The following is a 117922-nucleotide window of genomic DNA, read 5'->3' on the forward strand; positions in this document are numbered from 1 at the left end:
GCGGACTTTTCACTGCCGTGTGAATATTATCTTCACTAAATTTACAGAAGATCTAGACTATAAAGCTAATTCGCTAAAATTCGCGGACTTTAACTCTAAGTCACTAAATTTTGCGGACTTTTCACGGCTGTGTGAGAATTATCTTCACTAGATTCTAGTGATTTAGAGTAAATCTAGAGTCTAGACATAAGTCACTAAAATTCGCGGACTTTTCGCGGCTGTGTGCGAATTGTCTTCACCGAATATACAGTAGATCTAGAGTCTAGATCTAAGTCACTAAAATTTGCGGACTTTTCGCGGCAGTATGCGAATTATCTTCACTGGATATACTGTAGATTTAGAGTCTAAATTTGCGGGCTTTTCACTTCTTAGTGCTAATTATCTTCACTAGACTCAAAGTGATTTAGCGTAAATCTAGAATCTAGCGTATTTCTAGAGTAATCTAGACATTAGATGTATCGAGATCATTAAATTGACAAAAATTCACGGAGTTTTCAGGTTAGGTGCGAATTATCTTCACTAGATCTAAATTAGATCTAAATCTAAATCTAGAAACTATTACAGTTACTAGATACTAGCTAGATCTAGAAGATTTACGGACTTTCCACGCGAAGTCACTCTTAGTCTTACACTTACAACAAGAAGATTTTAGGTGAGGGAGGGCCCGGAGGAGTGTAGCCTACAAATTAGTCTTGTATTTGCTCTAATTATAGGCAATAGTCACTACAGACTAGATCTAGCGCGTCTTTAGTGGTAACAATAAATGACTTCAGAAAAATACTGCCAGGTGAAATGCTTGCTTGATCCAAGGCCATCTTCAATCACGAGGTCGCGCTTCACAAGTGGGTGAAAGGCGGTGTAGACGCGTCACTGGTCAGCTCATTAACACAGCCAGCCCGTAAGGTCATGCGATCAGAATGCCTAGTTACGCTGTTGTTTTTCCCCTCACATTTTTAGCAAGAAATAAGCAAGATTTTTTTTTTTTAAATATTGGGTAAAAATTTTAGGAGAGTGGACAAAATTTTAGGAGACTTTCGGCAATTTTTAGGAGAATTTTAGGATTTTAGGAGACTTTTCATTTTTTAGGAGATTTTAGGAGTTTTTAGGAGCGCTACGAACCCTGTATATTAGAAAAAGTAATTTGAAAGTGGAAAAAATAACGAGATTTGAAAATCAGCTTCAATGGCCGAAACCGGAAGTGACGTCTTGTAATGGACTGAGAAAATGTAAATAAAAATAGACATGGCTGGATACGTTATTGATAGCGATTCAGATGATATACTTATCAAAATCTAGCTGTCAAACAATTTTAAATGATACTTATCATGGAATGCACCAAAATGCCCCGAAGATAACTCTTCTACTTTTCTAAATATATTATAGAGCAGACTATTTAATTAATATAGTTATTATAGATAGATTAATAGATAGTCTAAGATAGGACTAGCTAGACTAGACTCTAGAGTCTAGACGTCACTTACTACTTACTACTTACTAACTTAGACTACTAGGGGGTAGACAGTCACTTATGACTAGATCTAGATTCTAGATAGTAGTAGATTCTAGATCTAGTATAAATTATAATAATAAACTATACTAGTATACTAAAAGTATACTATAAGTCTATTATAATTTTTATTATAACAAAACTAAATGGATAGATTATAGATCTATCTCTAGATCTAATTCTAGCTAGACTTCTAACACTTTTACTAGTCACTCACTAGATTCACTAGATCTAGTTTATATAATAATAATACTTGACTTTGACTTGTAGTAATACTAATAGAGTTTAATACTTATACTAGAGACACTAGAGTAATAGTTTATAAACTAGTAGATTTAAGTAGATCTAGAGTAATCTAGACTAGCCTCTATCTATATGTTAAGTTTAAGCCCAGTCCCAGTTGCAATCATTTTTTAATGCTTGAATTTGTATATCTCTGTAATAGTACTAGATCTAATTGTAAGAGTAATAAGACCTAATGAGTAGTGTCCTAGCATAAAGATTATTCATAGATATAAATAAATATAATATATTATATTAGTCAAGGACTAAACCTAAAGCCTAAGCTAAATCTATATAGAATATATTTATAAAAGATCTAATTCTAATATAGCCCTCTACTAGCCCTTACTATACTTATTAATAAGGCTAGACTTTAGATCTAAAAAATAATAAGTCATCATTTCTATTGGTAATATTAAATATGTGACATGTCTTTAAGTCTTAAACTTAAACAGGGTCGGTCCTAACGATTGCGGGGCCTTATGTGAAACTGATTGCGCAGGGCCTAGTCTGGGTGGGAATAAGGATAATAAGTGGAAATTAAGCTTTTGTATTTTAAAAAAATTCGACTTTGAATTTTATTCAATCTTTACTAATTACAAGATTACGATCAAATTCACTTTACTTTACAAACTTTGCAACCTATGGCATATTAATATGCCAGTCACTATTAAAGTAAATAAAGTATGGAAACTTCCTATTAAAGTGAAAATTTGCCTGATTATTACATAAAAGCTGACAATGCCTTTTATTGCGCATAGGATTAGCGTTTTCCAGAATGAATGACACCCACAAATGACAATTTTGTCTATTTTTCATGAGATTTTTATGAGCTTTCATGAGATTTCCAGGTTTTATATATACCGGTATATATATATATTGCAATTTAACAATTACACCTAGAATTAGCGTGGGGCCTATGAAAGTGCAGGGTCCACTGCGACCGCATAGGTTGCAGTGGCTTAAGACCGGCCCTGGTCTTAAATATATTATATTGCCTAGGGTACCTACCTAGAGTAGAGTAATTTATTATTATTAAGAACAATAAGAGTTAGATGTTAATGTTAGATCAGATAATCAGTATAACATATAATATATATATATATATAACCACTAGTTCTATATATATGTATACATAATTAAGTATAAATGTTAATAAATAAATTTTAAAAAATCTATTTTACAGAAAACATATGACATGTGGCATACAGACAAGTTTACTAGATGGATCTTTCATCATTTTGGAAATACAAGAAGAGTTAATATTCCCTGTTTCTATTGTGAAACAAATCACAGAAACTTTCTACAATTTTATTTTATATAATAAATACCAATAAATGTAAATACAAAATCACATTGTAATAGAGTTCTTCATTATACACACAACATTATTTTAGTATGTTCTTTTTCACTTGCTAGGTTTAGACAAAGCTTCGAATCAGGATTTAATATTATTATGTCATAGCCCAAAACTCCAGCAGGATGTTAGTTAATGGCAGTGGTCAATGTTTGAACCTGAGACCACAGAGAAGACAATTCGGAGCGCAAACCACACAACTTTCTGCGTTTCGAAACGTATTGAAATTTTGATAATTTCTATGTTATTGCAGTTTTGAATGTCCATTGCAATGATGACTTGATCTGTAAAGGGGTTACATTTAAAAAAAATAAGAGTTGGATCTCATTCTTCGAATGATGCTATTTATTAGAAATTGCAAGGTGGAATAGATATTAGAGGCCAAAAGAAAATCCACTGCCGAGGGAAGACGTAGACGTCGTAAAGAACATTTAAATTGACCACCAGATAGGGCTGCGTAGCCATGGAAAATACTGCATTCCTCATTAATCTTTCGACTCGACTGCCAGCCTTATTTATTTAACACTTTAAATTATGAATAGCTCTGCATTTTTTAATTTAAAAAAAAAAAAAATATATATATATTCAGTGATTAACTGGCAATAATTGGGTTACTAAAATTTAATAAAATGAGTTGCATAACTACATCAACAGTAGCCTATATGCATTACTGAATATTATATTGATGCTACAATTTATTTTCCACTTCCCAGAAAAAAGAAAAAAAACAACAACTCCTTTTCCAGTAGGGTAATCTCTTCTATTTATAGTCTAAACATAATTTAAAACTTTGTTACAGTTACAGATTAACTTGCTAACTTAACTATCTAATGATTCTATTCGTGAGATAAATGAAAATTCAATTTTTACATATAGATTTATAGAACTATTTAAGTAAGAGTGTAACAAAATCCATATTTCGTATATTAATAATAATATAGAATTAGAATTGGTAGATCTAGGTCTAATTTTTGCCTGTTTTTAGAAATTTAGATCTAGTAGATCTAAATCAGACTACCTTTAAGTCTAGGTTAAGGTTAAAGCTATTTGCTAGTGTTGTACGAGGTTGTGACTCTAGATTCAAACTAAATATAATCGTGTACTACAATAACTACATTGAATGAGCTCAACATTGTAATTAATGTTGTTTTTTCCCCATATTTGGCCTATTTAGGGACGACTATAGGTTAATAATCACTATTAAGTGTATTATAGATAGAGTATATAATTTTAAACTTTGTTTTTCTAGATCTAGGCCCAGCACCTCGATCGGATCAGTCTAGATAGATCTATATAGATAGGTCTAATCTCTAAATATCCAATAGGCCTACTACTATTACTAGATCTAGACTTCATCTAATTAAATTTAGGTCTACTTCAGACATCATTAATGATCTGAGAAAAGAAGATCTAGCTCTTGATCAAAAGCAGTAGATGTAGAACTAGAATACGCCTGAAGCAGTAACATAAGCCATAAATTGCGTAACTTGACTAAAACGAATTGAGGCGCGCGGTACTGCGTGGGCTGAAACGCTGTTCGCTTGACTAGATCAAGAATAAGCCGACAAACAGTAGAATTCAGTAGATCTAACATGCAAAGCCATAAATTGCGTGATTTGACCTAATTTCCCCAACTCTAACATCCACTTTATATAAATTGGTGTGTTTTAGTCGCCTTTGTTTTCAGAAACTGGCATTCCTGTAAAAAGGAATAGGGAAATACGCTAAGCCATAAACTGAAAAATTTGACCTAATTTCCCTTAAACTACGTCTGTTAATTATGATCTAGGTTCACAGTCAGCAATAAACAAACAACAACCATTAGTGTCATGGCGGAGAATGATACTTTATTATATTGAACGCGTGCACCTTTGCGCACCATATCAACATCCCCTTTTCTTTAAAAAAAAAATTAAAAAAAAAAAAAACATTTCGGGGAGTATCATAGAAAAAAAATAAAACAACAACATAAACAACTAAACGTAACATACATGTAAAAGCTTCAATCAATATGAAACATATCACATTTAAAAATCAACATTCAATAGTTCATTAAGACACATAGTCATTGAATCTTGTCGGTTTCTTCAACTGATCCCTTGGTCGCAGGGAATGATGAGTTGATGAGTGGCGAACGTGTTGATCCTGAGTTCTATTGTCCTGTATGTTGTTATCAGTATCGGGAAATATATCTTCTTCTGTTTCTCTGTTCGGGTTAATATGCACTCTGTTTCTTTGGTACACTGCACCATTGTCACCTCGAATAATGTAAGCTCTCTGATTGACTTGAGACTGGATTCTTCCACGTCTCCATGTAGGGTCATTAGGAGATTGGAAATAGACCATCTGTCCAGTTTTCAGCTGACCTAAATTTCTTGACCTCTTATCATAAGATGTTTTTACACTCATCTGACGTTTTTCTTTCCTTCTCATAATGTTCTCTTGACATGTAGAAATCTTAATGTTACTCCTTTTGTTTGGTATCAGTGTTCGAGTCATCCGACCAAAAAACATCTGAACTGGGCTTAGATTTGTGTCTTGCCTTGGAGTATTTCTAAATTCCAGAAGAGCTTCATAAGCATCTGACTTTGATTCTCTAGATTTCTTCATTATGTTCTTCAAAATTTTAACTGCTGACTCAGCTTTTCCATTGGATTGATGGTGTCCTGGAGAAGATTTCAAATGAGTCACTCCCCATTCCATCATAAATTTGGAAAAATATTCCGATGTGAACTGAGGTCCGCTATCAGATATACAAACTTTGGGCACCCCATATCTTGCAAATAAAACTTTCAGTTTCTTTATAATTGCGTGTGTTGTTGTCAACTGCATGTTTTCTACCTCTATGAAATTTGAATAATAGTCCACTATGGCTAGATATTGTTGGTCACACATTTGAAATAAATCAATTCCAATCTTGTCCCACGGATTAGAACCTATTTCGTGATGTATTAATTCTTCTCTCTGGTTTGCTGGTTTATTTTTCTGACAAATGTAGCATGAGTTGGCTATTTCCTGTATTCGAGCTGATAATCCAGGCCAGAAAACTGTTTCTTTTGCTCTTCTTTTCATTGAGTCTACTCCCAGATGTGCTGCATGGAGTTTTTCTTCTATTTCCTTGCGAAGTGATATCGGTATGATTATTTGTTCTCCTTTCAACAGGAGTCCGTCTTCGTATGTTAACATGTCTCTTAGTGAAAAATATTGTTTGAGTTCAGGTAAACTATTATGTTTGTCTGGCCATCCATTTAGGATATACTGAATAAGTGTTTGCATTGTTCTATCTTTCTCTGTCTCGATTCTGACTTTCTCCAGCACTGCATCTGGTATTGCCAGTCCGACTGTATTGACACAAACATCAGGGATATCACTCTTTTCCTCTGATGGGTCTCTACTCAAAGTATCAGCTATGAACAAATTTTTGCCTTTGACATATTGAAACTGGATATCGTAACGATAAAGACGCATCATTAGACTTTGTAGCCTTCTCGGAGCAGAACTGAGTGGTTTTTGAAGGATGTTTTCCAGTGGTTTATGGTCATTCTGAACTATAACTGTCCTGCCATACGTATACTGGTCAAAAAGTTCCAAACCAACAACCACTGCTAACAATTCTTTTTCAATCTGTGCCCATCTTTTCTGAGTATCAGTTAATGATCTAGAAGCATATGCTATTGGACTGCCATCTTGTAATAACGCTGCTCCTAACCCATTTTGGCTACTATCTGCTTGTAATGTAAGCTCTTTGTTAGGGTCAAAATATATCAATGTGCCATGAGTCGATATTTTCTGTTTTATCTTGTTGAAAGCTCGTGTGCATTGATCAGACCAAACAAATGGTGTGTTCTTTCTGATCAACTCTGTTATGGGCTGTAAATCTGTCGACAAATCTGGAACAAATCTTGCAAGATATTGAACCATGCCACAGAATCTTCGGACCGATGAGATATCTTTTGGAGCTTTCAAACTCAAAATCGCAGATACTTTGTTCGGGTCTGGTTTTATTCCTGCTTCTGTAATAATATGACCCAGAAAGTTAATCTCAGCTGTTCTAAAAACAGACTTTTCATGGTTCAGTTTAATCTTCTTTTCTTGACATCTCTTCATCAGCTCTCTTAGGTTAATATCATGATTTCTGAGTGCTTCTTCTTTCGTTCTTCCTCTTCCTACCACTATAATATCATCAACGTAATTGAAACAGCCTTTCAGTCCTTCTAGTGCTAGATTTAATCGTCTCTGAAAAATTTCTGAACTCACTTTCAGTCCAAATGGTAATCGTTTCCATTTGTATCTACCAAAAGGGGTTATCATTGCTGTCAAATTAGATGACGCTGCGTCTAGTCTGACATGCCAGAAAGCTTCTTGCACATCCAATTTGCTGAATATTTTGGCATCGTTCAAATCTGCCAATATGTCATCTAAAGTAGCAAGATTATAGAATTCCCTTAGTAAAACTTTATTCAGGGCTTGTGGATCTATGCAGATCCTAATTTTTCCATTAGCTTTTTCCACAATTGCCATCTGACTCACCCACTCTGTAGGCTCTATCACTGGTTCTATGATTCCTCTCTGCACTAGGGTCTTTAACTCCTCCTTAACTCTTTCTTGTAAAGCAATAGGGATCTTTCTACACGGCAGAACCTTGGGCTTAATGCTGCTATCAATCTTTAAAGACACTTCTCCTAAGTCACCCAAATCACCAGTAAACTTTGGACTATAGTCTTCTTCTTGGTTATTCACTACTGATGCTATGAACCTATCTTTATTGACTTTGATTAACTTCATTCTTGTTAAAGTTTCATGACCTAGAAGGCATGCTAGATTATTTGGTACAACTATATATTCCACCTCAAATGTTTCGTTAGTTTTCTCATTTCTCGTCGTTAGAGTGGCTTTCCCTATGGGTCTCATTTCAGTCTTATTCCACATTAGTAATCTTTGCGTTGCCTTTTCTATCTGATTCTTATTTACGTATTTTTCCTGGATGGTATTTACATCAGCTCCACTATCCATTTGAAACCTTACACGGTGACCATTTACTGTCATAACTGCTGTCATCCTTTTCGTTTTGTGGTTCTCCAAAGACATCACCCATTCATTTTTTACCATCATGATATCATCTCTTGTGTCCGACTGTAGCTGTCTTTCATCGTTAGACATATCATCTGACACCTGCTGAATTTTCTTTTTGCACATCACAGCAAAATGATGTCTCCCCTTGCATGCTAGGCACATTTTACCCCATGCAGGGCACTTTTCTTTAATGTATTCGTGAATCCTTCCACAATACCTGCATTTACCTTTCTGAATGTTTGTTCTTGAAGGTGTTGATACTTTCTCAATGATTGGAGGGTCGGCTTGTATTTGTCTCAGCTGTTTGTTGGCGGTCTCGTATGCTCTGCAAATATCTCTGCACCTTTCCAATGTGAGACTACTATCTTGTAGCAATTTCATTTTGAGGCATTCATGTCTAATACCAAGAACTACTCTGTCTCTAATCAAGCTATCTTCCAGGCGTTCAAAACAACATGTTTTTGCTAGTCTTCTCAGATTTGTTATGTACTTTTCAATGTCCTCGCCTTCTTGCTGTTCACGCGTATTGAACACATAGCGCTCATAAGTTTCATTCGTTTTTCCAATGCAAAAACTTTCAAATTTGTTCACTATTTCTTCCATCTTTCTTTCTTTTCCCTTCTCAATTTCAAGACCATCATATATGTCCATCGCTTTTGTTCCTATAATTGTTAGAAAGGTGGCCACTCTGACCTCCTCTGATTCTTCCGACAATTTAATGGCTAACTCATAGTTTCGCCAGCTCCGGTGAAACTTTTGCCAATTAGCGGCCATGTTTCCTTCTACCTCGAGCGGCTCGGGTACAGGAAGGAAATTTCTAGCTGCCATTGCACGGCGTAGCCTTGAATTGTTGTCTATTTATTATTGCAAACAATTAACCTTTATATACTGATTAATGATTACCTCTGATCATTAATACACCGCTGCCACCATGTTAATTATGATCTAGGTTCACAGTCAGCAATAAACAAACAACAACCATTAGTGTCATGGCGGAGAATGATACTTTATTATATTGAACGCGTGCACCTTTGCGCACCATATCAACAACGTCATCGACCTTGGTTGCCTGGGAAATACTGATCTCGAATGGCTTCGAGATTGTGAAATTTAATAGTCCCTAAAACACACATTAAATTGCTTATATCTAAATAATTACAAAGAATATATGTCTAATATTTCGTATGTATGTTTTTTTAAACATTATGAAACTAAAAAAAAGTATTACACCGGTTTCCGCGTCTGACCCCAAAACCTCTTCAGTTGGAGGGAGGTAATTGCGACTAAAATAATAATGAAAGCAACTTTAGGCGTTATAAAAATTATCGTTTTTGACGATTTGAATGCGTCTGTTAACATTTACCTTTAGCCACTCGACCACCTGAGCCGGATCTAGGAGTGTGAAAAGTAAGCGACAGCACAGCGCATCGAGTGCTTCCCCAGACTCCTTAGCAGCAAGGAGGGCGCCTAACAGACCACTAAATCCGTTATAAATGGGATTTTCACTTTTCTTTATCCCTTAGCGCCATGCCCTGTCCTGCATGTGTTCATATCCTCTGACACCCTACCCCCTCGTAACGCCTTTTTGACATCTGAGAATCTATACCTTTTGTATCCCCCAGTAGCAGTAATGACTAGCATCTTCTATTGAATGGTGAAGTCATCAACTTTTGTATCCCCCAGTAGCAGTAATGACTAGCATCTTCTATTGAATGGTGAAGTCATCAACTTTTGTATCCCCCAGTAGCAGTAATGACTAGCATCTTCTATTGAATGGTGAAGTCATCAACTGTTGAATGGTCCCTAATAGCGCGTGTCTTTTAATTTATTTACTTATTAGAGTCTCTACAAAAATTACGTTGTGATTTTAGTAAATATTAAAAATTAAGATGATTACACCATGGAACTATACTAATGGAACACCAGGTTCGAGATTTTATGATCAGAGTGCCGTCGCGCATCTTTTTTCACGCACCGTACCATTTGAAAAATCGATGAGGATGCCAAAGAAGAAATTTACTCCGAGAGCCACTTGAATTGACCTTCATTGAGAGTAAAACTTCCCCACACTATATTTTATTAGATCTGTAAAAACTTTATCCATTTTCTGACTATCTGATAAAATAGATACAATTTCCCTGAATAAGGGATCGTCACAAAAGATTTTTTTTAAGGCCACTTCGTTACAATAGGTGTTTTCAGTACTTCATAATTTGGGTATTTTACACAAAATCTGGAACTTTTTTTTATGTACATGTCATTATTATCATCTGTCCCACGCATCCAAACCATCCACTTTTCCCGGTCACCAATGTTCTTAACAAGATATCAAGAGAGAGAGGCTGGTCCATTATTTGCGTATTCCAGCCAGCTTTTTTTTTGACAACCTTTTTTCGTTCTCTCTCATGAAGGATATTTTTTAAAAATTAGTCTTACAAAATACAATTCCAAACCAACTCATGCAGTTATCGTCTTTTCACAGTATTGAGGAGTCATCCCTTTTGCTAGCCAGAGTGTTAATTGGCAAAAGTAAAAAATTCATTTGTTTAATTTTTTAAAGTATAGTTCCATGATTACACTTTAAATATTTCTCCTTTAAGTGGAACAAAAAAAAAATAACCTAGACTTTTTTTAAAGACAAGTCTAGGATTGAATAAAAAAAATATTTAGTTACTCTACCACCTGTCTGCTGCTTTCTTTAATCTGGTGTGGCTGAAATAGGTCGGCCTGCTGTTATGACTTATATGAATACAGTTGCCAACTCCACCTGTAACATCTCAACCATATTTGTGAAATAATAAAACAAGTCACCTTTTCGCATCTAGAAATAAGGGGGAAAATATGTCCTAGCCAAATAATAGTTTACATTTAATTCGTATATATATATTTTTAAAGATTATCGTTGTTCTAGCTTTAATCATCCTTTCAGTAGTAGATGATCCATTTGCTTTTAGTAAAATTTCTGTTTTAGCTTTACTTTCCTATTTGTATGTAGTGTGTCCAAAGTATGGGGAAAATGAGGAGGGGGGGTATCCCTTGATTAGAGTACGGTCTGGGAATGCCACTCATTACCTAGAATTGATGTCACATTTAGATACTTCCGTTTTGAGTCGCTAATTGATTTTCACTAGGCTAATAGTGCCAACATTCCAATATAGATTTTCACTAGGCTAATAGTGCCAACATTCAAATATAGATTTTCACTAGGCTAATAGTGCCAACATTCCAATATAGATTTTCACTAGGCTAATAGTGCCAACATTCCAATATAGATTTTCACTAGGCTAATAGTGCCAACATTCCAATATAGATTTTCACTAGGCTAATAGTGCCAACATTCCAATATAGATTTTTACTAGGCTAATAGTGCCAACATTCCAATATAGATTTTCACTAGGCTAATAGTGCCAACATTCCAATATAGATTTTAAAAGACCGACTTACGAACAAAGAATTTGTCTTGTGTGTGAGATAACTTAGGTAACGGTAATTATTAGTTTTCAAGGCTTTAAGTTACCAGCTTTCAGCATCGCCTGTCTGTTTTGTGTCACAAGCCTTAATTGTTTGTTTTTTTCCCACTAAGTCCCATAGCTCCGGTCCGGGGTGTAGGCCTATGTATTGTGTATATGGATGAGAGGGGAGGGGGGAGGTCAAGAGTTTGGTTATGGAGCCAGATGTTTGCTTTGGTTGCTATCTTATCAACAGCGGGTTCTATTAGTGATACCTATCAGCCTTGTGTGTATTGTATGTCAGGTGTGTGTGTGTGTGTGTGTGAGAGAGAGAGAGAGAAATTGCGAGGGAGGCGGTAGTGAAAGGGTTTTTAATTTGCTTGACCAGAAGCGGAGTACATGTAACATATGCTAATGCTCCTACCAAGACGAACGGTAGACTGTGTGTAAATAACGGGGGGGGGGGGGATGTGTGATGGCGTGAACTATGTCGAAGGTGCCGGTGATGGCAACATGTTAGAGGTAGCCTGACGTCACTGTTAGTAAAAGCCCTTCATGCCAACAGCATGTTGCCTTCTGGGGAACCTGCAATCATTGGGTAGTGGTAAATGGTGGGCTCCGTCCTTGACATTGAACTTTTTCCTTTTGAAAACTTAATATAAAGCGATTAAAACTGTTTCAAAGTAAAAACATGTTTTTTATTTCTTAAGTAGTTCTATGTTTAAAAAAAACAAATTAATAAAATTATTCAACTTTCAGATTGATAAAATAAAATTATACACCTTTCAGATTGATAAAATAAAACTATACACCGTTCAGATTGATAAGATTATACAACTTTCTAATTAATAATTATAAAACTTTCAGATTGAGTAAAGTGTGTTTAAAAAAAACAGAAGAAAAAGAAACAAAAAAAAAACAATGTGTGGCCCATGGAAAAGAGTCTAGATCTAGAAACAGAAACTTTTTAGGGAGCAGCTGAAGAGACCTAGTGAAGTCGTAGCAAAAAACTTTGTTCGTGTTGAGTCAAGGTAAATATTACTTTTGCTTTGTTCAGTGTGCACATTCTTGTTCAATGTTACTATATAGTCAAATTTGGGGGGGGGGGGGGGAATACAACAGATAGCTTTAGCGAAATTCACTTTTGTTGTCCCATTATTGAGATAGAGAAAGTATTTCTTGTGTATGTGTGTGTTAGAAACAACAAGAACATACTAGCCCTGCGCATTGAAATAAAAATGTTAATTTCTCTATACATCCTATTGTGCTGTAATTTAAATACTAAGACTCTATTTCACTGCCTTTGTAAGTAGCCTATATGTCAGGACTTTCTGCAGTGATCTTTATGGAATCTATTAGTGTATAAATAAGTATTATGTACCAGTTGTATGTATGTGTATGTACGACGTGTGCTGATTAATGTGTTACTTAGTTTGAAGAAACTCGTTTAGAAATAACAAAATTAATCTGCATGTCCCTAGCTTAACACCTGACATTATCACGATATATATATATACAGTCGATCTGCGTATCGCCAAGGCCAGTGCACCCTATGGCAGACTGTCTAAAAATAACAGACGAGGTATCACCACAAATACAAATCTAGGGATCTATCGAGCTGTCATCCTCCCTACATTGCTCTATGCCTCAGAAACGTGGACAGTGTACCGAAAACATGTAAAAAAAAAAAAAAAAAAAAAGGAACTGAACCACTTCCACGTGACATGTCTAAGAAAAATACTGAATGTCAAATGGCTGTGAAAACTGGCGCACAAATTGCTGAGGAAAAGAGAACAGTGCTAGCAGAAGAAAAACGCCAGAGAAGAAAAGCAAGGCCAATGACACTAGCTCTAGTTGGAATGACCTGCCCAGTGTGCGGCAGTGCATTTCGGGCTCACGTGGGTCTCGCCAGCCTTATGAGGAGGCACAGGGCCCCTGTGCAGGGCCCTCAGCCCCATGGATCACAAGAGTGGTCTTCATCGAACCATGATGGACGAACTATATATATCTATACAGTCGATCATAATGTAAATTATAACAGAGTGGACGATGATTCTAACATGAATTATGAACTTAATACTTTTATTGATATTTAAAGATTGATAACAAAAATAACTTTGGTATCAATGGTGCGTACCATACACTACAAATATACAATAATAAACCTTGTCTTCGAGTCCGAAGTTTAATGAGGAATGCAGTATTTCACGTGAATGCGCAGCCACAGCTGTGACCTACATATTATGCCTAACCCAGCGCAGGCATTACCATTGTCCGCCGGAGGTCGATTTAGATTTTCTTTTCGCCGTCTACGTCTGTCCTCGGCATCGGATTTACTTTTGGTCTCAAATGTATCCCGCGGCCTTAGTGACCTCTAGCTGTCTCGTTCTGAAGCCGCATGCAACGAGGTGCTCTCTTCTATGTCAGTTATAGCAAGTTGGCACTAAGCTGGTCTTTATACACAACAAATATACAATATCTTTATGATTAATTTACAACAAATATAGAATATATATTTGACAAATAAACAACAAATAACAAACATCTAGATCTATATGCTAAACAAAATGCCTATGGTGAATGTAAGCATGGGTCTCTACGAACGTTTTCATAGTGTAATAAATCTCAGAAGAGCAATATGAATTACCTTACACAACATTAGTAAACAGAGGGGAACACTGTCTCTTACGAGAATTAGAGGACCACTGCTTCCCTGTGGTTTTATAGAAGATGACTAGCATACTCCTACTTGGGCTACGATTTTCTACAGCAAGATCTTTGTATTGAAATGACACCAAAAAAAAAATGCAGAAATCCGACGCTGACGTATTGACGTAGTCTATTTTTTGACGTGGTCTGTGTGCTAACGTACTGAAACAAAAAGGCAGAATTACTTCACGCGCCTAAATTTAAAAAAAAAAGGAAAACGAAACTCACGAAATTATTTCTCGAAAGTAATGAGAATTTTTTTACGATGAACTAAACAAAATTTGAACTTGCCAACTAAAATAAAAAATAAGCTTCAAACGGAAGAGCTCAAGAAAATCTGATTCTGCAAGGCTAAAAGCGTAGGCTACAAATATTTTGACATACCTTTAAAAAAAAACATAGCTCTATTCTTTACACCAGATTTACCAAGAAGCAAGCTTTTTTTTCCGCCATAGATGAAAATCTCAATACCACAATTTGTATCGATCACACACGTGTAGTTTGTGTTTCTTATAGAATTAGACAGTCTTACATAACTTCTTAATGAGAAAATCAATAACAAATTTATTGTTATCAAACATTTTTCTTTATAATTTACAACTTATTTATGTCTCTGTGTCCTTTCCATAATTCCGACACTCGAAATATATTTTTTTAATCCTAAGCCCAACCAGCGAAAAAAAAAGGCATTTTGGTTCATTTAAAATTCTTATAGCCCTATTACCCCTTGCTATTGGTGACCTCAGATTGCCCACCCTCTTAAAAACACATAACCAGATGTATTCGGGAAGAGTTCCAAGTCTAACATCGAATGGAGCACATTGTGATGGAGCCTGTTGCTATAAACTATTGTCATCACCCACCTGCAGTCATGCGTGCTGAGCACTGGAGTCTGGCGGCTCTTTGTTTGTATAAGCACTCACGTTACAGTCAGGGAGAGCTTCAAGTTTATAGCATGGAGGGAATGGGGGAGGAGGGGGGGAAGTTAAGCTCTAGCTTTATTTTTACGTTGTCCACGTGCTAGCTCATATGGGGATTTTCTTCTTCTTCACAGTTACAGGTACATCTCATTTTAATATATATACATGTTAATGACTTAATTTTTTTTTTAATTTGTGCCTATGAAACATGAAGAAATTTACTACCGCCAAGGGGAAGCATCCAATGAGTGGTTTAATGAAAAGTGAAACTAAGTTCTTTTTCCACTTCGTAAATATCCTAAGTGTTGAGTCTAAGACTCCTGGAACTTCAGGGCTCAGGCCAATAGAAGCTTGCCTCCATCTGCGTGTCTCAACAAACTTTTGTCTTGGAAAGATCCAAGCAGATGTAAAATATGACATCCTTATTACCGATGGCTCGTATTCAATGACACCCAAATTTAAAGCGAAGCCAAAGGCCAAACATACCGGTGAAATTCCTCCATGTTTCTTCTCCTGTACCACGACTGCCGTTCAAGGGGAGGGTACCTAACATTTTTTTTGGAGGGGGGAAAAATGCTGTATTGTTGTGCTTACCAAAGATGTATTCTTGTTGACCCCAAGTAACAGACACTGGTCAACTGTCATTTTGTCCTTCATATAGACGTGTGCGAAGAAACTATCAATAACCAAGAAAAGTCAATGTTTTTTTCTTGTCTGGTTAGAAATAGTTCACAAAAATCATGTTTATTTAGTTTGTTTTCATTTTATTTTTTTAAGAATTAAAGAAAGGTGAATTTACTTATATCGGAGGAAACCAACTGATCAACAATAGCTACTTTTAAAAAGTACTAGGTCTAAAAGTTACCAGCATATTTAGCGGACTGTAACCTAGTAACGAGAGAAGTCAACTTGAACATATGGCATATCTATGAAGGCTACCCTGGTGTTAGACGCGTGTTTGTGTGCGTGTGTGTGCGTGTGTGTTAATAATCAACCGTAAACCAAGTTCTAGGTGCCTGCTACTTGACTTTATGTTAACAATACACCATTGAACTTCAGTTGATGGTGATCTAAGTAATGCTGGAGTTTATTCTGATCTCTGACCTGGTATGCCATGTACCACTTGATTGTCTACTTGTCTCCCCTTATGGTACAAATGTCTGGATTTATGGCGCACATATCTAAATTAGTTTACCAATCGTGGATTTATTTAGTAGTTGAAAAAGTAGTGCCTCATTGCAACTTGGAAGAATATATTTTATATGATTGTAACCCCATGAAGCAATAAAGAGAGAGAAAGAGGGGCGGCGAGGGGGAGTTAGTGTTATCAAGAAACATAATAAGGGAGGCAACCTGTCATACGTCTGCACAAATAAATTGTTTGATAAAGCAGATACAGAACACTAGTAAACACAATACACATCACATACCACAAGAGAATTGTGTGATAGGCCTACTGGATAACCTCATTCGAGATATTCTCTCTTGGGATAAATAAGTTAGATTTACTTTTTCACAAGGGATGCAGAGCTATGGGGAGGTTTCAAAAGTTTGTTTTTGTTAGCTATTGATGTATGTGTTGGTTTCAAAAGCAGCGACGGAACCGTTCTATACTTTTAAATCTCATCCATTCCGGTTTACGTTAGCTTTGATATTTCTGATCGAAATTGTTTTTAAGTTCAACAGTTGCGGTATTTCCAATATCCCTGGATGCATTTGATTCATAGTGAGTCTCGTGCCAGTATAAAACATTGCACCGTGCTAGTTTTTAAAAGCAAACATGCAGACATAATTGAGTCTCCCTACTAAACTAAAACTTTAAATAAAAGAAGTGATCAGAGAAAAAATATATGGCAAACATTTTTACTTACATCAAGAGACTAAAACTATAATGCTGACATTCTAGAAACCAAGCTGGTTAGTATTACAGATCGGAATTCTGTGCTGAATGAGACAATTTTTTCTTCTTTTTGTTCAATCTCTAAATGCACATGAAAGAATGATCTACAATGCATCACGTTGAGTCAGGTTTTTACGTACGGAGACATTTAGAAGTTACTTAAATAGCATTAAAAGCTACTTTTACCATTTTTAAATATCGAAAGCGAGGTTGACAATATTTAAGACTGCAAAAATTCTATTTCAATGTGATTTTTTAAATTGATAACTTTTCGAAAATTTTTGTTTTTATTTTATAATTATTTGTTTAAAAAAATATTTTTTTTTGGTCTTATGTTTATTCTGAAATTGTTACATAGACCTATATGTTTCAAACTGAAGTGTTTTTCTGAGTTACCTAGACCTATATGTTTCAAACTGAAGTGTTTTTCTGAGTTACCTAGACCTATATGTTTCAAACTGAAGTGTTTTTCTGAGTTACATAGACGTTCACAAGGATGTAGCGCACCAGATGGCACCCTTACCTATCAATACCTATCAATTACCTACCCTTACCTATCAATACCTATCAATTACCTACCCTTACCTATCAATTACCTATCAATTACCTACCCTTACCTATCAATTACCTACCCTTACCTATCAATTACCTACCCTTACCTATCAATACCTATCTATTACCTACCCTTACCTATCAATTACCTACCCTTACCTATCAATTACCTACCCATACCTATCAATTACCTACCCTTACCTATCAATTACCTACCCTTACCTATCAATTACCTACCCTTACCTATCAATTACCTACCCTTACCTATCAATTACCTACCCTTACCTATCAATTACCTACCCTTACCTATCAATTACCTACCCTTACCTATCAATTACCTACCCTTACCTATCAATTACCTACCCTTACTATCAATTACCTACCCTTACCTATCAATTACCTATCAATTACCTACCCTTACCTATCAATTACCTACCCTTACCTATCAATTACCTACCCTTACCTATCAATTACCTACCCTTACCTATCAATTACCTACCCTTACTATCAATTACCTACCCTTACCTATCAATTACCTATCAATTACCTACCCTTACCTATCAATTACCTACCCTTACCTATCAATTACCTACCCTTACCTATCAATTACCTACCCTTACCTATTAATTACCTACCCTTACCTATCAATTACCTACCCTTACCTACCTACCCTTACCTATCAATTACCTACTCTTACCTATCAATACCTATCAATTACCTACCCTTACCTATCAATTACCTACCCTTACCTATCAATACCTATCAATTACCTACACTTACCTATCAATACCTATCAATTACCTACCCTTACCTATCAATACCTATCAATTACCTACTCTTACCTATCAATACCTATCAATTACCTACCCTTACCTATCAATGCCTCTGTCACACAAAATATTACAGTTCATGAGATTTGTTTTGAATGCCCCAATTGAGGCTTCTTTAATGTTTCGCACTGCCTCATAATGTTGACACTGAGGAATGGACACTGTTGCTTTCGTAGCTTTACAATTGTAAAAAAAAATATGTAAATTTGTATAAAAAACGGCTTACATATTTAATTTTACAAACAAAACGCTTCGCTTTCAATTGATAAAAAGTAGCTGTTGAACCAGAACTTTGCAAAATCTATCACGATCTCGGAATGTCAATATCTTTTCAAGTTTTTTGAGATAAAAACGTGTCAGACGGACTGACAACCCCACACACAAAATCGGCTTTTCCCATTTCGGAGACCGCTAATAATTTCATTGTTTGACTAGTAGACACAAAGGTAAGTCACGTGTTTACATTCATTCTTATAGTCAATAGTAGCTGTCAACTCAGCACACCAAAGGTAGGCCCAGGATAAGAGTTTGTTTCATAGCCCTGTAGAATCTTCAGCTTGGAGTACCCAGCGCAAAAAAAAAAAAAAAAAAAATGCCAACAAATAACCAAATCCTCTGGAAGTTGACCTGGTCACAGTGGCGTAGCTACCAATGTGCGGGTGGTGCGGGCCGCACAGGGCACCAAGTGGAGAGGGGCACCAAAATTCCCCCAGTGTGTATTAATTTCTTATTTCCCTGAGCTTTTCAGTAAAAACGACTAATTGTATGGACACGAGCAAACATGAACTACTGTATTTTAAACGTGAACTAACGATGTATAAACTAGTCATGTCACTATTTTGTTTCACCTCCTTGACTATTTCTTCCATACAATGTAAGCTATAGAACAGTTTGAATCTAATTTACTAGATTTATTTCGGACACACGGTACATGTTGTTACTACACTGATCAATGCTCTGTAATATAAAGAAGAAGAAGAAGATAGGCCAACCTTTTTTTACTTCATTGTTTAGTCCATTGGTTTAATCTAGATATTGAGTTTACAAATATATTTCTAAACTCTAGCTCTTAACCATTGTCTTAGTTTACTCATTTCTTTATTATTCTTTATTGTTTAATTTTGGAAATAATTCTATTGTAATGTCAATATTTTAAAATAAGCTAACCTTTGTTTTCTACGAGTTTTGTTTAACTAACTAGTTAATTGTAATACTGTAACGTAAACAAAATGATGAACAATGCTCAAGACTGACTAGTCTGGATGGCGCCTCAAAACCCTTTTAAGCTCAGACGAGAAATCGGCATCTCTGGTTCTGTCCGGTCTGGGTAGACTATAAGGGCCCATACCCAGATCTATCGGGGTCCCTTATTACCGACCCATCGGTATAACAGAAAATGGCATCTGATGGGTAGGACTTTAGTGTAGCTGATGCCAAGTTTTGAAGTATGGCAGGTGTTAATCGCCTCTTGGTGGCTCCCTCTTGCCCTATAAGGGACATGCTTATTTGTGGGGCCGACTTCTCCTCCACGGAGGGCAAGTACTAATTATTCTAATTGGGATTCTGTCAGAGGAGAGCCCAGATGATTTTGACAAATTGGCCGCAATGTGGAGGAACGATCGCATTTTATGCGGCTCCTCTCTCTCCGCTGTCGCACTAATACTGAGGCCTAGAGTCGCCCCTTTTATAGCGCTCATAGGCTGTAAGTACCGCCCTCAACTCCTTAAATGTAAAGAGGCCACGTTTGTTAAGATTTCAGCAGCGTTTGTTGGGCTTGTCCGAAAGGTGCCACAAATGAACCTTAGTGCCTGTGATTGTACTCGGTCGAGTGATTCGAGGGCAGTTTTACTAGCATATACTTGAGCTGTACTCAATTTGTGATCTGACTGCCCCTAAGTACAATGTGCGTAGCATGTGCTGGTCAGCTTTCTTAGTAATGCTAACTTCTCCCAGGCTTTTCTTTCAACTTCCTGGACGTGCTGGAGCATTGACAACTTTCTATCCAGGGTTACCCCTAGATATTTGGCGTGTTTTCACGTTGGAGTCGCAGCCCACCGAGTTGAAGCTCGAATAGAGCCTTAAGAATGTCGATCCCTAGGCTGAACAGGGACCAGGTCGTTTTGGCAACGTTTATCTGAATCTGTCATTTGTCGCAATACGAGGAGATGATTTGGAGGTCTGCTTGTAATGCCGCCTGTATTTGGTCGGCTTTCTTGCCGGTTGACCAGAGGACAATGTCATCCGCATAAGTTTCTTAAGTCTAAAGAAGCATCGAGACAATTTCGTCACATCATTGCCAGAGTCCACCGACTATAGGCGAGCTGTTAATGGGTCTGAATTAACTGAACAATTAAAAGCAACAAAGCAAGATGAGACGGTTGTCATTGAATCCAGAAAAAAATGATGAGGCCGACATCGTGAAAAGAAGAAAATACTTCAATACCGCAGGTTCTAGAGACTAAAGGACAGCACACAAGCATGTCCTCAAAAATTCATACTGAAGAAGCTGAACCATCAGACAGTGTAAACAATACAGAAAGCAGGATAATAAACTCTAGACTGAACGACATTGGAGATTGGCCTGATGTCATCACAGATAATATTCGCATACACCTTCTCACTCAAGGGTCTGAAACAGTTCAGCGTATGGACAGTCAATTCAGAGAGGCGTATAGACATCAAGAATCAGCAAAAGGAAAGGCTAGAAAGCTTTCAAAGGCTTGGTTTTTCGGGCAAATGTCAAACGGCGAGAAAGTACTTAGAAAGTGGATGTGTTATTCGCCAAAAAAAAAAAAAAGAATCCTTATTTTGCTTCCCCTGAACACTCATCTCAACCAAGATCAAGTACCAAATCTTCATTTAAATCCAAAGATGGATTCAATGAGTGGTGGAGGTTATCCCCGAAAATAGAAAAACAAGAGACCAGCAGAGCTCACATTCAGTCATCGCTTGCTTGGAGGGAACTTGAAGTTCGCCTGAGAGTAGGAAACAATATGGACAACAAGGCCCAAGATTTGATTATACAAGAGACGAAAACCTGGAGAGTTAGTAAAATTACTATCAAAGTACGATCCACTCGAGGGAGCATGTGCTTCGAACTAACCTTTGTTCCAGACCGAATACATACATATGTCTCCACAAATACAAAATGAATTTATTACAATATTGGGGGATCACGCTAAAAAACAAATCATACAGCAAGTAAAACAAGCCAAACATTTCTCTATTATTTTTGAAAGTACACCTGACATCTCAAAGTTGGAACAAATTTCCCAAATTTTACGGTATGTTGTCATGGAGAAAGACGGGGTGCAGGTTCGTGAGTCTTTTGTTGACTTCATCGACACAAATGACACGCATGCTGCTGGAATCGCTGAGATGATTCTAGAGAAATTGCGTTTGGATGGCTTAGACATAATGGACTGCAGGGGTCAAGGCTATGATAATGCTGCGGTCATGAAAAGTCATTAAGGTCATGAAAGAATTAACAATATTTGATTAATGAATACATATTATTTTGAAAAAAAAAAGTAAGGTTTTGCAATGTTATTAATTAGTTAGTTGTTGTATTTTTTTTTGGGGGGGGGGGGCATCAAGATGAGGTACCGCACCAGGCATCATATACTCTAGCTACGCCACTGCTGGTCATTTTTCATTTGAAATGTTAAATATATACAAATGTATTTCTGCAGCAATTATTAATGTGTTATCATGACATCACTGAAACTTATAGCTTTCTGATCCAGTATTGAGACAAAATATTAGTTTAAAATTATTTTTTTTAAAGTTTTCTTTTTTTACGTCAGGAAGTTTTGTGACCTCTCCTCACTCTCTCTCTCTCTCTCTCTCTCTCTCTCTCTCTCACGCACACACATTCACGTGTTTAAAAAGAAATTACTTTAAGACATTTTTTCCTCCACAGTTTCTTCCTTTCACTTCTGATTTCTGAAGTTTTCCAAACTTTGTCTAACCTGCACGGTATTCTCATCATTCTTAGGTGTAGACACACAAAAATGCACCTGTTTTTTTTTTCTTCTGGTCTGTGTGTGTGTTACTGAAAGTTTACTACTTGTATCACACTCACAGGTCTACACAGTCAAACTTTGCGTTCTACTTCTCCTGAACTGGGTAGTTCAGGGATCTGATAGGCAGCTGCATTGAATTTAAACTGCTTGCCAAAAGTCAGTGTTTGGCTTAATGTCAGAGACAGCAAGCCAGGATTGTGGTCTCCATTACATCTCCCTCTCCCTTGCCTGGACTTCGTTAGAACTTGGCGTACTAATTAAGATAATGTCTCAGTAATACAATATTGTTACGTATTTCTGAATTTTCTGGCTAGATGTATTAGTTGGCACACAAATAAAAACACAGCAAAGAACTTGACGACTAAACTTTCAGTTTCATATAACTTTAATGACTATTAACTCTAACATTACTGTAACATGTAGCGTAGGAGACTGTACAATATCTGTCAGTTTACAGTTAGCTATACTTCGTTGCACTGCATCTCTTCACTTCGTTGCAATTCCTCTCCTCTCAACTTGCATCGAACCGTATTCCACAGAACAGACCAACGACACACTTCCCAGTGTCGCTCCAGGTCTTCCAAAGCTGAACCAAGTCGTACTCAAGTCTACCGAATCAGAGCCGCACACGTCTTACATCGACTGTATCGACTGTAACGGTTCAAGTCCATTGTAGTTCGCTGTATAGACTTTAACGACAGTAGTCCACGCCAGTTAACTCTACCCTAGTTAACTTACTTCGAGTCGTACACATTTCTCTTCCACAGAGCCGCACACGTCTTACATCGTCTGTATCGACTGTAACGGCTCACTCACGACTCCATACGACTGACTTTAACATTAACTCTCTGGCTTATATAGAGTCCCTAATCGCTTGTCCAAAGTTGCACAAACACGGCTAGTATCCCCTGGAATAACACGTGAGGAAACTTCACATCCTGTCTTTGTTTATACATGTAGATTCCAGAAAACATCGGCTGCAGTGTCATCTTGCCGGGGTCACAAGTTGTGACCTCTATCTGTCACTGGACATTGCTAGTACCTTTTGGAATAACATGTAAGGACACGTCACATCCTGTCTCTGTTTATACATGTACATTCCAGGAAACACCCGCTGCTGTGTTATCTCGTCGGGGTCACACGTTAACCTCTTCCTGTCACTGGTCATTTGTAACAATATTGAATAATAATTCTCAACTGTGGTGCGACTTCGTGATTCCTGTCGGTAACGCAGCGAGGCCAGTTTGTCTTGTATTCTTATTGGATGAATGCAAAGCATTTTGAAATATGGTTTCTACAATGAAATGGTCCGACCCACTAGGGTCTATTGAACTCTATTGTCATAGCACGAAACAGAGACATGACTTCTGCACTTCAATGTACTTTGATCTTCGGCAGTGACTTTATAAGGATACATCGAAACAATAACAACTTTTAAGATTTTAAACACAAAATGTGTTTAAACACAACACAGTGTGTAAGCATTCAGTTAGGCTGTGATTAAGAGAGAGAGAGAGAGAGAGAGAATATAAACACCCAGAATCATAAGGTAACTTGTTTCATAAATTACGGACGCTTTTAAGAAAAAAAAAAAAAAAAACCATTTACGTTTTAGACCTAATCGTTCCTTTTAATTATAGACTAAATATTTGGTTTTCTTAGACTAAACTTTTGTTTTTCTTAGACTAAATATTTGGTTTTCTTAGACTAAATATTTGGTTTTCTCAGACTAAACTTTTGTTTTTCTTAGACTAAATATTTGGTTTTCTTAGACTAAATATTTGGTTTTCTTAGACTAAACTTTTGGTTTTCTTAGACTAAATATTTGGTTTTCTTAGACTAAATATTTGGTTTTCTTAGACTAAACTTTTGTTTTTCTTAGACTAAATATTTGGTTTTCTTAGACTAAACTTTTGTTTTTCTTAGACTAAATATTTGGTTTTCTTAGACTAAACTTTTGGTTTTCTTAGACTAAACTTTTGTTTTTCTTAGACTAAATGTTTGGTTTTCATAGACTAAACTTTTGTTTTTCTTAGACTAAACTTTTGTTTTTCTTAGACTAAACTTTTGGTTTTCTTAGACTAAACTTTTGTTTTTCTTAGACTAAGCTTTTGTTTTTCTTAGACTAAATGTTTGGTTTTCATAGACTAAACTTTTGTTTTTCTTAGACTAAACTTTTGTTTTTCTTAGACTAAACTTTTGGTTTTCTTAGACTAAACTTTTGGTTTTCTTAGACTAAACTTTTGTTTTTCTTAGACTAAATGTTTGGTTTTCATAGACTAAACTTTTGTTTTTCTTAGACTAAATGTTTGGTTTTCATAGACTAAACTTTTGTTTTTCTTAGACTAAATGTTTGGTTTTCATAGACTAAACTTTTGTTTTTCTTAGACTAAACTTTTGTTTTTCTTAGACTAAACTTTTGGTTTTCCTAGACTAAACTTTTGTGGGGTTTTTTTTCTAGTGGAAACATTTCCGTCCCATCTTGTATACAATGATCACTCCTCAGGCAGTGAGTTAAATTGGACTCTCGGCTTGTTTCAAATGCAGAAGATTATCACGAACGTTTTACCAGCCTGACTGTGTGGTAACTGTTTCAGGCTAGCACCACGTTGATCCCGAGTTCAAATCTTGCCCTCCATCTTCCCGTGTGGTCCGGCAGAATGGTTGGGGTAGGACGCAATTCTCTTTTTGTTTTTAAGCCGCGATGGTTGTGCGGTAAAGCGCTTGGCTTCCGAACAGGGGGTTCCGGGTTCGAATCCTGATAAGACTGAGATTTTTAATTTCGGGATTTTTATGGCGCCTCTGAGTCCACCCAGCTTTAATGGATACCTAACACTGTGGAAAAATAAAGACGGTTTGTCGTTGTGCTGGCCACATGGCACCTTGTTAACCGTGGGCCATAAAAACAGATGACCTTTCCATCATCTGTCGCAAGCTCAGAAAAAGGAACTTTACTTTTTTCTTTATATCTGAAACTTAAACTTAGATTCTCTCATTTTTTAAGATAACCCGATGATCAATTCAAAAGCAGAAATGTGTGATAGACCTAAACAAAGCAAGAATAAATTGTGATCTATTTATAGCGTACACACAGCTAGTTGGTTGGTATACAGGAAATGTGTTGAAACATTTTTTTTAAAACCTGAAAAGTATGTTTTCAAATAATTTATACGTATATATCTTAAATAGGTTATTACCGCCAGCAAGCTAGATTAAATACTGTAACAGTCGGCTCTTCAGGCGATAAAAACTGCATCAATCATGACTTAATCCTCCTATCTCCCGGTCCGCACTGGTCAAGTGGCCATGGCTGTGGTAATAAATTAACTTTGGACCGCATTTCCTCTGTGCATGGAGAGGTTAACTGAGGGCTAGTGGTGGACAATTCCTTGGCGCTGTTGATCGAATCGATGGCGTACAGTGTTCGTTGCTATGTCCACTTAATGAGATTATTGACGGAAAGTGCGGCTAGGTGTTGAGTGTTGAGGCAGGCCCCAGGAGCCCAGAGACTGCTCTCATCACGACTGGATGTGTGAACACAATGTCCCTGTGTCTGCATAACATAGCATTGGTCTGTAAGACCAGTAGTGTAAGACAGTGAAAGACATTTCATTTATGTTGATATTCTGGTTTTCTTCTTCTTCTTCTATACGTAGACCAGGGCTCGTTTTCTGGTAATATCATTTCTACGAGTCTATTTATTTAAAGAAAGGATCCAGATCTTATTTTTAGATATATCTTTTTTTTTTTCAATCGCATACTGAGACTGCATACAAAAATGCCTATACTTTGTCAACCAAAAAAGCGTGTGCTTTAGAACAGTGATGCCCAAATTACGGCCCGCGGGCCAGATCCGGCGCGCGACGTGGTTCTGACCGGCCCGTCAAAACATCAGCACAAAATGTAGAAAATATAAAGAAAAAGGTTGAAAATTTTATTTTCTCTATGTTAGGACTCTCACGTTTCCTTTGATGTATTTCATACTAATCTATGTCTTGTTAGTTATTCATGTTAATTTTTTTTTCTATAAGGACACAAGTTTGTTTTTTTCAGCGACAAGAATTGACAGTTATTTTTAGAGTCTTGGACGATTCAGCGGCTGTCTTAAGCTAGCCGTGTGCTTGACATCTCATGTGCATCTTTTCTGCATCTTTTTGGTTCGGGTATACTTCTAACATCAACACGATAGGTGCCATTCCATGTAACATTTGTACGTTAATGAAATGAGAGTGTCGAAGAATTGGATGTTCCAGAACAAGTGGACAAATCTTTATTACATCTAAATTACCAAGCTAACTTGCTTGAGCTGTACAGAAAGTGTGGCTGTTTTAAAGAACATAACATAAAAAAGGCATTCTATAACAAACCATGACAAAAATATGGAGGCACTGTCGGCTTGAGCGGCTAAGAAAAGAGTCGCTAAGTTACGTCTAGAGTTGAGCGAGTGACGAAAATATTTACCAAGAAGTCAATAAAATGAGTCGCGGCTGTAATGGAGGCTACAGAGCTGCTCACATTTTAAGAAGGGAAATGAAGCATAAAAAAGTGCTTGCTAGAAGGAATGGAATAAAATCGGCCTGAAAAAAAATGCATTTAAAGCTGTCAACATTTCTGGCATGACAGTTGCAAAACGAGTGGATTATTTGATGAAAAACTCCATTCAAAACTAAATGACAACACAACAGAATTCGAAATAATTACTATTGCCGCTGAGGAGTGACACCAACTGGAACTGATTGACTTAGAAAGCCAGACTTCCCAGCTTGAGAAATTTCGAGCAATACAGACAATAGATTTCTTCGCCGTGTTGTCTACATAAACCTTGCACATTTCCGAAAACAATTGCTGTGTAGGATCACAATGTTTACAAGCACTTAATTTAGTAGAAAAACTGTTTCAGTTATAAGACACTTGAAACCCTTGTTACGTAATTGACTTATGGATGGATCCACGGGATTGTTACAAGGTTGTGTACTTTCTCCTGTACTATACACTCTTTACACTAATGACATAAGAAGCATCTATGACTCAGTTAAACTCATTAAATTCGCTGATGATACTGCCATAGTCGGTCTTATTTCAGGAGACGAAACTCAGTATCGAAGCTCGATAGAAGAGTTTACAAACTGGTGCACCGACAACTTTCTAGAACTGAATGTAACAAAAACTAAAGAACTTATAATAGATTTTAGAAAGAAAAAACAAACTATACGTGAACTGCAAATAAACACTACATCTATAGAACAAGTAAAGGCATATAAATATCTAGGCGTTATCATCAACAACAAGCTTTCATGGGAAGACCACCTTGGAACTCTGACAAAGAAAACAGCCCAGCGACTCTTTTTTTCTATACAAACTCAACAGTTTTAAATTAAATAAGAAGATCCTTGAGACATTTTACGGCGCGACTGTACAAAATCTGCTAACATACGGAATAGGTTGTTGGCAAGGCAACGCCTCATCTAAACTGTTGCAACGTCTAGAAAACATCATTAAAAAAGCATCAAAAATTACACTCACAACATTACCACATTTAAAGGAACTTTTTGAACAAACGTGCCTAAGAAAAATCGAAAAAATCTTGGAAGACAACGGCCACCCGCTCCATCAGAACTACGCCAGGTCGTCGCGAAGTGGGCGACTGCTGTCAATCAAAACAAGAACGGAGCGGTACAAAAACTCGTTCGTACCTCCCTCGGTCAGACTCTATCACCGCCACTCATTGATCAGGGAACATGAAATGCACCAAGATACCTGTGTGTAGTCGCTGAATGAACTCTTTATGTTGTCTGTTGTATTTATGTGTATTTTTCTGTTGTGTTGTCTTTATATGAGAAACGAGTCCTTGTAATCACAACAAATTTCCGTAAGGATCAATAAAGCAGTCTTAGTCTTAGTCTTAGTCTTAAAATGGTTTAGTCTTTATTTCATTTTTATGTATCTTTTCATTGATGTGGCCCGCGACATGAGTGTCGGAAATTAAAATGGCCCGCAGGCTGTATAAGGTTGGGCATCACTGCTTTAGAATATCTGGAGTGACCGACCAACTCAGATGGTATCTCACTTTCGGACAAGTTGTGGCCAGCTCTATTGATTTCACTTCAGACAATAGACGTTTTATTCATGCATAGATTGGAGGAGTGGGCTACTTCCTGACACACTGTCACAGGTCAGTGACTTTGATAGAAGTTACGTTGACTGTAGATGTTATATGTGGAATACTGGTATTCATAATAGATCTATTTGATGTGATGACATTTTGAAACTGCTTTTTTAATGTTTAACAAGTCTGTTTTTTTTTTCAATATATATTTTAATTCTTTGACTGCAAAGCCTTTTTTCTACCATCTCTTTATCTAGAATGGCAAGTGTTATTTTTTTTTTTTAAGTAGCGATCGCAACCATCTTTAGACTCACAATGTCTTCCTTGCCTTTATCTTAACAGACTTAGAAAACTTCTGGGTATCAGAAGAAAACCTTTTATGTCATGTATCTGTTGAGCCATGATTATTGTCTGTGTTCCTTTTACAACCGGAACTTTTTTGTTTTGTTTTGACTTGTACTCCAAATTCTAAATGATATCTAAAAGTGGCAAGTTTATTGCATTGTCTATGTGTGCTATATGAGGGTCTAGTGATATACAATTTGATTACACCAAAAGCTATAACATGCTCTCGGATAGAAAGAAGTTATCGAATTTATATATATATATATATATATATATATATATATATATATATATATATATATATATATATATATATATATATATATATATATATTATATGTTTATTCCACAAGAAATCATATATATAAATATATTTATTTATTTATTTTTTTATTTACTATTTATTTATTTATAATATGGTGTAATTGTTAATTAAAGACAATCTATCCCTCTATTTAGAAACTCCCTAAGAAATAATTAAAACAACAATAACGTGAGTATGAAGTTGACATTATGACTGAACATGGGATATATGGGATGACATTATGACTGAACATGGGACATATGGGATGACATTATGACTGAACATGGGACATATGGGATGACATTATGACTGAACATGGGACATATGGGATGACATTATGACTGAACATGGGATATATGGGATGACATTAGTTTTAATTGTCCAATATTTTATATGTTTAGTTCCCAGACAATGTTTCTCAGTCTTACCGTAGCACTCGGGTGGAAACAGTCGCTAGAAGGGAGCAAAACGAGCCCTCGTAGGCGTGCCTAAAGACCGAGTCTATTGAACTGTCGGGGATGGAAGAAAGCCCCCAACCCCATGTCACTATCCAAACACTGTTCCTCAATGGGCCATGTTTTTGTGTTTTCGCTTCGCTTCTAATTCGAGCGTCTTGGGATACGAGCCATCAGTAATAGGGATGTAATAATTTACATCTGCTTGGTTCTTTACCAGATAGAAGTTTCTCAGACTGTCAGACGGAGGCAAGCTTCTATAGGTCTAGAGTTCCAAGAGTCTTAGACGTAACGCTTAGGACAATTAGGAAGAAGAATATGTTTATTCCACAAGAAAGTGTCACGTCAAATACCTGACCACTGAGTTCTTCTTGTTGTATATTGATCGCATAAAAACAAATTGTATGTTCTGCATCACGAATGACAATCACTTCTGCTGTGAATTAAAGGGGAAAGAATTCACTCAGGATATGAGAGGAAACAGCTGAGATAGATTAACGTGACAATGTCTGTGACACTGCAATCAATTCTTCTTTCCTAAAATGAAATCGCTCAATACAAAGTTGAAGACCTGATGTATGTTAAGAATTAAAAAAACAACAGCTCAACTTTCACTACATTCTCATCACTATTGATTCCGTCGCACACTCGCTCTCGTGGATGGCCGCCTGTCTTGTTTGTTTAACGACATCTTTGAACTATGAAGTGGTGGAAATTTGCCTGGTATTTTAGAAGCGCTAAAAATAGTTTGGCTCACAAAAGTTTTTGTGCGTCATCGTGCATTAGTGTGACTCAGTTGTCCAGTCTCCCAGTGTAAAGTGAACATTGGTGTGAAACAATACACGGGAAGTGCTTGTGAAATGTATGGAACTTGCAAATAGTGTGACATTGTGTTGACCAATCAGGATTCTTTTGTTTTCCTTTAGTCCAGTGAACAGGTTTCAATGTTATAATTATATACGTTTTGTAGTTTGATTTTATAGTGTTGGTCGTATCTTTACAATACCTCTATTTAACTCGAACCTTCGTGGAAACTAAATCCTGGGTGGACACGGCTCTAACGATTTTCCTAGAAATGTGACAATTGGTGTATATCGTTGGGATAAAAAAAATTCTAGTTCGTTGGCCACACTGGGAAAACTCTAGTCTGACCGTTATAATTGTTCAAAGTATACAAAGAAATACATTTAAAAAAAAATTATTATCTTGAACAGACTATACATCCTCAGGCATTTCCGCATGAAGGACCTATTAATTAAAGAGTTTACTAAATTAATGTTCAGGAACATTTTGGCGCACCATCATTTTTGCATTTAGTAATTAAGGAATTATAGGTAAAAAAAAAAGAACAATTTTTTTTACTGTTTATAATTTAATCAGTTGTATAAGTATTAAAAACATACGTCTACTGTCACAAATTAATTACATCAGCCCAATTAAAGATTTCTATGAGACGGTGCGCCAAATGTTCCTGGACATCTATTTATGTTTTAAACCTTATAATGAAGACATGCGGGAATACCCACTGACCTACATTTGGGGTGCAAAATAAAAAGACGCTAGCCAAATTTAATTTTAACAGGATTAAATTTTGAAAAAAATATTAACGGTCAAATCAGAGTTTTTCCTGTGTGGTAAATCGACACCTTCGACAAGGGCAAATTGGCTCGTAATTCTTTTCCCCAAGATATACATAAACTTCAAAGAAAATCGTTAGAGCCCTTTTCGAGATCCGTGTCCATCCAAATTTGTGAACCCATGAAGAGTTTTAGAGCTATTAAGAGGCATTATTTTTAACAAATATTTTTTAAATATTTAAATAATGGTCTTAAAATGACAGAATTACTCAAATTCACACTGTCCATCCATATCTACATTTTTAGATTGAACATATATTATTTTAGTCACAACAAGATGTTGCAAATCAAGTGTGTTACAAATAAGAGATTTAAATACCACGTGGTCATGGTTCACCGAGCGTACAGTTTGAAACATGACAGACGGCCGTGGTCGATACCTTCAAATACTTTCTCTCCTTTTCAATGCCCTGGGCACTTCCGGGCTCATCGTCACGCTTGAATGACTCTAGCCGATCTCTCTTCGACTAGCCTTGAAGATGAAAGGGTTGAGGGCGGGTGACGTGTAGTATGCGTGTCGTAAGTTTGCCGTGTTTGTGATATTGGAAAACAGAAGGGAGACGGCTGCGGGGGGGGGGGGGGGTGATTAAACTTGATGGCAAAACACGTCAATCTACATTACAATAAGAATGTCTCGAGCTGTCCGTCAACACAGTGTGGAATGAAATGCCTCGTCAGTGTGTATGTTCGTGTCATCTTCTGTGTGTTTGTCTGTCATTAGGATCTTAAGCACAACTTTGATCAAATTTTATTGCTATACTTTTGTATGTAACATGCACCTATAATAGGTTTTTTTTTCGCATCGATGCACATTCTTTTAACGACAATAATAGAGCTTTGTGACGAATACGATGGAAATGGAAGTTATGCATGACATACACACACCGTGAATAAAATAGAGATGAAGCTGGTCATTCATTAACTTGTATCTGGGTCTGTAGACTCTGCTTATATCTGTAAGCTGCAGATCTGTATTTATATTACCCATGTATATGTTCATTTTTTTAACAAAGTAATCTTAATGAATGTAGACATTAATAAAATCAGCCCTGTTGTCCCAAAAAAATTGAAAACTAACCCAACAAATATCTCCATTGTCACGAACGAAAAGAGAAACGGTTATAAATCTCTGCACATTGACCCTAAGATTGATTGATTGGATTATTCAAATAGCCTTCCTCCCATACCACCCCCTTTATATACATCATCGCAGTTTTTTCATCAGCTGTCACGTCTATTGTCGATGCCCTCTATACATTGGCCCCTATCGTGATCGCCACGTTTTTTTTTTTTTTAACTGTAAAAAAAGGGGGGGGGGGGTAGCAGAAAGAAGGCAGCATGTGTGTGTGTGTGTGTGAGAGAGGATGGGGGAGTGTGAACCAGAAAGCAGATATCACTCTCGGCGACAACGAACGAGGGGGCTCCTCGTTTCTCTCCCCTTATTGCCTCGTCTTTGTGTGCTAGACGTGGGACTGCTCAAACTAAATGGGAGAAGGCCGCTGTAAAGTGTAGATTCCACTCCTGCTGACTGTAGCCTACCCCCTTCCCCCTTTCTCCATCGTCTGCGGGTTTCCTCCCTTCATTCTTTCTTGTTGTGTGTTGTTCTCTCAGCGTTTGTTTTAAGGATACACTCATTTCTCTTGTAGCTCTAGAATACAAGTTGTTTTCTAGTGGAAATTTCGGATGGTCATTTCTTAAAAGAGACTAGATCATGCACGTTGGACGGAAAATTCAATTATAGACGTCTAAATCTAGATCTATATTTAGTGTGATACGTTAGCTGTTAGATCTACTCTCATACTCTTTTACTGGATATCACATTTTTTATCAGTATACACTGTATACAGCCTAGGCCTAGGTAAGTCATTTAATAGTAACTATAGTTAAATTAATACATTTAATAAATCTTGTCATAGTGAATCTAGATCTAGATTTAGAATCTAGATCTATGTCTATATGTGATTGTGTGTGATGTTGTCATTGATAGTCTATTCATCTATTGAAGTCTATTTTATTGTTATCTTGGCTCTAAACTCTACCTCATCTGTCATGATGCGACCTAGGCCTAGACTCTACTCTAGACGTAGGACGTAGGACTTGACTAATAAAGCCTTAAAGGTCTATACAGAGTTTGTTGACATTTAATTAAATTGTCTAGACTCAGTCTAGCTAGATCTAGTGTGGCAATAGGGGAATGCCTATTTCGTTGTTGCTACGTGACGGAATAGAATAGTAACTATAATAGTTCTAGACTCTAGAGACTAGTCTTTTTATTACACATAGAATCTAGCTAGATCTAGATTCTAGGTCTATATTAACTATATATAAAATCAATATAGGCTATAACTATACTATATCATAGATCTAAATGATATAATCTAGAGTTAAACATTGTATTTAGATTGTACTTGATCCAGGGATCTATCTAGTTAGATCTATATGGAGTTAAATCTAAGCGGCTATTAATAAGTATTATAGGATGTCCGGGGTGTGGTGGCAAATGGTAAATCGCTTAGCTTCTAAAACGAGGAGTCCAGGGTTGAAATCTCTGTGTAAACAAGGATTTTGAAAGTTGGATTTCTGGATTTGTAGGACTCAACCCAATTCTAACGCTGTGTAATTAAATGAATTATTCACATCTGCCTTTATTTAAGATCTAGATCCAGACTTGAGTGCTTAATGTTCAGTTTGTAAATGTAGGCTACGCCACTTTTAACTATTTCGTTTATCAAGCTTTTGACCCTTTTTTCATTTCAGTACTGGAAGCGTCTGTCACTTAAAGTCCATGTACTATACATCAGATAAAAAGATAGGGTGATACAATTTAACATCGTCTCCATGCCACTTTACAGAACTCCATAGTGAAAAACACATTTCTTGCATGCATTTCTATATAAATATATGCGCATGACAAATTTTGGTTGGGATTGATGGAGCATGATACATAATATATTAACTTTACATTTTAGAATCCTTACTTAAAACTATTCCAGTAATTCAACTTTAGTATCATACAATCACGTTACCATCGGTCTTATAATTAGCCTCGATCTGATCTATATGCTAGACTGGTAAATGTTAGATTTAGCTTAGACAATGACACTGGGCCCAGCTATTTGGGGGATGAATAGCAGTATCGCTGCCAGAATATTCATCCATCCTTATCAGTCGCGCTACAGCCCATAGAGAGCTCTGGCCTGCTTCAGCACATCTTTCTATTCAGATCTCTCTTGAGCTTTTCATCTTTATGCCCCAAGTTATACAAATATTGCCCCTCATATCTGACGGATCTGCCCAGCGAGTATGTTCCTTTTTATTTCCGTCACATGGGTGTGTGTTTATACAATTGGTCAATCAAATGTTTAGTGCGTGCCCTCCACCCTGTTTCAGGTTGTACAGCACCATAGATTTTTCTAACTATTTTCCTCTCCCTAGTATTTAGCATATTTTCTGATGTTTTTGTCAGTGTCAGGGTCTCTTTTGCAATAATGGCTGGAATAAGGGTGGGAGAAATGTTTTAGGTTCCAATGTCTCCCTACTTACAGTAGTGCTTTTGACTTGTACGAGAGCATAATGATAGAGAGTTTGTCTTTGTGCGGGTCACAGTTACATACTGGTACATGATGACCACTGATGACCTTCGCTTTACCTTCTGTATGGACCTATTTTCTTATCTTTGAAATTAACGAAGTACGCACTTACCTCAAGGCTTAAGGAGAATTTCAAAAACATGTCTCTACATTTTCATGGTATTTATAATGTCAGTATGATGAATAACTTATAGTCTAGACTCTCAGAGTAAATTACGATTTGATTGTTTGAACTCTGGCAAGTAGTTGCAACCAATCGATCTTGTTCATCATTCACGAATGATTGCACAGTGCATTCCTCGCTCTTTGAGCGTAAACACAGTGTTTTGTGTCAGGACTCTGTGACCCACCCTTCCTCTCCGTGGCCGACCTTTCCTCTCAGTAAGCCACCCCAGGGACCAGTAGCACACAACTCGCGGGTGTAGTGCAATAGTGATAGTCAACACATTCCAATTAGTACGGGAATATGGTTCCTGTGTAAATGTCATTGGGGTGTTAGGCAAGGGAACATGTAAAAAAAAAAGGGGGGGGGGCATAGTGAGAGGTGCTTTATCTTGAGTGCAGCATGTATGTGTTTTTTAAGAAAGACAAAAGGTTTGTCGTCAGTTTTCAAAAAGGATTACACAGATTGCCAGAAGTGATCAATTGAAATGACTACCCCTGGGATGTTTTATCTCTTAGATTAGAACAATACGTGAAGAGTTTCGTATTTGGCGTGCAATCGACATCATAAACACAGGAGTCCTTGTTCGGAGTCCTTACCCTTCTTGGAAGAGCCAAGTGTTCAGTGTTCTAACATTAGGTAGACATTATGTGTTGAGTGGCCATAGTCTTGTTAGAAGACATTACTTGTTTAGTGGCCATAGTCTTGTTAGAAGACATGTGTTGAGTGGCCATAGTCTTGTTAGAAGACATGTGTTGAGTGGCCATAGTCTTGTTAGAAGACATGTGTTGAGTGGCCATAGTCTTGTTAGAAGACATGTGTTGAGTGGCCATAGTCTTGTTAGAAGACATGTGTTGAGTGGCCATAGTCTTGTTAGAAGACATTACTTTTTGAGTGTTTTTGTTCAACACCGAAACTTTTCATTTTCTACTTTGTTGTTCAATATTTAAATTAAATCTAGCCATAAAGAGTTAACATATGTTTGCTTTTGCACTCTCTCTCTCTCTCTCTCTCTGTCTGTCAAAGACACATGGTTTTATAATTTTCCTCACAATTGCTTGTGTACTATTTAAGAGGTAGCCTACATTAGTTGAGCCTGTTGTGTATTGATCTGATGTCGTAAAGTGATTTAGCGACTTTATCACGTTATCTGCACCATAAGCTAGTGGATGCCCAAAATACGTCCCGCGGGCTGAATGACATGGTTCCATCCGCCCGCCGAACCGTTGGCACAAAGTGTAGTAAATCCCCTTCCTTCAAAAAAAAAAAATAAAAAAGATTTGAATATGTATTTTTACCTACGTAAGGCCCTCACTTTTTTCTCTAATAGATTGGTACGATGGCCTGTAATGTGTCTACGTTTATGAAATGGGAGAGCTGAAGAAACTACCATTGGGCTCTGAATGTAGAAACTACCAGGGAAAGTGAACGGATCTTTTTTTGTGTGGAACTGAACATAATAATAATCCAACATATTAAAAAAAAATAAAGTGTAGCTGTTTTTTTTTTAAATAACAACATATATGAATCATTAAAAACAAATATGACGCCATTCTTGCTTTGAGCTGTGAATAAAGATGGCTAAAGCATGGTTAAAGATTGGATATTGGAGGATCGATGGGAATATTTACCAAAAAATAGACAAGAAAATGAGTCTCTGGTAAAGGTAGCTACAATGATATTCACATTTTCAGTATAGACGTGAAGCCATTTTCCGACCCGTAAAAACAATACCCCATTAATTAATTAGTACTAGAGACACGGGTTTCTAATAAAATTGTTTCAGTTCGATTTCATTTTGTTTTTTTGTACCTTTTCGGTCATGTGGCCCGCGACACGAGTGGCGGAAATTAAATTGGCCCGTAAGTTTTATTGGGTTGGATATCACTGCCATAAGCGATAACAAATATGCGCTACGTATGTAACCAAGTATTGGCAATTGGTAGATTTAAGTTCAGGATGCTTATCGGCTTGGCTTATAATACAACATGCTGTAGTTCTTCCCTCCTGACACATTGTTTCCGTTCGACTCAGAATACTCCATTGTAACTCATTTGTTTTAACTGAGTGCTAATTAATGTAAGTATCTAATTATAGGCACATAAAAGACATTACAAACTGCAATCTATCACATCAACATATGTCTGTCTCCCACTTCCCTTGTTTCCCTTACCCCCCTTTCTTTTCCTCTATTCGGGAGGAGGGGGGGGGGTCGTTAGTTATCAGTATACGTCAGAGGTCTGAACTGATGTCAGACGCCAGCTTCATGCCGATACGACTCACGTCTCACGATATTGGTTGGCAGACTTCTGTCTGAAGACCTCATGAACGTATTGCTGCTAAATACTGTTCCCAAATCTCAATAGCTCAAGCCTGACTCTCATGCAAATTCAAGAATTATTACAAAGCTTATATTAATTCTCTCTGTCTGTCTTGCACAAATCTTGTACACGTTATTTCTCCTACTCCCCATTCTAGGATCACGTTGAAATTGTACAATTTTTTTTATAGTTGAAGACAACACATGCATCAACCAATAAATTATCTTATTAAGTAGTGGTAATTAATTAATTTTGTGTTATATAGAAAAGGGAGATAAATTTTGCGTTATTGAGATATGGCAGTAATCGTGCGGTTCTTTCCTTTATGTAAGCTTTGGTGTTAGGGTTAGTTATTTTAAAAATGTTTGAAACATATTTCTGAAATTATCTTAGAACTATAGCCATTGAGCATAAGCCTACATTTGAACTACTTGGCTAGTGTGTAGTTTATTTATGCATGCTTTCATAGGAAGAAATGCATTTCTCACACTCTGTAACTTATTTATAGGGAAGGGAGGTCCTCCGGGATATAATATCACATATTCCTAATAGAAATAACAACAGTCTGTTCCAAAGTAACCATTTTCAGAAAAAAATGTTCATGAGGGCTTCATATATTGTCTGAGTTTGTGTGTGGTTGAAAAACAATGTGATGCCATCGTAAGATTTGAACCTTCTGTGTTTATAGAGAAAGTCACCTCGGCCACTGACTGTTTAGGTTCAAGGAAAAAGATCGGATGAAAGTCGACCGTAGCTTTGAAACTGGTATTGATCTTCAGTAATCCCAAGGCGTCTCTCATTCATCATTCATAGTTGGACTGAACCTTGTTTTCGTCATGTTTGTAACAACCGCTGGCCCCTTGCATCACATTTGTGTGTGTGTGTGTTTGTTTGTTTCGTTGCGTGCCCTAGAAATATGAAAAGTTTGAACTTGGCTACGTCTAAAAATAAATTGGATCAGTTGGGATGGCAACCGAGCACGTAAGGTGAAGTCAGCGGTTTGATTAATCTCCCTTTGATCCCTCCTGTAATAAGATCCATAACTCTGTACTGGATGCTCCGTGTCCGCCGTGTAGGACGGAACCTGGACTAACACTTACCTTGTTTTTACAGCACACACTCGTAAACAATTGGATTCAAAAAGTACATAGTGGATTTCAGTTCAGTTTCATGTTGACCTGTGTCTTTCATTTGTCAGCATCATATGGTAAAAGAACCACATCAAAACCCTTAGATCAGTTCAGTGTTCAAAAGCGAAATTAATTCGTAGGCTTATACTTCTGTTGATTTGCTGTTTGGTGTTTCAGTAGCTAATGGTATTTCTACAGGGTAGGGTAGCTAGCCCAACCCACCTCCTTTCTCAGCCTGGCTTGAGACTGTCCTATGGCGGAGTTTAGGCTTATACTAGCATGATATATTTCAGTATTAGGAAAACAATTTTAGACACGGTTTTAGCTCTTTAAAAAAAACAAAAAAACTTGAATTAATTATAAAAAAGGAGAAATATAGATTTGCTTGGGTAGTTGATAACAAGACAAAATTGAATATTGAAGGACACATTAATTATATGTACTGTTTTACTATGCACATTATTGAAGTGTTTATTTCAAACATAAATCGCGTGTAAAGTTGTTCAAACTGTAGTGTTTGTTTCCTATTGGCATGTGCTTACTGTTACCTAGTGTCTTCCTAGTGACTATATTTACACGTAACCTTTAGAGCATTACGTCACTGTCTTGAGCCTACATGAAATGTACACAAGAAACACATAGCAGTATGGGAAATATCGCCCCGCTGGTAGGATGTCGATTGGAGGCGTCTGCACGAGCTAAGTCGGTAGTTTTATCTTTCTGAGCGCAGAACCCCGCTCCCCACCTTTCTACAGAGCAACACCTGCCACGTCAGAGCGCTTCAAGGTAGATTCTGGCCGGAATGTTTTCCTCAGTGGGGACAATAAAATGTCTAAGATGATAATGGACATTGACCAAATGGGAGTTTCACTTAGTTCATGCTTAATTTAACCCACCGGTTACGCCCGGTATGTTTCCTATTCTTTTTACAAAGCTTCTATCAACTCACTTTGTTTGTCAGGTACAGATTTTGTACACGTTATTTCTCCCACTTCCCATTCTCGGATCAAGTTCAAACTTTGCACAATTATTCATTACTGAAGAATCAATGGTAACATTTATTTTATTTCATCAATTTTTCGTCATTAAAGAATTTTGTTTTATATAGTGACAGTACTAACTCAAGGGAGTTAAGCCTTGTGTAGAGAATTAGATCGTTGGCTAAACATTTGTATCCAACAAAAGATGAGAATAACTATTTTATTACTTCTATAGAGGGGTTGTATAACCAAGTTTTTTTATTCGTTTGTTTTATTTGCGGCTGTCACAGTAATTTTGTTATTTTTTTCTTGTTGAATTTTTGTTTCTAGCAAGAAGTATCCTCCTATAGACATTTCTTCCTGTAGAAACCCTGTTACCAAGTCCAAGATAGTCTCTTAGAATCTATGAGCAAGTGTATGAATCCCCGTGTACTTTCCAAGTCAACAGTGTGTATACAAACTTGATCTCTACTAAACACTTACCGGTACATGTAGAAACAAGTAAACTAGACAACAATTCAAACTGTGTCTTACCTCTTCAGCATGTTAGAATTAGCACCGGGTCCTGGGTGTTTGCTTCTGTGAGCGAGAAGGGCGTTTCATATATTTACTCTACTATGAGAGTGTAGATCTGAACATCCATAAACATCCACCCTGCCCTCACCCCTAAGTGTCTCACATGTAAGCAAGTTGTAAGTGTTAGGGTTGGCGGGGGGGGGGGGGGTTATGAGGAAGAGAGTGGGGTGAACAGTCGGGTGTCGTGAGTTCAATGAATGGACCAACTTGTACACGTTCATTAAAAGCAGGCGTGGGAAAGATTGGACTGTGTCTTGAGTGTAAGAATGTTAAGGGTGGGCCGAGTGTGGATGAACCTGGGACGTCAAAGGAAGTAATGTGCTGCTAATCTGTCAGGAAATGACTTGAAGAGGCGGGAAACCGTAATACAGACATCAATTCATTTCTTCTGCGACTTTCTGTTTGAATACAAGTAAGAGGTTGAAATTATAAATGCCACTTTGTAGTACTCGGTACTTTTTCAAATGTATCCCGTCTATAGATCTTAACAAAATACATACAAACTTAATTAAAGCGTTCGTTAATTCGGAAATATCAATTATTTTTTCTCATTAATGAAACTCTTCTTTCTGACTTTATCCTATTCCATTTTTACATTCCCCATCTTCACCAATTCATTGGCTTAAACTGTTTTTAACTACCCGTACAAAATAAATACTATTTGGAGTCTTTAGTGCAGTACTATTAGTAGTATTACACGTAAAGCCTGTAATAAAAATGATAAGTCAAATCTACTGTAGAATAGAACCACGATAGATTTTTCCACAACAATTCTGTGTATATTGCGTGTTTAGAACACAGACGCAAACACATTTTGAACTATTATCGTATCTCTTTTTTAGATGACGGTTTAAGGTTTCTCAAGTTTTTCCACGGAGTTCCTCGATCTGGGTGAGGGAGGAGGTTGTTTGTGTAACAGGTTTTAGCATAATACTATCCTGGAATATTTAAAAGTTTTCTATTGGCCAGCATGTGTTGCGTGATTATGTACAAGAAGCGATTTAAAAAAAAAATCTAAACATTTTATGGCAGTGGTTCTCACAGTGTATGTCACGCTGTTCACTTCAAGCGTTTACTTAAAATGTAATTTTTTTTTTAAATGTATAAAACCACCATCCCCTATAGCCCAACCTTCTCGCTGTGTGTGTGTGTGTGTGTGTTGGTTTCAACGTGATGAGCAGTCAGTAGACACGAGAAGAGAAGTTTCTTGGATATGGGAATTTATGGAGGCCGAGTCGTGTTGCAGTCTCCTCGGGTTAAACTGAACCGTTCGTTCAGATAAATGGAACACAGTATTTAGATAAGTAGTGAAACAAATTGGAAACTGCTTCACTTAGAAATATGTCATATTGGTGTTTAGGCCTTTTAACAGATCTTAGATATATCATGTCTTAGTCGCTCTTGCAGTCTCTAGCAATCAATGATCTATTGTTGGGTGTGTACGTCTAATTTGTTTTTCTACATTTTATTCATTCGTTCTTTTTCCCCAAATGAACTTTGACCTTTGATTTCGTAACATAATGCCCAAGAAGTGTTCGTTGCTTAATGCCTAGAATGTTGAATGTTTAATTCTCTAGAAGAATCGTGTTTCTAGCTGCCACCTCCGTTTAGTGCAAAGAATGGACCAGTTATTACAGCAGCAGTTAAGTCACCAAGCTAAACAATGGCGTTCAAAGAGTCCAGTTGAAAAGAGAAGAGACTGAATTAGCAGGGAATAGTAAACAAATAGCAAGGAACTAACGAAAATATATTAAGTAAACCTAAAACAAGAATCTTATTAGCAATGAACTAAACTAAGAGCTGGGAGCTAAAGTTATAGCAAGGAACTAAACTAGTATTAAGGAACCAATGATAAGGAGCTAAATTATTAGCGATGAATTAAAGTAATAGCTAGGAACTAAACTAATAACTAGAAATATCAAGGAACTAAATGAATAGCTATGGCAACAATTAATTGCAAGGAACTTCTAGAAAGGAAATAATGGTAGGGAGCTAAATTAATAGCAAGGAACTAAACTAATAACGAGGAAATAAACTAATTACAATCATATCAATGCGATGGTTTAGTGTTAATTAAGATCTAGGTTCACAGTCAGCCATAAGCAAACAAATACCATTAGTGTCATGGCGGAGAACAACACTTAATTACCTTGAACGCGTGCACCTTTGCGCACCATATCAACATCCCCTTTTCTTTAAAAAAAACTACTCATAGACTTATATATACTACTAGCCTGGCATTACCCGCGGCCTGCAGGTCTAAGTTTGTGTTAACTAATGTTGTGGATTGGATTTAGATTTATGTTAAACTTAACTAATGATCCTTTCACGTTATTTCTCTTTCGCTACGAAAATAAAATTAGTTTTGCGAAAATGGGTTTACCCGAAGTCGAAACATTTTTATCTATTAAAAACGAAAAGAGCGAAATAGCTTTGTTAAATGAATGGGATTATAAAGTGAACAATTAAACGACATAATTTTTAATACGCGATTCATGAATGAATATAGATCTAGGCCAGGGGTGGGCAAATTACGGAACGCGGGCCACATGCGGCCTGCCGAGATGTTTTATGCGGCCCGCCGACACCTACAGAAATCAGACGTGCCCACAGTATATAAGTATAAAATGGCAAATATTTAAAAAAATATCTATATAAATTTTTGAAACTGTCTCATTATAAAAAGTTGTAAGTTAACGAGGATTATGTTTTTTTGGCTTTACATCAAGACACAATGTCTGAGTGTTGGGTAGGCTAGGAACAAGATGGCAAATGTAACAACTGATGGAGCTCGATCTTTGACTGAGAACCATAAACTTGAAACAGGAAAGTTTGCACAAAACGGCATATAATTTATACACATAAGTACACATATCGTATATTAATACAATTTACTAGAGCTAGGGGAGACATAGCGTATAGTAATACAATTTACTAGAGCTAGGGGAGACATAGCATATAGTAATACAATTTACTTACCAGAGCTAGGGGAGTTAATCAGGGTAGTTCTGATTTATGAATAAGTAATCCAATGTAAACGCTAGCTTAGTGTCACAGATGCCATTATAGAATTATTTGTACATTTCACATTTAAAAGAAATATAAACCCTTGACTGAGCCTCAGGAATTACCCCACAAATCTAGACCCTTGACAGCACCTCAGGTTTTACCCAAGACGTGATTATGATGTTGCAAATCTATTGGTTGATTTGAAATTAAACAAAGACATTTTTTTTAAAGAGTTAGCGCCAGAGAATTGGCGAGAGTAGAGAGAACGCCAGTCGATAAAATATTTTGATAGTAGTCAGTCGGTCTTCTAAGAGCTCTGTTTTAAAAGCCTTTGTGATATTTTGTGTTGATTGATCTGTAATTTGTACATAAGCTGTACTTACGTTTTGTATTTAAATAAAGTTCCAGAGTTTTATTTTAACAAAGAATCTTTTATTGTGATTCTAGATTGTCATTTATTCAACTATTTTTAATTCAAGTAAAATCCCCGGCATCACAACACATTGTGACATCTTGTGTGTGTGTGTTGTGACATATCTGGCACTCTCCGACTAATAAAAGTTTATGGACAACTTTTAACGAAATTTATTCAAGATCTAGGACCAATTTCTAAACTCTTCAAAGGAACTTCATTCTTATTTAACGGAGGACAGAATTTCTGTGTTTAACAGGTCAGTTGGTTATCGATAATTCTTTTATAAAGATTTTCGTTAGAGTTACGTCTAACTCACGAAATCTATTATTATATGTAATTGGCAAAAGGAATAAGACCAATATACATAATAACTGGCATTATTAAAAGACCAGTAAATCAAATAACTGGCATTATAAAAAAGACCAGTAAAGCAAATAACTGGCAATATAAAAGACCAGTAAAGCAAATAACTGGCATTATAGTCATTATAAAGAAGACCAGTAAATAATCATTTGTCTGGCACAAAGTAAACAGAAGACCAGATTTAACCAACTGTTAAACCAGTAAAAAGTACTCGGCTTAATAGATCTATATATTCAATCATACGACTCCAGTAACTACAAGTTTACTGTCAAGCATTATTAGCAAATTGAGGCTTCAAGAACTTTGTCACTATATTATTATTATATCTGAGATAAAGCCAAAATCCAGATATTGAACATTTTGCTCCAATACAAGAAACTAACAAAAAAATTAAATATGGTTTCCGGTTCTAGAACACAACGACTCTTCGAATTGATAGAATTAGCCAAAGAAAAGCAAATTCCAAAGCCAGACCAGTGGGCAGAGAAACAAGAAGAGAAAGAATATCAAGAGCAAGAATCTGAAAAACAAAGGCAAGAATCTGAAAAACGCATGCAATTAGAAGAAAAAAAATTGCAAGACGCCGAAAAACAAAGGCAAGACGCCGAAAAGCAAAGGCAACATGAAAAAGAAAAAATGGAATTCGAAAGACAAAATAAAGAAAATAAAGAAAGCATTCCAACTCAAGGTCACTCAAATATGTTTGACAAATACAGATTAATGAACAAAATATCGGCTTTCAACGAAAACATTGACAATATGGACTCGTATCTCATAAGATTTGAAGAAATAGCTACAACATCCGGTCTACCTGAAGCACATTGGTCGAGCTCACTCCTCACCCTTTTGACTGGCAAAGCTGTCAACATTTGCTCACAACTGTCCATCAATGAACGCAGCACTTACTCTGATATCAAGGAAGCTCTACTGCGCCAATACGGAGCAACTTCAGCCAACTATAGAAAGAAATTCTATAATGAAAGGCCACAGCAAAATGATGATCCTCAAATTTTTGTAGCTAATATGTCAATGTGGTTTGATAGATGGGTATCCATGGCCAAAATAGAAGAAAGTTACCAAGCTCTTCGTCAACATATTATTATCGACAACATCACCCATGCTCACTCAGAAGATATTCAATCCTACATTATAGAGAGAAATCCTACTGTTATCCAGACGTTAACCAAGATCATCATACAATATAAAGCAGCCTATCCAAACAAGTCAGTCAAACCATCTGTTGAAGAAAATTTTGTCTGCTTTGCTCAAGACAAAAATGCAAGATATAAGTCAGATGACAAAATCAAATGCAACAAATGTCATAAACTAGGGCATTTCACATCTCAATGCCGCAGCAGAACCACAGAATGTTCATATTGCCATAAAAAGGGTCACCAAACTCATGAATGTTGGAAAAAACAGGCAGTCTCCAAAAATCAAAATTTTGATAGACCCACATCACCAACTCAAAGATACAGCAATAGAGAGCAATACAATCTCAACAAAGCACCTGGAAACAATAAACCAGATAACAAACCTCGCTACAGAAGTCATTCACAGGACTCCAGACCACAATATATGCCAAACAGAAGCTCATATAACAGAAGCTATTACAATGAGCATTCAACTATGACAGTCATTGCAAAGTCCAATGGTCTCAAATTTTATCCAGGCTTTGTATGAGACAAGAAGGTGGAAGTTCTTCGTGACACTGGAAGCACGTCCACATTAGTACATGAACGCTTCGTACACGCAAACCGTTTTACAGGCAACCACGTCCAAGCCACTGCCTTCAACGGAACTGTCAGCAAATTACCTGAAGCCATCATTTATGTTACTACACCATTCTTCAGTGGTCAAACAAAAGCATTAGTAACACCCAATCTACCAGTGGACCTAATCATTGGAAACATAGAAGGAGTTAAAGAATGCACTCCTCAAGAACTTACTGAATGGACAAATGCCATACAGCAAGGTCAAAAATGTTTGGCAGTAATGACAAGATCCATGTCCAGACAACAAGAACATTTGGCACCTGAACAAGTTAGCCAAAATAATCACATGGCTACCTCAGTTACGCAAGTTATGCAGAATGCAACAGAACCAGTTACTAGTCCAGTAGCCAGCAACAATCAAGAACATTCAACATGGACACCCCCAGTTACATCAAGCCCATCCCTACCGGTCATAAGTCCACCTCCAATTCCCGAATGTCCATTGTTGAACTTTGAAGAAGGTACCACAAGCCCAGAACAAAATGAAAGAGCCATATCATGTCTTGCAGTCATACCAGAAGAAGATGAAAATGACACGTCTGAATTTGACGACATCAATATGCCACAAACAACTACCAAACAAACTGAATTTTGGCAAGACATCAAACTCAATTCAATGACACCGCAAAAGCAGAAAGAACTGACTACCATTCTCAAAGAAAATTCAGACATATTTACAGATGTTCCAGGCAAAACGTCAATTGCGGAACACAATATAATACTTACTGATTCCAAGCCTACAAAAGCAAGACCTTACCCATTACCAGTACACTACAGAGACTTTCTTAAACAAGAAATTAACCAACTATTAGAGCAAGGAATCATTGAACATTCCAACTCTCCATATGCTGCACCAATAGTTCTTGTCAAACGGAAGCAAACGACAACTCCAAGAATGTGTGTCGACTTCAGACAGTTGAATAAAATAACCCAACTCGACTCATATCCTATGCCAAATCCTGAAGATCTTATGACCAAATTTTCAGAGGCAAAGTTCTTCACCAAAATAGACCTGTCCAGAGGTTATTACCAAATACCAGTCAGACAAGAATGCAAACAGTTTACGGCATTCACCACAGCTTATGGACTATTCCATTTCAACTTCATGCCATTTGGTCTAGTCAACGCCAGCAGCACCTTTAATAGAGCCATTCACAGCATACTAGGCAATCGCTCTGACACAGTGTCATATATAGATGACATTTGCATATTCCATAAGACATGGAACGAACATATCAAAGGACTACAAGAAGTTTTCAGCATACTGAAACAACATGGTTTTACCATAAAGCCTAGTAAGGTAGAACTAGCCATGTCAGAAATATCCTTCCTGGGTTATAAAGTCAGCTACAATTCGCTGAGACCACAAGAGAACATTATTCAACGCATACTAGACATCAAAGTCCCCACCAGTAAAAAGCAAGTGAGAAGTATTTTGGGTCTGTGTAATTTCTAGACATTTCATACCAGGTTACACAGCACTCATAGCTCCATTGATTGAACTCACTAAGAAAGGACAGCCAACGAAGATTCCATGGTCTACAAAGTTACATACCACTATTGAGAACATTAAAGCTGAATTCTCAAGAGACACTATTCTCAAACTTCCGAATCCAGAGAAGCAATTTTACCTCGCCACAGATGCTTCATCTTCAGCTATAGGTGCATGCCTAATGCAGAAATGCCAAGAGACTTTGCACCCAGTATTTTTCATCAGCAGGAAGTTGTCAACAGCTGAAACCAGATACTCAACCATCGAACGTGAATGTCTAGCCATTGTATGGGCCATAGCCAAGTTCTCCAGATATCTATTAGGTGCTCATTTCACACTCCTAACTGATCATGCACCACTAGCATTTCTGAACTCAAAGAAGTTAGCGAACAGTCGTTTAACTCGTTGGAGTCTACAACTCACAGACTACCAATTTGAGGTCAAGACAATTCCTGGACGTGAGAATGTCTTCGCTGACACACTTTCCAGATGTATTTAATTCTTTACATAATTGTGTATATATTTTTCTTCCACAGGTGTAGTATATCAGTTTTGTATTGTCATATTTTAATTTCATCATAAAGCACCATGAAGAGAAGTAACTTATTCAATTCAAGATTTAATTTATTCAAGTATTATGCTTTATACAACTTTTGATATTGTTCATGACAAGCATTGTCTCATTTTCATAACCATTTGAATAGTGAAACAGGTGTTCAAAGTCATCAATAATTTTATTCTCATATACCTGACACTGCATTTACATTTTTTTTTATTGTTATCTCCAAGTTGACTTTATTTTTCAGAGCATTGTCATATGTTACCTCAACCATTTTTCTATAATTTCATGTATGGTATTTTGTGTATATTTAAATATTTTTAATACATATGAGCATTTCTATTACCATACAAATGCTAAATGGAGGGGGGGGGGGTAATATGTCACAGATGCCATTATAGAATTATTTGTACATTTCACATTTAAAAGAAATATAAACCCTTGACTGAGCCTCATGAATTACCCCACAAATCTAGACCCTTGACAGCACCTCAGGTTTTACCCAAGACGTGATTATGATGTTGCAAATCTATTGGTTGATTTGAAATTAAACAAAGACATTTTTTTTAAAGAGTTAGCGCCAGAGAATTGGCGAGAGTAGAGAGAACGCCAGTCGATAAAATATTTTGATAGTAGTCAGTCGGTCTTCTAAGAGCTCTGTTTTAAAAGCCTTTGTGATATTTTGTGTTGATTGATCTGTAATTTGTACATAAGCTGTACTTACGTTTTGTATTTAAATAAAGTTCCAGAGTTTTATTTTAACAAAGAATCTTTTATTGTGATTCTAGATCGTCCTTTATTCAACTATTTTTAATTCAAGTAAAATCCCCGGCATCACAACACATTGTGACATCTTGTGTGTGTGTGTGTTGTGACACTTAGCATGGGCAAGGCAAAGGAGAAGAATATAAACTCTCAAGGATGAATTTGTTATGTTACTTGAAGCACATTGACTGTGACCTTGTTACCAATATTTCTAATGAAGAGTGGAAGACAAAATTTCATTTTTTTCTATAATTACTTTTTCAATTGATTGCTTACATATGAAATGTAAATGCATGTGAAATCTTTTCAAACAAGGCTTTCCCATTTCTACAGGCAAGCAAAAAAAAAATGTTTTTGTCATTGTACTTTGCTGAAAGGTGAATCTATCTTTAGTGAAAAATGATTAAAAGTACAACACTTATTGAGAGAAGCCGATTCAGCTCCAGAGGACATAACTCAAAACAAAGAGAAGTTCCAGTCATCACTACCACGGGAGCTTTATGGGTGCCAGAAGATTTCCACACTTTAAAAAATTTTGCTGCTGTTCACACTATTTGGGTACACGTACATCAGTTCTTCTTCTTCGTTCTCATTTTACATGTTGAAGGGTTCAGATCAGTAATCCTATATCTGGGATGAACCGCGTAGTGGTTTCCAGATCAAGCAGTTCTTCGAATAGTCTTTGGAGAGTCTTGTTCGGGTCCCCTGATTTAGTATGCACCATTAAAGGACATGGTCAGCATTCCCTGGTGATGCTTCACAATGGAAGGCTTCGCTCGTCCGGACATTTAACTTCCGGAACATAAATTGTCTCATTCAGTGAGCAAACATTTTTGTGGAAACTAAACAAGTATAATCACTGGTCAATGTTGACTGACTGTAATTTGACAGCAGTCACACACAGGGGTAGCAACTAGTAAGATAGTTTCACAGTTAAGAAACATTACGCACGAGTGTAAGAAGTAAAATAATGCACATTAAGTACATACATTGCACATAAAGTACATACATAAGTGTATACTTGTGGGGATATTGTGATATAAAAAGACAACAGCAATTTTAAAAAAATCGTAATACAATGTATATATGAATTAAAAGACATAATACACAGCTAGCTTATCTTTCTAAGATATATATATATGCGGCCCGCCATTACCAAACTTTTTTTTTAATGCGGCCCTCGATACGAAAATGTTGCCCACCCCTGATTTAGGCCTATCTCAACTCGGCTTCGCAGCTTTTGTAAACGAATGTAGTCTTTTAAAAATAATGCTTTAGAAAACCAAATTTGAATGTTAGTTTGATCAAAATATGAAATGAATGGACTATAATTAGTATGTTCATGTGTTAAAGTATAAAACTATCTGTGCGAAGAAAAGTTTTATCATCTTAGAGTTGAATTAGAGTTTTAGATCTAGGGATGGGATTATAAAGTAAACAATTAAACGAATTAATTTTAGTACGCGATTCATTACGGTATTGTCTAATGAAAGAATGTTCGTCAGGAAATCTGTAGTTACATATATAAGGAACTAATTAATGTAAAAAATGCTTTTGAAACACAAAATTGAAGGTTAATTTTATTATATAATGAAATCAAAGGATCTTCTTTTGTATTTTCATGTGTCAAAGTAAAAAACTATCTGCGCATAGTGTATTTCTTAAAATTAGATATAGGTCTAAATCCTTTCGATCTTTTCTCATATCAACATTGTAGACATGGCCTAGATCCATAAAATACTATAGCTGTAATAGAGTCGGACAACTTTATTTTTTTTTTATGGTCTTAAGTTTGTTTTAGGGCTACAATACATACACTAAGGTCTAAGTTGGTACCCAAGAAACATTCCTGCCAAGTTTTATCAAGATTGGTCAAGCGGTTTTGATGTCTATAAGTCACATACATACACCTCACATTCTACTTTATAGTATAGAAGATATCTAGACAGGACAAGGAGATTTTTAACACTACGAAAAATGTGAATTTTCTTTTTAAAGTTGAAACAAGGCGTTGTTTTGTAAAGTAGTTGAAAGAAGTAAGGTTGTATTTTTTTCAACCCTAACCTATGTAACATATAATTTAATATCTAGATCTAGTAATTGAATATAAATAATAATAGCACTCTAGTCTTATAATTATTATTTTGCAATTTTTAGATACATAATCTAGAAAGATCTAGGTAATCAAGCTATTTAAATGTAGGCCTACATAAGATGATTTAAATCAACAGACGTGAATCATTTCGATCTAGGATTTTTGAAACATTATGGCTTTGTTTCATATATTAGCATGAATATATAGTTATGTGATTAATAGCCCATTCTAAAGAAAATCCAAGAAACAATTTTGCATTATTTCTAAACTTTGAAAACTAAAGATCATTACTTTTCTAAGACAGAAAAGATTGATTGGGGCGACTTCCCATAGAGCGTGAAAAAGAGTTACGTACATAAATATATATATATAGGTCTGTGAATTGATCAATCGCGGATAAGAATTTGTTTCCGGTTTTCAGTCTATGAGACTATCATTAGTGTCATTGCGGAGAACAACACTTTATTATCTTGAACGAATGCACTTTTGCGCACCATGTCAACATTTTTTTTTTTTTTGTAGCATGAAAACAAAAGCTGAGGTCGAGGAACTAAGCAATATGGTTTTGAAAATCGACTTTGGGTCTTTGAGGGGGGCGCAAGAACAAAAATTGTCTGGCTAGAAAAAAAGAAAAGTCAAACAAACTTGCTCCCGTACTGTGGCACAAACTATACCTCTGACCACCAGTCTGCGTGACAAGACATTAACCTACATTCACATCTCCCTTATCTGGACTCACTCAGTTTAATTAACGTCCACTCTAGCTTCTTATTTCAGTGGCTCGTGTTCTGAAAGCTTTGCGTGAGTGAATTTGTCTTCATGTGAGGTGACATAGGACGCACGTCATAGCCCATCAGCTAGTGGTCTGGTGAGGAGATCACTTTCAGTATTGTCAAACTTTTTTTGTTTAATCAGGCTTTGTTACTAGCACGTTACAGTGGCCTATTGGACATTTTTACAAAGCTTATGTCAACTCACACTGTCCATCTGTCTGTCTGGTCAAAAGTTTGTACACGTTATTTCTCCCACACCCATTCTTGGATCAAGTTGAAACTTTTCACAATTATTCATTGCTGATTTATCGGAATTATTTATTTATATTTATTATTATTTGTTTTTCAGTATTATATCTACAAAGTTAAACTGGGACTAACAAATGTTGATTGTTGACTTCAGTTGCCCATCCATGGAGTACCAGAGATACACAACTTAAGAAAGTATAAGGTAACATGTATACATGTTTGCATGTTATTTAATAATGCAGTGATATTAGTTCAGTATGTCAGTTGTTAAATATAGGGAATGTTTCTTACTCCGTAAAGTTGTTATTGTAATTTAATTGTATTGATTCGTTTAAAGTTCCTAAGGATTGGTCTCAGATTTAAAAACAATTTTAGACTTCAATAAAAAACAAACCTGCTTTTCTAAGGATATAGCAATATTGGTTATACTATTACTTTTGTAAGTTATACGTTATGCATTTGCTTATTCACATTTTGATGCCAAAATTTCCATTTTGAGAAATGAGTTGTTGTTCTTTTTAGCGGCCCCTGAAAAGGGAAAAGACGCTATTAGTTTTGTGCGAAATGTCTGTCCGTCCGTCCCGTTTAGATCTCGTAAACTAGAAAAGATATTGAAAATCCGACATCACAATATTTTAGACCATTCAAAGTTCTGATGCAACGGCTACTTTTTTTTTTCTGAAAGCGAAAAATCTAATTTTTAAAATCAGTTATGCAAGCAGTTTTTTAAAGAGAAAAAGCTAATTAGTATGCATTATAAGTTAGACCTAAATTAAAAAGAATAGTAATCTTGTAAACGTCATTTTCGTGAACTTTTTTTTTATTGCGAATTTTTTTTTTGAGCATTCGAATAAAAGATTGAACCTTTTCAAAAAATTGCATCAATTATAAGACTTCAGTTAGGCCAGGAGAGGCGCGGTAGCTGAGCGGTAAGGCGCTTGGCTTCCGAACCGGGGGCCCCGGGTTCGAATCCTGGTGAAGACTGGGATTTTCTACTTCGGAATCCTTAGGCGCCTCTGTGTCCACCCAGCTCCAATGGGTACCTGATATTAGTTGGGGAAAAGTAAAGGCGGTTGACACCCTCGTTAACCGTAGGCCACAAAAACAGATGAACTTTACATCATCTGCCCTATAGACCACAAGGTCTGAAAGGGGAACTAGTTAGGCCAGGTTCACATCTAACTTTGCATTCACTTGCACCTATCCTTTGATCAGCTGTACCGTTGGGGCACTACACAAGATCTGTCAACCTTCTTTCTCCATTCTTATCTCTCATTTGTCTTTGATATAATTTCATTTGGATTTACCTTCTGAAAATATTGAAGCCTGCCTGGGTGGACCACTTCGGGGGCCGATTTTGAGTTTGTGTTTCCACACAAACTGTCTTTGTAATCTTGTTTTTAATTAGTAACTTACTTAAAAGCTTTGCTGTCAAGATAATAGACTTAATAAAGTTATATTTATGAGTTAGGGTTTTGGTGACTTCTGGGTTTAAAAAAATGAAAGAAAGAGATTGCCCCAAGTGTATTTTACTTGCCTGTGACTTTTTAACAGTCTAAAAATATTTCGATTAAATTGACATTTTTATGGCAACGAGAGTGCACGTTCTTGAGACCTAGTAAGGTCAGAATCTCTATGCAACCTTGACCCAGAACGGCGCACACAAACACACACACACACGCTTCTTACTATGTCAAGTTCTCACCATTCCACACAGTAACACGACTTGGTCAAGAAGTATTTGCCTTTCTAGTCCCTTCCCCCTTTTTTTTTTAAACTGATAGTTTACCTTTGGACACAGTCTTTTTTGTTGTCCTCGGTAACATTTGGTGACCAGTCCACTGTTTTTCCTCGTCACAGTCACGTTCTAATGCAGAGAGATATTTGTAGTCTTTGACAGCGAGGCTCGACATGTGATTCACGTGCGCCCCACGAGGACCAGTGTGACAGGGATTATGTGTGGGTGTTGTCAGATCAGTAGGACGGGGATACTACTATCTCACTAAATCTAAGTGTCATCAACATTGGAGCATTTTCTCGCGCCTTTGCACAAAACATAGGTCACCGCGGCAAACACATCTAGAGAAATTGAGATGTAACTAGCAACAATAGAAAAAAAAATACTTACAAAAAAAACAAAGCTTATATTAATGTGTATCAGTTTGGGTCATGTAATTAAATATATGTAGACTAACAGTAATAAATAACATACTACCAGTTGTGGACGGTTGTTCGCTTGTAGCACTCAACTGCCCAGGTAGACAACCGCTGTAGACGTAATATAGTTTAACTTGTAAAACTTTCCATTTCTTTGTGAACCATATGTACTTAATTTTTACAATACAGACAAAATCAACTTGAGATCAAATGCAATAAATCTAGTAGACTTTAGTCATAATTTAAAATGGTATTGTGAACTCACTTTAAATAAACGCTTATTTTCACTCTGGCATTCTGGAGACGTATGACGACAATGACGTTTATCTTGCATCATTCTCACAGTCACACTACATAGTCACCAACCAATCGCTACCCTCTTCCCATCGTCACCATAGAAACACACATACACGCACTCCATAACACCACGAGTACAGAAGCGTTTGACTTGTCATTGTTTCGACGGCGTTTGACTTCGTTAGCGTGATTGTCGCGACAGAGTCTGTTTTTTTTTTTTGTTTTTTTTTGAAGTGCTTGTCGTACTGATCTAACCAGTGCAAGCTTGTGAGGTGAGTCACTATCAGTCAGTCAGTAAGAGTTTGAATAAAGCTGATTGACTTACAAATAGTGTCATCATCAGAGCTGTTTACAGATGACAGTGAAACAAGATGTTGTGCAAAAACAAAACGATGACACTTTTTTTTAGTCCAGATGAGTCTGATTGTCTTAATAATCTTAAGATAATTTTATTGGTCCAAACAAATGTAAATGTTTGTTCGACTACAGTTGTCCACCTCAGTATCACTACTATAACAATAACAATAGAGATGCAAAAACGAACAACATTCACACACGAAATACGCACACACACACACTCACACACAAACAACCAGTGGTTTATTGAATTTGGCTTCTATGTACTTCTTGGTGACCACAGATGACATTGAAACACATACTAAACGTGGAATAAAGTTTATAAATCTTTCTGTTCTAGCCTTAATGGCGTGGAGCCGACCAATTCGTCCAGATCTGATGTCACTGGTTTAATGGGTGCTAATTGTCTTTAAGAATTGTGTGTGTTTTGGAAAGGCAACTTACATGAAAATGAAAATGTTCAAGAGATGGTAGCTGTGTACGAGTGATATATGTTGTCTTTGTCTCAGTAATGTATTACCATACCCGAAGGTAAATGGCATTGTTTTCATAAGTGATGTCGCAATGTTAATATCAGGACGTTTGTCATTGTCTTTAAGGATTGTGAACAAGAAAATGAAGATACTATCTACACTTTTGTTGTCTGACATGTCAAGCTCTTCAAGAACGACCAAAATACAAAGTAAAGAAGAAGAAATGGACCCCACAATGAACCGCAAACTACAGTTTTAAAAAAATGCAAACTTAAACTCTACAGCCATATCGCAAGGTCTACAGGGCTCGCCAAGACCTTCCTTCAGTGAACAGTACTAGGAAAAAGAAGGGGCACACAAAGAAAGCGATGGGAAGACAACATAAAAGAATGGACAGGCCTGACATTGAAAGAAATTCTATCCTAGGCATAAGACAAAGAGGAATGGAGAAAGACGGTCAACTGATCTTGTGTGGTGCCCCAACGGTTCAACAGACTAAGGGATAGGTGAAGATGTAAAAGAAATGGCCACACATTGTAAGTATTACAAACCGACACTGTGGCTTAGTAATTCTATCAGCAACTACTTGAGCAGGTTATCTGAGGTATGTTAGTTTTGGCAGTGTCATTATCTCAGCTCTCGATGCATTCTGCTTCTAGCTGTCTTAACTAGATCTACATGTAGTCTGCTATTCAAAGTGGTTTTTTCTTTATTTGGCGCCTTGTTTTTTTACAATCAGATTACTTAAAGCACAAAGGTCTGTTTCTTTTTATGAAAATATATATTTTAAAATGTCTTAAAGCCAAAATCTGTATGTTGGATTTCCACATATGAGGCATTTTGTGGGTACGAGAGCATTGCTAAGCTATAGATATTTTGCAAAGCTGGCAGTCATTTGTATTGTTTTAGTTGGCAACAATGGCTATTGAATTCACGTTCTTGTCTGTTTCAACCTCTCTCTCAGGTTTCACCTCTTATTTTCTTAGGTTTTCCTTTCGCTTCTCTTATATCGACCCCCCCCCCCAAACACACGTTTCTCCACATCGCTCTCTTCCCTTTCTCTGGCCTGTAGTTTGTGGCTTCAAGAATGTAACACGGAAGTGTAAACATTAAATATGTAAACAAAGAACAGATTCATGTAACCCTAATTTTTGTACACAAATCTCAAATAGAAACAATTTCCACAATTTATGCATCGTCTAAAAAACACAGGCTACATTCTAGCAGCCTAGAAACAAACATAAGAAGAGAAAAACAAAATGAAATAAATAAATAGTGTTTAAACGAAATCTTGTGTTTAGACTTGTCAATAAAACTTTAAATTGTCTTTGGTGACAATGCCACTGACATTCAGCGTGTTCAATGAACTTTTAAAAACAACACGCGACACAATATGGAAACTTGTTTGCAACGCCAAAATAATTGGTTAGGCCTGTTCAACGACTTTCTCTCACAAGTATTTTGAGATGCTCTTCGGGGAGAGTCTGGATTGTGATGTCTATATCGTGCACGAGACACATACCACTGCTACGTAGGATCTTATAAAAGTGTTTCCATTTTTTTTTAATACATTAACTCTTAAGGGAGGCGATTCATGAAATAAAATAATTCTGAATATTTCAAAAACTTGAAAAATAACTATTATTGTCTTGTATGTGGTAACGTGGATTTTATATCAAGGGTAATAATCATTTGATCTATCAAAGAAATATTATAATAACTGTATTGTGAAAGGAGGCAATATTACCGCCTCCCGTATTCCCACCAGGGACAAAAAAGTTTCTGTAGTATGACGTGCGTAATCGTCTGGATTAAACACATCCGGTCTAACCGTGTCAAATAATTTGTTCACTAATTCTTAGACTAAGCACATTTATTTATTTAAGCTTCGGTAGCTTATTGACACTCTTCACTCGGATCTAATATTTGTTGTTAAATCTTAAAATTATATCTACTTTGACCTAAATGGAATTGTTGTTAAATACATATCTTTATTTAACAAATACATATCTTTATTTAACAAATACATATCTTTATTTAACAAATACATATCTTTATTTAACAAATACATATCTTTATTTAACAAATACATATCTTTATTTAACAAATACATATCTTTAACAACTACATATCTTTATTTAACAAATACATATCTTTATTTAACAACTACATATCTTTATTTAACAAATACATATCTTTAACAACTACATATCTTTATTTAACAAATACATATCTTTATTTAACAACTACATATCTTTAACAAATAGATATCTTTATTTAACAAATACATATCTTTATTTAACAACTACATATCTTTAACAAATAGATATCTTTATTTAACAAATACATATCTTTATTTAACAAATACATATCTTTATTTAACAAATACATATCTTTATTTAACAACCACATATCTTTATTTAACAAATACATATCTTTATTTAACAACTACATATCTTTATTTAACGACTACATATCTTTATTTAACAATTACATATCTTTATTTAACAAATACATATCTTTATTTGACAAATACATATCTTTATTTGACAAATACATATCTTTATTTAACAAATACATATCTTTATTTAACAAATACATATCTTTATTTGACAAATACATATCTTTATTTGACAAATACATATCTTTATTTAACAACTACATATCTTTAACAACTACATATCTTTATTTAACAACTACATATCTTTAACAACTACATATCTTTATTTAACAAATACATATCTTTATTTAACAACTACATATCTTTATTTAACAAATACATATCTTTATTTAACAAATACATATCTTTATTTAACAAATACTTATCTTTATTTAACATATATTTATCTTTATTTGACAAATACATATCTTTATTTAACAAATACATATCTTTATTTAACAGTGACACCTGCTATGTTCCGTGTTTTGATCCTTCGGCCCTTTTTTCTTTCATCTGTTTAAGCATTGGAAAAAAAATGTGAATCATAACTCTAGTAATTGTGTCAATCAGTCATATTGAGTAATGGCAAAGTAAACGATAATTAATTAATTTAGATTCATACATAAACTGTTAACAATCAAATGAGGGCATAATAGATTTTTAAAAAAATGTATTAACTTTCGTTCTAATTGTATATTAGAATTAGCAATGCAACTGTGAGTGTTCGAATGACTAGTGAGTGAGTGTAGGGTGGGATCATGTTGAAATTTTGCACAATTATTCCTTGTACCTTCTATTTTCATAAGCCTTTCGCTGGCACAGTGGTTAGTGTATTGGCTTGAGGAGGCTGAGTCCTCGAGTACGAATTTATGTCGTACTTTTTTTAAAATATAAAATAAATGTATAACCGTCACCTCCTTCTTCCCACCCCCTTCCCCAACTGGTCCAGACAAGTGATAGGATCATAGCACATTGAGGCAAGTGAAAGAATCATAGTGTATTGAGAAAGCTAAAAGCATGAAAGACTAATACAATTGGTAAAACATATTTCTAGTTGCACAGATTTATTATTGTATGTATTTGTGTTTGGTATCTTATAAATTAAATTTCAGATGTTATATTTAATTTTTAAATGTTAAAAAAAAAAAAGTTGAATAGGGTTAGAATTTCAACTGTTCCTCTGATATCTAAAGCACTATTGAATGTTAAGTTTCACTTCTACAGTAAAATCTTACGGACCATTTTTTTTTTTTAAATTTAGGTATTCGACACTTTTGTTTCTCTTCGAAGGGAAGTTTGTCTTTTTTAAAGTAGACATTTGTATACTGATAGTACTTTATAGTTCTCACAAGAGCTTCATCAGCACATAATTAACCTGTTTTTAACCTAATCACCTTCACCTTAATTGTCAATGTTTCATCACTTTTTTCTTATCTAGAAGTCTGCATCCAGTGCTTCTCTTTTTTACATATGGTTGCTTCCCCTTGAAACAACTAACCATTGGTTTTACAGTCCAACGTGAATTCCGTTGGTCTCCTAATGAAATAGGTCGTTTGTTATCTCCCCATTCATGTTTTATCTCCCTCCCAGGTACACATTTTTTCCTTTTGGTCTTTAGCCAAACTCCTGCTAGACAAAGATCTACATCTGTCAAGTCATGACTGTGTGTGCAACATTACTAACACCAGTACAAAATAGTCCACAGCACACTAGTGAACATATTAGAGTAACACTCTACTTGAAGTTACACATAAAAATTGTTGCTTTTTTTTTTTCCCAATACGTTGAACGTTAGACCAGAGTTTGTCTGGATATAGTCGTCTCATCACATGTGTCGTAACATTCACACACATACAACCGATATAGCTACCAGTAATGTATATAATCTTGCTGTTCTAGTGTTGATTGCATCAATCATCAACGGAATGGTGAAGGGAATGGTGAAGGGAATGATTTCTGTACAGACACATGTGCTGGTTTATTGAACTAGATTCTGATTTAGAACTCTTAAGATCTAGTCTACATCTAGATCTTTTTTAAAAAATTAATATTTATTTTAATATAAGTTTTCTATATATATATATATATTAATTTTAAACCCAATAGTGTGTAGATGCTATCTCTCTTAGTCGTTACAGCACATAATATCAGATATATAGTTTGTGAAGATGGTGATTAAGAATGTTATATATTAAATCCCAAACAAAAATATCTGTATAATCTATAAATATATGTGCAGTTTTTTTAATATTTTATCTTTACATTAACATTATACTATTTACTCTTAGATATAATCTTTACAACAACTTTCAGTTATTTATTTTACTCTAGCTATCTTGCCATTCCTATCGCCTAAATCTCTACACAAGGCTTATCTCCCTCTAGCTTACCACGCTCTTTCTATATACATAGAAACAGAATTAACTAATTACGACTAATTGATCAGATAATTGGTCAATTTTTTTTTATTGATGAATGATTGTGCAACGTTTCAATTTCATTCAAGAATGAGGTGTGAGAATCAAAGTGTAGGTAAATATATGTCGCAATATATGTAAGCTTTGTAAAACCGTCAGTTATGTTTTCACTTTCTGTTTCGCGATTGAGTTCATGTTTTTTTGAATAAAAAAGATATTCAACCAGGCTCGTCATTATTTTCCTTCCTGTATATTCATCGAATACATATGTATCTATGGAGCCTAGTGGTTTAAATATTTCTTTCTACTTGGTTTGTAGACGGGAAAAAAAAAAGAAAGTCACATGATTATGCATTTTTTTCTTCACTAGCGATTTTGAAAACAAAGCTTCTTTTTCTTGCTGTTCTGTCTTATTAGTTGTATTTTCCTTGCACATTTTTACAACATCAAAATAAATCAGTAAACCCGCCCTCCATCCAGGTGAGATGGTGTCTGCTCTGTTGCTCAACGTCAAAGTTAATGTTACTTGTGCAGATTTGTTTCAAAATATACAATTGTCCACCTCATCCAATCCAAGGGAAGTAATTGGACTTAACAGATGTCAACTTTTTAAAAAGTATTTTGTTATCTCCCTTCACCTGTGATTTTTTTTTTACCCCCATTTTTTAAAAAACATTTTTAGGTAAGTTTTAAAACAGTTAACATAGAAAGAAAAAAAAACTGCATAAAATTGTATCTCTACTTGATTGTGTGGGGAGTTCCTGCTCAGGAATTCAAACATTCAAATTAGTCTCTCGGTCTCTATCTGCTTATCTACACCATACATTTGTGCCTCAATGAGCGCGCGCGCTATTATGACTTTTAGTTCATACTAGTCGACCGGCGGTGTAGCATACCCCGCTATTTTGCAGGGCCGGCCATAGGCCACTGCCACCTATGCGACCGCAGTGGTCCCCACACTTTCATAGGACCCGCGCTAATTCTAGGTTTAAATTATTATATTAAACCATTTTAGAACTTATAACAGATTTTCCGCGGCCTCCTGATTTACCAGGAGCTCCTGAAAATCTCATGAAATTGCAAAATATACGAAAAAGTCATGGAAATCTCAGGAAATTATTAAAAATCTTTTAAAAATTCATACAAATCTCCTGAAATATATACACAAAAATTGTCATTTTGGGGTGTCATTCAATATGGAAAACGTCAATCCTACGCGCGATAAATAAAAACGGCTTTTGCATTACCCGTAATTGTGTAATCTGGTGAAAGAAGCTTCTCGCGCCTCAAACTAATGAAGAATTACTTGAGGTCAACAATTCTCGTAGATAGATTGAAACATTTGGTAATTCTTGCTATTGAGCGGGATCTATGTAGGAAACAGAATTATTATGATATACTGTATGACTTTGCTACACGCAAGGCTCGTAAAGTAATTCTGTACGTAGTAAAGAATGAATTAAATGCATAGACGAATTTATTTTCTAATACAAACTCTTAATTTTTACTTATTATCCGTATCCCTACCCAAACTTGGCCCCGCGAAATCCGTTTCACGTAGGGCCCCACAACGGTTGAGTTAGGTCCTGCTTTTTAGTGACGGGTGAATACAGAGTAGATTACTTGATCTCCCTTTCCTTTTTTTTTTTTCGCCGCTAAAACTACGTGGGGTAGAAATAAAAAAGAGTGATCTTTCTTGGTCACAACGGTTAAGTCCGGCCCTGCTATTTAGTAACGGGTGAATACTACTTGTTCTCCCCTCCCTCTCTTTTTTTTTCTTAGGTTAACTCTAGTTCGACTTGCAGAAATAAAGAGTGATCTTTTCTTTACTTCTTGTCCAAACTCTTGAGCCATGAAGATAATTATATATATATATAATCTTGATAATTATATTTATAGTCTTGTTAAAAAAATCGACTACAGCTTTCGCTAGTATAAGTCGCCCCATAGAACAAGCCAGGTGTCTTACGGATTTGTTTTCATCGTGTGTTTTTACAAAGCTTTTATCAACTCTGTCTGTCTGTGTGGCAAAATGTTTGTACATGTTTTTTTTTTCTAGTAAAAAGTTTGAACATGTTTTTTTTCTCCGATTTCCCATTCTCGGATTAAGTTGAAACTTTGCACATTTATTTATTGAAACTGACAAGACATGAATCAATAAAAAAAATTAAACAATTATTTAATTAATTGTTTGTGATTAATTATTTTGGTTGATTTCGAAATATATATGGATTTAGACACCCTGTTACGTTTTTTGACAAGTTTTTTCTCCCACTTCCCATTCTCTGGTCAAGTTGAAATTTTTAATAATTATTCATAGTTGATGAAGATACACGAATCAATCCAAAAATTAACCATTTAGTACTCATTTTAGTTACTTTTGTTGCATATAGCCATAAACATAAATAAATATAGACTGGAAAAAGGAGATAACTACATGTAACTTGATAACATGTATATCTATTGTTGTCGGATTTCCGAATTCTGAAAAGTTGCATGATCTTCAGTCTTAGAGATTAAACAAAACTACACTGCTGTATAATAAAGTACACAAAATTGCAAGTCACAAATGTTCGATTCATAAAACTCTTTTATCGGCCAGTCTATATTTATTGATGTCTATGTATATAGCACAAAGGGAGCTAAATCCCGTAATTTTCAGATGAATGGTAGCGGCTTTTTCCACTTAGATAAGCTTTGGTTTTAAAAAAGTATTCTTTTTTTTTTCTATTGCTTGTTTTGTTTTAAACTCTTCGAACGACCATTTATCTCACCGAAATCTTTAGAAGCGATTGGCCATGAATATAAATGCATTTGTGTTTACTGTTCAAAGCAGTGCCAACGAATGGTAACAGAAATGCTTGGGTTAGGTAGTAGTGTTTTTGATAATAATTTGTACACAAAACCAACTGAACATGTCAAATTAAAAGAAGTTAATTAGTTATTGTGTTTTAATAAAGACTAATTACATACCAATCCTGTCCACAGCTCCCGGTCAGCATGTCCGCTGGAATAGCTGCTGGACATCTTAGCGAGATGTCCGAGGCTGAGTTCCGTAACTCGGTGTACAGTCCAGCCTCCAGTTACTCTACGTACTCTCACGAGGTCAAGTACATCTTCAACGCGGCGGAGGACAGTGGGGACGAGTACACGGACTACAGCCACATCACCACCAGGGGGGCCAAGCACAACTCTCACACCCCACGGACTTTGAGCGCCACCTCGCACTCATCCTCCGCTAAGGAGAATCTGACCCCGCACAGGGAGGAGTTGGAGCAACCTTACCACCTCGTCGGCGCCTCAACCAGGACCGGCACTGCGGTGTCCTCTCGGGGGCCCATCAGCCCCAGAGCAGAGGAAGTGGTCTACTCCACCTCTCACTATGCGAACGGGCCGAGAAGACCTGGGCCGCCGCAGGATCATTCCGCCTGTGAGAGGGGGGACTATTACAGCCCAGTGGGGGAGCTGCCTCCTTATCCTTACGCCAAGCATTCGTACCCAGCATGGAAGAACAATAATATGAACAATAGCCATAATGTCTACTCCCCAAACCAGCCCACCAAAACGAAAAACTCCAACGTCCATTCAGAGCTAAACAAACAGCACAGGAACAGTGTCGGGGGCCAGCTGAACACTTTCCACAATCACCACCCGCTGAACAATATCAATAACCATCCCCCGTACCAGCAACCCCATCCTCAGGCCAGCGAGCCCCCTTACCCTTGCCCCCCACGCTACAACCACCAGCAGCACGTACGTAGGAAGACCTGGTCCCCTCCAGCCCTGAAAATGAGCCTCCTCAATGCTGCCTCTCAGGGCTCCAGGGTTTGCTACAGCAATGACTCTCTAGACTTAAGTGAGGACAATAGCATCGAGAGGAAAACAAAGAGTATGTCTGACGACCTGGATGTCACACCTCCACGATTAGCACCTATCAGTGGAGTACTGGCTCAGGTATGTCAATCCATAGTTAAACAGGTCTTGTTGCCACAAGGAGGGGAAATTCTCCTCAGGCTAGTGATTTTTTTAAAGTCTTTGCATAATCACATTTTAGGCATGAGCACATTCAGTGATACCATTCATCTTCAGATTTAGGGAAACGTTTGGCTATTATTTTCTTGTTTTGTATTGCAGTATATCTAGACAAAACGTATTTTGTAAGCATGGCTAAATGTGAACTTTTAGATTGTAACCTTATAGTAATTGTATTAATAATATACCCTATTCATCAAATTCTTAACTTTGGTGTCATAGAAAATTGTTGTTTAGTAGATCTACATTTTTAAAAAAGTCCTCTAATTTTCGCTCAAACCAAAAAAACATTTTTTCGGTCCTAACAGAAAACTCTTTCACATTTGAATCAAAAACATACTTTAAAGGCTGCTATAAAGTGTTGTTGAAGTACAGGTTTGACTTAGTAAATCTTGTCTCCACAACTGGTCGCTGTTGTTCCTATGGTCAAGACTTCGCACAGTACCCGGTATACTATCGAATGTACATAAAACGTCTAAAACTAAATCCTGCGGTTCATTGTTAGCGAGCAGTAGTGTTTGTCCAACGTAATGTACACCTCTACACTATTTTCTTTTAGATTCCTTGATACTGTTTAATTTCAAAGTAGCTTGAACTTGATCCTACCTGGCATATTTGTTCTATGTCGATCTTAACCAGAACTTGTCTGGCATATTTGTTCTATGTCGATCTTAACCAGAACTTGTCTGGCATATTTGTTCTATGTCGATCTTAACCAGAACTTGTCTGGCATATTTGTTCTATGTTGATCTTAACCAGAACTTGTCTGGCATATTTGTTCTATGTCGATCTTAACCAGAACTTGTCTGGCATATTTGTTCTATGTCGATCTTAACCAGAACTTGTCTGGCATATTTGTTCTATGTAGATCTTAACCAGAACTTGTCTGGCATATTTGTTCTATATAGATCTTAACCAGAACTTGTCTGGCATATTTGTTCTATGTAGATCTTAACCAGAACTTGTCTGGCATATTTGTTCTATGTAGATCTTAACCAGAACTTGTCTGGCATATTTGTTCTATGTAGATCTTAACCAGAACTTGTCTGGCATATTTGTTCTATGTCGATCTTAACTAGAACTTGTCTGGCATATTTGTTCTATGTAGATCTTAACCAGAACTTGTCTGGCATATTTGTTCTATGTCGATCTTAACCAGAACTTGTCTGGCATATTTGTTCTATGTCGATCTTAACCAGAACTTGTCTGGCATATTTGTTCTATGTCGATCTTAACCAGAACTTGTCTGGCATATTTGTTCTATGTCGATCTTAACCAGAACTTGTCTGGCATATTTGTTCTATGTCGATCTTAACCAGAACTTGTCTGGCATATTTGTTCTATGTCGATCTTAACCAGAACTTGTCTGGCATATTTGTTCTATGTTGATCTTAACCAGAACTTGTCTGGCATATTTGTTCTATGTAGATCTTAACCAGAACTTGTCTGGCATATTTGTTCTATGTAGATCTTAACCAGAACTTGTCTGGCATATTTGTTCTATGTCGATCTTAACTAGAACTTGTCTGGCATATTTGTTCTATGTAGATCTTAACCAGAACTTGTCTGGCATATTTGTTCTATGTCGATCTTAACCAGAACTTGTCTGGCATATTTGTTCTATGTAGATCTTAACCAGAACTTGTCTGGCATATTTGTTCTATGTCGATCTTAACCAGAACTTGTCTGGCATATTTGTTCTATGTCGATCTTAACCAGAACTTGTCTGGCATATTTGTTCTATGTCGATCTTAACCAGAACTTGTCTGGCATATTTGTTCTATGTCGATCTTAACCAGAACTTGTCTGGCATATTTGTTCTATGTAGATCTTAACCAGAACTTGTCTGGCATATTTTTTCTATGTAGATCTTAACCAGAACTTGTCTGGCATATTTGTTCTATGTAGATCTTAACCAGAACTTGTCTGGCATATTTGTTCTATGTAGATCTTAACCAGAACTTGTCTGGCATATTTGTTCTATGTAGATCTTAACCAGAACTTGTCTGGCATATTTGTTCTATGTCGATCTTAACCAGAACTTGTCTGGCATATTTGTTCTATGTAGATCTTAACCAGAACTTGTCTGGCATATTTGTTCTATGTCAATCTTAACCAGAACTTGTCTGACATATTTGTTCTATGTAGATCTTAACCAGAACTTGTCTGGCATATTTATTCTATGTCGATCTTAACCAGAACTTGTCTGGCATATTTGTTCTATGTCGATCTTAACCAGAACTTGTCTGGCATATTTGTTCTATGTCGATCTTAACCAGAACTTGTCTGGCATATTTGTTCTATGTAGATCTTAACCAGAACTTGTCTGGCATATTTGTTCTATGTAGATCTTAACCAGAACTTGTCTGGCATATTTGTTCTATGTAGATCTTAACCAGAACTTGTCTGGCATATTTGTTCTATGTAGATCTTAACCAGAACTTGTCTGGCATATTTGTTCTATATAGATCTTAACCAGAACTTGTCTGGCATATTTGTTCTATATAGATCTTAACCAGAACTTGTCTGGTATATTTGTTCTATATAGATCTTAACCAGAACTTGTTTGGCATATTTGTGAAATGTAGATCTTAACCAGAACTTGTCTGGTATATTTGTTCTATATAGATCTTAACCAGATCTTGTCTGGCATATTTGTGAAATGTAGATCTTAACCAGATCTTGTCTGGCATATTTGTGAAATGTAGATCTTAGATCTTAACCCAATTTTGCTTGACATACTTGTGATGTGATATTTTGACAACAGTTTCATTTCTAACTTAGTGTCCTTTGTTTCAAGTGAGTTCAAATCTGGATCAATAAACCTCTGTTCATTCGTTCGTTTATGGCAGTGTTTCTCAAACTGTGTGCCGCGGCACACTAGTGTGCCGCCGAAGATTTGCAGGTGTGCCGCGGGAGTTTTCAGAACGCCACACGTGCAGCGTTACACAGGTCTGCCTACTATTAAATGTTTATTTTACATTGCGACGACATCCCCACTTGCAACGACCAGTAATAGTAGTGGATCGCTCCATAGTGACGGAAAGGGGTGTTAGCTCTTCAGGTTATGGAATTGTCCACTATACATATATCATTATAATGACTCAAATGTAGGCCGCCTTAGCAGACGCACAGCAGTTCTTGAATTGGTAACGATAATAATAAGCGATGTGTTTCGTGTAAATTGTTTAGGTGTATGCTGATAATAACAAATTATTACTAAGCCTTATTCATTGTTATCCATGGAGAAATACGTTAGTAAGAATGAAACTGCGGAAGTGTTCAATGAAAAGCAAGGAACCAAACGAAGGTACAAAGAAGATTACATTGGATATGGTTTCATATCTTCTGGACCTGAAGATGCTGCATTGCCATTCTGTCTGATCTGCAATGCAATTCTGTCGAATAAGGCGCTTGTTTCAAGCAAATTGAAGAGACACTTGGAAACAAAACATCCAGCTGTAAAAGCGCAACCGAAGGAATACTTCGAAAACATCAGGGCTTAACAAAACAGACAAGCTTAGAAACTTACGAACTACCTAAAGCTGCCAGAAAAGGGATTAATAGCAAGTTATAAGAAAGCACACACAGAGGATGAATCAGTCATTGCACCAGCTTTAGCAATAGTTGTTGAAACTATCTTTGGACCAGATGCCGCCAAAAAAAGTTTAAAAAGTTCCTTTTTCAAATGGTACTATCTTGCGCAAAATTGAAGACTTATCGTCAGATTTACAAGTTCAAATCTGCGAACACTTTGACGTGACTGACGATGAAGTGTCTCTGCTGTGGTCTCTTCAAGTTGATGAATCCACTAATGTTAGAGGCAAAGCCCAGCTGCTAGCTTTTATTCGGTTCATAAAGGATGAAAAATGTGTCAACGAATTCTTATTTTGCAAAGACTTACCAACTACGACCAAAGGCGAAGATATTTTTAAGTGGTGAACGAAAACATTTTGCTATTCAAAGTACAGTGGAGAAAAACTTTGTAAGCGTTTGCACCGTTGGCTGTCCTTCCATGCAGGGAAATAGAAAGGGATTCGTCACTCTTGTGTGTCAAGAAAATCCAAATGTATTAGTTGTTCACTGCATGATCCACAGAGAAGCTCTTGCCTTCAAGTCTTTGCCGAAAGATTTGATGTCTGTTCTGGATCAAGTGATTGAAGTTGTAAACTTCCTCAAATCTCAACCGCTTGTATCCCGACTTTTCTCCGGGCTTTGTGAAGCAATGGATTCAGACTACAAATGTCTCCAGTATTACACCAACATTTGTTGGCTCTCCAGGGAAAAATTGTTAAAGCGTGTCATCCAACTCAAGGCTGAGCTGGTTTCATTCTTGGAGGCTGAAAAAAAAGACTTTGGATTTTCTATTCATGACCTGATCTGGTGGGTTAAGGTGACATTTCTCTCTGATTTATTTGACAAATTAAATTCATTGAATTTAAGTCTTCAAGAACCATCGGAAACCATCATCATTGCATCCTCAAAACTGAAGTCATTTGGTGAAAAGTTGTCTTTGTGGCAAAGTAAGATCAAGAAAGGACTGCTTTCCTACTTACAACGAATGTGCTTCAAATAAAGAAATCACCCCCGAAATTCTGGACACTTTGAAACACCTGCAGTCAATATTGCAGCATTACTTTCCAACAGTTGGAAGTAATGAATATGAATGGGTCAGCTATCCATTTGGAAACAATGAAGCTACAAATCTTACAACTGAAGAAGAAGAGCAGCTCATTGATTTAAAAAACGATGCAGTTCTTAAGTCAAATTTTGCCGAGAAAGCTTGGATGTGATTTGGATTTCAATCAACATGTTATATCCTGGAATCAGTTTAAAAGCAATCAAAATAATTCTTCCATTTGCATCTTCATGGTTTTACGAGTTTGGATTTTCAGCACTGACTGAAATCAAATCTAAGAAAAGAGAGACTTCTTACAATAGTCGATGACATGCGAGTTTGTTTGTCGACTTTGGAGCCTCAAAAACAGGCACACCCTTCACATTAAATGTAATACTTAAAAACACGTAAAATCTTTTTTTCTTTTTATTATAAAACAACTGTTGCTCTTCGTGGTGTGCCGCGAAATTTTTGTAGTTTGTTTACTGTGCCGGCAGCCAAAAAAGTTTGAGAAACACTGGTTTATGGTAACGTTTTGAGTGCTCTACGAAGTGGATCAAATGTTGATGTCTTTGCCACGTGCTTGAGTTTAATGTTCAGATGTCATTGCTAAGTGTGTGAGTTTAATGTTCAGATGTCATTGCTAAGTGTGTGAGTTTAATGTTCAGATGTCATTGCTAAGTGTGTGAGTTTAATGTTCAGATGTCATTGCTAAGTGTGTGAGTTTAAAGTTCAGATGTCATTGCTAAGTGTGTGAGTTTAATGTTCAGATGTCATTGCTAAGTGTGTGAGTTTAATGTTCAGATATCATTGCTAAGTGTGTGAGTTTAATGTTCAGATGTTATTGCTAGGTGTGTGAGTTTAATGTTCAGATGTCATTGCTAAGTGTGTGAGTTTAAAGTTCAGATGTCATTGCTAAGTGTGTAAGCTTAATGTTCAGATGTCATTGCTAAGTGTGTGAGTTTAATGTTCAGATGTCATTGCTAAGTGTGTAAGTTTAATGTTCAGATGTTATTGCTGACATGGGAGGTCACCAACAAATGATACTGGTATGACAATACATAACTAATTTAGGCCTACATTTTTTTTATCTATACAAAATAGAACTTAAAAAGAACAATTCTACACTACATCTAGAATATAGATCTACCGTTCTTTGTAGAGTGTCAGTATTCTTTCACATGGCTGTATTTTTGTTTGAGTGTAACAGTCTCGTTCTTCGGCATATGTGAGCTATAATATGTGATCGTGATTTGTGTTTGTGCCCTATTTTAACTATTTTGATAATAGATATATTTATTTTGTACATTCACTAAAGAGTGATTGAATAAATGATCATATCAATTATATCAATCCATATATTGAACCGAAGACACTTCATGTAGATCTCTAAGCAGTAGCCACAGGCCAACTCCTCACCAGACACAATGTACATATTGACATAAGGCCCAGATTACAACTGCTCGAGGTTGCTTGTTTGGGTTACACGACTACCTCCCCTCTCCGGTAGGTAATTGGCTAGATGCGTTCCGATGTCACGTATTTAGTCAAACAGTTAATCCGTTGACGCTGACCTCTGCTGCCGCCCCCTGACGTCTTCCGGTCTGTGGTCTGGCTATCCGAACGGAGGAAATCAATATCTCTCATCTCGATTGTTTATGAACTAATACTGCTCCGAGGGTTGACACTTGTAAAATGTTCGGGTCTACGTCTAGTCTAGTCTGAATATATTTGTGCTGTGAATTGGTCAGCAGTGTCCTTTCATTAGCTCCAGCAATGACACCAAGATAATTACCTCCCACCTCTTTTGTGTGTGTGTGTGTGTGTGTTCTTCTCTGCCCTGTCTAACCCATTTGTAATAGGTGGCTAATGGTAATACTCAATTGTACCCTAGCACCTGGAGAAGTCAGGCTTTACCTTATAAAAATATATTATTCCTGGATTTGTAAGCAATAAATATATTTACTTTATTCGTTATAAAACAACCATTTCATAAATGTGCCAACTTTGCACTAGCGGCTAGCTGTGTTAACTTAATGATGTCATTTTAATGTTGTTATGTTTATTACAAAGCTTATATTAACTCACTCTGTCTGTCTGGTCAAAAGTTTGTACACGTTATTTCTCCCACACCCAATCTCGGATAAAGCTGAAATTTTGCACAATTATTTCTTTTATCTGACAACACAAACATCAATTTAAAAAAAAACAACTATTAGTTAATTAACTATTGGAAATAAATTATTTTGTTTGGTATCTCAAACAAGGGAAAGAAATGGTAATTGACAGAAGTGTGGTATAAGCTGAATTAGTCCTCATTATAGGTCGTCGTCCGTGTCTTAGTGAACATAATTGGTCAAGTCTATAGAAACAATAAATAACTCTACAATCTTCCATGTTCATAAGCTCTCCACTATCAGAGTTGCTACAGTGTTGGCTCGAGAGGCCTGCGAAGGCTTGAATCATGAGTTCGAATTCAAGTCATTCCCCTTCCCCCTTTTTTTTTATTTTTATATATGCTTTTTTTTATTGTTAGTCTAGATCTATTACAAATTTAATTACATGACTGATCAAACTAATTGATACAAGTAAGCTAAATACAAACTTTTGTGTTGTTGTTTTTTTTAAGTATTTTTAAAAATATTTTCTTGTTTTTATTATACTGTGAAATCAACATTGACAACTGAATAACTTATAAAATTGTCTGTTTATTTGTATTTTTAATCTATTTTTCGTCCCCCCCCCCCCCCCCACAAAAAAAAAAAAAAAAAAAAACATAAGATGTCAACTTTGTCTTTGTTAATTTTTTTGTCTTCTGCTTTGTCTGTTTTGATGAATTTTGAAGAAACTTTTATTTACAGGTGGTAAGATGCATCCTACAAAAGGACTTTTTAAAAATATTATATGACCAGTTTGAATATTGAAAAGATATCGATGTCATTGTGACAACCATGTTGGTTGGTCTGTGTATGTATTAGTTACGTTCCATTGCTCGAGGTCTGAGCTCAAATTACGCAATCTTTCCCTTTCCCGTGGTTTCTTTAATCACTACGTGGGCCATATTTGTATGACTGACATGTTACAAGGTGACTACGTCGTAACTTTTAATGACTTTGTACGGAGATTGTGCTAGGTGTATGGAAAGTCTTGTCTTTAAAGGAGTATGAAAGGAGTTAGTGCGTGTGTGTGTGTCATAGCTATACCCCCGGGGAAGGAGGTCTCTTGGTCACACCTGGATGACGCTAAGTTTGGAATTTCCCGACTACTTAATAGCAAAATAAAAAAAAAGGGGGGGGGGATAGGGGCCGTGACAGTCACACTGTTGATGCAAACTTAGATCTAGGATGACACAAAGCACCTGATGGGATAGTTGCCGTGACAGTCACACTGTTGATGCAAACTTAGATCTAGGATGACACAAAGCACCTGATCGGATAGGGGCCGTGACAGTCACACTGTTGATGCAAACTTAGATCTAGGATGACACAAAGCACCTGATCGGATAGGGGCCGTGACAGTCACACTGTTGATGCAAACTTAGATCTAGGATGACACAAAGCACCTGATCGGATAGGGGCCGTGACAGTCACACTGTTGATGCAAACTTATCTAGGATGACACAAAGCACCTGATCGGATAGGGGCCGTGACAGTCACACTGTTGATGCAAACTTAGATCTAGGATGACACAAAGCACCTGATCGGATAGGGGCCGTGACAGTCACACTGTTGATGCAAACTTAGATCTAGGATGACACAAAGCACCTGATCGGATAGGGGCGTGACAGTCACACTGTTGATGTAAACTTAGATGACACCTGATGAGATAGTTAGTTGACATTAAAACACTGGTGGCAGTGGCACAATAAGTTGCGATATTTTATGTTGAGTCTCATTTCTCTGGCCCAGTTCATTGTTCGTGTCTCTCCCCCCCCCCTCTCTCTCTCTCTCTCTCTCTCTCTCTATATATATATATATATATATATATATATATATATATATATATATATATATATATATATTTCGTGTGTACATTCCAAGGCTGGTGCAACAGCTAAATGTGCGCAGAAATCTCAGTGGACACTTTGGTACGATGTACGGAATCAATGTTGACTCGTACTCAGCAATGATATTGATGCTGAGGGCCACCAGTTTGAACATTACTCACATTTATTTTTCCAATTAGACATTAAGCTTTCCATGTCCAGAAATTTAGCATTGTAGAACGGGAAATAAATTGTCTATGACAGTTGAAAGTGTGTATACATTTTTCTGACGCACCCTGTATACATATATATATACAGACGAGATGTTACAAAAATAAATGTTCAAAATGATTAATTTATTTATATAATGATTAATATTATAATATATAAAATGATTAATATATTTAATATATATATATATATATATATATATATATATATATATATATATATATATATATATATATATATATATATATATATATATATATATATCGTTCTCACTTTCTCTCTCTCTTTCTCACTCTGTAAGCCTATGTATATCTCTCGCTGTCTCTTTCTCACTCTGTAAGCCTATGTATATCTCTCGCTGTCTCTTTCTCACTCTGTAAGCCTATGTATGTCTCTCGCTGTCTCTTTCTCACTCTGTAAGCCTATGTATGTCTCTCGCTGTCTCTTTCTCACTCTGTAAGCCTATGTATATCTCTCGCTGTCTCTTTCTCACTCTGTAAGCCTATGTATGTCTCTCGCTGTCTCTTTCTCACTCTGTAAGCCTATGTATATCTCTCGCTGTCTCTTTCTCACTCTGTAAGCCTATGTATGTCTCTCGCTGTCTCTTTCTCACTCTGTAAGCCTATGTATATCTCTCGCTGTCTCTTTCTCACTCTGTAAGCCTATGTATGTCTCTCGCTGTCTCTCTTTCACTCTGTAAGCCTATGTATGTCTCTCGCTGTCTCTTTCTCACTCTGTAAGCCTATGTATGTCTCTCGCTGTCTCTTTCTCACTCTGTAAGCCTATGTATGTCTCTCGCTGTCTCTTTCTCACTCTGTAAGCCTATGTATGTCTCTCGCTGTCTCTCTTTCACTCTGTAAGCCTATGTATGTCTCTCGCTGTCTCTTTCTCACTCTGTAAGCCTATGTATGTCTCTCGCTGTCTCTCTTTCACTCTGTAAGCCTATGTATGTCTCTCGCTGTCTCTTTCTCACTCTGTAAGCCTATGTATGTCTCTAGCTGTCTCTTTCTCACTCTGTAAGCCTATGTATATCTCTCGCTGTCTCTTTCTCACTCTGTAAGCCTATGTATGTCTCTCGCTGTCTCTTTCTCACTCTGTAAGCCTATGTATGTCTCTCGCTGTCTCTTTCTCACTCTGTAAGCCTATGTATGTCTCTCGCTGTCTCTTTCTCACTCTGTAAGCCTATGTATGTCTCTCGCTGTCTCTTTCTCACTCTGTAAGCCTATGTATGTCTCTCGCTGTCTCTTTCTCACTCTGTAAGCCTATGTATGTCTCTCGCTGTCTCTCTTTCACTCTGTAAGGCTATGTATGTCTATCGCTGTCTCTTTCTCACTCTGTAAGCCTATGTATGTCTCTCGCTGTCTCTTTCTCACTCTGTAAGCCTATGTATGTCTCTCGCTGTCTCTTTCTCACTCTGTAAGCCTATGTATGTCTCTCGCTGTCTCTTTCTCACTCTGTAAGCCTATGTATGTCTCTCGCTGTCTCTTTCTCACTCTGCAAGCCTATGTATGTCTCTCGCTGTCTCTTTCTCACTCTGTAAGCCTATGTATGTCTCTCGCTGTCTCTTTCTCACTCTGTAAGCCTATGTATGTCTCTCGCTGTCTCTCTTTCACTCTGTAAGCCTATGTATGTCTCTCGCTGTCTCTTTCTCACTCTGTAAGCCTATGTATGTCTCTCGCTGTCTCTTTCTCACTCTGTAAGCCTATGTATGTCTCTCGCTGTCTCTTTCTCACTCTGTAAGCCTATGTATGTCTCTCGCTGTCTCTTTCTTCTTTGCTTTCTCTTTCAATATTTTTGTTTCTTTCAAACACAGAGAGACATTCTAGTAGATAACAAACGCTGAACGAATGATGATAAACAATTGCTTTTTGAAGCCTAATGTATTGACTGTTAAAAAAAATATATTAATCATTTTGAACATTTATTTTTGTAACATCTCGTCTGTATATTGCACAGTAAAAACCTTTTTTTATTCTGGCTTCACTTGTTCTTTCATTTGACTGTCACACAAATAGAAATACCTACTATCAGTAGTCTCCAGCCTCCCATTCCCTTTTTCTTTCTCTCTCTCTCTCTCTCTCTCTAAACAAGTATAACGGTGAGGATGCAAGGTATTTTTCTTTGTCCTTACTTGAAGTTTTTAGCAGCATATTGAGTAGTGCATATAGAGTAGTGCATGCCTGCTTGTCAGTTACTGTCTGTTATAAACTAGTGTGGAAGTCAGTGAAGTAAACCCTTCCCAATCGTTGCATACAAATTACGCCGTATATGTGTGTAGGTAGGTATTTTATAATTTAAAGGTTTTTGTAGTAGAATTAAATGTGCAGCAGTGGATTGCACATTTCAAACCATGGTTTTTGATTACATCATAGTTCGTCGTTTATAAATAGATTATATTGAACTCTTGAAGGGTTGTTTAGTTAAGTATCTTTGAGTTCACCTCGCCTCAACTAGACCTCCTACTTTACGTTGCTGACATCACCAAATGACAGACCTGGAATATTAGAAGGAAATTGACTTTTTTTTCTTTGTTTGGAAAGGGGTCCGGCACGTTAGGAAATCATTAGTATACTTTAAGTTTGCCTGAAGCATTTTAAATGAGACCAGGGAGCATGCTATAGTTATGCAGACAGTAGCGGCGACTTGTTCATTGTTCTACCCATAGACATAGGTCTATGGTTCTGGTTGTACCGCAATAAATTTGAAGCGCTTAGATCTAGTTCTGACTGGTGCAATCAACTCTGAATTTGTGAGAAGTATGGAAAAATAAGTTAAATTATAGAAATCACCTTCACCTATCCCTTAGTTTGTTGGACCGATGGGGCACCACGCAAGATTTATGGACCGTCTTTCTACATTCCTGTCTTTTGTCTTGGAAAGAACCTCTTTCAATGACAGGCCCATCCATTCTTTTATGTTGTCTTCCCATCGTTTTCTCTGTCTGCCTCTTCTTCTTTTTCCTGGTACTATTCCCTGAAGAAAGGTCTTTGCGAGCCACGAAGACCTTGTAATATGACTATAGAGTTTAAAAGTTTGTGTTTTTTTCACAATAGTTAGCAGGTCATCTTGGGGTCCAATCGCTGCACTAATCCTGTCTTTAATATCTTCGTTTGTGATGCGGTCTTTAAATGTAGTAGTAAAGTAATAGACTAATTATAGAAATACTTCTCATTTAGCAAGTTAAAAAAATGACACAAGAAATTGTTTTTGTGGTGTGGTGGGGTATTTGTCGCCCTACGCCCTCTCTCCTTGTTTCCTTCCTACCCCCAGCTTAGTTCAGAGTGGTCAACTGCGACGTGAGGTAACACCAGCTTGAGACGTCATCTCCCCCCGCTCCTCCTTTCATTCACGTCTTTTGTGTGGGAGATAATAATAGTCACGAGATGACCTCATTGACCCCCCCCCCTCCCTCCAATTCTTCTTTTTCATTTTCAACCTTTTTTTGATGAATCAACGTAACTAGCTCTGACCCAGGCAGGAGACGAGGGGGCGGTCCCTGTGACTGACAGCTAGACCGAAACGCAAAACCAAATCCCAGTTGTAGGCACATAGCGTATGTCCTATTTTTGTTTTATTAGTTCTTCAGTCACCGACTTGGTCGTGTCTCGTACCGCTTTGTGATGGTTTGGTCTCACCGCCACTGATGTCTACATTGACCCTGTGACTCCATGGGGCACACACGTAGTTTTGGGAAGTCAGTCTAATCTCTAGCCTGCACATTGTGTTGGTAGAAAGGTAGACCGATCGCTTTCGAACGGATATTTAAATTTGATCGTTTTTGAGAAATCATTGTATGAAATTCATTTCCTAATGGACTATGTATTGGTCACGTTTCGACTGTGTTGATCCAGTGCATTGTTTTTTTATATAGATTCGTTGAAAAGTCATCTTTATATTATTATAGGATAACTGTATGCAATTACAGGCCTAGGGTATAGATGATCGTAGGTTCAGACCTTTATTTTGTCTACTATTTTGGTGTTTATGCAGTTTTAAGAAACATTGATTTGAATAGGTCTATGTTGATATCGAGGTAAGGCTATAAGTTACAGCTTTGATAGAAACCCTGGCATACCTACCACGACGTGTGATAGTGTTGAATCAAACATTTGCCCCCGCCCCTTACTCCAGTGTCAACATTAGTTTGGAGGAAATTCTTGGAATGCCTGATTAGGTTTACTTACGTGTTCAGCGCCTGTCTGCCGTTAATTGCTTGTCACATACATCGGATCACCGTGACACCTTACCTATGTGTTGATGGAGACACAGTTCGGTTGAAATCAACTTGTTTCAAAAGTGTTGACCATTGGTACAAACTGCTTTTTTTTTCGCTTAATTTCAGTTTTGAACACTATAATGTTAGGATTTGTGATATGTAAGGAATGATGCTCAAAACTAGATCTATATTGTTAGTGTAGATTATTGTTAGCATAAGCCTGCCTACTTTGTGATATGTAAGGACTGATGCTCAAAACTAGATCTATATTGTTAGTGTAGATTATTGTTAGCATAAGCCTGCCTACTTTGATCGTTCCGTAAGCAACAACTTATAGACTAAGGACTTATGGCCAGTGATGTGTTGTGCCAAGCGTCCACTATGGCTAATTTCAGTGCTAAGCCTTACGCCATCATGGAGTTTGAGAGCCTGCTGGCCACTGCCATGTCATACCCCCATAGCAACGGACACGCCCCTTCTCATCAGCGTCGGTGTCACCGACCGAGGGGATTAGATGATGAGGTTTTCGTAACAGGCCAGCCTGAAGTGCAGGTCAGCCGAAAGGTCAACGAAGTCAGTTCGGCATCTCACTCAAGCCACCACTTGTCCCAGGCCACTTGGGCCGACACGGCAGATAAATTTACATTAATTGATAGCAACCTTAGACACAGGGGCAGGTCCCCTTCTGATAGCCACTGGTGTAACCATGAGAATGCCGTGACACAAGCCGTTTTCTATCCTGGCTCGATTTCATCCGGGGATCATCTTGACAAATTAAACTCAGCACCAATAAATATCAGGTCTAAATCTGTGGTAAGTTTTTTGTGTTTGTTTTTTTGTGTTGTACTGTTGGCAGGCCGACAGTGAAGTATGACGCTTCTAAATCTCTAACTCACGTATTCACTGAACGTGTCATTGTACTCATCTGTTTTTGTGTGTCTATTTACAAACAAATACAATTAGCGCAAATGTCTAAGAAGTTTAAGCAATATTCCAGATTGGTATTCGGTGTTGTTATTCTGTCTTCTGTTACCATAGCAACAGTCCATACAAACACTGCCACCATAGCCCACATCTGTGACACCACTTATCTGACCCCCCACCAGCAGACACATTCAACACAGCAAGTCTCCGACCTGTCTGAAAACAAGTTTGAAATCTGACCCTGTCTAATTGTCCTCTTTTCTCCCCCCCCCTTTTTTACCTCCTCCTCCTCCCCTCCCTCTCTGTTTGTTGATCGAAGTGGATTGAAAAAAAAGGAGGGGGGGTGTTTTCTTTAAAAAATATCAAAATTAGCTTTAGATATTGGGGATGGTGGTTTGGGGCTTTCGGTTGATTGAAATCCCGTTTAACATCTTTGGTTTGTCTTACCACCATCTGATTGAACTCGTTTGAACATACACGAATTATTGAACGAATTAATGGGGATAGGGCTGGGCGACGACCCGCTATTGTAAGAACACGTCCTTTATCTTCACTGACATTTTTGTCTTCTGCGTTCATTGAACAGTTCATCTGACGCCTAATAAAACTATTGATACTTTCAGACGTTGTCGTAGGTTTTTAAGTATAGAATCCTTTTGATTGGAGTGTGCCACAGTGTGGGAGTGACAATGGTCGTCTAGACTACTAGAGACGGTAAATTGAAACTTGACCCGTCGAGCGTAGATATTTCTTTGGTCTGATATGTCATGGGTCATCTCCCTTAGGAATGCATGGCAGTTTCTTTTGATTGTAGACACCTCAGTCATTTGCAGGTTTAATCTTGTTGTCATTCGATAGCATGGTAGACATCCGATAGGACCTAAAACAAGGACGATAACAGTTAATCAGTTATGTTACCACAAACGGAATTCACTCCTTAGCACTTCGCCGGCGCCTGAGTAATGTACCGTTGTGTGTATGGGGGATTCCTAATGAAATGCTATAAGCGGAAATAAAAGAGACTTATAAAAATATTGTCTTCGAGAACGAAGATCAAGGAACAATGCATTAGTTCAAGAGGGGACCTACTTAGTTGTCATCCTTAATGCCCGAAGTCTCTTTTGGTGAACACCTTTCTTTGTAAAGATCCCATCGAGAAACCACGACTTGGTTTGCCTGTTCACGGTGCAATGGACAATGAAGAAAAGAGAGAAAACTAGGAACCCACTCTGCTTCTTACTTTGATACCGGCTCATGGTCGAGTTCAAAACTGAAGGCGGCCATCTCGTCGGCAACACTTTCACCCCATAGCTTCTGATATATGTGCGGGAAATCTTGCTGCTTCTTTACCTGCATTGCTTACCGAACAGATGACCCTTAGGTGGACCATTAGGGGGCTGCATCTGAATTGATATGAAAACACAAACTCACTTTGTAATAGTGTTTTCTTTTTCTTCTAATAATAATAACGTTTAGCTTTCAACTACTGCGAACTTGTGTCTAACAAAATGTATTGGCCGCAGGTCTTTTTACTTCCAGCTTCACAAAATGAACATTTACATTTTTAGTTTTAAACTTTGATTTGTGTTTGTCTTCCTTATCGCTGAAATATTACTTCCTTCCAAAATACCCCTTTATTTCCACAACTTAAGCGCAACTGTTCCTCTTTATCAGCCATATTGTAAAACAACTTCTTCAGATAAGTTGCTCGTCTTGTGAGCTCTCCTAGAAATGTTCAACTACTTAGCAGTCTGTGCATTAGAAAGAATGTTGCCTGCAAATGTTATGATATTTTTGAAGTTGGAAATGTTGAGATGTCTGACAAGTCTGGGGGTGATGACGTTACCACTCATCTTGTAAGCTTTGAAATGTCATGCCCTTGTGTCTCCTGCTTCATATTGAAAAGAAAACAAAAACCTCTCCCCGTGACTTCAGAACTGTTTGATGTTCCGGATGAAGTACCGGGAGAGGGGGGAGTAGTTCGTTTGCTTTATGCACATGCCCTACATCAAATTGACAGCCTGGAAGGTCTGTGTTGTTGTCAACTCTTCTTTGGAAAGAAATGCGCCAACTTGTCTCATTTTTTGGTCTTTATTTTAGTTTAAATGTTAGTAAGAAATAAATTTTACACCATACAATGGTCACAAATTGCATCTAATACATTCGTGATTTTTTCAACGAGATATGATCTATGTTAGGCATATATATCATATTATAAATGTTATTTACCCAATAAATTGTTTGTTTTCGTTGTCCACAATATTTGTGCGATCTGTTACATGCTATATATTTGACCAACGAAAAATAACATTTGGGCTCACCATAAAGCTGTATCTAATAAATACTACGATTAGATCTATACTTGGACCTATTATACACTACGGAACAAGTCTTTAAACAGTTTTCTTGCTACGTCCAATATATATTTGCCCAAGGCCTTCATGTTTCTATCGATAAGTATCTATCAGTATTTGTGCGTAGTATGTATCACACAATTCAAAAGGTTCCAAAAACCAGATCGAGTCTCGTGGTCTGATTAAAATCACATGTTATAGTATAAACATAGGTTTCATTCTGTCTCTGTTAGGCCTACCTTTGCTGGCCGCGGTGCACATTTTGAAAACCGCTAACATTTTGTCTTATTTGTTATTTCAGTACTTCAGTATATGCACAGAATGTTACTACTGTCGATAAAGTTGAATGGCCTTTTGTGAACAATTTTACTTATTTACATAGCATAAGTTTGGAATCCTTCCTAGTGTTTCCACCCAGATACAGAGTGTCTGTAAAAAGAGTTATTATATGTGTCCATGGAATAAACTTTTAATTCATCATTCATCTATTTCTTTCTTGTTTAAACAGCTAAGCCGATATATTGTTCAAGGACTTGGGTGTATGGCAGTGTGAAAGGATGTTACAAAGGGTTAATGACAGACAGTCTAGATTCTGTTGATTCTTAGAGCAAGAACTCACCGAGCCAATATAAATTGAATGTCGGTTTTGTTCAAGTTTGCTTACATGTCAGATGCTACATTGAATATACGTAATTTGTAAATCCTTACTTGTGTTGAACTATACCTAATCAGCTGCTCCTTAGGAGAGGCCATAGAAATGTATGAACATTCTAATTAGGACTTCTCTTGGACGTTTATCACCAGCAAAGAATAATAACATGACCTCGTGATTGACGTCATATCCTTTGCACTTTACCAATCGCTTGAACTGCAGGTCACGTTCACTTCATTTCATAGATGAATACCAATTGAGAAGTCTAGAGATAATGCACCACTTCGGATCTGTTCAGTCAGACTCTGCATGTCAAGTTTTACAATTCTGTGCCAAGTTCAATAGAAAAGCTTGGGGAGGGGGCATCTATCATCTTACAGACTTTGAACTCTCTTACATTCTACATTTTGTTTGGAGGTAATCAAAGAAACATAAAGGTCTTGTTCTATCTACTGCTGCCAATTTGTATATATATATATTTGTAAAGTCATTTAGTCTTCTCATGCCATTAGATCTAAGCATAATTCACTAATCTGCTCAACTAGTATAAGAAATACACAAGCTGTCACACTTTTGGGCCACTATCTTATCTTACGTATTCTATTTCTTGGTGCTTTTGTTTGTTGTTTATATGTAGCGGCAATGTAGCCAATGTCTACTTAAGTACACCTTGGCAGTGTTGACATGTGATTAGTAAACAATACTTGCATCTCAGAAGGTCGGCATCCACTTTATGCTAGATAGTCGGTCTATTTATGGTTATGCTAGATATGAAAGACAACTGTATATTGAAAGGTTAATTTATCACTTTCTTATATTCAAGCAGACACCATGAGGCTATTCGTGAAGAATCCTTAGTGATGTTTGCATAAGGTTTTATTGAATTAGAGATAAAAATGTTCAAACTATTGCTGTACTATGACGCTTTACAAAGACATAGCAGTACTTTAACAAAAAATTGCTTCACATATTCCGGCACTTAAAAAAAACAAAAAAAACGAAACATACAATAATTTCATTGAATTTAGTTGTGTTTACACAGCTTCTATGAACTCACTCCGTCCGTCTGTCTGTCTAGGTGGGTTTTTTTACACGTTTTTCCTACTTCCCATTTTCGGATCAAATTGAAATTTCGCATTTATTCATTGTCGATGACTACTTTTATATCAATTAAAAATAAAAAAACAAATTAATCAGTCAGTTAATGGTAATTAATTAATTTTGTTCTATATAGAAAAGGGGAGATAAAATTTGCAACATTGAGAGATATTGAACGGTAGTCTCCCTTCACTCAATATAAGCTTTGTCTGTTGTTTTAAGTTTTGTTTTTTTGTTTTGTTTTATTTTGCTTTGTTTTCTATAACGTCAGTGGAAGAGCTACTGATTGCTTCCCACTACATAGATCAATAGCATGCAGGTTGAAACAACAACTGTCCTGAGTTCTATACATAGACTTCCAATCCACTGGTTCGGGGAAAAGATTTCAAAACACTTGTCCTGTATCTTCACTTGTTTTTGTTGTTCGAAGGAAGGTGAATGTTACAGAAGAGCGATAACCTTTTGTGTGTTTGCTGGCCGTTGTGTGTGTGGGACGAACAAATGCTGACATCATCCCCGTCTCAAGTGGACTCAACGGCTACTACTTTCATGTTCACTTTCACTTAACAAAATGGTCGCCCCATGCTGCCCCTCCTCTCCCCGCTCTAGACTCTGACTGCAACGTTTGTCTCTGCTCCGTTAGTTCTAATGTTCTATTCAAGTTCAGGTGGACACAGCACCGTAGCGGCTACATTGTCCAGCTACCGCTACATTGTCCAGCTACCGACACTAAACTTAGTTATCCCCGGACATTAGCCTGAGGGAAGGTCTATTTATTTCTTGTTTAGTCCAACAAGGCGGGACAGTGAAGTTTTATGACCACCGGAAACTGTAGATATGCTTGTTCCCCGCGAATCCCAGCAGTGGTTCTATAGAATTAAACTTTTATCTTTCATCGCCCGGTACAGTCTTTTAATGTGACACTTGACGCTAGCCTGTGGTCAGTGGGAGTTACTTCACCGTGACTCAATCAGTCAGCTAGCCAGACTTGACCATTGACAAAAGTAGCCACTAGTAGCCTACACCTACGACCCATTACATTTATTACTAGTCTTTTAGGCTGTATATTTTACTTGTGTGGTCGTTATTTTCTTTACTGAATAACGATTTTCAGCAACATCTTATTGGACTTAATAGACCAATCAACTTAATTATAAATCATCAATTATAGAACACTTCTATTAACGCCTACACCAAATACTGTTTGCCCAAAAAGACATATAGTAAGTGTCTCACAATCAGAACTGACCAGTCTCAGTGAATGTAGACAAGGAATATTTCAACCAATCATTTAATGATAGTCAGTGATTGAAGACAAGGTATATTTCAACCATTCATTTAATGATTTTAAGAACAGCTTAACAAGAAGGAGATTTTTTTAAACTAATTAATAAATAACATTATTTTGTATGCTTTTTCTGAAAATTTTAGTCTTAATTGAATGTGTAACTCTTAGAATAATTTAGAAAGGAGACCCAGTTGTAAAGTGTAACTCACCGTATACTTGACTTTGTTTCAGAAGCCTGGACCAAACCTCATCCGACCCATTGCTTTCAAGCCTGTACAGATGAGTCCAAACCACAGTCCAGTGTCTCACCTCAATAGAAGAACTTCTGCCCCAGATGAAGGAATGGGTGGTGCCCATGAAGTCAACAGACCTCATGGCTTGAAGTTAGGTGTCAGCATGCTGGGAGTCAGAGGTAGCCCTGACTCAGCACACAACAAGTCCAATCCTGGGGCCTTCAACAGCATGACCAAAAGTCAACATCTTAATCCTAGTGGTCAGCATCTGAACAACTCAGCTGCAGACCACCCTCAGCATACCCACTCACATCCTTCCAGCATCAACAGTTCACACAACAGCTCTCAGCATTCCTCTGGGTCCTGCCACAACATCTCCTCAAACTCTTACAGCAATCTCCCTGGAAACTCTCAGAATAACTTGTCTGCCAACTCATCACATTTTTCTGGCACTGAAGACAACAGCTTTACCAACGAGTTTACAAAACCGCTTGATTGGCCCTCTGATGCCATACCTTCAGCCAACAGGCTGTCATCACATGGGGCTGAAGGTGTGTTGCAGACTCCCTCGCCCAGTGACAGCGGTGTTGGAGAGCTGGAAGCCATCTTGCGTGAGAAAGATGCTGAGATAAACACTTTACGTGAGGTCATGGACAGAAATGAGCGTGCAATATTCCAAGTGTATGAGGAGAGAAGACATAACTGGCTACAGGATACCCAGGAGCTGAGGGAGGAGTATGAACGCAAACTTAAAATTCAGAACAGGAAGTCTTACAAAACAGAACAAGTTCTATCCCTCCAAGTCTACAAACTCCAACAAGAACAGAAAGTCCTTCAAGAAGAAAAAGCCAAGGTCACAAATGAAAGAGATATGTTACGACTTCAGGTGGAAGATCAGTTATCAGAAATATCACAGCTAAAGATAAGGCTGGATTCAGTGAATGGCTGTGAAACTCTACTCAGTAATCCCTCCGACAGTCAAAACCTTATGGAGGAACTTGCACTAAAGAATAAAGAACTAATAACTGTCAAATCACAGCTTCATTCTTTTGAACTAGACATGGATAAGAGAAATAAAGAAATAGCTGATAAAGTTAGAGAGATCTCAAACAAATCTGATCAGTTGAAAACTCTAAAAGATGAGATTTCACGCTTAAAAAATCCTCCTGTTCTGTTAGACACAGCTTCTCAGACTCATGCTCCTAGTGAAGTAGCGACTTCCGAGAATATGAAGCCTTCAATGTTAGGAGAAAGGGACAAGACCATTAACAACCTTCAGGATGAGCTCTTGGATATACGAGCCCAGCTAACTGCCCTGAAGGAAGAACATGAGAAAGAGAGGGAGCAGTGGTTGGATGAAAAGAACAAAGTGGTCCGCTACCAGAAGCAGCTCCAGCTCAACTATGTCCAAATGCAGCGCAAGAATGCCACACTGGAGAATGAGGTTCAACAGTTGACCCTGGAGCTAGAGAGCCGAGACATGAAACTGATCACGTTGGAAGAGGAGAGCATGTGTTGATTTCAGTTACACACTCAAGAAAATATATAGCGTATGTGATGATAGCTAATATCCCACACATTGTGTGTGATGTCTGCTCTCTGTGTAAGTAGGATCTGACTGACAATATATATGTTGACCTACATCACACTGGATGTGTTGACTAATTCATATCTTAGGACTCTTGTGTGTAGATATAAATAAACCAAAATTTATTTAGCACTAACCTAATCTTATGTAGGCTTAACTTCAGTGACTTTGTCTGCAGTAAGTCCATAACTTTTACTAATTACAATTTATTTTTAAAAATTTAAATTTCATTTTACAATTTTAAATGTTTCACTGCCACTTGACATGTGAAGAGGTTCCTTCAGGAAGTTAAAAACAAAAACATGTAGTCCAGGTGTGCGACCTTCAGGTAAGATCCAAAATCACCTAAATATTATTTTGTGATATTCTTTCTTTCAATTTATAAATCCATCAGCACTAACATTGAAAGTCTTTGCAACTTTGTTTTCTTCTATTTCTATGGTTCCCCTTTTATCAGGGAACGACATGGCCTAAATTGTGCCAGAATATCAAACCTTTTTTTTCATCTATAAATTTTCTTGAGTTACAAGTTCAAAGTTAACAAATAGAAAAAAAAATTAATTTTATAAAACAAAAAAAGGAGGAAACCGCCTTGTAGATATTTTGTCTGATTTATGAAAGACTTCAAACTGTCATCATTTGCAAATTGTAAACCAAAGAAGATTCACAAAGATATTTATTTGTAATATAGTCAAAATATTTAATGGAATAAAATAATGAAGAGAGAGTTTTAAAATATATTTCGAAAAAAAAGTGTCTAGTCTTAACATTTGAATCTGATACTTTTTCTTTTTGAAATTTGTTTCTGAAATATATTTTAATCAGCCAGCTAATAAATTGAAAATAAAAAGTGTCACCAAACATCAATGTTTGCAAAAAGAAGTGTGTTTTTTTTCAGAGTTAATTTTTCATGTTGCAAGAGATGCTTCTGTTAGTATAGCAGTTCATGACAGTGTCATGCGTGCAGCAGAACTTATTTCTGTTATATTTCCCCAGCAGATGTTTTCATTAAATCTGAATGGACATTCAGAATGTCTTCAGCTTCTCACTCAAGAATCCTCTCAAGAGTCCAGTGCTTCATGAAGGCTCTTGCCACTTTGCCCACACAATGTAAAATAAAAAATATAAACATATTGTTTGGAAATATCTATAATTCAATGCGTTCGTTGTATTATTTAGTAAAAATAAAAAAGATTTTATTTCACTTGGTAGTATGTTGGCTACATAGTCTCTTAGAAAGTGCCTGTATTATTCAATATTTTTACAATAAGGTGGCATAGTACGGTGAAAGCTGTGATTTTTTTTGTGTTTGCTGTCATATGTATATATATATATTTCATAAATTACTTGTGCACATATTAAAAAATGCAATCATAATAAAGTTGGCATTTATTTTTCTTGTAATTTTATGAACATGTGATTTTCTGTCAGTGAATATAAGATTCAGTCTTAGTACCAGTACTTTTCATGGTTCATCTGACCCCACTTTTAAAATAAATTAGAATTTCAGCCACATTAAAAGAACAAAATATATTAATCATAAAGATTTTCTCAACATAGCTGAAACAAAAAAAATTTTTAATGGTATCTGCAAGAAGTCTAGTCACTTTTTGTAAAAATACATAAGTTCAAGAAACAACTATTATATTAGTCAACGCTTACAGTATTATCTTGACAGATTGTGTTTGTCAACATAGAAGGAAGATTGGGGAAAACATGGTGCTGGTCATGCATGAAATGCCATGAAACATTTTATTTTGCATTGACCATTGAATATAATTCATACACATGTTTAGGGAAATATAATTCATAAATATATTAGCTAATTAAAAATGTACAGGAGAATTATTAAATGACACCAGAATTTGTTATCAAGCAAACAGTTTGATTCTATCAAAAGTTTCATCTTTTTTACTTGAATGTCAATATTTGACGTACTTAACCACATCTGCTTTGTGCAATATTGAATTGAGTTGTTTTTTTAACAAATACCAAAAATAATTGAGCTGGTTACAACTATTCTAGTTTCGTAACAAATACAAAAACATGTTTTCAAATGTTTTTTGATACTTTTTCTTATTAGACAGGGGAGCAATCCCTACTAGGTGACACATGACTTGAAATCTCTTGAGATGTCATGCACAATGATTTTGTCTATTAATTTTGCACTATTTGAAAAGCAAGATTTATTTGTTTGATTTTGTACAAATATTTATGACCTTCTATTTGTGCCTTGACCCTCTTATAATCAACTGGATGAGTTTTGTTCTCACTAATAATGAAATATGTATTAGCGTCATACTGCCAAACCCAAGGAGTGGCTTTGTGCAATGTGTTTTTACATTTTTTACTAGGTTGGTTTTATCAGTTGAAATTCATAACAAAAATGCTGATCCATGTTTGCTAAGCATCCATTCTAATGATGACATGAAACTGTTGTCAGTACCTATGTTAAAGTGTATATTAACTTCATAAACTCATTATAATAATTATTATTGAGAAATGTTACAACTACTGGTAATGTAACCTGCATGTGTATTTCATGTAAGAATGAAAGTAGTCATCTTGCCTTACTAAATATGAATTGAATAAAGAGTTAATTATTTGAACCGCTTTTATTATTTTTTAAATTTCTGCATTTGTAGATCTTGTCCAATAAAATAACTATTTCAAAAGCCTTCTGGCCAGAATGTAGAAAGCGCAGTTTTGAAATGTGATCACCACTTTCTTACTAATGTAATCATGCACTAGACTAACAAGCAGAGCAAACAAAACAATCCATATATAAACCAATGAATTCTTGAGTTCATCACTAAGTTTATTGGGATAGCAACAGCTCATACAAAAGATACATCTCACTGAAGCACCAATACAAGTATTCAATCAAAATAAACATTAAAACCAATTTGAACTAGTTCAAATACAGCTTACAAATATTTTGAAAATGGAAAGGCTAACAAAAGAAAAGGGCACCCACTTGCGTAGAGGTAAAAAAAATATATTGATGGTAGCTAAATAATTCAGTCTTAAAATTTTTAAATATAATTAATGTAACAAAATAAATTATGGGTAGGTATCTTTTTTTTGAAAAACAAATACACTCCATCCATTAAAAAAAAGCAACTGAGCCACACAATTCACAATCTAATGAATACTACTTTAATAAATAATGTTCAATTAAACATACTGTTAAGTTAGTGAGCCATCATCATATTAAATCTGTTAATAAAACACATAACTATTCTTTTACATGAAGATTGATTTTATAATATTAACATCAGGTATGTCTTACAAATCTCAATATTGAACTGTTCAAATGAGCAGAATTTATTGACACACACACACAAAATAACAAATTATAATTCAATCTTAATATTCAACACACAAAACTTGAAAACATATATATATATATATATATATATATATATATTCATACAATAAAGAAAACAATTTCAAACCTTTAAAATCAATGCTAGCTTTAATTAAAGTTGCTAAATTTGATAATCTTTTATCATCCTGTCATTTACTGAATATAGAATTCTGTAAAATTTGACATATATCATCTAACTAAACATTTGATGTAATGTTTCTAAAGTCATCTGTATAAAACAAAATCTATTGGTTGGTTGAAGTTTCTAACTACTAAAAGGAAGTGGATTTAAGAAAAAAACAAAACTACTGAGCTCCAAGGAAAAGACTCACAAGACGAATATATTTGTTAAAATCAAACACAAGCAAGGGACATAAGCTTTATTGCACATTAATTTCTTAAGGGCTGCACACATGATTATATCCTACACTAGTGTTACTTGATACAGAGACCCATAGCTGAAAGCAAGAAATGAAAACAAGAAGAACGGGTGGGGAAAACAAGATAAACAGAAGGATAAGGAATGACTACAAAAAAATGGAGGGGAAAAAGTCCTAGACAACTAAACATTTCATTTCTTTGGTTTTCTACCTGAGCAAGTGAAATGGTGAAAAAAAAAGACAAACGTATTTAGCTGTAAGAAGCCAATGCATCCAACTTGAAAAACATTGTGGCTGAAAATTATTTATGTTCTTAAAAATGCTAGTATGTACAAAGTATGAATGGAGTCATTTATAAAACATATCTTTAGCTTTATCAGGAGTTATATCTGTTTCTCCCCTATCTCATTTGTAAGTATTTCACATTTTTCAAACAGATTGGTATAAAGGTTGGACTTTAACTGTTTAAAACATCAGAAAATAAATATTTATACTAGATAGATAGTATGATATCAGGGAATGCAAAAGATAAGTGATAGCACCTTTAGTAGGTTGGGAACACATGAAGCCATTTCTCTGCTAGTACTTATCACATTCATTGCGTAACACTGCTAAGTGCTTGTTGGTGGGCAGCTAAGAGTCACCAGAGACATCAGCACCATACTTGGAGGCCAGAGACCGAGCAATGTATTGCCAGTATTCCCGACGCAAGGTGTCATGTTCTTCAGCTAGCTCATTGCACAACTGAAATATGTAAAAATATGCAAATATAAGACGAGAAATTTTAGTTTAAAACATTCTTGTACTAATGCTTTAACTCCTCAAATCTAGTCAGGCGAGCACATTAATGAAATGAAAAAGCCAAATATATTAGTATACACAATAAATTTCTGGAAAAGATAAAAAGTTAAGTTTCTTTTAAATACACTTGACTGACTTGGTTTTAAGCAATTTGTATACCTAATGTATTTTAAACAAATAATGTTTCACAGATATCTTCATTTTCAGATACTAATTGCCTTAAGGCTAGTGGTGTAAAGCTCAATTTTTATAACCAACAGTTGACCATATGACCAGCACATTTGCTGACCCACTTTACTTTCCCATTTGGATGCAGATGGGTTAGACTGGGGACAGTGGGAGACTTGCCCAGAATCAAGATGCCTGGAGGAAGCTGGTTGTTGGAACCACAAGATGGTCACTAGTGCCAAGTGATTCATTTATCAACCATTCAGCTTTTTATTAAATCCAAAGTGATATCAAAAACAATAAATTTGACAAGTTACCTGGGTAGCTTTTTGAAGAGTTTCTTCTTTCTTTGGCTTTCCCAGCTCCAACATCTCTTCATAGCAATCAATCATACAGGCAATGAGAAATGGAGATCTGATTTGCTTAGAATACAATTCATGACAAAATTCTAATACACCAGGAAAGTCAAATAGTTTGCGTTCCTGAAGAACTCTGTGGGTATAGAAGTATACTTAAATATGTAAATAACGAAATTTAACTACAAAATAAGTATTTTTTAAATATATGACAAGTGAGCATTAAGTATAACTGTTCATTTTTTTTTTGACAGCACTAAATCAGGTTTGCCATTATATAATCCTTAAGCTATCTTTCAGAAAAGTGTTTTTTTCTTTAACTATAAAATACAAATATTTATAAGCTTAAGAGCTTTTTAAAGCCTTGCATATTTTTTTATATGTATAGTATTACAAATGCAATAGAGCCAATCTGGTGGTCTCAAAAAGTCTATTCAATTTAACAGCTTCAAAAAGAAGCTGATAAAATATTTTTTAATTAATTGCAGATTTTAGCAGTTTTTTGTTTTATTTCACTTTAGAGTTTTTGGTGGGAAAAGGAAGAAAATAAAAATTTAAAAAAAAAAGTGGGGGTGGGTGGGGTGGTGAATGTAGTTAATTTTTTCTTCTTCAAGCAAGATTAAAAGTACTGCCTTGAGAAAATGGACAACTAAGTCCACTATGTAATAAAATTTAAACCTATGAAATAGTAGCAAATATATTCAGATGAAACAATACTTTATATGTGATGATGGCTAATGGATTGATATAGTAGTCAACGATGCACATTTTAGCTACATGCAAAATTAACTAAGCATTTTAAAAATCTCTTCAAAAGTTAAAATATCCTTTAATTGGTATTTATGATAAACAAAATGCTGGCTTAAAGAACATTAAAATGTTTTTAAAGCAGATAAAGATCCACAAACAGGAACTTTTTCCCTCACCATTTGTAATATGTGAGTAAAAATAGGAATGCTTTTTTAAAATCTTAATTATTCAATATTTGATTAGCTTTTATTACTTATATGATTTAAACCAACACATTTTTCAAGGTTTTTGTTTTGTTTTACATGTTTTTAATGTTCCTTCAGATTTGAAGATAAGTACATCCTCTCCCAAACCTACGGCAGGATAGCTGGGGGTGGTGGCAGGCAGAGTTAGAACTTAGGACCCAGCCATCCTGCCTTGTAGTGTTCCAGTAGGTATCAACATCACGATGAAACAGTTGTGTTTGTAAAAAAAAATTAAAAAATTACCCTTTCATGTAATTCCAGGCACTCTCATTGTTGGGAGCTTTTCTTATGAAATCTTGTGAATACCTGTTAACAAAATGGCATATCAGGTCAAATGTAACACAAAATGTTTGATTCGATTTCAACTGATACCATATCAGTTTTGTGTATATTAATATATGATTTTTTTTTAAATAATAGATTTTCATGTAATTTCAATAACAAAAAAATTGTAGTTCTTATGCAAACTTCAATTTCAATTACTTCAATTCCTTTTTAATGATTTCATCTGTGTATCCTGTTGTATTCTTTATGATAAAGTGTCTCTGGTTCCAAGCTGAATTGTTACGAAGATCCTCTTTAAGTAGCCTATCAACATAATCTAATTCTTGATCCCACAGTGAAAACTGTTGAATGCACCATTGCCTAAGCAAACCAAAGATAAAATAAGAATTTACTCAATATTGTTTACACAATATTTTATATGTATATTATTCAATGACTTGACTAATAGAAATATTCTCCACAGAAAACTTTTTCAAAAGAGGTAATAAATTGAAAGAAAAAAGGAGCAAAGCAATTTAGTGGGGAAAAATTGAAAAAGTACAGGTCAAAGGGATGGTGACTAAATGAGTTCAGGTTGCAGTAAATCAAGGTTCCCACTTTGGGTATGACTTCCAGACATATCAATAATACAAATGTTGCTGTGTCAGTGAATTACATTGATCTTCTGGTCTGACGCTGTGTGACAGATGTAACAAATTATTTAAAAGGGAAGGTAGCTTTGAGTGGAAATAGAACATGATTATTGATATTAACAATGGAAACGACACAATGTTTGTTGTTTTATATGTTTCGGATGTTTCTTCAGAGTTGAAGAAAATTTACTTCCTAATCCAAACCTCTCGCAGGATGATGGGGGATGGGAGTGGGCAGGGTTTGAACTGGGAACATCGATAAGTCCAAACAACAGCCCAGTGCGCAAACCGCATGACCAGGCAGCTATCAAACAAGTCAAGTCTATCACAATACAGTTAAAAAACGAATATATTAATTTTTGGATGACTGGGCTTGGGAATATTTTTTTTTAAACAAAGTCTTATAAAGCTCAATTGAAAGGGAAACTAATACTTTTTTTATATATTTGTTTAAATATAATATGTGTTTTGATGAATATTTTATTCTTTTTATTTTATTTTCAGAAATTAAATAGTAATTGATGTTTTGTGACTTAATTTTCCTGTACATCCAAAACAGCCAGATTCTCACCGAGTTCTATGTGACGTCAGAGTGGTTGATTCACACAATAGTAGACTGGGCTAGGCCTACATGTGTGTGTAAGTATATCTGACCAATTTGCTAAAATTGGTAGGACACATAGCCTACTTACTTTTGGGAAGGAAGGCTTGTGGATGAAAATGTTAGGGGCTTTTTTTGTTTTACTAGAGTTGGTTATCACTAATTTACTAAATATAAATGTTTCTAAGCATCTAAACAAAAAATAATAAAATGTTTTTATTACAGCTTTTTTACGCAGAATTTAAATGTTAATAGTTTAAATTTGAAAAGCCATCAGTTTTCCTTTTACTTACGTTCAAACTAGTTTTAAGGATCATTAAAACTTAAGTAATTTTAAAATTCCTTTTAAGTTCAGACAGAGAACAGAAGCGTGATTAATTTTTTAAGTGTAGGGCTTTTTAAAAAAAAATTTTCCTATGAATTTTTTTAACGAAAGTGCCCATACAAGACATTTTGTTCTATTTTATGATTATTTTGTCAAATTTTTTATATTCAAAGTTACCTCTCTTTGCTTAGAATGTTAGAAGCGTTTTTTAAAACCAGAAATCAGAGCTTATGAGTTTAGTTACCAAAATTATTTTAAAATAATATGTACATTGTAAACATAGATGCAAGCAACGGCGCCTCACTTAGCCTGCAAGGGTGGGTCAGAAACCCCAAAAAGCCTGTAAAGCATGATGCCTCTAATATCTTTATGACATATATAAAACATTTACTGCTATTTTTGCAATACAAACTATAAGTACTATGCTTTTTCTTAAATTACTATAATTTACATAAATGTTGTTATGTTTCAACTTTTCATGTTTTTATATAATATGCACACTGATACTATATTAGTAAAAATCAAACTTTGTTGCACCTATGTTAAAAGTTAACTCTATTTCATTAAAAGAACTAATAATCTATAAATATTTATTGGCCAACAGAGTAGATCTTATCAGATCTAGAACTAGTTAACTGGAACTTCTAACTAATAGTAGCTTAGACTTATGTACTAGATGTAGTCAAGATGTGTGTTGTTGTTTTTTTTTTACTCAGTTTTAAATCTAGTTAATTAGCTTATTTATTAGTTCTAGTCTTTGTCTTGAGCCTAGATTATTATTTTTTTATAATTTAAAAAAAAATACTATAGCGTTTGTTTATGATAATTTAGTTATAGAACCTAGGTCCTAGATAACCTTGATTTTAGACCTATGATAATACTAACAGAGTAGATCCATCAATGTGCACCCATCTAATCTACATCTAAGTCTAATAAAGAAAACACAACTACTAAGTATTAGAGATCTAGATCTTGAGCTAGTAATTTAAATAGTCACTAGTAATGCTGTCTAGAACTAGACTATATAGTACTACTAGTAGATCTATGATTCTATATATCATATAGACTTTTCTAGATCTAGAACTTCAATAGAATAAATTTAATGGTCTAGAACAGGGGGGGGGCACATGCGGCCCGCCAGAGAGTTTTATATCCCAACTATAAACTCCAAACGGGAAAGTTTGCACAAAACTGCATTGAATGACAAACATGTTATTGATTGAACTATCAGCGATCAAACTTATTAGAGCTAGGGGACTTAACCACAGGCAGTTCCGAGAAGTAGGCTACTTGAAGGTGTGAAAATAAAACATTCCGATGTTCGGTACCACAGTAGTATCCGCTGGGTTAGCATGGGCACGGTATTGGGATCTCAAGGAAGAAATTGTTATGTTCTTTGAGGGACATCAACTGTGACTTTGTTCCTAATATTTCTAATGAGGAGTGGAAGACAGACTTCATGTTTTTTTTTTTATCATTAACATTTCAATGGGTTGCTTGCTCATAAAATGTATGTACATCTTTCCAAACAAAACTTTTCCATTTCTCCAGCAAGCAAATGAAAACATGTTTAATCATTTTCATTTGCTGAAAAGTTTCTGGTAAAATGGTTGAAAAATACAAGACTTGTTGAATTTGCAATGCAAATTTTAAGACATCAAGATCTTGAAACCAGTTTTCAATATCCTCACTTCACCATTTAGTGCAGAAGCCAATTCAGCTCCAGACGAAATACCTCAAAGCAAATTATGACCTTCCACAGGAGTTTTAAGGTTGCCAGAAGCTGTATTTCCACCCTTAAAAAAACTTGATGCTAAATTTTTACATTATTTGGGTTCACATAAATCGTAAATAAGCCTTTCAAGTGTAAGAACAACTCGATGCTGACAGACTGTAATTTGACAGCAGTCACAAGGATAACAACTAGTTAGCTAGTTCCACCACAGTTCCAGAACATTATGCATGAGTGTAAAATTAAATATTTTACATTAAGTACAACAGCACAACCAAATTGTCATGATGAATTTTTGATGATGTAAAAAAGCAATAACAAAATTTTAAAAAATATACGTAAAATTAGTTTCAGAAAACGCTAAATCTTGTTGTAATTCTTCAATAGGTAGTGTAAAAAAAGATATAAATGTTTAATACAGTATACATGTATATTTTCTAAGTTGCAAATACATATTATATATGTATGCGGTCCCCCATTCCTAAAAATCTTTTAATGCACCCTCAATAGAAAACGAGCGCCCACCCCTGATCTAGAATCATAAAAATGTCTGGGCCTTCTTTTTCTAGACTTTTTTTTTTAAACAAGTTTTTAATTAGATCCAGACTTTATAAATTTAGATCTAATTACGATCTATGCTGCTTCTGCCCTGGTACTAGATGTAGTGGTAGATTGTAAGATTATATAACTAATTATTCTATTAATCTAGATCTAACTAAGAGATCTAGTTAATAGTAATACAGTAATTTCGGGTAAATATCATCAACTTCTAAAATCATTATAAAATGTAGAAATAGATCTACATCTCTAGACTAAATCTAGCCTCTAGGTCTGGTTTCAAGAGAATAGTTAATTGAATGTTGCATGCCGACAGATCAAACTTATTAGATCTATTTAGGCGCTGTAGCCTTACGATTTGTTCAGACACTTTTGTTTACATTTTTGATAAAAGTGAAAGTATGGAAATAAGTGCATGCACCATAACTTAAGAAATTCGACTTATTATTAATTTTCGTTTGAAAGCCAACTAAGTCTACTAGACCAAAAACATTTTTGAAAAAAATCTGTCAGACTAGCACTTGCCAGCTAGCTAGTTTTTTTTATTTTACTTTAATTTAGCAGGCATGCTAGCTATAGTCATCGATCTTGCATCCATGTTATAAATCACAAATTATTTTTTTAAAACCATACCTGTGTTGCCAAGCATGGTAATTTTTAGCATCTTCTTTAAGAATTTTTTCAGTGAACTTGAGTTCATCTGTAACATCCTCTAACCATTCAACAATAACACGTCTGTGGTGCCTACAAAATTATAATAATAAAGTATATTCCAAATGATTATTAATCTTCAAAATTTGTAAAAGAAACAGTCGTAAAAATATAATAATGTATTGACATGTATTTAATCATTTCTACTTGCTATAAAACAATGTAAAGTTTTTAATACAAACCAAACTTGATAATTCTTAGGATTGTCTTCAATGACTTGAGATATGTATTTCAGTTCTTCTTTAAGATCTTTGTTCAACTCTTGCAGAATGTTTCTACGGTAATTCCTATTATTTAACAACAATACCAATTTTTTTTTAAATTATGAATGACAATAACAAAAAAAATCCTATTAAATAAAATACATATCATTTAAGGAAGAAAATGTTATATTATAATAATAAATTGGGCTTACATCAATAATTAGTGTTAAGTTTTGAATATATATTCAAATTTACCAAACAGAATAATTTGCTGGATTCAGTTCTGCAGCTTCTTTTGTTAAACTAAGGGCTCGTTCTGACTTTTCATCAGCAGCAATGATAGCCCGAAAGTAGTCATAGACTTCTCGAACTGTAAAAATAAGATTTTTTTTTTTAATCACACAAAAAAAAATGCACCAGTACCACTATTTCATGATGTAATTATTATGTTACTGTCACTCACTAACTACTCCAAGGAGATTTTATATTAGTAAAGTACACACAAATGAAAACCTACAACACACACTTTAAGCTAACTTTACATTTGGCACATAAAATATAAAAAAAGCTAATTTTTATTCAAGAAGTTATGAGCCTTAAAAGAAATACCAATTAGAAACTGCCTAGAATAGAATCAATATTATTGGAAAAAAAAAAAAAAATGATTATAGCCAAGAAATCTCAGGAAAATATTTCTACAAATTGATTATCCTAGAAAGCAATAGGTTAGAATGTTCACAGACAGACCATCTGAAAAATTCCTTTAAAAAATTGGTAAGCTGGCATTATCATTTAATGTCCCAAAATTAGAAAAACTCATAGGCACCAGCAGAAATGGGAACATTAGAACCACCAAATAGAGCTACCTTTTAAACTACTCACAAATACTAAACTAACAGTCAGATCGTTTTCCTGACTGATACCAAAACTATGTTTCAAATCATTAAAAAAAAAAAATTCAAGATGTGTATATGAAATCAATCAAGAGAGTAGTTACACAACTACACTACATTTAGATCTATATAAATGTAATAGCAAGGAAAATGTATCTTCAATAGATCCCAATGTGCATTTAACAAATCAAATGCAATTTAACTGCTGATAAACTAGACTAAAATGCAGAAATGAGCAAGCAGTAAAAAGTACCTTTCTAACTAAAAGAGGTGAAAAAAAATCAGAGTATTCAACATTTAATAAATCAAAAATGATCCAGCGCTCCTCCAAATTATACTATTACAGGAAAAATTATGCTTACTAAATTCAGGTCACCCATATTTATTATAGTGTGTAGATCTAATAAAAGATCTATACCAAGGGTTCTCAACCTGTGGGTCGCGACCCCCTTGGGGGTCCATTGACCATTGCACAGGGGTCGCCTACTACTATCAGAAAATTGTTGTTTTTTTTTTGCTATTTTTCATCAGAAGTTTTTTTTTCTTTTCTAACATGTTGTAACAAGCATATTTGTACAATAGTTGTACAATAGTTGATATGTATCTATATTCATAATGTCATAAGTATGAAAGATTACTCATACTGGTATTACATTATTATTAAAAAATTATGAAACGATCTTCAAGAAAAAAGCCTAAAAATATGGACATGTTGCTAGAGAATACAGAGGGCACTTTTAGTGAACGAAATATTATCTTTTTAGGTAGACATGGGGCGCAGTGGTTGAGCAGGAACGCGCTTGGCTTTTGAACTGAGGTTCTGGGTTCGAATCCTGGTGAAGACTGGGATTTTTATTTGGGCGTCTCTGAGTCCACCCAGCTCTAATGGGTACCTGACATTAGTTTGGGAAAAATAAAGGCGGTTGGTCGTTGTGCTGACCACATGACACCCTCGTTAACCATGCCATAGGTTTAATAAACAGATGACCTTTACATAATCTGCCCTATAGACCACAAGGTCTGAAACGGGAACTTAACTTTAATTGGTAGACATGTTTTTTTCATTGGTAGTATCCTCTTTGGTTTTTTTTATAATTGTCATTCGAAAATTGATGCTGCAGACCACATCTTTGCTTTTGAGGAATAACATTTTTCAACTATTGAAATAACTGTCCATTAAATGCGTCATAACATAACTTTCTAAATGTTAAACATACAGTCATAATTTATACATCATTGGAAAGTTTTTTTAAAGTACTTTAATGATGTACTAACAAAAAATTGTTTTTTCAAAGATAAATTTTTTACTTCACTTCCCTAATATTAATATATAATAATAATCAAAAGGTAAATTATATATTATATATATATATATATATATATATATATATATATATATATTCTAAATCATGGTAAATCTATAGATCTAGATCTATAAATTATTAATTTAATTAAAATATTTGATCTAGATTTAGATTAAATTTAAAGACCAACTGAAGAGTTTTTTTTCGAAATTGAGATAGATTATAGCGATTGATTTAGATAGTAGATAGCATCATAGTTAGTTCCTAAAATTTTGAGATTTTAGAAAAGCGTATTTATATTAGAAAAAGTAATTTGAAAGTGTAAAAAATAACGAGATTTGAAAATCAGCTTCAACGGCCGAAAGCGGAAGTGACGTCTTGTAATGGACTGAGAAAATGTAAATAAATATAGACATGGCTGGATACGTTATTGATAGCGATTCAGATGATATACTTATCTAAATCTAGCTGTCCAACAATTTTAAATGATACTTATCATGGGATGCACCAAAATGCCCTGAAGATAACTCTTCTACTTTTTCAAAATATATTATAGAGCAGACTATTGAATTAATATAATTATAGATAGATTAATAGATAGGACTACTAGGACTAGTCACTACTACACTAGACAGTAAGACTTCACTAGACTAGAGTATAGATAGAGTAGCTCAGTAGAGTAGACTGACTAGAGTCACTAGATCTATCATCTAGGACTAGGTATACTACCGTATATTATACAGTAGGCCTATATAAGTCATATAATAAGTCTATTATAATTTTTATTATAACAAAACTAAATGGCTAGATCTAGATCTATCTATCTCTAATGACTAATTCTAGCTAGGGATTTTACTAGTCACTCACTAGATCTAGTTTATAATACTTCACTTGTAATACACAATGTAATAATACTAATAGTTTATAAACTAGTAGATTTAAGGCATTTAAGTAGATCTAGAGTCTAGAGTAATCTAGACTAGCCTAGCCTCTATGTTAAGTCTAAGCGCAGTCGCCAACATTTTAATTTTTTAATGCTTGAATTTGTATATCTCTGTAAACTCTGTAATTAGTGTAATAGTAAGACCTAGTGAGTAGTGTCCTAGCAGCCTAGCATAATTCATAAATATAAATATAATATTATATTAGTCAAGGACTAAACCTAAAGCCTAAGCTAAATCTATATATAGAATATATTTATAATAATACTAGCCCTTACTATACTTATTAATAAGGCTAGACTTTAGATCTAAAAAAAATAATAAGTCATCATTTATATTGGTAATATTAAATACAGAATACAGATCTATACTAAACACATGTGACATGTCTTTAAGTCTTAAACTTAAACAGGGCCAATCCTAACGATTGCGGGGCCCTATGTGAAACTGATTGCGCAGGACCTAGTGTGGGTGGGAATAAGGATAATAAGTGGAAATTAAGATTTTGTATTAAAAAAAAAATTGACTTTGAATTTTATTCAATCTTTACTAAGTACAAGATTACGATCAAATTAACTTTACTTTACAAACTTTGCAACCTATGGCATATTAATATGCCAGTCACTATTAAAGTAAATAAAGTATGGAAACTTCAGATTAAAGTGAAAATTAGCCTGATTATTACATTTTATTACATGAAAGCTGACAATGCCTTTTTTCGTTTATCGCGCGAAGGATTAGCTTTTTCCGGAATGAATGACACCCACAAATGACAATTTTGTCTATTTTCAGGAGATTTTTATGAGCTTTCATGAGATTTCCAGGTTTTATATACCAGTATATATATATATATATAATTTAACAATTGCACCTAGAATTAGCGTGGGGCCTATGAAAGTGCAGGGCCCACTGCAACCTATGCGGTTGCAGTGGCTTAAGACCGGCCCTGGTCTTAAATATATTAGATTGCCTAGACCTAGAGAAGAGTAATTTATTATTATTAAGAACAATAAGAGTTAGATGTTAATGTTCGATCAGATAATCAGTATAACATATAATATATATATATAACCACTAGTTCTATATATATGTATACATAATTAAGTATAAATGTTAATAAATAAATTTTAAAAAATCTATTTTACAGTAAACATATATGACATGTGGCATACAGACAAGTTTACTAGATGAATCTTTCATCATTTTGGAAATACAAGAAGAGTTAATATTCCCTGTTTCTATTGTGAAACAAATCACAGAAGCATTCTACAATTTTATTTTATATAATAAATACCAATAAATGTAAATACAAAATCACATTTTAATTAGAGATGGGAATTGAACCCAACTTTTAAAGTTCAAGTTCAGTTCGATTCGATGACGAGTAGTTCGGTTTCGATTCGGTCAGGTCTAAAGTTCGGGTTTGGCTCAGTTCGATGTTATGAAATTATGTAATAGCAAAATTAAGTTATAAGGTTTAATGCAATTTATTAGTTAAAACACTTTCATTTGAATTTTTACATTAAACAAATACTTTGCAATATATAATAGGCCTATGGGCAATACTTTTTCCAAAATAATGTTGCCTACATACATTTTAAGCGTTGTAAAAATTTCTTAATGGAGATAGAATTGAAGGATTTTCGCTCAAGTCGGCAAGTGGTTTAATTTCGGGCGTGAATCAGCGCTAAGTGTATTCTAACCTTTTTCTCTTAGTAAGAAGAGATAATTTTTTAAAAAGGCTAATATCGATGTGCTTTCTTTCAGAACGCACTATTCATCATAATAATAATTTTAAAAAGTCGAGGGCCATATTAAATCTAATAATAAAGAGGCAGACCTAGCCAATAGAATTATGCAAGGGACATTCTAGGTAGGCCTACATATTGCGCACGTAATTCTATATATATATATAATGGACGTGATCTTTTTAAACAAATATTCTTTGTGTAAAGACGTCACTGTCGAGTTTTTTTTTCACACATAAGTCGTCACAATAATAAATTGAATATATGGAAGAAATTCGACTATTCTGAGACAAAAAATGCAGAAGGATCACACTAGCTGAGATGTTTTAAAATGTTTTCTTCAAAACGTTTTGACCCATATTGTGCATACGCGCCTCGCAAAAAGCAGTCTACAGTTGACAAGGTCTTATTAGAAGATAAAATGACTTCTCCTACTTAATATATTTTAAGTTTTAAACATGTAATTATACTAATAATTTATGGGTGATTTCAACCTACCTGATATAAATTGGAAAACACTAACCATAGATAAACACCAAAACCTTAAGGACATAAATGAGCTTTTCATAGAAACTTTACACAACCTAAGTTTAGATCAAATCATTAAAAAGCCAACTAGATTAAACAACACATTAGATCTCTTCTTAACCAACAGACCTGGATTAGTAGTTGATTATGATATTATCCCTGGTCTATCAGACCATGAGATCATAAAAATACACAGTCAGATAAAAGCAGTAGCCAATACAAAACCCAAAAGAAAAATCTTACTCTGGAATAAATGTAACCTAACACAACTACACCAAGCTGCATTAAACTTTCAACAAACATTCTTATTAGAAAAAGACATTAACCAACCAGTCGATGACCTCTGGAATTTCATTAAAAACCATCTTAAAAGCATTATAGAAAATCAAATACCAACTAAATACACATCAAACAAAATAAATAAATGCTGGTTTAATAATAGACTAAAGAAGCTTTGTAAACAGAAGGAAAACCTATATAGAAAATTTAAAGAAACTAATGCAGAAAGAGTTTACAAAAAGTATATAAAAATTAAACATTTAACCCAAAAAGTAAGCAGACAGCTGCAGAGTGAATACATAAACAATGTAATATCTAAAGACAACAACAAAAACCTATGGTCATACATTAAGTCTAAGAAAATGGAAACAACAGGCGTAGCGCCATTAAAAGATGAACATAACATAATACATAATGATAATGAAACTAAAGCAAACATTCTAAACAAATACTTTGCATCAGCATTCTCAGCCCCAGGAGACAAAGACATATTACTGAATTTGAACCAAGTAGACAACATAGAAGATATAGTAGTACAAGAAAATGGAATTCAAAAACTATTAGCCAACACCAAACCAAATAAAGCTTCTGGACCTGATGGTATTCCAGCTAGATTACTCAAAGAACTAAGTAATGAGCTAGCCCCAGTGTTCAAAATACTCTTTCAGGCTTCACTTAACCAGGGCAGAGTACCAAAGGACTGGAAAGAAGCTAATGTCACCCCCCTATTTAAAAAAGGAGAAAAATCTGACCCAGGAAACTACAGACCAGTATCACTTACCAGCATCACATGTAAAATCCTAGAACACATAATATGTAGCAACATCATAAACCACTTAGACAAACATAATGTCCTCACACCATACCAACATGGCTTTAGGAAATATAGATCATGTGAAACACAACTAATAGGACTAATTGATGATTTTTCAAAAGGTTTAGATAATAGTGAACAAATAGATGCTATCTTACTAGATTTTTCTAAGGCTTTTGACAAAGTTCACCACCATAGTTTGCTTAAAAAATTAAAATATTTCGGCATTAATGGTCCACTGCATCAGTGGATTAAAGACTTTCTGATAGGGAGAGAACAAACTGTAATAATAAATGGCTCTAAATCAACACCGATAACAGTAAACTCAGGTGTACCTCAAGGAACAGTCTTGGGTCCACTACTATTTTTAATTTACATAAATGATTTACCAAATTGCATTAGTTCAGGAACAAAAGTCAGATTATTTGCAGACGATTGCATAATATATAGAACAATAAAAACAACACAAGACACAGATATTTTACAAAGAGAATTAGATGAATTACAGAAATGGGAATCAAATTGGAGCATGTCTTTCCACCCAGAAAAAATGTCAGTTGTTAAGAGTAACAAAAAAACTAAAACAAATTAATTCCACTTATCTTATTCATGGCAAACCAGTAACACAGACTAAAAACGCAAAATACCTAGGTGTTATAATAAATGAAAAACTGTCATGGAATCCACATATTGATGAAACTACAAAAAAATCAAACAAAGCATTAGGATTTATTAAAAGAAATTTCTATAAATCAAATAAGAACATAAAACTAAAATGTTATTTAACCTTGGTTAGGCCAATAATAGAATATGCATCCTCTGTTTGGGACCCCTCAACTCAAGAAAACATTAAGAAACTAGAACAGACACAAAATAGATCAGTGCGATTCATAACAAATGAATATTCACATTTGACTAGAGTAACACCTTTAGTAAAATCACTAAATTTAGAAAGCCTTCAGGACAGAAGGCTCAAAAGTAAAGTAGCAATCATACATAAAACACTGAACCATAATCTTCAAATACAAAAACAAAATTTAATAAAATACTCTGAAAGACACAAAGATAAAGGCACATTCCTCGTCCCATATGCTAGGACAAATTTGTACAAATACTCCTTCTTCCCTAGTGCTATTAGAGCATGGAATGGGTTGCCTGAGCTAGCCAGGAAAACCAGTGACTTGGCAGAATTTAAGTCATTGGTTAATATACATGACTAAATGCATGACGCGTAGGACGTAATCATCTTCTTTTTTGAAGTAACGTCTGTATTATATAAGATAAGATAAGATAATATTCAGATAAGTTACACTGAAAATAAAACATTTTTTTTGACGCCCCCTCTCCTTGTTGGTTGGTCGTTGGTTTGTCGCTTACAAACAGCTAGTACAACTGAACCAATATAGGCGTTTTATATTTTTACCGGTAAGGATAGTATACGGGGACTTCTTATGGTCCGACAGTTACGCTGGGCAGGGGACGTATCCTGTCTGGGAGACGAACGCATGCCAAAGGCAGTCTTTTTTTTGGTGAGCTAAAAGGTGGTTGACTTAACAGAGGCACCCCACGGAAACGCTTCAAAGACCAGCTTAGGCGTCAACTTTGCTTAGCTGACAAAGAAGAGAGCACCTGGTTACATGCGGCCTCAGAACGAGTCAGTTGGAGTTTACTCCCGAAGGCCGTGGGATACACATTTTAGACCAAAAGAATATCCGCTGCTGAGGACAAACGCAGACCCGAAAAGAAAAACTAAATCGACCACCTGCGGAAAGTGGTTATGCTTGCCATGGGTGTGGCAAAATATGTAGGTCACAGCTGGGAGTGCGCAGCCATGGAAAAACTGCATTCCTTACTAATCTTCGGACTCGAAGACAAGCATTATAATAATATTTAAACTTAATAAACTTTAAAATAAATTTCTTATGTGAACAACTCAATATAGCCTAACTGTTATTACAATATTCACATATTTAACTTGATATAGAGATGTAATATTAATGAAATATACTGATATTTAAACAAAATATAGGTCACCACAAAACAACGTCTTTACTCTTTCATGTCTCAAGATTGTCTGCAGTTTCACGTTGTATTACGCTAATTTCATCATCCTCAATGCTTAAACACCTCTTCTTACCGCCACCAGGAAACGCACACACACATACTCTATGACACCCCTTTTTGTCAGGAAGTTGCGTCTCCCCATCCCCAAATTAAAGGTACTTGCCATCCCCACCCACGGGGGAGGACCCAAAGTTTGAAAAACGCTGCATTAAAAAAAATGATGATCAATAATGCAAAACAGAATAATAGTAAAAATATTCAGGGGCGTAGCTAGGAATTTTTCATCATTTGAGGCCCGGGAGGGGCTGGACCTCTTTAGGGGCCTATGCATTTTGCGTAATATTGAATAATTATTGTAAAAAAACACTCATTTGGGACCCCCTCAAGTGGGGGAACGGGGGGATTTTACATTTCTCCCCCTCCTCCCCCACCCTTGCTACGCCACTGATAATATTCCAATATGGGATACTTCACAATTTTCTAAAAATAAATCACTAAATAGAAGATAATTAAAATTTATTTTAAACTAGAACACAATTGAAATTATTGTAGATTTATATCTACACTCTCTAATCGGCAAAAACTACTCTACTCTCAACTAACAGCCATCTCAAATAAAAGTGACAATATTTTAATGTCAACTTTCTACTTACTAGGAACAAGAGTCTAGATCTAGATCTAATTAGAGGGCGCCTATTCGACTCAAAACCAATATTGCAAACAGCCCGCGAAAATTCAAGGCCAGGGGAGAGTCTGCACTTACGGAAAAACCCATGGGAATCCCAGCACGCCGCTTTTTATTTTCTTTTTAAAGTTTTCAAAATACCCCCCCCCCCCTTCCCAAGTTTTCAAAGTATAATGGAATCATTAGAATTCAAATAAAATATTTATGTATTTTTTTTTTATTTTTATTAAATTGCAAAATTAGTTCGGTTAAGAAAAGGAGGGTTCGTTCGGTTCGTACCAAGCAGTTTCAAAGTTCGGGATCGGTCATAAGTGAGGTTCGAGTTCGGTTCGTTTCCCATCTCTAATTTTAATAGAGTTCTTCATTATACACACAACATTATTTTAGTTATGTTCCTTTTCACTTGCTAGGTTTAGACAAAGTTTCGAATCAGGATTTAATATTATTATGTCATAGCCCAAAACTCCAGCAGGATGTTAGTTAATGGCAGTGGTTAATGTTTGAACCTGAGACCACAGAGAAGACAGTTCAGAGCGCAAACCACACAACTTTCTGCGTTTTGAAACTTATTCAAATTTTGATCATTTTATATGTTATTGCAGATTTGAATATCCATTGCAATGATGACTTGATCTGTAAAGGGGTTACATAAAAAAAAATAAGAGTTAGATCTCATTCTTCGAATGATGCTATTTATTAGAAATTGCAACGTGGAATACATATTAGAGGCCAAAAGAAAATCCACTGCCGAGGGAAGATGTAGACGTCGTAAAGAACATTTAAATTGACCACCAGCTGAAAATGGTTATGTTTTCGCTGGACGTGGCAAAATATCTAGTTTGCAGTTAGGGCTTCGTAGCCATGGAAAATACTGCATTCCTCATTAATCTTTCGACTCGACTGCCAGCCTTATTAATTAAACACTTTAAATTATGAATAACTCTGCATTTTTAATAACAATATAAAAAAAAATATATATATATTCAGTGATTAACTGGCAATAATTGGGTTACTAAAATTTAATAAAATGAGTTGCATAACTACATCAACATCAACTATATGCATTACTTAATATTATATTGATACTACAATTTATTTTACTAATTCCAAGAGAAAAGAAAAAAACAACTCCTTTTCCAGTAGGATAATCTCTTTCATTTATAATCTTAACACAATTTAAAACTTTTTTACTGATTAACTTGCTAACTTAACTATCTAATGATTCTATTCCAATCAACAAATGAGTCAAGCGTGGAATAAATTAAAATTCTTCAATTTTTACATATAGATTTATAGAACTATTTAATTAAGTATATAGGCCCGAATATATTTAAGTAAGAGTGTAACAAAATCCATATTTCGTATATTAATAATATTGTTACGAATCTCACTATCCAGGCTCTCTGCAAACTGCACAATACACCACCAACTTAAAGAACTTGACAACTCAGGGCTCCAAAGTAACGTAACACTTTAATGGTTGAATAAATAACAGCCAATACTGTACAATAGGCAGCACGTAACACAAGACTGTACAAATATCTCTTCGATAACACCGTACCGCCGTATCAACTCTTGCACTGGCCTCTCCGTCTCGTTCCGGGCGTGCACTGGGTTCAACAGTTCAGGACTGACTTCACACACTAGGCTCGTTGTGTCGGACTCGATCGCAGACCAAGATCAAGACGCCAGTCGTCTCAACTGTACTTGACAGTACTCCGCACTGAACCGTCGTAATGCTCCGCACAGAACCACACCGCTGAACTGTGCTGTAGTCGACCGGACTGTAGTGAACCGGGCTCTGAACCTTGCTGTATTGAGCCCCTTTTCTCGACCGTCTTGACTGCGACACCTCCTCTCTTATATAGGGTCCCTACTGGCCTTCTAGAACCGGACAGAACGCCCCTCAACGTTTCTAGGTGGTCAGATGACTATAACTCTCGTGACGCTCCTGAGCTCTGTTCACGTCGGCGATCCTTCCCGAACTGTCCTGTTGACACTCGACTCGGCTGACAGTCGTAACTCGTCACGGTTGACCGCTCGTCTAGCGCTGGCCTGGGGCGATTTGCGTCGGCTGACTACACACACACCACTACCCCTCTCTGTGCCACCACCAAGTTTATAACAATATTATAGAATTGGTAGATCTAGGTCTAATTTTTGCCTTATAGATTAGTTTTTAGAAATTTTGAAATAATTTAGATATATATCAGACTACTTTTAAGTCTAGGTTAAGGTTAAAGCTATTTGCTAGTGTTGTACGGGGTTGTGACTAGATTCAAACTAAATATAATCGTGTACTACAATAACTACATTGAATGAGCTCAACATTGTAATTAATGTTGTTTTTTTCCCATATTGGGCCTGTTTAGGGACGACTATAGGTTAATAATCACTATTAAGCCCAGCACCTCGATCAGATCAGTCTAGATAGATCTATATAGATAGGTCTAATCTCTAAATATCCAATACTACTATTACTAGATCTAGACTTCATCTAATTAAATTTAGGTCTACTTCATACATCATTAATGATCTGAGCATGGGCGTAGCCAGGATTTTTTTCGGGGAGGGTTTTGGGGGGATTCCCCCCCCTCCCCCCCCCCCCCCCCCCGGCGGAAAAAAATTATATGTATATATATATATATATATATATATATATATATATATGTGTGTGTGTGTGTGTGTGTGTGTACATAATAATCTTTATTACATTCTGACCCTTTCGGAAGACGTTTATTGTTTATTGTAGACTCCCCAGGGGGTCTGGGGGAGTTCGCAGCGCTCCCCAGCGTGGGGCGAAGCCCCGACGCCGGGCACTATTTCTGGTATTGAAAGCCAACAAAATGCATATTCTGAGGTATCTACAGTGCATTATCTTGCTATTAAAAAGTTTTATTTCAAAAACCTAATGTGCTATTCTTACTGACTTAGACCCTCTCGCGCCGTTCGGCCATTTTCCAGCAAGCTGTTTCCGCAACTCTTATTTTGCGTAATTCATTTTGTGTGAGAACATGTCCCGCAAAACCTCATGCGACGCTCTGTCACAACCTTACTAAGGATTCGACTCCCAGTTCGGCATATGATTTCTTTGATTTAGACCCGATCTCTATGACTGACTCCTAAAATCTGTTTTAGCCATCTTTGTTGAGATACATTTAATGATTTTCAATTTCGGCAGAAGACTATTCACACTTTATTACTGGAGCCCAAGCCACTGGTAGAAATTTGTAACCTTTCTTGACTACGCTCTTGGAATTACATGCCTGTATTTCGCTTTAGATTTTATATCGAAAAGGAAAGTTTTTTCGTCAAATCATCTGTTGAGGGGTTTTAAACTAAGAAATCTCTGGAGTTTTTTTTGTTTTGTTTTTAATTCAAAACCCCATTTAGCTACGATCATAGAATTTGGTGACTATAGTTTGCTTTAAAATAATATTGAAGAAAGAGGTTTTCAACTCTAAACGCTCTGTAGGGGAATTTTAAACTCAAAACCATCTGGAGGGGTTTTAAACTTTAAAGAAAAAGCCATCTGGAGGAGGGGGATTTACACTCAAAACCCCTTTGGCTACGCTCATAGATTTTATAGTGTGTAATTTGCTTTTTTTTAATATTGAAGAGGTACTTTTTAGCTTCAAATCCCAACTGGAGGGGGGGGGGGGTTGAAACTCAAAACCCCTTTGGCTACGCTCATAGAATTTTGAGTGTGTAATTTGCTTTTTTTATTTTGAAGATGGGGTTTATCGTAAATTTTGGGGGGGGGGGGGGGGGGGGGGGGGTTAAAATCAAAATCTTCCTCAACTGTGCTGTTGGAATATGGGGATTGTTGTTTGCATTTTTTTTGTTTTGTTTTATAGAAGAGGGGGATTTAACTGCAAAAACCTCTGGTAGGGGGTTTAAAATTCAAAACCCCCTGTAGGGGGTTTTAAACTCAAAGGCCCCTGGTAGAGGGATTTGTATCTCAAAACCCCCTGACAGGGTTTTTTAAAATCTTAAAACCCCCTGTTAGGGGGATTTAAACTTAAAACCCCCTGGTAGAGGGTTTTTAACTCAAAACTGCCTCGGCTGTACTGTGGTAAGTGATGATTTAGTATTAAAATCTCACCTAAAATAAACAAAATGAAAGCAAAAATCAGTCACTTAATTCCGTTCCCCCCCCTCCGCAGGGGGGGGGGGGGATTTCATTTCGGGGGGGGTTTGAACCCCAAGAACCCCCCCCTGGCTACGCCCATGGATCTGAGAAAAGAAGATCTAGCTCAGATCAAAAGCAGTAGATGTAGAACTAGAATAAGCCTGAAGCAGTAGCATAAGCCATAAATTGCGGAACTTTAAAATGAAACATGTGAACTGAGGCGCGCGGTACTGCGTGGGCTGAAACGCTATTCGCTTGACTAGATCAAGAATAAGCCGACAAACAGTAGATCTAACATGCAAAGCCATAAATTGCGTGATTTGACCTAATTTCCCCAACTCTAACATCCACTTTTATAAATTGGTGTGTTTTCTCTTAGTCACCTTTGTTTTCAGAAAATGGCATTCCTGTAAAAAGAAATAGGGAAATACGCTAAGCCGCGGCTAAGCCATAAACTGAAAAATTTGACCTAATTTTCCCCTAAACTATGTCATCGACCTTGGTTGTCTGGGAAATACTGATCTCGAGTGGCTTCGAGATTGTGAAATTTAATAGTCCCTAAAACGCACATTAAATTGCTTATATTATATCTAAATAATTTCAAAGAATATATCAATATCAATATTGAATAATAATTGAATATATGTCTAATATTTCGTACGTATGTTTTTTTAAGCATTATCATGATGATTATGAAACTAAAAAAAAGTATTACAGCGGTTTCCGCGTCTGACCCCAAAACCTCTTCAGTTGGTCTTTAAATTAAGTAACTTTTAAGTAAAGTCAGTGCCAAGCAAGGCTGCAAGTCAGTAATTATTTGAGTTTGAGTAATTTAACTAATTTGTAAAGATTACAAACAATTACACTTGAATTAGATTAGTGAATTACATTGTTCAGAATAAGCTATTTGCACCACTGGATCAGGTCCATCATCCTGTGGAATAGGTTTCAGATCTCTCCATTCTGGTCTGTCTTTAAATGGTACCCAAGCTTCATTAGAAGCAGCATCGTCTACATTACATTCCGACATGTTTAAAGATGGCTTGATTATTGGAACCACAGAGTGGAACTCGGTGTAGATTTTTCGCCGGAACTCAAAAATTGCAATCCAGTTTTTTTACAACAGATCTATGGTTTGCTCACAGACCTATACAGATCTATACTATATACATAGCCTATATAGCACTATCCCTAGATCTATATATTTGCAAATGTTCTTCACATAGAGTGACATATATCTATAGAGGTTATAGAAAGAGAGGGACTTCTTATGGTCCGACAGTTACGCTGGGCAGGGCACGTATCCCGTATGGGGGACGAACGTATGCCAAAAGCAGTCTTTTTTGGTTAGCTAAAAGGTTGTCGGCGTAACAGAGGTGCCCCACGGAAACCATGCTTAGGCGCCAAATTGCCTTAGCTGACATAGAAGAGAGCACCTGGTTGCATGTGGCATCAGAACGAGCCAGCTGGATGTCATTCAAAAAAGCCATGGGATACACATTTGTGACCAAAAGAAAATACGCTGCCGAGGACAGACGCAGACGACGAAAAGAAAATCTTAATCGACCACCGGCGGACAATGAAAGAAAATCCTGGATGTGGCAAAATATGTAGGCCTAGGTCACAGCTGGGACTGAGTAGCCCCGGAAAATACTGCATTCCTCATTAATCTTCGGACTCGAAAACAAGCCTTATAATTGTTGTTATTATTATTATTACTAATTTACTATTATTATTATTATTATATAGGACTAAGACTTCTTTATTGATCCTTACGGAAATTTGTTGTGATTACAAGGACTCTTTTCTCATATAAAGACAACATAACAGAAAAATACACATAAATACAACAGACAACATAAAGAGTTCATTCAACGACTACACACATGTATCTTGGTGCATTTCATGTTCCCTGATCAATGAGTGGCGGTGATAGAGTCTGACGTCGCAACAGTTTAGATGAGGCGTTGCCTTGCCAACAAGTTATTCCGTATGTTAGCAGATTTTGTATGGTCGCGCCGTAAAAAGTCTCAAGGATCGTCTTGTTAAGTTTAAAGATATTGAGTTTGTATAGAAAAAAGAGTCGCTGGGCTGTTTTCTTTGTCAGAGTTCCAAGGTGGTCTTCCCATGAAAGCTTGTTGTTGATGATAACGCCTAGATATTTATATGCGTTTACTTGTTCTATGGATGTAGTGTTTATTTGCAGTTCACGTATAGTTTGTTTTTTCTTTCTAAAATCTATTATGAGTTCTTTAGTTTTTGTGACATTCAGTTCTAGAAAGTTGTCGGTGCACCAGTTTGTAAACTCTACTATCGAGCTTCGATACTGAGTTTCGTCTCCTGAAATAAGACCGACTATGGCAGTATCATCAGCGAATTTAAATAGTTTAACTGAGTCATAGCTGCTTCTTATGTCATCAGAGTAAAGAGTGTATAGTACAGGAGAAAGTACACAACCTTGTGGAGCACCCGTACATAGTACTCGAGTTGACGATTTGGTGTTGTTGACTTTAACATACTGGGGCCGTTGGGTTAAAAAGTTTAGAACCCATGCTTGTACGTAAGGGCTTACATTTAAGTTACTCAGTTTGTTTATCATTAGATGTGGCTGTATGGTATTGAAAGCCGAGGAGAAATCTACGAAGAGGACTCGTGCATATGTTTTGGGTATATCAAGATGCTTATAAAGCTGGTCCAAAAGCAATAGAATGGCATCCTCAGTTCTTCTAGCAGTTTTGTATGCAAATTGGTGAGGGTCTAGATCTAGGCTGTTATTGACTTTTGCTACAAGTTGTTTAAGCATATATTTTTCATCATCAGCCACTGAAATGTGTTCTCGTTTTGAGGCGCAGCCTGTTATTTTCTTCAATCCTTCCCAGCATTGTTTTGAGTTGTTATTTGCAAAGAAATTCTCAATTTTTTCTTTGTATGTTCTTTTCCCTTCAATTATTGCTTTTCTCAGTTTATTTTTAGCATTTATAAACTCTTCGTTGCTAGCCTTATACTTTGTTTTCTTTTCAGTAATAAGGTGTTTGATTTTTTTGGTCATCCAGGGCTTATTGTTTCCATAGACTTGTATTGTTTTTGTTGGAATTGTTAACTCCTCGCAGAATAATAAATACGAGTTCACAGTTTCTGTTAGTTCGTTTATGTCTGGACAGTTCTCAATAAAGATTTCCCAGTTAGTTTTCTCAATGCATCCTTGTATTTTTCTACAGCCTCTTCAGACCACATCTTAACCTTTTTATAACTCTCTTTGTAGTTTTAAGAGTAGGTTTGTAATTTGGTATAAGATGGAGTAGTACATGGTCAGATTCTCCAAGTGGGAACAAACTTTTACATTTGTAAGCCTGCTTAATGTATACGTAGCATTTGTCGAGCGTTCTACCCTGCCTTGTGGAGAGGGAGACGTACTGGCAATAGTTTGGCAGTGTGTTGTCAATATTTAGGTTGTTGAAATCTCCAGTTACTATACAAACAGAGTCCGGGTGTTTTGATTCTACATTGTGAAGCACATCAAAAATTACGTCCGACGCAATCGCTGTGTCAGCCGTCGGTGGTATGTAGCCTACACAACAACAATATAGATGCAGTAGAGTAAACCTACACAAGTATAAATAGATCTCCATTCACACAGAGATTAGGCCTACTCGTGTGATGCCTAAGACAGAACTATACAAGATAAGATAAGATATACATTTTTTTTAAAAAGAAGGGGGGGGGGGTAAAAACCTATAATTTATTTAGACTAGAGAGACCAGATATATTGGGGAGAGGGACACGTGTCAATCATGGCGGGACTGTCGGGACGTCTGCTCACACGTCTCATCCTTATAACTGGCAAGGAAGATAGCATCTGGCTATTAGCCTCAAATTAAACTTGTCAGCCGCCTAGTGCCTCTGATTGGGGGGGGGGGGGGCCTCGCACAGGACTCACTAATTTTTGTTTAAAGAGAAAAAAAAATGAAACTTGAATCTGAAACATAGAGATCTTGGCTAGTGGAGCTATGCTAAGTCTCTACTATGACTCTAGCTTTATTGACCAATGTTAACATCTACTTGATAGACTACCTGTTAGAAGACACGTCTTAGTGAAACTGTTGAGACGTTATTTCCATTTGGTGGATCAAAATAAAGCCAAAAGCGTTTCTTTCAACACAAAGAGGTAATTTATTAAATTTGGTTACTCGTCGACATTTTGAATTTCTGATATTCAGAATGGACACGATCTTCTTCTCAGTCAGACCATACAATGTATAAACCGATTTTTCAAACAACAAAACACGAATTACAGTCCATCTAGTCATGGTCCGAGGACGCTGTTTTACAACTACAAAGTTGTCTCGAGCAGACAGATTGGGACATGTTTGTAAACAACTGCCCTGACATAGATCATTATATCCAGTTCAGTGAAAACATGATTATGTCCATAAAGACGTCTTCTTCTTCTTCAATTTATTATCATCTCTTAAAGAACTTATTTTTTCAATGCCTTTCACGAAATTCAGACAATTTGCACCCATTAAACCACAAATACATCAGATCTGGACGAAGTGGTCGGCTCCTCTCCATTAAGGCTAGAACAGAAAGATATTAAAAACTCTTTTGTCCCACTTTCAGGCAGGATGTTCTTGTCACCGAGAAGTAAATAGAAGCCTAATTCAAAAAGCGCTGGTCGTGTGTGTAAGTGTGCGTGCGTAATGCCTAAGCTATTTATGTATATGTGAACATTGAACATTTTTGCATCTATATGGACTATTGTACTCAAACTGTCACCTAATCACTTTAAGTGTGCGATTTTGTTGGCTTTCGACGTCTTATCCAACTTTTGTTTTTTTTAAGACCTTTTGATAGGATGAAAGAGGGAGACGATCTGTTGGTTTAAAAAAAAAAACATTGATGTAAAGCCGGATTCAGAAAATGGAGATCTGTGCTGACCAAATAGCAACATTCAGAATAATTGTACAACAATGTGTCGAATGGCAATCTCCTCTTTATGCAACATTTGTCGACTTTAAAAAAGGCCTTTGATAGTATCGACAGAGAATCTATTTGGACAGTAATGTGACATTATTACGGGATCCCTAATAAAGTAATCATAGTTCGTCCATCGCAGTTCGATGATGACTACTTTTGTCATCCATGGGGGCTGAGGACTTTGCAATGGGGTTTTGTGCCTCCTCATATGGCTGGTGAGACCTATGTGAGCCTGGTATTTTCGGCTGCACATTCCAGCTGGAGCTAGTTTCATTGGCCTTGCTTTTCTTCTCTGGCGCTTTTCTTCTGCCAGAGCTGTTCTCTTTTCCTCAGCAATTTGTGCGCCAGTTTTGTGGTGACGCCATCATGCTGTCTTGTGCTTCTGTCTCCCAGGTGGCTGGATTTATGCTGAACGCTCTCAGAGAAGCTTTGAGGGTGTCCCTGAAGCGCTTTCTTGGACCACCTTGCGAGCGCTTTCCTTCGCTTAGTTGGCCATACAAGAGTCGTTTAGGGATGCGGCGTTCTTCCATTCTGCAGACGTGTCTTGCCCATCGCAGCTGCGACTGCATCAGGATTTTGTGGATGCATTGCAGACACGCTCTTCGAAGTGGTTCATTTTTCTTTTTGCATGTTTTCTGTATACTGTCCACGTTTCTGAGGCATAGAGCAATGTAGGGAAAATTTCAGCTCGATAGACCCCTATCTTTGTGTTTGTGGTGATACCTCGTCTGTTCCAGACATTTTTAGACAGTCTGCCATAGGATGCACTGGCCTTGGCTATACGCAGGTCGATTTCATTATCGATCTTTCCTATTCTCAATATATGTCGACCTAACAAAAGAATTCGACACTAGTAGCAGAGAAGGACTCTGGAAGATCATGTCAAAGTATGGGTGACCACAAAAATTAATATCCTTGTTGTGACTATTTCATGATGGCATAAAGGATCGTGTCCAGGAAAGTGGAGGATCATCATAGCCCTTCGAAGTATTCGGGGTAAAACAAGGCTGTGTCCTAGCACCCACACTGTTCAGTATCATGTTCTCCGCTATGCTGACAGATGCATTCACAGATAGAGATAACAACGGGATAAATATAACATACGGATTTGATGGTGGCCTTTTCAACCCGAGGCGGCTCAAAGCAAAATCAAAAATAAACACAGCAGTAATCAGGGACCTGCTATTTGCTGACGACTGTGCCCTAAATGCCTGCTCTGAAAATGATCTGCAGAGCATCGTCAGTGACTTCTCAAGAGCATGTTCAGACTTTGGCCTTACCATTAACACAAAAAAGACTGAAGTCTTATATTTGCCTGCTCCAGGTAAAGCCTACTCGGATCCAAGCATCAAGATAAATGGACATGATATAAATGCAGTGGACAGATTCACTTATCTTGGCAGCACACTCTCCAGAAATAAAGTAATACCAATAATCAAAAACCTTTATGATGGTTTTACCTGCCAAGTAGCCCAGAGGAGCAAACTGTCAGAGTAATTTCCTGTCACAACAGGAGTCAAACAGGGATGTCTTCTTTCACCACTCCTATTCCTTCTAGTATTGGATTGGGTCACAAAATAGCTTAATGAGCTTACTCTAATTCAGGGAAAGGAATCCAATGGACATTCACACAAAAGCTGAAAGATATGGGATTCGCAGATGACAGCCTTATTATCACACAGACTACACAATATGCAAGAAAAGGTCACAGCTTTAAGGGAAGTAGAAAAAAGAGTATGCCTCAAAATAAACCACACAAAAAAGTACTTAAAGTAAACAACAAACAAAATGGAGACATAGAACTGGATTCTCAGACCATAGACCAAGTAGATAGTTTTATTTACCTACCTTGGGAGTGTAGTCAGTGAAGGTGGAACTGATGAAGACAGTAAACGTCGTATAAATCTAGTGCGTCAGACATTTACACACCTAAAACCAAGCTGGAAATCACCACACATCTCAAACAAGTCTAAAATAAGAATCTTTAACTCTAAAGTCAAGGCGATCCTACTTTATGTATGGTTCTGAAACATGGAGAGCAACTGAAGCATCAACAACAAAAAAGTACATACCTTCATCAACAGATGTCTGAGAAATATCTTAAAAATACACTGGTACGACAAAATAGAAAACTTTAAAGCGACGACCTATAATGGAGAATAATTCAGCTTATACGAACATCCCAGTCAAGCGCAATTTCTTTCCCTTGTTCGAGATACCAAACACAACGATTAATTAGCCTACCAATAGCTAATTAACTTTTTTTTTTTTATTCTTGTTTTGTCAGGTAAAAGAAATAATTGTGCAAAGTTTCAGCTTGATCCGAGATTTGGTATCGAAGAAATAAAGTCTACGAACTTTTTACCAGACAGACAGTGTGAGTTATTGATATAAGCTTTGTAACTATAAATTTCTATTAACATTGTGTGAATTGATTGTCGTTAAACCAAACGTCGGTTAATCAAGTCATTGGGCCATTTGTCTTGTGCATGGCTTTTTTTTGTGACGCACGCACCGGTACGGCGTAACGGCACCTTTTTCAATGTGGGGAAAAATATTACTTTTCTTGTATTTACAGAAATGGGAATCAAATTGGAGCATGTCTTTCCACCCAGAAAAATGTCAGTTATTAAGAGTAACAAAACAAATAAAACAAATTAATTCCACTTATCTTTATTCGTGGTAAACCAGTAACACACTAAAAACGCAAAATACCTAGGTGTTATAATAAATGAAAAACTGTCATGGAATTCCCATATTGATGCAACTATTAAAAAAAAATCAAACAAATCATTAGGGTTTATTAGAAGAAATCTCTATAAATCAAATAAGAACATAAAACTAAAATGTTATTAAACCTTGGTTAGGCCAATAATAGAATATGCATCCTCTGTTTGGGACCCCTCAACTCAAGCAAACATTAAGAAACTGGAACAGACACAAAATAGAGCAGTGAGATTCATAACAAACGAATATTCACATTTGACTAGAGTAACACCTTTAGTAAAATCACTAAATTTAGAAAGCCTTCAGGATAGAAGTATAGTAGCAATTATAGATAAAACACTGAACCATAATCTTCAAATACAAAAACACAATTTAATAAAATACTCAGAAAGACACAAAGATAAATGCACATTCCTCGTTCCATATGCTAGGACAAATTGTACAAAAGCTCCTTATTCTTACCTAGCGTTATTAGAGCATGGCCTGAGCTAGCCAGGAAAACCAGTGACTTGGAGGAGTTTAGGTCATTGGTTAATATGCATGACTAAATGCATGACGCGTAGGGCGTAATCATCTTCTTTTTTGAAGTAACGTCTGTATCATATAAGAAGACGATAAGAAGAATTTTGACGTTTACTATTAATTTA

The 117922-nt window shown here is 36.0% G+C and overlaps 2 protein-coding genes across 5 annotated transcripts; one reads left to right on the top strand and one right to left on the bottom strand.

The window, feature by feature from the left end:
* The first annotated feature begins 23787 nt into the window (after nt 1-23787).
* LOC106071578 (leucine zipper putative tumor suppressor 2 homolog) lies at nt 23788-87675 on the top strand. 4 transcript variants are annotated; one of them, XM_056007549.1, is made up of 4 exons: nt 23788-24153; nt 51807-51908; nt 62836-63801; nt 83477-87675. In XM_056007549.1, the coding sequence occupies exons 3-4, from the start codon at nt 62848-62850 to the stop codon at nt 84995-84997; spliced, it is 2475 nt and encodes an 824-aa protein (XP_055863524.1). In that variant the 5' UTR covers nt 23788-24153; nt 51807-51908; nt 62836-62847; the 3' UTR covers nt 84998-87675. The 4 variants fall into 4 exon arrangements, with proteins under 4 accessions (XP_055863524.1, XP_055863514.1, XP_055863504.1 ...); XM_056007539.1 differs by lacking the exon at nt 23788-24153 and adding an exon at nt 28572-28776; XM_056007529.1 differs by lacking the exon at nt 23788-24153 and adding an exon at nt 32907-33309.
* A 188-nt stretch (nt 87676-87863) lies between these two features.
* Nucleotides 87864-110689, bottom strand: LOC106071577 (protein farnesyltransferase/geranylgeranyltransferase type-1 subunit alpha-like). The gene is made up of 8 exons (XM_056007565.1): nt 110460-110689; nt 96439-96553; nt 96163-96267; nt 95903-96013; nt 91620-91781; nt 91380-91442; nt 90103-90277; nt 87864-89560 (listed from the first exon to the last, which is right to left on the bottom strand). Exons 1-8 carry the CDS (start codon nt 110599-110601, stop codon nt 89450-89452), a joined length of 984 nt encoding a protein of 327 aa, XP_055863540.1. The 5' UTR covers nt 110602-110689; the 3' UTR covers nt 87864-89449.
* Nucleotides 110690-117922: the final 7233 nt, after the last annotated feature.

Source organism: Biomphalaria glabrata, chromosome 1 (assembly GCF_947242115.1).
Source record: "Biomphalaria glabrata chromosome 1, xgBioGlab47.1, whole genome shotgun sequence".
Taxonomy (NCBI): Eukaryota; Metazoa; Mollusca; class Gastropoda; family Planorbidae; genus Biomphalaria; species Biomphalaria glabrata.

Excerpts from the sequence above, each read along its gene's own strand:
- LOC106071578 (XM_056007549.1), top strand. The coding sequence starts at position 62,848 with ATGTCCGCTGGAATAGCTGCTGGACATCTTAGCGAGATGTCCGAGGCT. Across the intron at positions 63,802-83,476 it reads TCAGTGGAGTACTGGCTCAG|AAGCCTGGACCAAACCTCAT; the intron begins GTATGTCAATCC and ends ACTTTGTTTCAG.
- LOC106071577 (XM_056007565.1), bottom strand. The coding sequence starts at position 110,601 with ATGTCGGAATGTAATGTAGACGATGCTGCTTCTAATGAAGCTTGGGTA. Across the intron at positions 96,014-96,162 it reads CCTAAGAATTATCAAGTTTG|GCACCACAGACGTGTTATTG; the intron begins GTTTGTATTAAA and ends ATAATTTTGTAG. Across the intron at positions 91,782-95,902 it reads TACCATGCTTGGCAACACAG|GCAATGGTGCATTCAACAGT; the intron begins GTATGGTTTTAA and ends TGGTTTGCTTAG.